The 122,634-nt window shown below is 37.8% G+C and overlaps 4 protein-coding genes and 1 long non-coding RNA gene across 7 annotated transcripts in view; 2 read left to right on the top strand and 3 right to left on the bottom strand.

The window, feature by feature from the left end:
* Nucleotides 1–8,857: 8,857 nt before the first annotated feature.
* On the bottom strand, nt 8,858–13,244 carry ackr3b (atypical chemokine receptor 3b). The gene is made up of 2 exons (XM_048200484.1): nt 13,095–13,244; nt 8,858–10,240 (listed from the first exon to the last, which is right to left on the bottom strand). Exon 2 carries the CDS (start codon nt 10,201–10,203, stop codon nt 9,115–9,117), a length of 1,089 nt encoding a protein of 362 aa, XP_048056441.1. The 5' UTR covers nt 10,204–10,240; nt 13,095–13,244; the 3' UTR covers nt 8,858–9,114.
* A 4,032-nt stretch (nt 13,245–17,276) lies between these two features.
* iqca1 (IQ motif containing with AAA domain 1) lies at nt 17,277–74,984 on the top strand. Of its 3 annotated transcripts, XM_048200480.1 has the most exons (19): nt 17,592–17,732; nt 20,496–20,823; nt 21,102–21,221; nt 21,306–21,488; nt 25,111–25,182; nt 26,478–26,680; nt 30,330–30,414; nt 30,597–30,731; nt 35,377–35,452; nt 49,796–49,902; nt 50,181–50,279; nt 55,639–55,703; nt 56,088–56,170; nt 58,627–58,734; nt 67,702–67,901; nt 71,795–71,881; nt 73,328–73,505; nt 73,984–74,222; nt 74,315–74,984. In XM_048200480.1, the coding sequence occupies exons 1-19, from the start codon at nt 17,722–17,724 to the stop codon at nt 74,468–74,470; spliced, it is 2,535 nt and encodes an 844-aa protein (XP_048056437.1). In that variant the 5' UTR covers nt 17,592–17,721; the 3' UTR covers nt 74,471–74,984. The 3 variants fall into 3 exon arrangements, with proteins under 3 accessions (XP_048056439.1, XP_048056437.1, XP_048056438.1); XM_048200482.1 differs by lacking the exon at nt 20,496–20,823 and having other exon boundaries at nt 17,277–17,732; XM_048200481.1 differs by lacking the exon at nt 58,627–58,734.
* On the bottom strand, nt 39,737–42,742 carry LOC125274265. The gene is made up of 4 exons (XR_007186225.1): nt 42,052–42,742; nt 41,789–41,819; nt 41,462–41,542; nt 39,737–40,006 (listed from the first exon to the last, which is right to left on the bottom strand). It is a non-coding gene; the product is annotated as an uncharacterized LOC125274265 (long non-coding RNA).
* Nucleotides 74,985–97,260: 22,276 nt separating the features above from the next.
* On the top strand, nt 97,261–100,064 carry gbx2 (gastrulation brain homeobox 2). The gene is made up of 2 exons (XM_048198491.1): nt 97,261–98,222; nt 99,046–100,064. Exons 1-2 carry the CDS (start codon nt 97,712–97,714, stop codon nt 99,549–99,551), a joined length of 1,017 nt encoding a protein of 338 aa, XP_048054448.1. The 5' UTR covers nt 97,261–97,711; the 3' UTR covers nt 99,552–100,064.
* Nucleotides 100,065–106,506: 6,442 nt separating this feature from the next.
* The window catches only part of agap1 (ArfGAP with GTPase domain, ankyrin repeat and PH domain 1), a 165,439-nt gene continuing 149,311 nt past the window's right edge, over nt 106,507–122,634 (bottom strand). The window contains 2 exon segments of the mRNA XM_048200479.1: nt 106,507–109,467; nt 111,966–112,221. Coding sequence (XP_048056436.1) covers nt 109,261–109,467; nt 111,966–112,221 — 463 coding nt within the window. The 3' untranslated portion in view covers nt 106,507–109,260.

Below are 122,634 nucleotides of genomic sequence, written 5' to 3'. Positions count from 1 at the left end.
TTTATGTTTTTAATCGTCCATATCCTATATGTGCGTGTGAGTGGCTATCTGGGTGTGCGACGGTGTATTCACTGACCATTGTACCACACATTATAAGATCATTTCAATATGAATGAAATCCATGGCTGCATTTAAACCACACAGGGAGACAGAAAAAGCTCTAACTACGTCTTGAGCTTTCAGAACACAAATGCACCGTGTCTTGGAGGCCAGAGCAAGTCCTTTTCTTCATGCTAAAATTCAGCCATGTTTTTTTTTTCTGCCAAAGGCTCAAGCCACAGGCTACAGGTCTCCTGTGAACTCTTTTTCTCCACACAAAAACAGCAGCGCCCCAGCCCTTCACTCAAACTCAGGCTCCGCCCACACGTCTGTCAGCGACGTGAGCGGCCCCTCGCTTTCCTTTTAAACATCTAGGCACATACTCAGAGCAGCTCAAAGCCTGCTGCTTATATTCACTGGCATTGTGAATGCTGAGTAATTCACAGGAAATGGTTAAGTGCAGAATTGTGACATACATGAATGTCTGATCATGCTTTATGTTGCTGTTCAGCTGCTTGAACACATTTTTATTCTGTTTTCAAAAATGAGATCATCCATGCATATTAGACAGTGTGTCAGAATCACAGCCAAGCGTGTTGGTGCAAATCGTTCAAAGTATGAGGAATTCTAATGTCAACATCCAGGAGTTTTCTACATTTCTTAAAGGGGTCCTGTTATTTTTTTTACATAATTTTTTTTTAATGTTTTTAAAAGAAGTTTCGTCTGCTCACCAAGGCTACATTTATTTAATTAAAAATACAGTAAAAACAGTAATATTGTGAAATATTATTACAATTTAAAATAACTGTTTTCTATTTAAATATATTTGACAAAGTTTTATTCCTGATCAAAGCTGAAAAAAGTTCTGCAAATTTATTCTAATATGCTACACTGATTATTTTCCAGTTGTGTACTTTTTTTTCAGGATTCAAAAGTTCAAAAGAACAGCATTTATCTGGAAACACCCCTGGCAAAGTTTTTATTTTTATTTTTTTGTGGTTTTGGACATTAAATCAATCAAAAGATATTTATAATGTTACAGCATAAATCCTTATCATTTTTTGCTGCAAATGCATTACAGTAACTTGACATTATCATTAAAGACCAGCACAATATTACTGCATTTTTATAATAATTTTCATTTTTTAAAAACATTAAAAATCTTAGATTACATAATAATTATTATTATTATTTATTTATTTTAACATAAACTTTCTTTAGGCAATATATACATGCCCTCCAAAAGTTTGGAAACACCCCTGGCAAATGTGGTTTTGGACGATATCAGCATAAATCCTTATCATTTTTTGGTGCAAGTCAGACATGCCAGCAATAATAATTTTCATTTTGATTACCAATATATACATGTCAAAGTTTGCCAGCTGAGATGCCTGGTTATTGGTTTAAACCAGTATAATTGGTTGCCAATTAAGTTTAGAATACACTGAGCCAATCAGAACCCAGTTTAAGTCAGACAGCTGCTAATGCTGGAAATTTTGATGAATCGAAAATGTACGTTTTTTTCTATGTATAAACTGTTTATGTAATAAAATATGCTTTCGTAGGTTGTGTTGTCCCTTATCAATGCAAAATTATCAGAAAATAAAAAGGATTTATGCCAAAATCCCACTTTTCTAGAGTGTTTCCAAACTTTTGGAGGGCAGTGTATATCAGTTCACACTGTTTCTTAACTCCCTGAAAACCCTCAATTGTAGTTCTTCAGGGGAACGTAAATGTCACAGTATTCCTCATTTAAATAATTCCCACCCAAGGCATACGCATAATAAAGGGGACGAGGCCTGGTTAAGTTGTGTTAGTAGTGTGTTCAAACTCTTGGTTATGGTAAGGAGTGTGATACTTCTGAAACATGATCAAAGCAGTTGACCAATCAGAGCACTCTGTGCCTATACACTCTAAAAAATGCTGGGTTAAAAACAACCCAAGTTGGGTTGAAAATGGACAAACCCAGCATGCAGTTGGGTTGTTTTAACCCAGTGGTTGGGTTAAATGTTTGCCAAACCTGCTGGATAGTTTTATTTAACTCAACAATTGTTTCAAAATTACTCTATTGCTTGTTTAAAATGAACCCAAAGTATGTTGGAAATTAACATTTATTAATAAGTTTAACGCACAATAATTCAACAATAAACATTTATTAAATAGGGTATATGTCGAACGTCACATGACCATTGTGTCTCATTGCATCCGCTTGTCAGAGAAAGTGTTACAGCAGTATGAACTGACGGCATATCTATGGACTTTTAAGGTAATCAGCGAAACCTTCACAATGTTATAGGTGTTTTATTCTATTAAATATCTAAATGTTAGTTTGAAGAAGAAAAATGAAAAAAAGCTTTTAAATATCAATCTGCATCAGTTATGCTCATCTTTGCTCACTTCTTTTAAGTTATCTTGAATAAAACAGCACATTTTTTCATGAAGCACATTCAAAAGACCTAAAGTGATCTGATCTGTTTTACAGAATACAGAAGTTAGATTGCACATAACCCCTATTGCTTATTAATAAATGCTCACCTTTTGTTTATTACTGTTGCCTCTACTTATGTGTCTGATTTTTAATTTACAACCTGTTTTGGGTTCATTTTAAGACAAATATTTTAAACAATAGTTGGGTTAAATAAAACTACTCAGCACATTGGGCAAACATTTAACCCAACCACTGGGTTTGTCCATTTTCAATCCAAATTGGGTTGTTTTTAACCCAGTATTTTTAGAGTGTACTCTAGAAGACCTCAAAAACAAAATCAAGACTTTGAAAATAGTTCACCTTTAAGGTGTGGTCTCAAATTTCATTGAAATTTCAGAGGGAAAAAAGGTACATTGTCTATTGTCTACAGCATAGTGACATATGAAACACAGTTCACACCGTAGTCACTTTCAGACAAAGCAGTTTCTGTCGGTCAGTGTGGTGAATTCATGTGACCATCTTGAAAATGGGGGAAATCTGCATGGGGAACTTTTTTGCCCTCACACAAAACTCCAGATCGCACGGATTCCTATCGGAATTGATTGTATTTTGCTTTGCTGAGCAATGATAAATGTGACCGCACCTTTACTGTAATGTTCATTTTCAAGACATCAACATTTTTCTGCTGGTGAAATCCATCAATGTAGTGGAGAGTTATTATTGTATCAAAGGTTAAAACTGTTGGGGAAGAGAAATGACTCTCATTTGTTTCCACATCCACTGCTTAAAAACCCTAGGGGGGAATAGCGTCTCGCTCTTTGTTCGTGTCTCTTATTCCATTTCACTTTATCCCATTTCTTTTTACTCATTCTCCGAAATTCATTCTTCCTTGTTCCTTATTTAAAATACCTAAACAGAGTGAAACTACAGTAACTGATACTGTGGTTGCATGCAAATTTTGTATAAATAACCAAAGAAAGGAACTTGCGTGTCATCTCTATTTTTGTATGTTGCTGTAAGTCTATCTGATGCCCAGAGAAAAATAATTCACTGTAATATATCTCTTCCCTTCATTGTTCTTCTGCCAAAATAACCCTTCTCTTTTCAGCAAGGACAATTCTGTGGACCTCCATATCCGTTTTTGCCCGCATCTTTCCAGATTAATCTGTCCTCTCCATCTCCCCGTCTCTCGACTTTGATTGGTCTCGGCCCAATCAGCGAGAACTCGCCCGCACACAAACCATGTGAAATTGAACTTGTGGTCTCATTACCAAACAATAGGATTGAAGCGAGATTCAGTGCAGCGTTACAGGCCAAACACAGTGTAGTGGTTGAATGGCCCATTAGCTTCTCTCACAGGGTGGTTCCCAGCAGGGTTTATTAATGACCTTAGAGTGCTAATGACCTTTCAGTCTTCACTTTCTCTCTACCTGTAAACTGATCCACCGAAAGCGACTCTATTGTCTGATTCTCAGGGCTCTCTGTATCACTCTCTCTGTCTCACTTGTGCCATTCTCTTTGGCACAGAGTTACCATTGCCACCTTTCAGGGAAGCTCAGGGAATATCCCATGTGATAAATAACAGTATCGACACAAAAACAGACACATTCGCAATTAGTCTGACCTTTGGAAAGGTGTTCTCCTGTATCACTCAGCAGAAACTGAACTCCATACACAGCACAGCTGAGTCTGACTCTACAAAATCTGAGAACAGAATCCTCATCTTACCTAACTTTAAAGCAAGCAATACACTCTAAAAAATGCTGGGTTAAAAACAACCCAAGTTGGGTTTTGAATGGACAAACCCAAAGTTTGGGTTGTTTTGACCCAGCGATAAGGGGTTAAATGCTAAACCTGCTGGGTAGTTTTATTTAACTCAACTATTGCTTGCTTAAAATGAACCCAAAATATGTTGGAAATTAACATTTATTAACAGTGTTAGGGGTAATGCATTACAAGTAACTTGAGTTACGTAATCAGAATACTTTTTTTCAAGTAACTAGTAAAGTAACACATTACTTTTTAAATTTACAACAAAATATCTAAGTTACTTTTTCAAATAAGTAACGCAAGTTAATTTTCACATGTATTGACTGACATTCTTCTTTTTTAATCTACAATAGCAGCACAAGCTGTAAGGTTTGTTTGAGCTGCGCCCTCTACTGTACAGGCGTAAATATGCATTTCCTTCAGCCTGAGGCTTATTTATTTCACTTTTGGTGTAAAAGGGCCTTAAAGGGTTAGTTCACCCAAAAATGAAAATGATGTCATTAATGACTCACCCTCATGTCGTTCCACACCCGTAAGACCTCCGTTCATCTTCGGAACACAGTTTAAGATATTTTAGATTTAGTCCGAGAGCTTTCTGTCCCTCCATTGAAAATGTATGTACGGTATACTGTCCATGTCCAGAAAGGTAATAAAAACATCATCAAAGTAGTCCATGTGACATCAGTGGGTTAGTTAGAAGTTTTTGAAGCATTGAAAATACATTTTGGTCCAAAAATAACAAAAACTACAACTTTATTCAGCATTGTCTTCTCTTCCGGGTCTGTTGTCAATCCGCGTTCACGACTCCGCAGTGACGCTGCTGACGTGTTATCCGGTGCACCCGAGTTTCGTTCACAGTCTGAGGGAGACGCACACTGTATTCAAGCTATTCTACATTGTTTGTATTTTGGTATTGCTATATTTTTTAAAATGGTGCGTAAGTGTGCATGTCGCGGATGTCCTAATCGACCAAAAACAACAACGTAAAAGTGCATTACCAACACCGACAGATGAAAGGATTCAATGGAATCAATTCAGTGGAATCAATTTAATGGAATCAATTCAATGGAATCAATTCAATGGAATCAATTCAATGGAATCAATTTAATGGAATCAATTCAATGGAAAGGATTCCGGAAGAGAAGACAAATGCTGAATATAGTCATAGTTTTTGTTATTTTTGGACCAAAATGTATTTTCGATGCTTCAACAAATTCTAACTAACCCACTGATGTCACATGGACTACTTTGATGATGTTTTTATTACCTTTCTGGACATGGACAGTATACCGTACATACATTTTCAATGGAGGGACAGAAAGCTCTCGGACTAAATCTAAAATATCTTAAACTGTGTTCTGAAGATTAACAGAGGTCTTACGGGTTTGGAACGACATGAGGGTGAGTCATTAATGACATCATTTTCATTTTTGGGTTAACTAACCCTTTAACATTTGCCAAAAATATTACTTTTTGTTGTTATTAAACAAAAAACTGGCAAACAAGCAAGCACAGCCTAGGTTAGAAAAAGAAACGCAAAAAGTAATGCAACACATTACTTTTCATAAAAGGTTACTAAGTAACACAATTAGTTACTTTTTAGGGAGTAATGTGACATTGTAATGCATTACTTTTTAAGTAACTTTCCCCAACAATGTTTGTTAATATGTTAAATAAATTAATTTTAAAACAATAGTTGGGTTAAATAAAACTGCCCAGCGGGTTGGGCGAACATTTAGCCCAACCACTGGTTTGTCCATTTTCAACCCAACTTAGGTTGTTTTTAACCCAGCATTATTTATAGTGTATAATCTGGATAGCATGAATTCGTAGTTTGACATTAAAACAATAATATTAAAAAGATTTTAAAGAATTAGGTCACAAGAATAATATTGAATTTTTTTTTTTCTTTAGAATAAATACTGAAGAATTCATACTTTAGCATTATGAGATTATTGTCATCATTTATTGTGCCATTAAAACGTCTTTGTAGGATATACTGTAGCCACAGACAACAGGGGAAAAACTGCTTGTCCTTAAAGCAAATATCTATTGCCTCAAAGTCCAGAGAAAATGAAGAAGCCATGAAACATCGTTCATTTTATTGTGGAGTGTCACACACCAGCACCTTCATCTTCACTCTCATGAGCCATCCTTACAGATGTTGAAATCATGATTGGGTTTAAATACAGCTGTCTTTCAGAAGGATGTGAAAGAAATCTCACTGGAATTCTGTTAGATAATTATGTGCTAACAGTTTATATAATCCTCCAAGTGAGGTATGTGGGATTCTGGAAAAAGTCTGAAACAGTGAAGAAAAATGACCAGAAAAATGTGTTTGCACCAAGAACCTTCTGTCTTTTCATTACATTTTTTTTTAGCAGTACTGCTTGAATCAGAGCCTTGAGTGCATAGCAGACAGGTCAGGTTATGAGTCTGTATTTCTTTTGATGCAGGGGATTCCCAAGTCAAATTACTCCTCTCCTAAAACAGTAAAGTGTTTGAGAAGATCATATCATTTGTTTTACAGGAGAGAATAAGCCTTGTTATTTTCTGAGGGCTTTCCAAGAGAGCAGTAATAATGCCTTCTCTAATTTGCACTGTCTAGAAACCCAGTCACAATTTGAAACAAACACCTGGAACTTCTTCAGAACTACAAAGGAGAAGCAGAGAAAACGAGGCTCCTGGAACAGTTGGTATGGATTAAACAAACTTCCCTTCGCTCAGAGCTGAACTCACTGAAGATACAGAATGAGCCGGACCCCCCCGGAGATTTAAGTACACACACATATGAACACATGTACACAACCGTACCTATACGAAGCATGCCCACAGGCTTGAGTAATGTCTTCTCATCATGGCAATATAAGCCATATGGTCAGTTTTCCACAGAAAATTAGTTGCAACATCTTTACTTTGATCATGTGCCAGTTTGAATGTAGGTCTAAATTAAATAAAAATGATAAATGCATAATGGTTTACTTTAGAAATAAATGCAACTATGCAAAATATGATTTGATAAGACTTTCTAGTAAGGTTAAATTCATTAAAATTAATTAATGCGTTATGTTTTATGAAATAATCCATGTTCCTAATATTGGTTAATTTATGTTAATTTGATGTTTGTTCATAATGTTAATTTAAACAAAATGTTAAATATTAGTAATAAATGTATTACTAATGCATTTGTAACATATTAACATTAAGTAATGTATAATAAACAAACATCAAGTTAACATTAACCTAAATTTTAAAAAAAAATTGTTAGTTCATGATATCTAAAGTATTGAATAATGTAAATAAACCCTATTGTAAAATGTTAATGATCATCTTGCATATAATAATGCATATTCTCAAATGATACATGACAACATAATTATAATAATTAAGCTAAAAGTGAGTGCCTATGGGTTAATTTGTAATCATACAAAACAAACATCTTCAAGAGAATTCCAAAAGATTGATACAAAGTTTATTTCAATGGCACATTTTTATGTCAGACAATATTTCTAAACACTGAACATACACAATGAGTATATAAATATAATTTTATTTACAAAACATTTACAAATGCAGCAAGCATTGTTCTTGAAATGTACAACTTATCTAAAAAGTGTATCATTTCCCACAAGCAGAACAAACAGCATGACATCAATTTACAATATCTCTTGATTTGGACTTGCTTATCTCCACTCCATTGTTTGGGTTTTCAACATTCCCCTCCATTTTACCAGACATAACTGTACATTACACGTTGTGTAAGAAAACGTGATCTTGGAGTCTTTCCGGCAGATGTAGGAAAGCCACAGATAAGTGGAGAACGGATTATACGAGTCTTTCTGTGGCTCCAGGACAGGAAGGGGCCTTTTCCACCAATTTCACTGACACAAAAGCCTAGCTAGACTTACAAATCAAATCAATACAAGTGCTTTCTCAATGCATCTATAACTGTCATAATAATGTACAAAAAGCATAAACATTCATCTGTTTATAAAGATATACTCTAAACCCAGAGAGCAATATAGTGTGGCCCAAATCTGGTACATGTGGATTACACGCGGACCAGATGTGGGCCGGATCTGGGCCGACATGTTGGGTTGAAAATGGACAAACCCAGCAAATTGGGTTGTTTTGACCCAATGAATGGGTTGTTTTAACCCAGCGGTTAGGTTAAATGTTTGCCCAACCTACTGGGTAGTTTTATTTAACTCAACTATTGTTTAAAAATTACTGTACTGCTTGCTTAAAATGAACCCAAAATATGTTGGAAATGGGTTGTATTTTGAGTAGGGCTGCACGATTAATCGCATGCTATTCTCACGCGCATTTCGTCAGTAAAGCCGGTTCCCTGATTACCGCTAAATCGCCATCACCTGCTTTCAAATGAAGCGGCATTTAATAGACAGAGCCGTAGGTCACTGAAAAGCCACGCAATATCGCGTTCATATCGCAGATGAATCGCCTGCGATAATGAACGCGATATTGCGTGGCTTGTCCGTGAACTACGGCTCCGTCTATTAAAAGGCGCTCCGTTTAAAAACAGGTGATGGCGATTTAGCGGTAATCAGGGAACCGGCTTTACTGACGAAATGCGCGTGAGAATAGCATGCGATTAATCGTGCAGCCCTAATTTTGAGTTCATTTGTTCAGCATGTTGGGCAAACATTTAACCCAACCACTTGGTTAAAACAACCCATTTTCAACCCAACTTGGGTTGTTTTTAACCCAGCATTTTTTAGAGCGTAAGCAAACTGTACATGTACAAAGCTGTTTTACAAAACATCAAATTTGGCCATGCTTCAAGAGCAAAACATCCAGAGAGATTTCCATGACTGTTCCCTCTCTATCTGCTGATGGTCAACACCATCATAACATGTTCATAACGGTCCCTGGTTCTCCACAGCAGAGTATTCTGTCTCAGACACATGTGAGGCATCGATAAGCCTAGCGAGGCCAGTTTTGGTAGAGTACTTGAAGATGAAGGCCTTCATGAGGTCGTAGCGGTAGTTCTTGTTGATGAAGTTGTAGATGATGGGGTTCACGCAGCAGTGAAGGAGGGAGAACCACTGAGTGAGATGCAGCGCCGCATAGAGAGCGTTCTCCAGAGTGCAGTTGAAGGGGAGCACGTTGAGAAAGGCTAGCGTGTCAAGCAGTAGAGCTCCATGGTAGGGCAGCCAACACACTAGAAAGACCACAATGTAGGTGAAGATGAGCCGACGGCTGACGCGACGCTCCTGGTCAGCCGAGGGTTGGATGGTACCGGCCAGGAGGATGTAGAACACGGCAATGATAGGGAAGGGAATGGCAAAGCCGAGCATGAAGAAACTCAATTGGATGCCAACTGTCCACTCCTTAGTGCTGTCCGCGGGATACACGGACTTGCATACGATGCTGTCTGAATGGCTGGACTTCTCAGCCTGAAGGAAGTATGTTTCAGGGAGGGCGGCAAAGAGTGCCAGCAGCCAAACGCCCACACAGATTAGCTGCCTGGTCCTTCTCTTCCTCTGACTGGGACCGTCTCCAAAAAGTTTCACGGACAGGTAGCGGTCCACACTCATGCACGTGAGGAAGAAGATACTGCTGAAGAGGTTGACACTGAAGATCAGGTGTGTAATTTTGCACATGGCATCCCCAAAAGGCCAGTGGCCGAGTTGAAGCAGAGAGCTAATGTAGACCGGAAGAGTGGCCACTACGCAGAGGTCAGCGATGGCTAGGTTGAGGATGTACAGGTGAGTCTCGTAACGTTTCCCCTCGGCTCGCACGTTCACCCACACCACCAGAGCGTTGGCGGCGAGGCCGATGATGAAGAGGAAGATGTAGAGCACAGAGAGGCCGTAGAGCAACGCCCTCTGGCTAAAGGCGCTGTGACACACTTCCACATGGGAGACGTTATCGTCAAGAGTTGAGAAGTTCAGATCACCCAGTGCATCCAAAATGTCATTGAAGTCATTCACGTTCACACTCATCTTGCCACGTTTTTGTTATTGCCGCAACGGCAGTGACCTGAAACGTAAAGAGAGACGCCGTTATGACACGTAGACAGGAAAAAAAAACATGAACAGGGACTAATTAAACTCAGAGGGACAGAAAAAATGTATAACAAAGAAAGTTTATTTATAAAACACTCATAATCTGAAACATCTCGAACACACCAGGATCCTTTCTCAGAGGGCAGGACCTTGTACTGTGTTAGGAGTATTTTTCAGTGCATGGGTTTATTTCCCAGGGTTACTGGGCTGGGCTTAATTTAAGAATAAATTTAAACTGTCACAAAATCAAAGAAGGAAAGGGTCAATGGGTCAAATAAGAGTGTCCACAATAAATAAAAGGAATGTCTTCATGAAAACTCTAAAACCATCAAACAAAAAGTAATAACATATTTTTCTTTCACCTTGAATGTGATTGTACACATCTTAATCATTATTTTCAAAATCTTTTTTAAATGCACTAGGGATGCACCGATATGAAAATTTTGGCCAATACCGATAACCGATAATAACCGATAAAGAACCGAAGTTCTTTATATTTGAAAGCCGATAACCGATATATAGGCAGATAAATCTAAATCCAATTTTTATATAATTTTTGAGAGCCTGATTACAAAAACAAAAGTCTCACCATTAAAAGCCATGTCCCAATCATACAATTATAGTATAACTATATGACAGACTTGCACTGTATTCTCCTTTTTGAAGTGATTTCAATCATATTTCAAGCAATTCATAACCATCATAGCGAACAGTGTGCATCTGAAGCGTAATCCATCTTTTAATATATCGACCAAATTTTCTTATCAGGCCGATAAGATATGTCTGTAATATTATCAGACTAGACTAACAAAAAAGCAACAGTGCTCAAAAGTTGTACTACTTTGCTGAACATAAGGACTAAATGCCTGGCAGCAATACTCAGATGGTTAAGCAAAAAAAAAAAAAAAGCTTATTGGCAGACCTCAGTTGTCATGCAGCGACCTAGTGAAAAGCTAAGCAGATATCCATGGCGAATGGGAGGCATTTTGGCTATACAAAAAGTTCAGCACAACTACAAGTGAGTACAATGATATAGAGCAGAGTGTAATGCTTCAGGAGTCATCAGAATGAGACTAATGCCCGCTAGAAGTGAGATAAGTCATAGACCGAGGGGAGGATGGGCGGCTGCTGCTCCCTCTGCGACACGGAGGGGTGAAAGGTTCTTTTCTCAAAATGATATGCTCAGCTTGAGGACTGGATGCCAGGCTTTGAACTGACAAAAGCTAAGGAGAACAGAGAACCGGCACACTGGCGCTGTGTCAGAGTTTTCATTTGCACACAGATGTACACACATCTCTAATCACACAGTTTTGATCTTCGGCCCCCAGGGTTTGCATAATAATAAAAACACTGGCACACTTAAGTATCCTTTTAAAACTTTGTGCAGTGAAGCAGAAATGATAAACACATTTATGCTCTTTCACAATTTTTAAGTAAACATGGAAAATATTAAACACAATATCTGTTTGCAATTGGCCTGGAGTAAAAAACTAAAAGATGCAACTACAAACTTGTTGTGTTTTGCTAAAGAAGCATCAAGAAGTAGAATTTGTTTAGGCTTGTTTATTTTCATTCCAAATCATCCCACTGTTTTGACCCTGGAACACGGTTAGCGCCTGACCTTAATATCACTAAAAGAAATATGAGAAGAGACACAGCTGCTCTTAATGCATGCTGTGATGTACCGCAAGAAAACAAAGACTTATTTTACAGCTTTCTACTCTGACATCATTAGATTAGGGAGACAGAGAGGGTGGCATAAACCTCTGACCTGAATGACCAGGTGCATTTGAAAAAATCAGGTGCCATAAAATGTGACGGTCCATTACAGACGGCCCCAGGCACCACCATCACGTCCCCCAGCCTTGTTGTAAAACTGTTGCGTTTACATTGCTCAAACACAGCGGCCCCTCACCTGATCTCACGGCCCCAGGCATCAAGCACACTTGCCCGCACAAAGATTTAGCTGCCGACTCCCTCTCTCCCTGTCTCTCTCACTTCAAGTCTCTAAGTTCCATTGAAACTCAGTATTGTTTCACTCCAAGCATGAAATAAGGGAATTATCGGTCATGGTTAAAGCATGAAATCTTCACTGTAACTGAATGTGAGGGGGGAAATGTAACAACAATACAGTAAAACAAATCACGCTGATCATGAAACTTGAAGGAAACTAGACACCAAGGAAATTTACATAAATAGATAGAAACAAAATAATGCAAAATGAAAAATAATGCAAGAAGCTTTAGTCAACATTCATCATTAAAACCACCTTTGTTCCAAAAAAAAAAAAAAAAAAATCTCAACCCTCAGTCAAAAATCTACCTCATTATTTACATAAATGGATATGGATTCACAGGAACTGATCCTTACTCCAGAAAACAAACAAACAAAAAAAGAGCGAAAGAAACAAAAAGAGTTCCTCTACCTGGTCCTGTAGACACAATAATGCATATTCTTCTCTTAAAGTGTGCATTTAAAGTTATTTATTCTAAAACAACATTCATTTGTATGTTATAGCTATTAAACAATATAATCCGACATCACGTTGGTAGCCTATTAAAGAGACAAATCCGCGGGATTGGAAACTGCTAATCCACACCACCAACTGAGAGTTTCGGGATCAGTGAATTTGTTAAAAAAAAGGAGCTTTTTAAGTACCTTAACTTTCAAAGTGTAGAATTAGAGGAAGTTGCGTTTTAAGATCGCATTTAAATCTACTTATATCACTAGTTCTAAGTGTATCATTTGGTCCGATACGAGTGCATTTAAAAACTCAAATCTCTCACACAAGCAGATGCACGCACAAACAAGACGCAAAATGAACTTACAATCCTTGTGGTGTGTTTTGGTGCTCCTAGACTTTTAAATGTAGCCTTTGGTAACGAGATTCCGATGCCTGGAGAAAATGTCAAAGTCTGTAGTTATCCGTACGAGAGGATAGCGTGATTGTCCCTCTGCGCTCCGACTGCACTTGCTGATATAGTGCTGCGCGTAACGCCTCCTGAGGCCGGTCGGAAAACTGAATCACTCAAGTTTCTGTCCAACAACAATGTGGATGGCGGACGTGCGACACATCGGATTTCCACCCCCTTTTTAAACAACGATATCAACAAAAAAGACTGTTCGAATATAAAAATAAGCTTTTGTGTTTTGTTTTCGCACGAGAGTTGTTTAGAGAAATCAAAGAAGATTGTGCATGCGAGAGTTTCATTGAGGACTTCCACAGTTTCACATGCTGCGTGTAATATTCTCAATATGTTTATATCAGTAAAACACTCTATGCACTATTCAATTAAGTAACTGTAACAAGAAATATTTCATATTGCTAACATATATTTCCTATCATATCATTCCATAATATAGAAATATATTATAGGCTATATATTGAATTTGATGTATCAACTGATATGTTAAGCATTAGACTAATTATATAATACAATGATTATATCATATTACCTGTAATATGACTATAGTACCGTATTAGTCATATAAAATTGATTTAATGCTCTTTTTAGTTCATGCTTCAAAGTCTTTTATCAAAAGCTGTAAGTAGTAGCAGGTGAATGTTGTTTTGTTGTTTTTCCTGTCCCATGACTGTTTCATTCTTTTTGCATCCTCTTGGCAATCTCTTAAAGACTTCCAAGCAGTTTGCTAAATTTAGGCACGAGGAAGCTCACCTGTTCTGAATTTTCAGCTGGCCTCTGTTTAGATTTATATTTTCTGGCTAACGGCCAGTGGCTATTGTATGTGGCTTGGAAAAGTGGAAACTGAAATGAAACATAATTAACAATATCAATGGAGTCTTGATGAGATAAATTGTTCAGAGGTAGTGATGCATTTGATTGTAGAAGCATAAACACTAATAGTGCATTGATCCAAAGGCAAAACATAATTTGGCAATGTGAGGGTACTGATGGAAAAGAGATAAGCCAGATGAATGCAACTGTAACCACAACATGGAAAGTGTAATATCTTTGCCAGCATTATTTTTTAAAAGTGTGTGAATAATTTGCACGGAGATGGATCTTATGCATGTAAACATATGAAATTAGATGGAACAGCTGCCTGAACAATACACATCATTTGTGGAGCCAAATACACATGTAACGTCCATATACGTGCAAGCATAACAGTTCACACCAGACTCAACAACAATTGACTGATAAATGGTCTCTGTTTGAAGAGTCTGGGTGGAAACCATCAGGTCTTTTTGTGAAAGTATAGATAGAAATCCAGCAGTTAAAAGACATTTGGTTTTAGTTAGGGGCGTAGTCTGGTAAACTGAGACATGTTCCAAATTAAAGACTGTTAAAATGGTCTTTCCATCTTATTAAGTTTTCACTGGAGTCTATTTTTTGTGTCTGGAATGGGAAGGTTTTCACAAAATAACACTGGTTTTTGGATTAAAAATGCTAATGGGGTGACTATGAAACAAAACAAGCTTTCTTGACAAGCTCATTGTTGACAGGTTTATTAACAACTTGCTATCAACAGCAAGTAGCTGTTCACTTCCCATCATAGAGTGAAGCCTGTAAGGGATCATCTCTAATAGGGAACATTCTCAGAATTTGGGCTAACTTTCTAACATGGTTCTCTCAAAGCTATGAACAAACAACGCTATCTCATGACCAGTTTGTAACTATTTTACGAGGTGGCTAATTTGTCTAAACCCCAGTGACGGGTAGGTTTAGGGGCGTGGTTAGGGGTACGAATTCATACAAATTTATCAACTCGTAAAATATGTACGATTTAGCAAAAAACGTACGAGTTCGTACACATTAGCCACCTTGTAAAATACGTATGAATTGCCGTGAGATATCAGTTGGAAGAAATGTTCTTCCAAAAATATTAATAGAACTTTGTTCAAATGATCTGGTCTTTAATAATGTTCTCAAAATTGTATTTATACATTGTTAATGGAGCGTTTAGTTCGTCTAGCATAATTAAAGGGATAGTTCACCCAAAAATGAAAATGATCCCATGATTTACTCACCCTCATGCCATCGTCTTTCAGACGAACACAATTGGAGATATATTTAAAAATATCCTTAGCCCGCCAAGGTTTATAATGGTTGTGAATGACCATACGCAGAATGTGCAAGTTGACTAGCGCCAAATGAGTAATCCTCTGACGCGATGTATGACGTAGAATGTAGTATTGTAAGCTTAGACGCCTCTCGCGGTTTAAACAAATATGGCTGTGCAACAAACTCGAGCTCCTCTTCTCTTATAACGAAATCCTCCGACATTTCTCTTTAAAAATTATCGTTTTAGACTTATAATACATGACTGGTGATTTGTTTTGCTCTGTTTCGCCATTACGTTGTGCATCAGGTCAAAGGATACTCTTCCGCCGCAAGTCGACTTGCTCATTCTGTGTACGTTCATCTGCCGGAAGCTAGTTATTTGAATTTATAAAGTTTTAAATATGGATATTTTTCTTACGAAAACCCATCCCTTCACTTTAGAATGCCTTCATTAACCCCCTGGAGCTACTTTTTTTATGGATGTATGCATTATTTTTGGCTTCAAAACACAGGCCCCCATTCACAACCATTATAAACCTTGGAGGACTAAGGATATTTTTTAATATATCTCTGATTGTGCTCATCTGAAAGAAGATAGTCATATACACCTAGGCTTGAGGGTGAGTAAATCATGGGGTAATTTTCATTTTTAGGTGAACTATCCCTTTAAAAACCTTACAAACTTGTTTCAGAATGTTCAAAGTATTCAAATGTAACGTTCCAAAAATGTTTGCTAAATGATAAAATGGAACATTCCCCTAATGTTTTCTCAAATGTTTGCAATAACCAAGAAAAAAAAAAAAGCTTTGGAAACAGCAAAATCCCTAGAGTTAAATCAACTCTGCTCAGAGTACATATGGTCCCTCTCTAAATAGTGTTAAAGTAACACTGAAGCAGAGTTAAATTTAATGAGATAATTAAGCAATTAATAAGGCTGTGACTTAAGTCACCTGTAGTTCTTGTGTTCTTATTTCTTCAGTGATTCTGCTTGTTAACAGCAGGTGTTCATCACTAATGCACAATCATTACTTAATTAATTTCTTTATTATCTCATTAAATTTAACTCTGCTTCAGTGTTATTTTAACACTATTTAGAGAGGGACCATATGTACTCTGAGCAGAGTTGATTTAACTTTGTGGATTTTGCTGTGTAGGATGGCTTGAGGGTGAGTAAATCATGGGATAATTTTCATTTTTAGGTGAACTATCCCTTTAAAAACCTTACAAACTTGTTTCAGAATGTTCAAAGTGTTCAAATGTAACATTCCAAAAATGTTTGCTAAATGATAAAATGGAACATTCCCTTAATGTTTTCTCAAATGTTTGCAATAACCAAGAAAAAAAAAAAAGCTTTGGACATTTTGAATGTTGAGAGTACATTTAGAAATAACATTTTCATAACTTAAAGGGATAGTTCACCCAAAAATGAAAATTCTGTCATCATTTATGGGTAACCAAACAGTTGATGGCCCCAATTGACTTCCATAGTATGGAAAACAAATTAACTATCATCAACTGTCTGGTTACCAACATTCTTTAAAATGTCGTCTTTTGTGTTCAGCAGAGGAAAGAAATTCATACAGGATTTGAACAACTTGAGGGTGAGTAACAGAATTTTCACAACTATCCCTTTAATGGGAAACGTTCTAGCTATTTTTGTTGCCTGGGATATAACACTCTTTTAAAAACTACTATCCTATTCATGGTAGGACCACCAAGAAGGTAGAAGACAAGGATAAATGATGCATCCATTGAAAAATAAATTTCACACTGCACTTCCACATACCTACCTGCCCACATGGTCCTTTTGACTATTGAATTCAAACAATATGTCGACCAGATATAGCTCACTTCCAAAGTGACAAATATTTCAAAACATGCTGCGTCAGAAAGACTCTGCCAAGTTGCTTTGTTAACAAATGGCCGAATGGCATTCATACATTGAATGAGCTCAGCAACGCAAGCGTGGCGTGGCGTTGTGTTGTGTTGCACAGCGGGATGCCAAACAAGAGCTTGTTAGTAACAGAGACTTGACATGCTCGCGGCTTATCGGATAAGATAAGAAAACGATGAAAATGACCGGCTAGAGTGTTAGAATCGCATTATGTGTTATAGTTAAGTTGATAGCGTATTGTATTCCGATTTGAACTGGATGCATAGATGCCTCTGTCCCAGAAGCAGTGAAGAGGCTTTGATCTCGTTGCCATGGCAGCTGTCAGAAGCGCAGAGAAAACCGCAGCCTGTCTGGCGCGAGACTTGTCCAACTCTAGTTAAAATGGTTAACTAATGAAACTTGGATGCTTTACTTCGCTTCGTTTAACCATTTTAGATTCGAAAGCGGCGGCTTGCAATTATGTTTTCCCTCTGATATTCAAATATGCTGCAGCACTTTCTAAACTAAACTCTGTAGCGCGTGGAATCATTAAGGATGTCGCAGAGGTGAGTTAACTGCCCTTTTACCTTGTGCATTGTACTGCGAAACGAGAATGTTGATGTGATGCCAAAAACCACCAGTGTTTATAATTAACGAAAACCGTGCAATGTTTATCTATGTGAGAAAACCGGAATATGTGTTATGTAGCCTACACAGCTACAAGCCTACATCTGTAACGTGCAGAATATTTTGCTTATATTGTAAGAGTCTAAGAGAATAGGCTATGCAAGACTTGTGAGAAAGAAGGAAGGTGCAAAAGAAAGTGCAAGTTTGAGAAAAACGCCTACTAGGAGAAAGTCCACATTGTATTGCAGTTCCTATGACAACATAGAGCAAAACTCCTGAGAACCAGTATTTTTGTCCCAGCTTTGGTGTAGGTGGAGGCGTGCTTTTTTTAGTCACCCTACACAATTAGTTTTATGAAGCAGAGCACTAACTTTAGACCTACACAAGTTGAAATTTACATCAAGGAATTTTCCCTTCAAGCAAGTGCTACTTTCAGGGGACATTTGTGCAGATTTCGAATGAATTAAAGTACTTCTGCCTTTGTTGTCTGCCATATTTAAGATATCTCTAAAAAGCGGCTCTCTATTTTATTGTAAATGTTCTTTTACAACCTTCCTTCGAACCTCCTCCCACAACTCCTCCCCTGCCCCCCTCCCACTCTGACCATCCCGTCCCCTCCTTTGATTTTGCCATCCCTACAATTTGAGTAGCTCTTGGCGGTGCTAATGCCCTGAGGGGAACAATACTGTATGGGCCCATCAGAATAAGAAAAGAAGGTGGTTTCACCCTCGCCATGAACTCTTTCAACAATCACAAAAGGAGCACCCACACTCAAGGGAGTCAAAGAGGTCAGAGGACATCTGTGGAATTCATGTGTATTCAACTTTAGAAAACGAAGAATGGAGAAATGATGTTTGTCAGGGGATTTTTTCCATTATGTGGCTTAATATGCTGACTTCAGTTTGAATTCAGTGTGCATGCTGTGGTTTCCCCACATTCAGTTTGCACAGTCAGACATTGGCGGTGCTAATTTTGGCCCGAGGGTCTAAAAACTGAGGGTCGGGAAAACTTTCCCAGAGGGCAGGTGCTCTCAACAGGTGCAATTAGGCCTGTTAACAAGTACTATCGCAGATTTATGTGTCTCTGTTGATTGCATTTCAAAGACAGGTTGTCATGGAAGGCCATGGAAATGATCAAATATAGAAAAACAAATAAAATAATAAAATGAACTCCTTTTCAATAAAATAAAAAAAAATTAATACAATACAAAGTTCTGTCATGAAACTCTAGATGGCACAGGCTGATAGGTCCTTAACTCAATCTGCTTGCAATCACATCATTCTCTATAGGGCACAGCTGATTGGTTCCTGCTGTATCAGTAGCCAAAGAGCTCGCTCATCAACTTTCAAATACTTGGTTAGCCGGGGTAGCCTTGTTTGCCTTAGCAGTGCAGTGCGCTTTCAGAAACCCTCCACCTTCCCCAGCTCCACCTGTATACTGTAAATCTGTTACAGGTAATTCATGTACACTATATTGTACAGCAGCAGCATGTCTTACTTGCTCACAGCAGCATGTTGTGTATGTATTGACAGTAGCAAGTCCTGTACTTGCTCTACAACATCAGCTGCAGCGTAGCAGATCAGCAAGTCCAAATATATCAACATTGGCTGCGTTTACATGGACATTTTTTTAATTTGAAATGAATTCATGATGAATCCAAACATAGAGTGTTCATGAACGCTAAATAAACTGATCGGGTTAATGTGCACGTTTATATATAACAAGCTTCATATCGCAATTGATTTTTTGATATGTGCGCACACTGCACAAATATACAGAGTTTACTGCTGTTTGCACATATTATTCTCCTAAATTGCTTCTTTTCTTTGTTTTGAAGAGCAGACTTGATATCTATTTCGGGTGCTAATTAGTAGACTACAAGCACACAAGCCATTGTGCCATGCTGATTATATTTATCAAGAAGTAAAAACGCCCAAAACAAGGCATCTGTGGATAAAAGCAGTGTTGCCAAGTTTGTAATTTTCCTGCGGAATTGGGCTACTTTTAAATTGTTTCCGTGGTAAAAAATGTTTCCCGCAGGTTGATTTCCTCCCCCATATGTACGATTTTGGCACTCCAACACCTCGAAAATACCACCCAGACATACAAATTGAGTGGCGAATTCGGCCGCCCAATGGAGAAAATCGCATTGGGCTGTTTTTATGCTTCTTTTGACTTGCGATTGGGTTACTTTTGTTGCACAGACCTGGCAACCCTGGATGACAGTCCAAAATGAGGACTAGTGGGATGTTGTCCTGCTCCAATTCACAAATGATTAGAGGAAGGAAAATTTTAGATTGACACAACAGTCATTTATGACACTTCATTCAACAACTGCTACGCGTCATACGTCATTACACATGTGCAGTACTTTCCAGTTTCGGCTTTCAATCCAATCAAGTGTTTACATGTTCTCTCGATCGGATTAGAAAAGGTTTAAACCACCTCTTACAATCTGAAAGAAATTTTAATCAGATTTGACCAATTTATTCCGACTGATAGTAGTCCGATTACAATCAGATTATTAGGGTCCATGTAAACGCGGCTAATGCCATACTAATTACCGTGCCAAACACTCATGACAGAACTGTCAATAAAAAGGTAATATATTAAAATCTAAGATTTACAGGACTATTATCTCTTATATTATAACCTAATTAGCTATTATTATTACCAAAATGTAACCCCTTTCCTTTACCCAGTTCATATGGCCGAATGTGGGATGCTGCTCAGGGAGCTTTGGAGTACCTTTTGGAGGATGAATATCCCACAATGCAACTCCGTCCTCAAAAGGACCGCCTGCAGGTCTTTCAGACATTGGCAACTTTCTACCTGCGCTACCTGAAGATATTCCGTGCCCTGGAGGAGGTTTATGATCAGCTGGTTCACCCCCAGAAGAGACGGGTTGTGCACCAGGTTCTTGAGGGGGTGATGGGACGACTTGTAGAGCTGAAGAATGAGATGGTGGAGCTGGAGTACTCAGAGTTTCACTACTTTGATGACATATTGCAGGACTTCAAAATGACACCTGTGAGTGAGATATTCCAATACACTGTTACATGTACAGAATGCTGGGAATGTTTTGGTCTGTTGAGGCTGTAGATTCAGAAGAGTGGGCCCAGAGGGGATTTTGAAGAGTTGGGCTTGGGGAAGATTTAAGTGCTCAATGTCAAAGTGGATTTTAGCAGGCTAAGCCTCTTGTTTTTCTCTGAATTTAATGGATGCTAATTGGGGTCACTAGTGCACCGCCACTTTTACATATGACCTGCTCTATTCAGTGCTGAAAATAGATTGAATCTTGTTTTTAGGAGGATCTCGAGGTGCCTATTCCACGCTATTTTGTGAGGGAGAAGATGAGGGCACTGAAAGAGAGGGAGAAGATGTTGGCTCATATTTTGGCTAAAGGAGGATGCCAAGAACATAAAACTGTGAGTGTATCTTGATGTAAAACATTTTTTTTTTCTCAATACAAAAACATGCAATGCAAGAAGTTCTGGCTTCTCATTCAACAGGTGCTAGTTCAGTCCATGTCTATGGAGCGCGCTGTGTGGCTGCTTCAGGTCAGTGAGCGAGCTCGGCAGGGAAGACTGAGAGCTCACTTCATGAAGACGATTCGACAGGAGGAACAAAGAAGACTTCAGGGTTCAAGCTCTAGCATGCTGGACCCTGACCGGGCAGCCACCTGCATTCAGAAGGTATCAGGAAATCACTTGATTTTCAACAGTGAGTTTGCATTCCAGTGAAATCACTGAAGCATTGCATGGATGGGTTTGAAATTGACAAAACAAAGGAATGATGAGGAAAAGCTCATCATTCCTACTACTTCTTTTATATTACAATGATTGCACAATCTTAAAGGAATAGTTCACACAAATATGACAATTCTGAACACAAGAGAAAATATTTTGAAGAACTGTTTTTGTCCATATTATGAAAGTCAAAACGCTCTAAAAAGGACATAAACATAGAGTGCAATTAATCCATGTCTTGACTGGTATATTCCAAGTTTTTTCAAGTGAGATGATCACTTTATATGATGAATGAATTATATTTAAGCCCTTATTCAATGCATGGATGCACAGACTACATCGAAAATGGCAACACAAGCCAGAAAATTTGGAGTATACCACTCGGGTTTTATAGATTAATTTTATGGTTTTGTCCAATTTCAACTTTGAACGTTTTGGAACCCATTGGGTTGGGTTGAAAATGGACAAACCCAGCGATTCGGTTGTTTTAACCCAGTGGTTGGGTTAAATGTTTGCCCAGCCTGCTGGGTAGTTTTATTTAACCCAGCTATTGTTTAAAAATTACTGTATTGCTTGCTTAAAATAAATAAATAAAACATTTAACCCAACCACTGGGTTAAAACAACCCAATTGCTGGTTTTGTCCATTTTCAACCCAACTTGGGTTGTATTTAACCCAGCATTGTACATATTTTACTGTTTATGTAACCTTTTGAGTTACAAATACTAAGAAATGTGAGTTACTTTCCCATATTTAATCAATAGAATTCCCCCAAATGTTGTCCCAACTAGTCACACATGTTACTCTGAATAAATCATGTCATATTGAGCAATGATGTCTCAGCATGCACTGCAGCATGAATAAATTATGTGGTTATTGTTACAGGATTACTGTTTTGAGTAAAATTATGCGTGCACAAGCTACTCATTCAATGTCCTCAGAGTAAGCCAATTGGCTATTGAGGAAATAAAATAAATGATATTATGGCCCCCAAGATGATACATACATCATAACATCATTAAATATATCATTATATAAATTGATTGTTGATGTTCCAGCATCATACACAAGGGAGGTAATGTCTGCTGCCCTACCTGTGTATGAACTCAAATGTAGAGGTCAGGCCATCTCCTTTCACTGTCATCAGTTGTCACATTTGACATGTAGTCTGCTCATAAAGGACTATGAATGACATGCGATCCCGACCAAGCATAAAAGATATTTGTCCACCTCAACTGTGGGAATAATGTGCTTGTAGGCCCTTTGGCAGGAGGAGGGAGATTAGCATTGGAGTGCTGAGAGATGGGAAAAGGAAAGAATTCCTGGATTTTTGGTGTTATTTTTCAGTGCTATCCTAATCATGAAATCTGAGCTCATGTATCCTGACGTCTTTTTGAGTGATTGTTCGCTACGGATGGTGAACCCAGACATAGATGTAGCCTGAATGAGATAGCAGATATGATTTTGGAGATCTGAATTTTTTTACGGTGCAGGTGTGAAACTGACATTGCTGAGTGAAATAGATGTCCCTATTGTCAGGATTCTGTTTATTATGTTCTGTTTATTGTGTCCATTGGCGTTCTTGTTCTTGTTCTTCTTCTTCCGCTCTGGGAGTCTATGGCAGCCCATAGAACCATTTGTGGGAAAAATATGAAATTTGGCACAATGATAGAGAACAGTCTCAACATTAACCACAGCTAATTTGGAAACTCTAGCTCAATCCCTCTAGCGCCACCACATGTCCAAATTTTCACTCATGTTTATGCTAATAACTTATGAACTGTACGGGCTGATTGCTCTGATTTTCCTCTGATTCCTGAGCTAATGGCGATTCGATTGCACCATATGATGTCATTTTCCATCATGAAAATATTCCCGCCATTTTCAATTTTGCTAACAAAAACTACTTTTTCAAACTTCTCCTAGGCCGTTGCTCTTATTTTCAAGAAAATTGAACCAGATCATCCTCAGACCATGCTGACAAAAAGTGCAAAAAACTTTTTCGAAAAACGTGCAAACGAATTTTACGGAGCGCTACTCAACGCTTTATTGTATTCAGACCGAGCTTGGTCCATGTCATCACAAGCATGACCTTAGATTACATGCTGCATTTTGGTGCAGCGCCACCTACTGGTCTTGAGATACTTCTGAACTTTTGTCCAAAAATCATAAAAGTGGTCTTGTTAGATTCGGGGCACCATGTCAAGTCGAATGATATCTAATTTTCCCATATCGCCCATCAGCCATTTTGAATTTTGAAGTAAAATGCTGTATTTTACGAATGCATGGACATATCATTACGAAACTTGATATAGGTCATCAGCACGATGCCCTGAAGGAGTCTGAGAAGGTTTGGACCAGCGCCACCTAGTGGTAAAAAAATACATTTACATGCTTATAACTGGATGTGGTTGACTTATTTTCACGGGAGTCATCTCCTTGGATTCCTGAATCCTTGCCGAGTCCCACGATACCAGACATGCTAGGTTTTGCATTATGGTTAGTGCAGCATTTTAACAACATTCAGGAATATCTTAGAAACTGTTAGTCCGATGGAGATGAAGCCAACATAGGACAATCAAAAACATAGGTCATTGACTATATGCTAATGGCCAAATGCCAAAATTTTAATAGTAAGTGGCAAAAAAATGCAATCCATGTCAGGTGGCAGATGTCTATAACTCCTAAACGAAATGAAATATTTTCACCAAATTTGACAGACTTATGTATGGGGGCACTCTGAGGACACACACAAAAAGTGGTGGGACTGCACCACTTGGTGGCGCTATAATTGAACAAAACATGAAATTGGCTCTAACTACGTACTGTTGGTCTGATTGACTTCAAAATTGACATGCCGTGTCTTAAAAACATTTTGTGTTTAGATATTCTCCTTTGCTGTGCATTTGTACTCATCACCCTTGACAACATTGCAGCTAATGGGTAATTCATTTTCAAATAGCTCATCCTGCAAGCACTGTACTGTGTTTGAATGCCATTGAATGTGATTACAAGAGGTGATAAACAGAGATTTTGGGCTCTCACACTGCAGGGCTGTTTTCACAAGGTCTAATCCTCCCTTCTTTCTCATTCTGTTGCTCACAGCAAAGCTGTGATGTGAAACCCTGGAAACATAATCCTCTCTCTTCAGTTGGCTATTGTTGTTTTAGCATGATTGTCGTTCAAACTAAAAAAGAGGATTCATTAAAGTAATATAGGAAATAATTGAAAACCCTTGCCTGCATTTATGGACTATAAGCACGGCCTTGAGATTTATTTGCCTTAATGTTGATGCGATCTGAATATCCTCACATTCTCACTGACAAACTGAATGGGGAAATTCTTTTTGTCAGATTAGAGTTTCAGTTGCTGTTGTACATTCCTCTCATCTGAAAGTCCACAGTGAATGCAAGAAGACAGTAGATTGTTTTCACCAGATAACACCAGAGCAGATGAATGTCCTTGATCTCAAATTGACTATGATAGCATCATTTCAGGTATGTGTCCTCAGCCATAGTTTTTTATATTTCCTGCTGTGATAATGTGTTTTTTCCGCCCCATCTTCTAGGTTTGGCGGGGGTTTCGAGACAGGAGGAGGGTCAAAAAGGAGTGTCTAGAGGAGATGATATTTTTAGGAATGGTAAACACCAGGTTGCTCTGTCAATCCAGCTAACAGAGAATGTTCTCAGAACTTTGGCAAACATTCTTTCATTAATGTTGATAGAAAATTCATTTAATAATGTTTTTTCTGGAACATTTTAGTTGGACATTCATGTAACTTTTTTGGTAACAATTTATAAACAATCACACCCCTATCTTCATAACTCCGCCCCCAAATTCACTAAGATGCTATGCAACACAGTCACCTCCCCCTAATGAATATATACGCCCCTTACTGCTGATTGGCTACAAGTGTGTTTTGGTGCTGCTCGGTCCGATCCACTTTCAACAGCGTTTCTCAGAAATTGCCTACTGCACCTTTAATTAGTAATTTTAAGCACTTCACACAAACTATTCATGTGAACATTTTATTCATTAACTCATAACCACATTTGTTTGTGGTGTGTATGCAGACGTCTACTAATAACACTTTTTTACAAATCATTTATTAACTATTTGTTCATGTTTTTTGCACCATTTTAAAGTTGAAACTATTCATCATTTGTAAGTGTTTATAAATATTTACTATTAATCATTTAGTACCTTTGTTAGCATTGTACTTTTTAGCTACTGTAACAATGCGTGTGTAAAGTTAGGTAAGTAAATTGTTAAAGACATAACAACACTTAATTGAAATTTGGGTGCAAAACATGTTTTTATTGCCTTAACACTTAGTATGCTATATTCTTAAACAGAGGATATTCCTTGAATCATTCATTAACAGGAGAAAACAATTATTAGGATTATTAGTGTGTTAGGTTATATATTAACTAAAGTTTAATGACATTTATAAGCATTTTAATTTAATTTACATTAAATAATAGTCTATTAATCATTATGTAATGTTTAATAAGTTCACTGTTAAGTATTATGTAATGTTTGTTAATGATTTATTAATGAAAGTTATTATTAAGTGTTACCACATTTTTTAAATGTTACTACTTGTTTCAGAACATTCAGAGAACTTTCAAAAGTAGCGTTCCCATAATGTGTGCAAAATTCCGAAATAGAATGTTCCATTACACTTAGTATAACCAAGGAAAAAAAAGTTTTTAAAACTATATTTTGAAAGTTCAGGGAACATTCAAAAATATAATAATGTGCAAGTAGAACATTAGCAAAACGTTCTTAGAATATTCTGTTAGCTGGGAATGTACTGTTAGTGAAAAGCAAGTCTCTTCATGCATTTGTTGTTGTTTCTATTTTTGGTTAAACCACATTCTGAACTTTTGTACCTATCATTAACAGTTTTGTCTCCTCATGCCCTGTTTCCAGATACCAGCCCAGCAACCGACACCCGTCCCTGCCCAACTGCATGCCCAGCAGGTGGAAAGCAGGAGGCACGGCGTGCAGGAGGAGCATGAGGCTGAGTACCAGAGGGCACTTGTTAACATCAAAGAGTCAGTGCGTTCTGTGGATGGCCCAGATATTAAAGAAAGCCTGCAAGAACAAATACGGCAGTGGTTTATTGAGTGTCGGTAAGCCATACACGAAAATCACAGATGTTATCTGTAGTTTTTTAAGATTAATTACATTTTAGCTAAAAATAATAATGATAATAATTACATAAAAGATGATAGGTGGGTCAAAGACATGATGCATTTTTTTTGTCCTATCTATTAATTTATTCAGAAATTAATAATGCAGTTCATTCATAAATACAATTAATCCATGATGATAATGTATTAAATTTCTGCTAAAAACTTTGATAGAAAAGAATGAAAAGAAAATGGAAAGAAACCCATGTTAAGTAGTTCAGCATAATCTTTTATTATTATTCCGTAGGGGTAAATATATATAATATTTAATAAAAACAACTACACATTAATATTTAAAAAACAACAACTTTTGACTACAAAATCAATGACGTGGTCAAACCAACATGCAGGGGGAAAAAAACATAAAACAGGAAATGATATCATAGTGAAAATACCTGCAGACCTTACTATGTCAAGGTCAGTAATTCTGATCATTTGACTTTATGTGGTGGGACTCCCCAAAAAAGTAATGAACTTAATCATTCACAATCTTGAAAAAAAATTCATATTTTCAAAAATGATTACGATATGTTTACACACAAGTATTCAATAAGGAAAATATGTTAATACTTCTTACTTGATGGTTACACCACATGACATTTTTATAGTCATTAAATTGAAACGTTTTGTGAAAATGGTATTAATGTTTTTCAAACCCATATGAAACCAATATGGATAAAAGAGTACATTTATAGGAACTTGGCACATATGTTTTAAACTAGATTTTTTAAATATATTTCTCTATCACGGAGAGGTATAAGTAACTGCAGCAAGTTGTGGAAAAAAATCATTAATATTTTTCCACTTATGAAATAAAGACTTTTTGTTCCTCAGCATTCCCTCAGTTACTTTCTCTGGAACTAATCACTTCTATGGAAGCTTCTACCACTCAGACTTCCCTTTAGCCAACGTCTCCTTTAGATAATCTGTTAATTTGCTTCCACACTCACAAGAGCTTTTCCTTGCTTTTCTCCATCCACTCAACCCATTTTTCCACTCTAATTGCAAAGAACATTCCTGGTCCTTCGTCTCTTCCTTTTGTGCGGAGACTGGAATGTAAGCAGCCATAGAGATGGTCACTTTTACCCAGGGCTGTTTATGCTAACCTAATGCATGTGCTATTTTCAAGTGTGTATGGTGTAGAGTGAGACTGGGCTGATTAGTGCATTCCAGCCTGATTTACGGCCTGCCAATGCATGCTGCTGCCCATTAATGCCGAGACAACAGTCATAAGTCATCTCAGTTGGACAACACAATGTGGTGGGGGGGTGTTCAGTAGCTTTGTCTCCGTTTAGCGGCCCCTTTCTCTGGCCCCTTCCAGTGACCTTGCTGGGTCCCTGCTGGTTGTATAAGGGATGTATGGGATCCCGGGTCAGGACCCGCAAGGTGAAGTATGTTGGCGTGGTTTCCATGTGCCGAAGAGGTAAAGGCGGAGTATTTGAGCAGCCAGACATATGCAGTAAAACATATACATGTCTCTCCATTATTACATTTTCACCCTGCTAACAGAGTCCAGCAGTCGGGTTCCAGAATTAAAAACTTAATTCATTTTCTTCATAGATAAATTGATTTTTAATGATAACTTTTCACCCTCTGGTGCTGTTTGGTCATTTTTGACCGAAAAATTTTGTTTTTTACTTCATTGGAATGGTACTAAACTTGGTAAAGGTTTTGGCACTGGCTGTTTTCGCATTGGAAATAAATGGGAGACGAATTTCATCTAGTGGAAGGGTTTGGTACTGCGCTTAAACAAATTCTTACTGAAAGCTCATTTTTTGAGATATCAGCCTCAAATTTGGAATATAGCTTGTTTAGATTTATGGCTTTGAGGAAAATATGTTTTGGAAAATATATATTTTATATAAAAATTGAAAATGGTATTTATGTGCATTCTTCATAACAATAAATCAAAAATTTTATAACTTTTTCAAGTTCACTTTTAAAACTTTTTTCACTTCAACAATAATCTGCAAAGTGTCGTCTTTAAAAAGAGACAAAACTTATGAAACTCCAAAGCATTATAACTACTGCATGAATATAATTTAGTACCATAAATTCCCCAAAAATACAAAATAGTAAATAAAAAAACATTATCAAACTAAAATATAATACTATCATTTCATTGAAATAAAAAAAGAGTAATTTTTGACCGACACGGGAACAGTAACAGAATATGGAATTGATCGGATATGATTTTGTTAAAGCCATCCGTTCGCATTATTTCATCTTATTTTGAAAATGATTGTTTTTTACAGTTGAATGTGTGGTGAAAAACTACATTACCCATGATTCTGTACAAAAAAAATCCACCAATTAGAGTCGCGGCTAGGAAATCACGTAATTGAGTCTTGCTATGCTGTCAAAATACTTAAATATGCATATTTTTGCAATACACTTAAAACACATTTCTATAGATGTAATCAACAACTTTAAATGAATACTTTTAAATTCAGCCGTCATTTTAATTCGATTATGTCATTTGCAATGCTTCATGGGATTGTAGTTCTTTCTCTTACTATAGCCGTTAAGTACACAGTCTTGTGCCTTTGTCTTTTTTCTGAGTTTCAAATACTTTTTTGCTTCAAATAAAAGTTTGTAATGCTATGATTCACCTCTTAGCTGGTTGGCTCTGTTCATGGCTTATAATGCTTTAATATAGACTTTTTTTGAAATCCAAATGGAAAAATCAATGGAACTGACAAAGTGGACAGGCACTAATGCACTCTACACTGAGTTATAGCCAAGAAACTAATAAACAGTTTCATTGTACAGTCCTTTCATTTAAGTATTTGAATAAAAAGTATGAAATGAAGTGAATCTATTTTAGTTTAGCAGATTTAGATGAAATTCAATCCTTCTGCATTACAGTAGTAGAGCTTTCAGCATGTGCTACCACATTGGAAGTGAGTTTGAGTTGTGTGCTACTGATTGAGTTAGCTAGAGCAGAGAGCTCAGGCTGCGCCCTGACTGACACATTTACCCTGTTATTCTAAACCTGCCCCGCTCCCCTGAGAGTCAGCGCTGGACCTGGCTAATGTATCCTCCCCATGTGTGAAGTTCACAGTTCAAATATGATTGATTTGCCTTTGTTCACGCGATCTGCTTTGTTTATCTATATGTTCACACAGACATGAAGTCTGCCTTACCTCATCTTTAAAAAATCTTTAAGAAAATTGTTTTTCTCACACAGAGTTCTCCCCATATATTTTCTGTTTTGGGAGGGAAATATGGAAAAAAAAGGGAGGTAAATTTGAAATTTCAACTGTTTCAAAAAAAAAAAAAAAAACATTCTATGATGTGACCTTATTTTAGTTTTATATATATTCATATATATATATATATATATATACATATAAGCCTTCGTTACTAGTTCTGAATGAGATGTGTGATCTGAAACATCTGAAAGGTGTCTTCAGATGTGGTAACCGTAGTATAAGTGGAATAGTTGACTCCAGACTGTTAAATTATTAGAAAATAATGCACACCCGAGGTGTAACGGCATTACCACCTCAGTTGTGCATTATTTTCTAATAATTCAACAGCCTGTCGTCAATTATTCCTTACATATAGCTACTGTTTTGTGTTTCAGAGATGCCACCGGGAAGTTTCCTGACTTCCCAAGCCCTGAAGATGGAGGATCTGCATCCATATTTGCTCAGAAGACACCAGAGCAGGTTATTAATCCTGTCACTCCATTAAATCCATTCAGAATTACAATTACAGACCCAATACTGTACTTTTACTAAGAAATATATTTCATTTCAGATGTATACTGCTTCTTGATACTGTTCTTTTCAGATGCAGAATAGAATTTTGTTTCAATAATGCTTAAGAATCTTTACATAATGTTTTGAAGGTGGCTGCTGAATTTGCTGCTAAAGAAGAAGAGAGGGAGAAGAAGAAAAAATCGAAAGAAGATAAGGACAAAAAAGGGAAAAAGAAAGAGAAAAAAGGGAAGATGAAAGGAAAAAAAGGGAAAGGAGATACAGAGGTAAGGTCATGCCTTCAAACACCGTATCACAGTTGCACAGAAATCAATAAAGGCTTTTTAAAGTATCTGTATCTGCAGAATTAAATCAACTGATGTTGCACATATTTGAGTGTCTAGGGACTCCGATGACCTCTGTGGTCAGGCCCACTCACAATGAACAGCACTTCGTTGGTTGAGCTGACTTTAGGTGGATAATTTCATTACAGAGCGGGTTTACAGAAAAATCACTTGGCTTAGTGTTTCCTTGTCCTTGTAACAAGACTAGGATGCAATAAGACATCTAACCTATAGGCTTTTTTTGCATGAAAGCAGGTTTACGGGCGTTCATATCAACATCTGTGTTAGGGAGTTTACAGATTTCCCTTAGGTGAGAAGGCCTGAAGTTTGACTATTAAGTTAAAAGAGTCATAGATGAGAGAATTATGACCTTTTACACCAGCACTTGCAATTTTCCATCTTAGAAAAGACATTTAACGTACTCCATACGCTCATATTCTCATGCATAATTACACATTGTGAATATTCCTGCATGTGTTCTGTTCAGGGTAGATTAAGATGAGGAATGGTGAGTTTGTTAAACTCATCCACGGTCTCCGGAAATATCTGTGATTTCATCAAGGCGTTCCTGCAGTGTTCCACCAACTATCCTTGATAACCTCTTGCTCTCCCTATTCTCAACTCTTCCTCTTGTTCAGTATAGATAGAGGTTCTGTTTTCTCTACTATGACGTCCAGATTTCCTGTGTTCCTACATTTTATTTTAACAAAGATTTGAAGATAAACTGGACTGATGATGTAATAAAGCATAGGCGTGGCAGACAGCAGTCTTTCATAGTGGACTTCACTGGGGTTCAACGGGTTGAAGGTCCAAATGTCAGTTTCAGTGCAGCTTCAAAGAGCTCTACATGATCCCAGACGAGGAATAAGAGTCTTATCTAGAGAAACGATTGGTTATTTTCTAAAAAAATAAACAATTATATATTTTTTGACCACAAATGCTCGTCTTGCACTGCTCTGCGATACGCCACGCATGACATAATCACGTTGGAAAGGTCACATGTGACGTAGGAGGATGTACCGCAGTAGAGTGAAAAACTCTATCTCATTTTCTCCTCCAACTTCAAATTCGTCTGACATTGTTGTTTTACCTTTTTTTTGTATAGGCCGTTTGACTTAGTCTTTGCACATTTGCTTTGTAAACGTTTGCTCGGTACCTCCACCTACGTCACGCTTGACCTTTCCAATAAGATGATCGCATCGCAGAGCAGTGCAAGATGAACATTTGTATTTAAAAAATATGCAATTGTTTATTTTTTCAGAAAATGACCCATCGTTCCTCTAGATAAGACTCTTATTCCTCGTCTGGGATCATGTAGAGCTCTTTGAAGCTGCACTGAAACTGACATTTGGACCTTCAACCCGTTGAGCCCCATTGAAGTCCACTATATGGAGAAAAATCCTGGAATGTTTTCCTCAAAAACCTTCATTTTTTTCAACTGAAGAAAGAAAGACATAAACATCTTAGATGTAAATTTTCAGGAAATTTTCATTCTGAAGTGAACTAATCCTTTAAGTTCAAAGTGATTTAGGTTCACGTGAGGTTTTATGTTCTCTGATCTGACCTCTGAACGTCATATGCTGACCAGTGGTTACTGTGAGGCAGTCAAGCGATAAAAATACCCGCTCACACTGATTGGCTGCGTTCCGGAGATCTAGAATGGACCCTTTGTTCAGGCTTTCCTTCATCATAAGAGCACCTGTAATCCTCATTGGAGACCCAAACCACTGATATCTGCTCACAATGAGGCCGAAAGACCAATCTGACCTTTTTCAAATGCTCACATCCTGTCTGAAAGCTGAGCCTTTCAATAGTTAATTAAGACATTTTTGTCGGAGCTCTTATGTTGGCCTAGTTTAGTCCTAGTTTAAATTTCCAAGTGCCACTCAAAGGCTCCTTGTTAAAGAAAAAGAAGGCAGTACCAAATACATAGTTTATAAGAAATATTTAATATATTCCACCAATGATATGGCCAAAAAATATTTCAAATATATGCTGTAAACAGTGCGACTTAATGAAATATATTTCAGAAAATATATTCAAATTAAAGATATATTTTGTTAAAAGGCCATTAACGAACGAGCATTAACGAACAATGGCCTTTCTCATCTTTTTTCATCTTTTTTAATATTAGTTAATAAAAGTATAAAAATACAACTGTTCATTGTTAGTTAATATTAGCTTGGACCTATGAAATAATATTAACAGGTGCAGCTTTTGTTTTTATAATTTATTAGGAAATGTTGAAATTAACATTAACTAAAATTAATAAATTATTATAAATATTTTTCATTGTTAGTTCAAGTTACCTAATCCAGTTATCTAATCGTAACAAATGGAAACTTACTGTAAAGTGTTACCAGAAAATGTCCGATCTTAAAATAAAAAAGCAAAATGTATTTTTTAAATATATTTTGGACCATACAGATTGAAAATATATATTAAAAATGACCAAAAATAAAAGTAACTTAAATGAATCAAAATTCATTTGTAAGTACATTTAAAAGCTGTATTAGCAATATATTTTTTACAACCCAAAACCCGTTTTTTAAATTTGTATAAAATGAAAGTCTAAAAGACTTTTAAATCACATGAGCCAATATTTTATTCACAATAGAACATAGATAACATAACAAATGTTTAAAGGGAGAAATTTTACACTTTTATCCACTAAATGAGCTCATTTCAAATTTGATGCCTGCTACAGGTCGCTAAAACTTTGCACGGGGGCAACAAATGGCTAAAAAAGGAAGACATTTTTATAAGATTTAGCTGGGAGAACATCCTAGCAACTAATTAAGTTAACTGATATCAGGTCTGTAACATGATTAGCTATAAAAGGGATGCCTTGGAGAGGCAGAGTCTCTCAGAAGTAAAGATGGGCAGAGGCTCTCCAATCTGTGAAAGAGTGCGTAAAAATATTGTGGATGTTCCTCAATGTCAAATTGCAAAGGCTTTGCAAATCTCATCATCTACAGTGCATAACATCATCAAAAGATTTAGAGAAACTGGAGAAATCTCTGTGTGTAAGGGACAAAGCCAAAGACCTTTATTGGATGCCCGTGGTCTTCGGGCCCTCAGACGACACTGCATCACTCATTGGCATGAATTGTGTCAATGACATTACTAAATGGGCCCAGGAATACTTCCAGAAACCACTGTTGGTAAACACAATCCGCCGTGCCATCTGCAGATGCCAACTAAAGCTCTATCATGTAAAAAGGAAGCCATATGTGAACATGGTCCAGAAGCGCCATCGTGTCCTGTGGACTAAGGCTCATTTAAAATGGACTGTTTCAAAGTGGAAAAGTGGTCAGATGAGTCCAAATTTGACATTCTTGTTGAAAATCACAGACGCCGTGTCCTCCGGGATAAAGAGGAGGGAGACGTTCCAGCGTGTTATCAGCATTCAGTTCAAAAGCCAGCATCTCTGATGGTATGGGGGTGCATACGGTATGGGCAGCTTGCATGTTTTAGGAGGAACTATGAATGCTGAAAGGTATATAAAGGTTTCCAGACGACGTCTATTTCAGGGAAGGCCTTGTGTGTTTCAGCAGGACAATGCAAAACCACATACTGCTGCTATTACAACAGCATGGCTTTGTCGTAGAAGAGTCCGGGTGCTGAATTGGCCTGCCTGCAGTCCAGATCTTTCAACATTTGGCGCATCAATAAACAAAAAATACGTCAAAGACGACCACAAACTCTTCAGCAGCTGGAAACCTGTATCAGGCAAGAATGGGACAAAATTCCAACACCAAAACTCCAGAAACTCATTACCTCGATGCCCAGATGTCTTCACACTGTTTTGAAAAGAAGAGGAGATGCTACACCATGGTAAACGTGCCCCCATCCCAACTATTTTGAGACCTGTAGCAGGCATCAAATTTGAAATGAGCCGTATAGGCTGTTGCATATTACCTGACAAATTCATTTGGAGCTAAATTATATAAACCTGGCACATGAATTCATTTTACTCCTGACCTGGCCACAGGGTTCTTTTATATAAGCTGCTAAATCCATTTGGAAGTTCTGTCTAATGCCACATGAATAATCATAAATCACTGCTCCCAGGCACTTAAGGGCCTTTCATATTTTCAGATGGATTTCTGTCTCTTTTGGGGGTCATTAGTTGCTAATGGAGAAATGTGTTTAAAGGAAGACAGCCCATAAAATATACAGCCTCCATTTGGCTTATTCCTTCTGAAAAGCTCTGCTCCTGAGCAGACACATTCTGCGATCTGAGTGTGTGCTTGTGACACGCAAGGCAAACATTCGCGTGAGTATGTGAGGACGTTGATTTACTTTTAATGTGCGACCCCTGGTTGAGAGAAAGCAAAACAGGAGGCACCGTAAATCATACTCGCAGCATCGCGTTCAGCCCCTGCTGTGTATTCACATCATTAAAATGCCGGTGCTGAGGGTGACCCCGCTCCGGATCAGCATGCAAGCACCTCGCCCTGGGAAGAGCTTTGATCACACATTTCAGAGAACTTTCCTTGTCTCACCATGTAAAGTTCATTTACAAGAAAACAGCAATGCTGTGCTTATGAAGGACCCACCTTGATACTAACTGTCTGTTTTGCAGGAGGAAGAGAAGGGATGGAAGATGACTCCCAGTAATTTCCTTCCTACGGTAGTCGAGGGAGCCAAACTGTACAAAGGTAAATGGGAAATGACGGTGAAAGGGTGCAGTCTGTGTGTCTGTCATCGATAATTGATGCAGCATTTCCCTGACCAAATGACTAATGCTCAACAATGTCAACAGTGTTTGTGTGAGGTCAATGAGCGAGTGAGCTTTCATCACAGTTGTGACATGAGATGTGTCTGGAATACGTCTAAGTAACCAATAATGATAGGGCCATGTCAGTTCTCAGGTCAAGACCGGTCCAGATGGTTCCCCACCCCACATGGAGCCTATTTCCTTTTCTCTCTCTCTCTCTACGTCTTTCTCCTTCCCCCTTCTTTTGTGACTACAGATTCGTTTTCTTGCCCTCTCATTAAAACCGAGTCTCTTGACGCCACATTGAAGTCCAGCTCCTCCTCGTTCTGTAATCAACAGCAGTTGTCTGTCAACTCCCCAGTTGCCTTGGTTTCACGGCAAGGACAGTTTTCACAGGCCGTATATCTGACTACATTTGTTTGTGAAGTGAGAGCTGTTCATCCAGTTCTCTCCAAACAAGTGTACACTGTAAAACAGTACTCTGCTCTCTACAGTAAATAACTGTCAGTTGTTGTTGCCAGACATTCACTGTAAAAATACAGTGTTTCAGGCATTACTGGAGGCATTTTGATGCTTGTATATTTTACAATTCATAACCGTTTAGACCATTAATTGACAGTGTTAATACCTCTGAGACAGAGTAAACTAGCATACTTCAAAGGGTTAGTTCACCCAAAAATAAAAATTCTGTCATCATTTACTCACCTTCATGTTGTTCCAAAGACTTTTGATCATCTTTGGAAAACACAAATGAAGATATTTTTAATGAAATCTGAGATTTCTGTCCCTCAATTGACAGTCCATGCAACTACCACTTTGATGCATTAAAAAGTTCATAAAAAGATAACAAAACTAATCCATATGAATTGACCGGTTGAGTCCAAATTTTCTGAAGAGACACGATCGCTTTATATGATGAACAGATTGAATTTAGGCTTTTATTCACATATAAACCTTGATCAGCGAACATAAATAGAAGATCAACCAAATCTGCTTAACGTGCGGGACAAACCTCTTTGGATCTTGCAGAAGCTCAAACGTGCTGCGTAAAACGAGAATGAACCTCATTGGTTCTTGCAGGAAACGCTCAAACGTGCTGCGTAACACGAGAATGAACCTCATTGGTTCTTGCTGCGTAACATGAGAATGAACCTCATTGCTCAAGCTCACGTGCTGCGTAACACGAGAATGAACCTCATTGGTTCTTCCAGTAGCTCAAACGCTCAAACGTGCTGCGTAAAACGAGAATGAACCTCATTGGTTCTTCAGGACGCTCAAACGTGCTGCGTAACATGAGAATGAACCTCATTGGTTCTTCCAGTAAACGCTCAAACGTGCTGCGTAACACGAGAATGAACCTCATTGGTTCTTGTTGAAGCTCAAACGTGCTGCGTAACACGAGAATGAACCTCATTGGTTCTTGTTGAAGCTCAAACGTGCTGCGTAACACGAGAATGAACCTCATTGGTTCTTGCAGAAGCTCAAACGTGCTGCGTAACACGAGAATGAACCTCATTGGTTCTTGCGGAAGCTCAAACGTGCTGCGTAACACGAGAATGAACCTCATTGGTTCTTGCAGAAGCTCAAACGTGAACAATTGGTTCTGCGTAACACGAGAATGAACCTCATTGGTTCTTGCTGAAGCTCAAACGTGCTGCGTAACACGAGAATGAACCTCATTGGTTCTTGCTGAAGCTCAAACGTGCTGCGTAACACGAGAATGAACCTCATTGGTTCTTGCTGAAGCTCTAAACGTGCTGCGTAACACGAGAATGAACCTCATTGGTTCTTGCTAAAGCTCAAACGTGCTGCGTAACACGAGAATGAACCTCATTGGTTCTTGCTGAAGCTCAAACGTGCTGCGTAACATGAGAATGAACCTCATTGGTTCTTGCTAAAGCTCAAACGTGATGCGTAACACAAGAATGAACCTAATTGGTTCTTCCAGAAGCTCAAAAGTGCTGCGTAACACGAGAATGAACCTCACTTGGATTCTTGCTGGCTCAAGCTCAACGTGCTCACTGCGTAACAAACGTGAACATGAATGAACCTCATTGGTTCTTGCTGAAGCTCAAACGTGCTGCGTAACACGAGAATGAACCTCATTGGTTCTTCTAGAAGCTCAAACGTGCTGCGTAACACGAGAATGAACCTCTCTGGTTCTCACACGTCAAGCAAACACGCTTGAGCTTCCATTTGCCATAACTAATGTGTGAGAATGTTTATATGTGAATGAAAGCCTAAATTAAATTTAAATTTTTGGGTGAACTAACCCTTTAAGTTCTAAAATCTGCTTTGTGCCTAAATATATATAACCACCATAACAAACAAAACTACACACGATGAATCAAAGTGAGTGATCTTTTCATAAATCCACTACTCGGCCAGTACTAATGTAGATGGTGTACAATATCATAAACTCCAAGACAAAATAAAATAAGGCTAGCACACATGACACTAAGGGCCAGATTTACTAAAAGGCGTGGCTGACCTTATTATACATGCATTTGTAGGAGTTTCCCTTTCAGACACAAAATTTATGGGAGGAGAGTATGTAAATGAATCACGCAAGATGATTTACTAAGGTTTGCGCTAGTCAATTTGCTGGTATTTGCGCCATTATTTACCTCATGAAAAAAGGATGTCTTAAATCACGCGCAGAACTTTCCACTCACATCTGCCCTTTTTTGAAATCATAACTCTTAACTCTTCTTGTATTTTTGCATCAGTATTTCATTCTTTGTAACTCTTGGGATATATATGTATCTATGTATGTATGTGCTTGTTTTTGTCTCAGTGTCATAACTGTGGATGAGCTCACCAAGAAAAATTCCAGACAACCAGTTTGTTATGGCAATAAATAATAAATAAATTGTGCTCTCACGCTAATTTGCCGTTTAGTAAATCTAGCCCTGAGGCTATAAACGTTAACTAAACAAAACATGTAGCCAGCACACTCTTATGACAACAGTGATGAACTGTATGAGATGGCAAAATATCATATAATGTAGTATGACTTTGGATTGTACAAAAAACATGCATTCTTTTTCCTATTACAGTCATGGATAGGTTTGGGGTTTGGGTCTTATTCTGCAGCGTGTGATGACAGTGTATTTAGGAGCCATAACTCAATCTGTAGAGCTGCAAATCAATCAAGTCACCCCTGAAACCTCTTGACAAGACAAGCATGTTAATGCCTGAGACACTACTTCCTGTTTGTGTAGGGGTTTAAGGTCTCTCAACAGGAAATGAGAAGACTGAACTGCACTTCTCTGTTTCAGTGATCCATGAAGACCGGGTAGAGAGCTAGATCTTAGATCTTCCAAAACTATTTGAATGTTTTTGTGCATGTCTGTTTGTGTCAGTAGGGAGCAGGTGAACCAGAGGTCTGCAAAAACCTATTCTAAACATGTCATTCTAGCATTTCCAGGATAGATTGCTATGACAACATCCTGCTCTGTTGCCTGTGTTCAGTGATTAGAGAACTTCCATCAACAAACTGCACTGTTCATTACACACCAGTGGGGAATTACCATGGGCAACTCCTTTTTAGCTCTGGTCCGGTCCATTACAAACCATCTATAGGGTCAGCCACAGATTGTTAGATTTCTTTTCTTCCAGTCCAGCTATAACAGACTCATTTAGTTCCTGTTACCCGAGGGAGGTCTGAGGTGTCTTTTAAAGTCAAGATCTGATAGGGAAAACGTCTGTCTTTTTAAGTCGCTGAATCTCACATTTATCTCACAGCTGTGCATTTGGCTTGTAACTCTGAATGAATCTATCATTCTTTAAAGAACATAGAGGTTCACTAAAGCGCATCACCCACATCACATCTGCTAAAGTTCTTTCTGTTCTCAGCACATGTATTCATCACAAGACATGAGCTGACGTCAAGTCACGTCAGTTGCAGGTCTTTGATGCTTTATCGCTTCACTGTAAAACTTTTCGCTGTAAATTTACAGTAAAATACTGGCAGCTGGGTTGCCAGCCACTTACTGTATTTTTACAGTACTACTTCTGTAAACAACATTTACAGTATAGTGCTGTAATTATCAAATACAGTATCCTGCTGTAATATTATGTACTTTTACAGCATTATACTGTTTATCTACAGCTATTAACTGCATTTATACAGCTTTTCATACTACACTTATATTTGTCATTAAATAATTAAAAAATATACTTTTGTTATGTTATGGCAAAGGAAATGGAAAGCAACATACTGTTGAGTTTTAAAACTTTTATTATTTTTTTTATGGAAAAAAGCAGAAAATTGCAATGTTGAAAGGTCAACATTTTAAATGCACTCAGCAGTTATCAATGAACAATACAGCAATCTTATTTACATTTAACATTTTTTCAAATGTGGAGTAAAAACAAATAGTAGGCCTACAAGTTTTTCAGTACTGCTCCTTTTTTGCACAGTGTTGCCAGTCTTGGAAGTCACTTTCCCTTCTTGTTTCTTGAGCCGTGTTCATGGTTGATGTCAAAGTGCCTAAAAAAGCAGAAGAAAAAAAAGGAGAGAGAGAAAACAGTAATGAATATTGTGAATATATGCACCATAGCATTTTTGTGAACATAAGGACTAACAGCCTAAGCATTTGATTGAAGTTAAAATGTCCAATTAACACTTCAGAAAAGATGCAACTAAAAAATAGTGCTTATAATTGTATTCAATGAAATTGTTTATTAATTGAATGGACTATATGCACAACTGCTTCTGTGTTGTACGTCGTACATCTCGGGAGTTTCTGGTAAAAGCATTCAGCTCCCCTCCATACAGCACTAACCTGCTGCAGTCCAGTGCTCGTCTTCTCATTAACTGTTTTTCTCTTACTGTTTTTCTCTTACCGTTTTTCTCATATTTTATACCTGTTGAATTTAGCTTGTGTGTGTTGGTGCTCTTATCCCAGTCTTTTAAAATAGTATAATAAATAAGTGGTACCTGCCTCGAGACATTTAGCAATGTTAAATATTTAAATTCATCTTAAAGGGTTAGTTCACCCAAAAATTAAATTTCTGTTGTTAATTTCTTGCCCTCGTGTCGTTCCACACCCGTAAGACCTTTGTTCATCTTTGGAACACAAATGGAGATATTTTTTGATGAAATCTGAGAGCTTTCTGTTCCTCCATAGGCAGCAGCACTTGGGTAAAGTTGGTTTTATATTCGCACATTCGGACATCCGTATTCAATAGCCTTGTTAATCACACTACATTGGACATTCAGTGGACATTCACAAGTAAATATGCCATTAAATCAATACTTGCCTATTTTGATCGACTGTGAAAAATGTTGTAAGTTGACAATCGTTGGTTGTCAATATCATGTCGCTGCTTAAAATTCGCAAACATTAATTTATTGCACATTTATTGGAAAGTCTGAATTTATCAGAAGTCTGAATGTGCGAATATAAAAGCAACTTTACTTAAGTGGCAGCAGCACAACTTACACATTCAAGGTGAAGAATGGTAGGAAACAGATTGTTAAAGTAATGCATGTGTCTCTGCGACATGTGACAGAAAGCTCTCACATCAAAAATATCTTAATTTGTGTTCTGAAGATGAGCGAAGGTCTTACAGGTGTGGAACGACATGAGAGTGAGTAATTAATGACAGAAATTTCATTTTTTGGTGAACTAACCCTTTAAACAGTAACGCACTGACAGCGGACTGACAAATATACTTTGAATATTAAGAATTTGAATACTAAGAATTACACACAGTGAAATGATTGTCAATGAAAAATAGGGATTAAAATATTTAATAAAAATAAATGAAGGTTTGTCCTGAACTTATTCATCAGGTCTCACACACTCTGCAGCATCGATCACTAAGCAGAAATAGGCAAGTTGTATTATTTCAAAACGTGTGTTACAAGCCTCAGTGCAAGTAGTCCATTATTTGCCATAAACCTGATTACATCACATGTGAAATTAGGTGCAATACTTACATTAACATAACCATATTTCACAGAAGGTCATTTCCCCCCTTCCTGGTTCTTGAGCCATGTTTAGGGTATATGTCAAAGAGCCTAAAAGCAGAAAAGCAAAGAGAGAGAGAAAGAGAGAGAAGTGAATATTGTGCATTCATTCACCATAGCATTTTTGTGAACACAAGGACTCACAGCTAAGCATATGATCTCAGTAATGTCTCCTGTTACACTTCAGAAAAGATGCATCTTAAAATATTGCTTAAAATAATTGACAAAATAAAATCGTTTATTCACTGAATTCTTTTTCATAAACATGATACACTTGAAGGTAAGCACAACACTTACGTAAACAATGGAGCACATCAGATGATTGAGCCTGAAATGAGAGAAAAAAAAATAAATAAATAAACAAAACAGTTTAAAAATCAGGTTGTAAGAATAACATATGCTAAGGTTGTCTATAACATGAAACATCAGTGTTACTGCATGAAGCGCTGAGAACAGAGTAACGTTAACCGTTTGCTCATGAGAAGTTTAACATTTCAAGATCAAACCATTCATGACAAAATAGAAACGCGAACGAAAAGCTCCATAAAAGACTGACTTACCGTATTCTCAGCCGAACAATCGTTTATCTGTCTTCTCGACACAGGCAAACGTTTTGATTAATCAGGCGGAAAATAACATCTCCGTCTTCTCAGCAGCGCCGTCCAGTCATCCCGCGTCTCAGGCAAACTGACGCTTCAGAAGCTTAAAACTGCACACTATATTCACTCAAATATCATTTAATGATAACATTAAACCCTGAAGAGTCGACGTGAAACACTAAAAGCGTTGGGAGAGAAGCTAAAATGTATGCCTGGCCTAGAAATTTGAAATGAGCGCGGTAAAAAAAAATCAATCCCATAATGCAATGCTTTTACAGTATTATACTGTATTACGAGTGAAACGGGCTGAAAACAGAAAACTACTGTATATTTACAGACATTCTGTAAAATATACAGCATGTTACTCTTTTATGAAAATACAGTATAATACTGTTAGAAATGTCCTGTAAATTTACAGTAAAGTTTTACAGTGTTGCTTAAAGAACTGTAGTAAAACTTGCCCAAAATGGCTAAACGCTAAGCTTTTAGTTGTCTTAACCACAAATTATTGGTCAGGAAATAAGCAAAATTTAAGCAAATGCACTCCTTAAAAAGCATTAAAAACAGAAGACAGAATGAAGTTTTTGGCAGAATATGGGAAGTTGTATGTGGAGTGATGAATCGAGTTGCATGCTCCAGATTGGTGTCTTCAAAAATCTGCCGAGAAATATAATAATAAATGCATCTCTAGCACTGTGAAGCATGTGTCATTGTGTGGGGAGGCTTTTCAGCTGCTGGTATTAGTGAGCTACTTCACTGTGAAATGTGATTTAATGCTGTGGAGTTCAGGAGAATATTGTAGAATGGTTTGATTCCCGCCATTGAAAAGTTGTTATCTAAAAGGAATGATCAGATGTTATTTTTCAACAAGACAATGCTCCTGCCCACACTGCAAAGTCAACCAAGAAGTGGTTTGGAAAAAAAAAACAAGTCTATCAGGCTCATGTTTTGGCCTGTACAATACAAGTAAAACTTTTCAATAGTACTTCAGATCAGTAGAACAACTGGTTTGACTGACAGCTGCACTGCAACTTGAACTGCAGCTACTGAGAAACAGCTGCAGTGCATTGGCATATATACTGTTGCAGGTTTTATACTACACTGTATGCAATTGTGAAGCTTTTCATAGTAGCCTACTATATACTGAGGTTAAAGTACTGTTGTTTTTTATTATTATTCATTTTGTTGCTGCTATTGTAGCTGGACTGTCTTATTTTGCTATTTTAGCACCTATTATTTTGGTACATTTTTAAAAATGTATTTATTTTTTACAGTGAGCAGATAAAACACAATGTGCATAGAGCATTTCAAATATACTATATTTTAAATATACTATAATTTTATATAATATAATGTTTGATATATAATTTAATAGGGGTGTAATGGTAACGTACCTCAGTATTGAAGTCACAGTTCATTACTAAACATAAAAATTGCTTCTTTTTTTATTAAACAGTGGTTTATTCAACAAATCGTGTCTTTCTCTTTAAATAAATTCAATTATAATTAGCATTTGCTTAAGAATAAAAAAACTAATGCTGTAAACTATATACAGAAAACCCTTTCTTACACATTACTATAATATTAAAGGTTACAATTAAAAACAGAGCCCAAACTATTAAATTCAGTTGCTATTTATTTTTTAGAAATAATAATCAACACTAAAATAAAATAAAAACATGTAAATTGAACATAAGGCAGGTTTTGCATTAACTTCTAAATGTAATGATAAAATCATTACTGAATTCATTTTTGAAATATAATCATTTACACAGTTTTCATGACAAATTTATTTAAACATATATTTAATAATTAAGATATTACTAACAGGTAAAGTGAATATAATAATGAATATATAAGCTAATATAGTGCATAAATTTAGTTAAATACTCCTCTCTAGAGTTCATTTCTCTAGTGAACTAACATGCTGTGGACACTAAATGACTTGCCTGAGGTAAATGTAATGCTACGTGAGATATTATTCTCAAGCTGTTTTATTGATGTTTGTGACATTTCTATATCGTCTGTTTTTCTTCTTCTGCACTTTTTCCTGTCGTGGTTAACAGCGTTGCATTACCGTACACGCCCCCTTCTGGATTGAAGTGTGAATCGCCTGTGACTGACTGTATTCTAACTGCATGAACAGAATTGTGACGTCCATACCGTACGGTTCATGATGAATACATGTGCCCTTACATACCCTAGAATAAGTGCTGTTGTACTGTTCCCAATTGTACAAACCATATATTTTACTAAAGTTACAAATATTGCAGTTAACTTTATATACTGGCTATGTAAATACTTAAATATGTTGCAAGTGAGAGCATTGCATGCTAAAAGTGTGATGTATATGTGTGAGTGTGTGCATGTGGAAATGCATTTTTGACTGGAAAATTTTCAGCCAACTAACAGCTGTAACCTCACAGGAAGCAATTATATGCCCAGTCAACGCTGCTTAATTCTTTTCATTAAGATTTTCCTGCATATGTCACATTGCTCTGTCTGTGGAGCAAAGGGTTGCATTCCTGAGGAATGAAGCTTAAAGGTGTAATGAAAAGCAGAGATCAGAGCTCACCTCCCAAATATTTGACATGGGTGAGTGAATAGCGATGTCAGTCTCACATGTGTTGGTTATATTCATCAAGCAAACTGCTGTCAACAGCATTGTTGACAGAATACAGCACTTTTAAATAAGGGAAATGTTTTTATTAAAATGTCTTTTATTAATTGTAATGCAACTAATTGTATTAGATGTGCACTTGTAGTATACTTCAAATCTTAAAAGTATATATTTTACAAAACTGCACTTGCAGATAATGTTAATAAAATAAAAGGCTACTTAAGTGCTACTTAAAGAGATTACATGGTTACATTTTATTTTAAGGTGACATTGTTGCAGTGTAATTACAAACAAGTACTAAGTAATATTAATTACATGTACTTACTATAAGGTTAAGGTTAGGGCTTGGTTTAGGGTTAGTTACTTGTAATTATGCATAATATGCTGTTAATTACTATAGTAAGTACATGCAACTTGTAACTGTGTCACCTTAAAAAAATAAATGTTAGCGAATATACTTTAATGATTATGTTTCTTAAGTGCAATTTTTAAAAGTGCACTTTGTAATACTGTCAAATCGAAAGTTTCACTTTAAAGAACATTTTAAATCATTAGGTTTTAATAATTGTTTGCTGTGCTTAAAGTACACTTATTTTGATGCATTGACCAACATACATGGATTCTAATATTGACTGTAGTGTGTTATTCGATATTACATTTAAAGCTAATATATGTAAATGTAATCAGATGCAGTTTCATCATTACAAATGCATTATTAGAAATAAATTTAAATACATTTCAATGACATTAAAGAATTTTTTTTTAACCGTAAATGCTACCGTAAAAGTAATTATGAAATTATATGTAAAATTGGATGGGTCTAAAAGCAGTTCAGCTGATAATATAATAAACTACAATATGTTTTAATTTAATTGCAATTAACATGCAATTAAAGGGTTAGTTCCCCTAAAAATGAAATTTCTGTCATTAATTACTCACCCTCATGTCGTCCAACACCCAACCTTCGTTCATCTTCAGAACACAAATTAAGATATTTTTGATAAAATCCGATGGCTCAGTGAGGCCTGCATTAACAGCAAGATAATTAACACTTTCAGATGCCCAGAAAGCTACTAAAGACATCTTTAAAATATTCATGTGACTACAGTGTTTCAGCATTAATGTTATGAAGCGACGAGAATACTTTTTGTGCGCCAAAAAAAAAAAAAATAACGACTTTATTCATTTATTTCATCTTTATTTTTTTTTTTATTTTTTATCTTTTGTTTCGAATCAGTGGTTCAGGAGCGTGCATCAAACTGCCAAAGTCAATGAACAATTGAAATTTCGAAACGTTTTGAAACACTTATGACGTAACGAAGCCTCGTTTACTGAAATCACATGACTTTGGCAGTTTGATACACGCTCCTTTCAAATAATAGTTTCCATAATAAGTTTAAAAGCATGCTAAATTGTACATCTTTTTCACAACGTTCTGCTCTCTCCCGGCTTGAAAAACAGTCACATAAACAACGTGATCAGCAATTCTGAACATTTGTATGATGTGTTCAGCAGACCAACATGTCCTACATCCGGCCTGTGAGACAGCTAATCTTTGCTGTGCGAGTTAATCGGCAGCACACTGTTTTATCAGCTGTCTGTAATTGGGATATGATCATGTGGTGGGTTTATTTAGTTGTAATGAGGCGGAAAGGTGAGCTCCATATTTACCCAGAATCAGACGATAGCCAGCATGATCCCCAGAGGGACAGGCTCTGTTGGGAAAGTCCTTCGCACCGCAGTAGAGAATGGCTTATAGAGAGGCCGAGGAAGTCATTTGTAGTACTCAGGGTAAGATTGAGATTGCCTGTTTGGTCTTGTCTGGCCCTTGCCCTCTTTCCCTTCCTGCATCCCAGCGTCATGGCGCACTTGCTGGATGTGACCGATGGATTTCATTTCAGTCTCTTGGCAGAGGAGAGACGTGTAAAGGAAGTGTTTGTTTCTCACTGTTAGCTGAATGACCGGGACAAACAGGCAAAACAGGTTTTCAGAATGAGTGCGGCTCCATCGTCGCTGACTGACCAGCATACAAATCTTCACAAATGGTACAAAAGACCATGGCATGAAGATAACAGACCGCTACGGAGCCCTGAAGTGTTTTTTTTACTCAATCCCCATATGGTGGGTGGCAAATGTGCTGTATTTACACTATGTTCAATCAGAGCAGATGTGTGTGGCCGCCCCCTTCCCACAAAACTGGCCACCGTTTCACGAGAAATGTTTTTCTGTTCATCCACAGTAGTGTCTGTTGTTCTTGCACTGTGTGGGCTTGGATCATTCTCAGAGGTCTTCCGTCCCAATAAAGTAGGTTTAAAATGCTGACCCCTAACAGTCGTGTGTTTTCAGGAGAGTTAGGTGGATGTTGTCTTTAAACAAACAGGCCAGGCTATGTGAATGCATCCCTCTGAAGGAGCGGGGCAATTATATAGATCGTATTGCCCCGGGATGTTTTGAAAATGTGACTTTGAAAAGCAGGCTTTGTGGACGACAGTTTGACCTCTGACCTCAGCAAGGGATCTCATTTCAAAGTTACTGAACTGATGCTTATTTTTAGGTTCCACCAGAGCGAGCTTTAACATCAGTGCCCTTTGACCCCTATGTGAACTTGACAGCACTGCTTGCTTATTAAGAATGTATTATGCTTTTTTATTTTACATTTGCATTAGTGTGTAATATAGCTGTTTGTGCATGAAAATGATCTGTCCACACCCACTGGAGTTTATTTCTCCATTAGGAAACACTTGCCTGAAAAGGCTTGTTTGTACACTCTAAAAAAATGCTGGATTAAAAACAAAGTTTGGTTGAAAATGGACAAACCCAGCAATTTGGTTGCTTTAACCCACTGTTAAATTCCTGTGGGCTGACTACTTCAAAATAAATGCAACAACATTGTGAATTTGAATTTCAGGTCTAGTTCTTACTTGCTACTTCAGTTTGGATCACAAAAATGTATTCAAATGTATTCAATTTTAAAAGGTGCACAGCCCTGCTGGTTATTAAAGGGTTAGTTCATCCAAAAATGTCATTAATTTCTGCCATTAATTACTCATCCTCATGTTGGTTCAAACCTGTAAGACCTTCATTCATCTTCAGAACACAAATTAAGATATTTTTGATGAAATTTGAGAGGTTTTTTTTGGAAACACTTTACAATAAGGTTCATTAGTTAAACATTAGTTTTGTATTAACTAACATGAACTAACCATGAGCATTACATTTGTTACTGTATTTACTAATCTTTGTTAACATTAGTTAATGAACAGTTGTTCATGGTTTGTTCATGTTAGTTCACAGTGCATTAACTAATGTTAACAAGATTTTAATAATGCATTAGTAAATGTTGAAATTAACATTAACAAAGATTAAAAAATGCTTTATAAGTGCAGTTCATTATTAGTTCATGTTAACTAATGTAGTTAACTAATGAACCTTATTATAAAGTGTTACCTTTTTTTTTTTTTTTATCCCAGAATTTTTTTATCCCATTCAGAAATACCAGTTCTTTGGCAGAAACGGCACTTCATTTTGTCAGTAAAAGCCTCTAAGTCCACAGAAGAACCAATCGAAAGATGTGAATCTAATTGTATGATTTCAAGATGGATAACGGTGTGCATATGAGCCGCTTTCAATTGCCGAGCTGCAAGTTTTGATCATGTTTTGTCCATCGTTACAGCGACACAACAGTGTTCATTTTGCTGCTGTAAAACTGACAGAAATGGATGTTGTACTATGTGTTTTTGTCCAGAGGTGGACTTAGAGGTTTTTTTATCCCCCATAGAAAGCAACATAATTACTGTCATTCAAGGTCCAGAGAAGTAGTAGTAGTCAATACTGTAAAGACAATTATCAGTCGGCGTTTGGACGTAAAACACGGAAGCTCTGAACTGAGTTCACTGCATCAACTGCGTAGGAGAATGACAGGGTAGAGAAGAGATTGTTGAATAAAGTCATTATTTTTATTTTGTTTTTGCACACAAATAGTATTCTCGTCGCTTCGTAGCATTAAGGTTGAACCACTGCAGTCACATGAACTGTTTTAACGATATCTTTACTTCCTATCTAGACCTTGAATGAAGGTAATTATGTTGCTTTCTATGGGGGATAAAAAAAAACCTCTTGGATTTCATCAAAAATATCTTAATTTGTGGTTCGAAGATGAATGAAGGTCTTATGGGTGTGGAACGACATGAGGGTGAGTAATTAATGACAGAAATTTCATTTTTGGGTGAACTAACCCTTTAAAGGTCATGGATTTGATTCTCAGGTAATACGTGAACTGATAAAAATATGAAGAGTTCAAATGCAAAAGCTGCTAAACACCACCTCCGTCAAAATGAGATAATGATATTGAGCGAATGCTCTCCGCACATTGTATACGTTCATCAAATATTTGCGCTTCAAATCCGCTAAATCCCAGCTTCAGCCCATTCAGAAATACCAGTTTGTTGACAGAAACCGCTAAACGCCACTTCATTTTGTCAGTAATTAAAGTCCACAGAAGTACCAACTGAAAGACTGCCAAATGTAATATATTTTAACACAATTTCATAAATGTTTGTCCTGGACAGTTTAGATTAAGTTTGCTGGGTTTTTTTCTGTGCATCTCTATGATATGCAAATGAACAAAACAGGGAAAAACAACTTCAGACTCATTGTGAGGTCAGGCCCTGCCAGTCCTTTTCCAGTTTCCAAATCAACCTGGCGTTCTGCCTTTAGCCCGGACAGGAAGTGGGTGGAAATGGGTTTCCCGTCAGGATGTGGCGCGTGAGAGCGCAGCTCGGAGTACAATCAAACTCTGAGTTCTCACCCAGACTACAGCACCTGTGCTTCCTCTACGCTCCACACGCAGGAGGTCCGACTGAAGCCTACCAGACCTCTCTCAGAATTGTTTCCTCTTTTACACACAGTGCTGACTGATGTTCTCCTGACTATACTCTGATGCTTTGTGTCCAAGTCGAATTTGTTTTCACATGTCAGAGATGTCTGTATGTTCTACTGTTTTAGATATATGATCATATTATCACTGTTGTTGCAATTTAGTTTTATATAAATCATCATCCTTTGTGGATTTGTTGTGCGTTGCAGAGGTTTGGCATAACCGAGATGAAAAACAGAACTTCCTTCAAAGTTTCGACGCTCAGTTGGTGCGGGAGGAGAAGAGATTGGAAGTTGAAGAGGAGCTCAGAGTTCAGGTGGGAGCAGAGCTGTCATCAGGGGCCTGTGATGAATAAACACGTCTTTAACCTGCCAATAGTATGAAAAGCGGGGCCCTCAGCTTCATAATTTTGTCTCGGACCCTCACGAATTCAAACCCTGGTTGGGAGTAAAGAAATCAACACTCTTTCTGCACTACATTTTATGAAAGTCATAACACTCTATGAAAACAAAACACCTCAGCTCTTTCACTTCCCTTGTGCCTCAATTCATTCCATCTCATTTTTTTCCCTCTTTGTTTTTATCTTTGTCTCAGGTGGACGAGCTGATGAGGCAGGAACTGAAGAACCTTAAGCTGGTGGTGGACAGAGACAAGGGAAAGAAAAAGAAAAAAGTCAAGAAAAGTAGTAAAAAGGTGAATGGCAGGCATGCATGCGTCTTCCTTTGAGATAAGACCTTGTGCGTATTTTAAATTCTCTGCACGAGTGACGGTGTACAGATGCTCAGATGTTGCTCAGATTATAGATGGTGGCTGGCCTGTAAAACCCTGTAATGTGTCTTTTAGTCTGGATGGATCCAGATCTTAAGATATACTCTGTGTTTATGCACCTTGTGCGAGAGGCCCCGGGGTCATACAGTGATCTGCCCTCTTGACCAGGAATGTGGTCTGGACAGAGAATTAGTAAAGGTGTCCTGCCCTCCTCGGCTTGTGTTTTGATTGGGCCCCTATTCCCCACCTTCTCTACCACACACACACTCACACATGTTGGGTTTCCATGATTTATGGGGACATTCCATAGACATAATGATTTTTTATACTGTACAAACTGTATATTATATCCCCTAACCTTAACCCTACCCCCAAACCTACACTCTAAAAATGATGGGTTGTTTCAACCCAAATTTGGGTCAAATATGGACAAACCCAAAAATTGTCCATTTTTGACCCAAATTTGGGTTGAAACAACCCAGCATATTTTTAGAGTGTACCCATCACAGAAAACGTTTTGCATTTTTACATTTTCAAAAAACATCACTTAAAGGTCCCGTTCTTTGTGATCCCATGTTTCAAACTTTAGTTAGTGTGTAATGTTGTTGTTAGAGTATAAATAAAATCTGTAAAATTTTAAAGCTCAAAGTTCAATGCCAAGCGAGATATTTTATTTAACAGAAGTCGCCTACATCGAACGGCCAGTTTGGACTACATCCCTCTACTTCCTTCTTTAATGACGTCACTAAAACAGTGTTTTGACTAACCTCCGCCCACAGGAATACACAAGAGTTGCGTTTGTAGAGTGTGTTTGTCGCCATGTCGTCGAAACGCTGTTATTTTCATCCCGCAGTCCAATCACCGGGTCTGATTCCGGCTCAAATTGATAGGGTAAAATTAAAGACATGTTTACAGTAACACTGAGCGCGTGCATCTCCACGTTATGGTAAGAGGCGTGACCTTTCCGGGCAAGGTGCGCTAAGCTGCTGTCGAATCACAACACAGGAACCGCTGGCACAATCAGAACTCGTTACGTATTTCTGAAGGAGGGACTTCATAGAGCAAGGAAGTCATCAGCCCGTTTTTATGACAGAGGAAACAGCGGTATACAGATAAGTAAATCTGTGAAAAATACTGTGTTTTTTAACACGCGAAACATGAACATGTTATATTGCACACTATAAACACAATCAAAGCTTCAAAAAACCACGAAAAACGGGACCTTTAATATGATTTATAAACTGTTTTCCTCATGGGGACCAAAAAATGTCCCCACAAGGACAAGGATTTCGAATATTGCCATTTTTGTGGGGACATTTTGTCCCCATAACGTAGGGTATACCAGGACCACACACACACACACACACACACACATATATATGGCAATATATGACTAGAGGACCAAGACATATGGTAAAGTACACAATGTACGTAGAGTCTTAGGGCCCTATTTTAACGATCTAAGCACATGGTCTAAAGCCATAGTGCACTTAGGGCGTGTCTGAAGCCAATTTTTCTAGTTTAACGACAGGGAAAATGGTTGGCGCACCCTGCGCACATGGTCTAAAAGGATTGTCCCTATTCTCTTAATGAGTCATGGGTGTATTTTGGGCGTAACATGCAATAAACCAATCAGAGTCTCATCTCCCATACCCTTTAAAAGCCATGTGCGCTTGCACCATGGCGTATTCGCTATTTACATGGTGGAATTTGCAATTGGAAAAACTGAACGCTTCTCTAGTGAGGAAACGGATGTGCTCGTGCATGAGGTTAAAGCGGCGAGCAGACCATCTACGGGACAAGCCAGATTCCACCAAAGCATTTTTATCTTCATGAACATAAAAATAATCTTTTATATTGTGATCCTTTTATTTTTAATATTTGGCATGTTTGTGTGCTGCTGCGCGTCCCTGTGTGTGTATCAAGCAGAGTGTTTGCACGCCTATAGCCTCATATTACTAACGCAATTTTAAATTAAAAAAAAAATAAATAAATAAATAAATACTGCGTCATTGACTTCAGAGCAGGTTTTTGTTGGTCAACGGCGCAGTCGATTTCAGTTCCTCAAAATAGCAACACGCCAACAATGCACCTGAACACACCTCGTTTTCAGACCAGCACTCCCATGGGTGAACAGATGGGTGCGAGTACATTTGCTATTTAAACAACATAGCAATGGAACTATTTGCCATGTTTTTAATAATTGCAACTTTAGCTCCTACTTTACTTCTTATAACTGACTTTATATCTCACAATAGGGCTTTTCACACTTGAAATAGTTAACCCTGGGTCATTCTAAACCCCGGGTAAACGGAATCCTGGGTTATCTTGCATCCTGGGTATTCAAAAAATGACGTTTCACAATGTACATTCCTAAACCCTGGATTAACGTTCTTATTTGCATATTTGCGGTTCCATTGTCATTGATTGGATAAACGCAGCATGTGCCCTGTTTACATGAAAGCTCCAGCATTACTCATCCTTGTATTGCCGACTGTACTCGAGTTTATACTGAATGGACATTTCTGACTATAAAAATACGAATGAAACGTTCTCCACTCAAATTGTCATGTTTTCTGTCAGCATTTGATATTCCTCCTCTCAAACACTGAATTTACAGTTTATATACAATGCGCAGTGTTTCTGTGACCGTCCAAAGGAGGAAAATATGAGTATGTGATTGGTTGTCTGTTTCTAAGCGCCTAGCTGTAGTATTGCAATGTGGAGTTAACACCGCAAAAGCTCCGGAGCAGGGTTTCATAACCCTGGATAAAAAATCAGTGCTGCTAACCCACTTCTAAATTGCAAGTGTGAAACATTGCTTTACCTGGAGTTAAAAGCAGGAAAAAGCAGTGAAAAGCCTTAATGTGACTTTACATTTTTGCAATTGCAACTTTGTTTTATCATGATTGTGACTTCATATCTCACAATGTGACTTTATTTCAACTTCATCTTACTTTTTATTTTACTCTGAAACAAAAATAGCTGACCTGGAAGCAGTATTTTAGGAATGTTGATACGTCACGCCTTACTAAATCATGGCAGCCAATACTAGACACAATAATATATATATAAAGGTATAGATCTGTGTGTGTATGTATGTGAATATGTGCGTGGCTCTGTTTAACTGTGACCTGTAAATATATGTGAATAAATAGGAGACCAATCCATCTCTGTATTTCCTGCAGTCAGTCAGAATTGTGTCTTCTCCAAAACAAGAAGCACAGAAAAAGGCCTCATTGCATGCCTGCACAAGAGCTAGAATTCATCAACAACATATTTGGCACCCTGCTTGTGTTGCTTTACGCTGAGAGGGTTTGACAGCTAAATCGGTCACAGACGCTGTCTGTCTGACGCGTGTAATTTATACACAAAGATGCTTTATCATTAATCATTCTGCAAATGCATGCACACGCAAACCCCATTCAGCTCCGTTGGTGTAAGACGAAATTCCAGCTTTTAATTCATCTCACTAGGTTTGCACATTGAGCTTTGTTGGAATTTTGAAACACATTCAGGGAATTTAGGAAGCATGCAATTTGGGTACAGCTAATTGAATATTATGCAACAGGGAGGGTTTGTTTGTTAAATGGACATGCAACGCCTACGCTGAGCTAATGCTAGCAGGAGTTCACCCTGTGTGTTATATCATTGCAGGGAGAAAGTTTCCCGATCTTAATATCACTGACTAACTAACTCCTGACCTGCCAAAAAATGATCCAATATTCTCCATAAAACTATTCTGGGGAATCACAATATGTTCAGTCCAGTGATTTCTGAGAAAATGAAGCAAGTGGCCATTTCCTATTCCTCACGGAACAAATATTTAGAACGTTTGGTAACATATAATTCGTGGAAATACCTGGCTGCCAGTCCTGCTCGTCTGGTTCTGTTGTGGTTTGGAAAAGCCCTGCACTATGGCAGGTTATTCCAGGGTGTCTCCAGCAGCATAAAAACAACTGCACTGAAAGTTCATTCTAGATAATTAGAGAAACAGATCTCTTGATGTTTGTTATGTCAAGTCACCAGATGATTTTCCACATTTTGGATGCAAGCACACTGTACATTGTAGGGTCAGAAGATTTAATATACCGAAACTTACACTCTGGGTTAAAAACAACCAAAGTTGAGTTGAAAATGGACAAACCCAGTGATGGGGTTGTTTTAACCCAGCAATTGGGTTAAATGTTTGCCAAAACTGCTGGGTAGTTTTATTTAACTCAACTATTGTTTAAAAATTACTGCATTTCTTGCTTAAAATGAACCCAAAGTATGTTGGAAATTAACATTTATTAATAAGTTTAATGAATAATAATTAAACAATAAACATAATTGCTTATTAATAAATGTTCACCATTTGATTATTATAGTTTCCTCTAGTAATTATGTGTCTGATTTTTAATTTCCAACATATTTTGGGTTCATTTTAAGGCAGCCATATAGTCATTTTTACACAATATTCGAGTTAAACAAAACTACCCAGCAGGTTTGGCAAACATTTAACCCAACCACTGGGTTAAGACAACCTAGAATGCTGGGTTTGTCCATTTTCAACCCAACTTGGGTTGTTTTAACCCAGCATTTTTTAGAGTGTACCTTGGTGTTAAAAGGAAAATAAACTTTCTTTATAGTCTGACATTAACCTAATCACACTTTGATTCATGTTATTTCAAATATAACATCGGTAAACTCTAAAAAATGCTGGTTTAAAAACAAACCAAGTTGGGTTGAAAATGGACAAACCCAGCGATTGGGTTGTTTTAACCCAGTGGTTGGGTTAAATGTTTGCCCAACATGCTGGGTAGATTTATTTAACTCAACTATTGTTTAAAAATGACTATATGTCTGGATTAAAACCCAAAATAGGTTGGAAATTAAAAATCAGACACATAATTACTAGAGGCAACAATAATAATCAAAAGGTGAACATTTATTAATAAGCAATTTAATAAATGTTTATTGTTTAATTATTATTCATTAAACTTATTAATAAATGTTCATTTTCAACATACTTTGTGTTCATTTTAAGCAAGCAATACAGTCATTTTTAAACAATAGTTTGGTTAAATAAAACTACCCAGCAGGGTAGGCAAATATTTAAAACAACCCAAAATGCTGGGTTTGTCCATTTTCAAGCCAACTTTTGTTGTTTTTAACCCAGCATCTTTTAGAGTGTACTCATATGTACATCATATGACATACTTTACTTCCCTTGTCATTCTTGATTCGTAATTATTTTCATCTACTGTTGTCCATAACTAAAAACACATTTTCTTTGCTTTAGAAAAAAAAGAAAGGGCGGAAGACTGGAAAGAAGAAGAAGAAAGAGAAGGACCTCACAGCTGACAGGTTTGAATAAATAAACTGGTTCAAAATGCAAAGTCTGTTATAATGTAGTTTAATCTTTGCTAAAAGACCATATTCGACCCCTGCCACTGTTTTCGGTTCGGAGATGTCGGTCATACGTTAAACAGCCATGAACTGTGAGAGTTCTCAAACAGAGGGATTGTGCTTCTGGTAAGTGCTGGAGTGTTGTAAATGTCAGGGTTTGGAGCTCAGGGGGTGACTGGCGAGTGTCCATGTGGAGCACAAGAATTCACGGCTGGCTCTGAACGCTGTGATGTAATAGAAGGTTGCGTCAGATACACAGCATGACTGATCAGTTTGCAATGCGCTTTCTGTTTATCTCTCTTTCAAACGTTCTCTCTACCTCTCTGTTTGTCTTCCCTCTAGGACCATTGAATCTCTATATGAGGAGCTTGTTCTGGAAGGCTTCATAATCAGGCCAATGAACGTCAAGTTGTCAGATTACATAGGTAAAAAACAAACACCACTGAGATACATTTCACATCTTTTTAGTTTTTAACATTCTGTAACAACTTGTTTCACTTTCTTAAAGGGATAGTTCACCCAAAAATGAAAATTATCCCATGATTTACTCACCCTCAAGCCATCCTAGGTGATCCATATATGACTATCTTCTTTCAGACAAACACAATTGGAGATATGTTTAAAAATGTTAAACTTTTCAGTCGTCAAACGTTTCAAGTGTCAGCCAATCAGATCACCTTATTCAAATACCCTAGCACAGACGCTAGCCAATTGCTTTCATGCAACACCGGAAAGTAATGCAATTGGCTGTTGTCACTATGACAGTCGCATCAGCACCAAGCTTCAGACACACCCTCCGTCAAGCGTCGACGCCCCATGTGAATGCAGCGTAACAGTCTACTAATACTCTAATGAGAGTTAGTTGAGATGAAGTTGTAAAGTTACTTATAGTTAGTAGAAGGTCTAAAGTGGACTATCAAAAATGTGAAGTTATTAAATAAAATTAATTAAAGTTAAATTAAATTTCTTTTTTTTTTTAGACCTGTATATTTTGGTCAATGACGCAACGGGTCATTTTTTTGTCCAAAGGCCTTAATAATAAAAAACAAAGATATGACATCCAAAGTATGTAAGGTAGTACAACTAGATCTCTTTTATTGAATCCAAAAGGTTTTAATTATATTTTGCTTCATATAAAGGTATTTTAAAGATTTTGAAGTGTCAAAAGGTCATTTGGTTTAATTGTCCAAAGGCCAATACAGCCATTTAATTTGTGATTAAAATATCTTAATATGTAATAAATGTATATATTTTTTATTCTGGCATGATTTTATAACATCATATATCAACATAGTGCAAAATGATATTAAAATTATGTGCAGAAGTCGTTGCTTTGTATGAGAAAGAATGAATTTCACTGATGTCATTCGGAGTAACCAATATAAAGGGACCATTTTGGATCAAGTCATGCGGTCAATATCACGTGACAGGATGTGACATCATTCAGACGCCTGCAAAGGGCCACATGGTCATGAAGCAAAGTAACTAACTCTCTTTTAACTATTTGAAAAATTCATGTTTTCACTTGTTCATACGCATGTCCCGAAACATCAGGTCATTCGGTGCAATCGCTATAAAACATGGAAAATGTTATAATATTTTAAAAACTTGTACTAAATATAAAATGTTCGATTGTCCTTTTGCTAGCTAGCTAGATATCAGCCTGTTAGCATTGTTTGAAAAATATCGTCATTCGGTGTAACCAAAAGTGTCATTCGGTAAAACCGAAATTTTGGTTAAACCCAATGACTTTTTTGGTGACAAATTTTGTCCATCTTGTAAAAAATGACAAAAGCAGTGTTAATTGATTATATAAAAAACACATAATCTCATTTTTTAACACTTAATAAAACTTCAAATTAATTATATCTCCATTATGTTTTTGTACACTTTTAAAAACCTTTATAACCTTTTAAAAGCATATTTAATTTATTATAACATTTGTTTAAATATTAATTTTGGGGGCAAATGCATGATTTATTTAAATTTATATTTTTTTTATGTTTCACTGTCACTTTTATTATTATTATTATTATTATTGGTCAGACCTTATAGTTCATAGTTGCCAGTGATACCAGGAAAGAGTAGATCTTAGTTTGGCACAAGAAGTTCACGGCCTCTTACGGATCATTCTGTCCCCTCTGTTTCCTGGCACAGTGTAACGCCACATGAAAACAGAGACTCTTGTGCCAGTTCAATGGCTGTGGTCACACTTATCAGGGCTTCAAACTGCCTCTGAAGTCATTTGTTTGCTAAACATTTCAGTATTCATGCTGATAATTCTTGGGATTAATTAGTACAGCTCAATCACATGAAGTGCATAAAGTCCAGTCTGGGAGCGAAAGCTTTTCATGTGTTGCCAGTTGTTACATCTTACAAGCACATTGAAATCAGACAGTTGCATCGGTGAATCAAGTTTTCCAAGTTTGAATCAAGTGATGATGAAAACTTATGATAAATGCATCGCCCAAGGGTTCAGACTGGGGTTTACTGCTAAAGGGACTCGATCACAGACACGTGTACAGTGCTGAATCACACCCCTGTGAACGTGCGCGTGTGTGTGTATCACAGTGGATTTTATGACTCATCAATTGTTCAACTGCGCAACATAGCAACCTAATGTTGCTGTAAAATGGCACAAAATGTGAAGCCTTAAAATTTTAGTTTCTGTTTAGGTTTCTCGGGAAGAGGGTGAGGCGTTTAAAGTATAGAAACCACATTGACTGTTATGTGTTGGAAAAACTTTGTCATTCTGACATTGTTTTTTTTTTACATTCCATGGAAACTGTGTAACATGCAGTGCTGGCAAGCAGCCATTGATGTCTGATGTTTGATGGCATATTTAAACCAGTATGGCATGTATTTTTCCTTGACTCTCTAGGCGAATACAGTTACTTGGGCACAACACTGCGGCAAGCAGATATTGAGCCCATGCCATCTCTCTCTGACGTCAGACAGCTCATCGCACTTTATGGCATCCTCCCTCTGGGTGAGTCAGACCTAGTCAACTCTGCTTCTCTCTTTAGTCAGCATACAGATGTTCAAAAACACCTGGAAATGCCTGTCATCACTATAATGAAGTCTGTTGTGCCAAAATGAGAGTTAAATATTAGGGCTGGGACAATAAATCGTTTAATCACGAATTGAGAAATGATTCTGAGATTTTCTGAATGCATCGCGATTCTCTCTCGAATCGATTCTGACAGCAGATGGCACTGCGTGCTTTACAAACAGCCGTACTTGAACTCGATACACACACCACTTGAACTTTCTATAAAATAATCATGGATGGACTTCATTGACTGATTGGAGGATGGATGGATGGATGGATGGATGGATGGATGGATTGACTGATTGGAGGATGGATGGATGGATGGATGGATGGATGGATGGATTGACTGATTGGAGGATGGATGGATGGATGGATGGGTGGATGGATTGACTGATTGGAGGATGGATGGATGGATGGATGGATGGATGGATGGATGGATGGATGGATGGATGGATGGATGGATGGATGGGTGGATGGATTGACTGATTGGAGGATGGATGGATGGATGGATGGATGGATGGATGGATGGATGGATGGATGGATTGACTGCTTGGAGGATGGATGGATGGATGGACTTCATTAACTGATTGGAGGATGGATGGATGGATGGATGGATGGATTGACTGGAGGATGGATGGATGGATGGATGGATGGATGGATGGATGGATGGATGGATGGATGGACTTCATTGACTGATTGGAGGATGGATGGATGGATGGATGGATGGATGGATGGGTGGATTGATGGATGGATGGATGGATGGGTGGATGGATTGACTGATTGGAGGATGGATGGATGGATGGATGGATGGATGGATGGATGGATTGACTGATTGGAGGATGGATGGATGGATGGACTTTATTGACTGATTGGAGGATGGATGGATGGATGGATGGATGGATGGATGGATGGATGGATGGATGGATGATGGATTGACTGATTGGAGGATGGATGGATGGATGGATGGATGGATGGATTGATTGGAGGATGGATGGATGGATGGATTGACTGATTGGATGGATGGATGGATGGATGGATGGATGGATGGATGGATTGACTGATTGGAGGATGGATGGATGGATGGATGGATGGACTGACTGACTGATTGGAGGATGTATGGATGGATTGACTGCTTGGAGGATGTATGGATGGATTGACTGCTTGGAGGATGGATGGATGGATGGATGCATGGATGGATGGACTTCATTGACTGATTGGAGGATGGATGGATGGATGGATGGATGGATGGATGGATGGATGGATGGATGGATGGATGGATGGATTGATTGGAGGATGGATGGATGGATGGATGGATGGATGGATGGATGGATGGATGGATTGACTGATTGGAGGATGGATGGATGGATGGATGGATCGACTGATTGGAGGATGGATGGATGGATGGATTGACTGATTGGAGGATGGATGGATGGATGGATGGATTGACTGATTGGAGGATGGATGGATGGATGGATGGATGGATCGACTGATTGGAGGATGGATGGATGGATGGATGGATTGACTGATTGGAGGATGGATGGATGGATGGATGGATGGATGGATGGATGGATCGACTGATTGGAGGATGGATGGATGGATGGATGGATTGACTGATTGGAGGATGGATGGATGGATGGATTTATGTATTTATTTATTTAGATAGTCTTGGCTAATCTGCAAAGTTTGGTTCCCGTACTAAAAACTATGCATTTTTATAACTTTTTACGTATCTCTTCTGGGTCAAAACGGACCCAATGCATTATAAAGCACCAAACAACTTGAAGCTACAGTATGAACAAGCTTTTGCGGGTAAAACACCACCATTGCGCTCATGAGCCTCTAGGGTACTTTATAGTGGTTCACATCAATTTTTTAGCAGCAGCACTATTAGATCCATGTGCACATGTTTGTGTGTGTGTGTTATTGGAGATAATAGAACACACCCTGTCTGCCCTTCTGAACTGTACTTGACCCTACTAAGCAGCGCATGCTCTTTTGTAACTTTCTCTGGAGCGAACGCTTCATTGCCATAGCAAGCGCCGGTGTCCCGTATCACAGTATCAACACCAACATTCACTCTATACACTCACTTCTCATCTAATAACATGGGCTCAGTGGGATCAGCACAGGGATCAGGCCAGATCAGACACACTCTGCCCTGGTGGGCTGTTACCTTAACAACACTTTGCAGGGAGAGTTAGATTGTCCCTCAGTGATTCCTGGCCCTAGGCAGAAGAGGGTTACCACAGTGCTAAAACAAAGACACCTCAGTCAGCAGCAGCAAAACAATCACATAAAGAGTCAGGACGTCTATATCCCTAAAGATCTCTGTGGTGTGAGAGAGTGTGATGTCTCTCCAGAGGTCTGTCATCACAGCAGTCCCAGAGGAGAGTGACAAAGTGCCGTCTTTGCAAGCGCAAAACTAGATTGCTCTCAATACAGCAAAAGCATAGGGAAATAAATCAAAATGCATATAATAGATCATATTGTAAACAATTCATCCATGCATATGTTTCAAAAGTAGAAAACATTTCAATATCTTTTGTTGTTGACGTCAAAGACTGTGCCTCATCAAACAAGAAACAATTTTACCTGTTACTCTGCAATATGACTACTACTAATACAATCCACGTGTTTTTTTATATGTTAGAATGGTAAATGTTGTTTACAGCCTGTGTCGCACTGATCATTTTGCATATTTTTTGCCCTTTGGAGTTCATGGTTCATTCTGAATCATTTCAGTGTTTGATTTTATTGACTTTTTTTAGTTGTCCTTGAAGCAAAACAATGAAAGAGAGGAAAGATGGGTGTTTAAATGGTTAATTATTATTCCACTTTCTCACTTCTCTCTGTGCGTGACATAAACCCTAGCCTAGTTTTCTGAATGTTTTTGATTATTGTTCCCTCTCTAAGAGCGATTAATACAGCCCTGGCCTGAGGTATGTTTCTCTGTGTTCTCACTGCAGAGATCAAGTCTTGTTAGATCTACCCACTAGAAATGATTTCCTTGCATTTCTTGATTTTCTTTCTTCAGCTTTTATCTACCCATCCCTAGAAATATAATCACACCATTTTACAGGGTGGACTAGTGTTAAACTGATTTGAACATATCAAAGCCAGCAGCAGCTAACTGAGACAGTGTGAAATTCATGAACTATTCACCATGATTAAAACAACCATCTTGTAAGTGGCAAGTTTCTCACAGTGCTCCTCATTGTCCTTGTCTGTAAACCATTTATACTTGATAAACATTGCAGGTATTCTGAGGTCAAATGAACTTCCTCCATAACACAATGGCCCTTTTAACAGAGCTGTTGGGAGAGATTAGGAAGTGTAATTCAATTTTGGATAATCATGTTTAAATTGTGGTGCTAGGGAAGTGTACACGCAGATACATACACATCTGTACACAACTTACAATGCACAGTAAATGTATGCACTTCGCTGGTGATGGTGACGTACATACTTTAGATTGTGTAGGACTAGGTGGGAAATGTTAATAACCTTTGAAACCTTTTCTATGTGTGACCCCTCACCCAGGTCCTACTCGCCCCACTTTGCGTGGGCCTCGAACCTGGGTCTCCGGCCTGGTAGTCGGACGCTTTAACTTGGAGGCTGAAGGCTGCAACCCTTAGTGTCAGTCGCTAGAACACCTCTTGTTATCAGAGGAGTGAGGTTTACTCACATAGTAACTACTAGCTGGCCTCCACTCACTCCCCTAAAACTCACTCCCATCCGGGTCACGGCACCAATGTAACCCCTCTAACCCAGGTCCTACTCGCCCCGCTCTGTGCGGGCCTCGAACCTGGGTCTCCGGCCTGGTAGTCGGACGCTTTAACTTGGAGGCTGAAGGCTGCAACCCTTAGTGTCAGTCGCTAGAACACCTCTTGTTATCAGAGAAGTGAGGTTTACTCACATAGCAACTACTAGCTGGCCTCCACTCACTCCCCTAAAACTCACTCCCATCCGGGTCACGGCACCAATGTAACCCCTCTAACCCAGGTCCTACTCGCCCCGCTCTGTGCGGGCCTCGAACCTGGGTCTCCGGCCTGGTAGTCGGACGCTTTAACTTGGAGGCTGAAGGCTGCAACCCTTAGTGTCAGTCGCTAGAACACCTCTTGTTATCAGAGGAGTGAGGTTTACTCACATAGTAACTACTAGCTGGCCTCCACTCACTCCCCTAAAACTCACTCCCATCCGGGTCACGGCACCAATGTAACCCCTCTAACCCAGGTCCTACTCGCCCCGCTCTGTGCGGGCCTCGAACCTGGGTCTCCGGCCTGGTAGTCGGACGCTTTAACTTGGAGGCTGAAGGCTGCAACCCTTAGTGTCAGTCGCTAGAACACCTCTTGTTATCAGAGGAGTGAGGTTTACTCACATAGCAACTACTAGCTGGCCTCCACTCACTCCCCTAAAACTCACTCCCATCCGGGTCACGGCACCAATGTAACCCCTCTAACCCAGGTCCTACTCGCCCCGCTCTGTGCGGGCCTCGAACCTGGGTCTCCGGCCTGGTAGTCGGACGCTTTAACTTGGAGGCTGAAGGCTGCAACCCTTAGCGTCAGTCGCTAGAACACCTCTTGTTATCAGAGGAGTGAGGTTTACTCACATAGCAACTACTAGCTGGCCTCCACTCACTCCCCTAAAACTCACTCCCATCCGGGTCACGGCACCAATGTAACCCCTCTAACCCAGGTCCTACTCGCCCCTCTCTGCGCAGGCCTCGAACCTGGGTCTCTGGGGTGGGAGTCAGACGCTCTAACAGGGAAACAGGGAAGCTAAAGGCTACAACCCCTAACGTCAGCCGCTAGAGCATCTCTTGAGATCAGAAGAGTGAGGTTTACTTGCACAGCGACTACTAGCTGGCCTCTGTTACATATGTAACACAAATGTTCTTCCTCAAGGGGGTGCTGAACTCCCCATTAAACCACATGCAAAACTCTGACGTCAAGACATGCTTTAGAAAATAGCCGCTTTTCCACTGTCAGACCGAATGGTCCCAGTATAGGTCATAAACCTAGTTAGTTAGTTTTTATCACTCTGATGTAAGTTCAAGTATTCGTCTTTTTTATATATATATATATATATATATATATATATATATATAAAAGTTTGGTTTCAGTTCGTTTTTTGATGCTATAAAAATGTGACATGATGATTGACAGCAGAGATTGACAGCTTCTCTGGTAAAAGTGTTCAGGTGCTGTATCTTAATAGCAGTAAGCTAATTTAATTACTTTAAAAATATACTATTTCTTACCTTTTAGGTTTAATGCAAAATGCAGCAGCATCTTTTGGCATTGCATCCTTGATACTTTTCAACTACAAAAAAAGTAAAACATCACAAACTCATCCTTTTCCAATGTGCAAGGGATTAATAATAGCACAAAAAACATGCACACTCACAAAATAATTATTATAATTATACCATGTTGACATTTTCACTGATTTCAACCTACCATTTATTTTTATTTATTTATTTATTTGTTTGTTTGTTTGTTTTTTGGTCAACAAGCAAAATTCCATTTGCATCATTTTGCACAGGAAAGCATGAGAGTTACAGGTACACACATACAATTGTACATATGCATGTACACATACATAACCATACAAAATAAAATAATTACAAGATCATTCAAAAAAAAAAATAAATAAATAAAAATAAACAAGAAAAAACTATGATTTCAGACACTTTAATTCTTATCTTGTATATTATTTTGGATAGTAATTGAATTAGGGTGTAGCCTATGCCCTGCTCATGCAAACACAGCTAGCACAATGCAGTTATTTTTCTGTTTATATATCGCCCCCTGCTGCTTATAGTCCTTAAAGCGTAAGGGTTCCGGGTTGATTTATACTTATAAAGTTATCACTGAGATGATGAATAAGAATGAAAAATTAATTCTGACATCATTTACGCACCCTCATGTCATTCCAAACCCGAATGAATTTCTTTCGTCCATAGAACGCAAGATAATTGTACTGCTCTTTCTATGAAATTACAATAAAAAGGGACTAATGTTGCATCTGAAATCCCATACCATCTGAGTAGGTACTACATTTGAATCTGAACTTTGTGAACGTTAAAAAGTATGTTCTATATAGTATGAGTATGGGTAGAGTGAATGAAATTCAGTACTATATCCGTGTCATTACTGTCACGTGACTTACCAGCATCAGTTGCGTCACTTTGCCACCATTCACAAATCTATTGAATGCACACTTCAGAATCTCGACAGAAGTAGTTGGACATCCGGGTACTTTTCGCCAGCTTTTTTTGAGCACTATGTATTCGGACATACTACTCTGTTGGCGTACTGTTTTTCGCATACTATATAGTAGGGAAGTATTCGATTTCAGATGCAACGTAAAGCCTTGTTTATAATTCATTTCATGAACATTTTTATTAAACATGGACCTTTATTTTCATTTAAATTGGCTTATTTTTGCTATAGTAGGCTCATTTTGTAAAAATATGCAATTAATTTGGACAAGTGCAAACTGGGTGCCGGTGTAGTGACTTACCCTACATGTATTCACAATCATCTTTAATGTAATTATGTGTTAAATTAATTTTTAAATGTCCAGATATTTCAGTTATAAATAAAACAAATTAATGATGTTCAATTATTCACTTAAGGCGAGACACCTCATGTGAACAGGGTAAAAAAAAAAAAACTAATAGATATCACCATGCTTCCCCAGCTGATTAATAACATTTCAGAAAACTTGTGATACAAAAAATGTTTGCAATTTTTAATATAATGTGTAAATATGCAAATGAGCCATTGTCTAATTAAATAAGTGCTAATTTGCATACATTTCTAGAACAAAAATCTGAATATTGGATGAAGTCAGATTAAAAATTCTCATTTAATTTGTTTTTGACAGATTAAATTCAAAGGTTTTTACAGTGAGAATTTTGGATATCTATTTGTATCACTCCATAAATCAGAAAATACTATCAACAGCCAGAAAAAAAAAAAAAAAAAATCACAATTTTTCTAGGAATAAAATGTTGTATAAAATCAGGCAAATTATATATCAACAAATCCCTCTGTAAAATCCTTCAGAATATCCGAATGTTCACTATATATAAGCATTTATAATATTCATATTAGTTACTCTAATTTTTGCAATAATTTTTTAAGATGAACATATAGAGAAATTTAAGCTATTATTCATTTCCCCTCCAGTGAGTATTTTTTATCATTAAGTCAGCGATCTGAACTTGAGAACTGATTCGTTCTGATTTGCGGATTAATCATTTACAGCAGTTTTGTGAACTGATTCAACTTATTCACTGAAAATCCAACTCAAAAGATTGAATCAGACATGAACTCTCATGAACACAGTGAGGAGAGACGGGTGGATGCCAAGATTTTCAGTGAATAATGACTTAAATAAAGATATCAAATATGGACCACCTGTATACTTTTGGAACTCCTTGAGAACAGAGACGCGATATCGCGCAGCACCTGTTATATGCAAGCCTCCCTTCTGAGCGGACATGTTTTTGTTTGTGTGAATGTGTGTGTGGCCGGATGTTTGTGTGCGCACTGGTAGTCATATATTTGTGTTTGCTTCTGTTTGTGTTTCTGTGTGGTCTTGCCTTCATGCCAACTCACTGCATCCTGAGCTCTGTCCAGTTGGAACCTTTTTACTATGGCATCTCACACCACCTGTGTCTGAGCTCCAGAGAGCTATTAAACTATTGTTCTTCTATTGCTGAGCTCCGGCAGCCAGAGCAATCAACCTTCGCTTACATCTGACTTCCTAATCAAATGAATATAGAGTTTGCAGGGAGTTCCTCTCTGTCTTTAGATATAGATGAATGATCGGGTGCGGTGCATTAGGGTTTAAACAGCTGGAGTCAAAGGGGATTTTCCTTCTTTGGTAGAACAATATTATATTATAACAAATTACCTGGCAATACTCTTGAGATGACTCTGAAACAGTTACTCTTATTCCACTGATGCATACAGATTGTTATCTGATATACTGCAGTATAATGTCAGGAAAATTAATGATGATAAATGAAGACGACAAAAGTGTAGGAGGTCAAGATCGATAATGAAAACATAGGGATATAGAACACAGAATATGCAAGATATTAAAGGATTAGTTCACTTCGGAATTAATATTTCCTGATAATTTACTCTCCTCCATGTCATCCAAGATGTTTGTCTTTCTTTATTCAGTCGAAAAGAAATTAAGGTTTTTTGAGGAAAACATTCCAGGATTTTTCTCCATATAGTGGACTTCACTGAGGTTCAACGGGTTGAAGGTACAAATGTCAGTTTCAGTGCAGCTTCAAAGAGCTCTACACGATCCCAGACGAGGAATAAGAGTCTAATCTAGAGAAACCATCGCCATTTTCTACACAAAATGATCACGCGTGACCTTTCCAACATGATTACGTAATGCGTGGCACATCACAGAGCAGTGCAATATGAGCATTTGTGGTTAAAAAGTATATACATTTTTATTTTTTTTACAAAATGAGCGATGGTTTCTCTAGATAAGACTCTTATTCCTCGTCTGAGATCATGTAGAGCTCTTTGAAGCTGCACTGAAACTGACATTTGGACCTTCAACCCGTTGAACCCCAGTGAAGTCCACTATATGGAGAAAAATCCTGGAATGTTTTCCTCAAAAACCTTCATTTCCTTTTCGACTGAAGAAAGAAAGACATGAACGTCTTGGATGACATGGAGGTGAGTAAATTATCAGGAAATTTTAATATTTTAATATTAATTTTCACTGGGTTAAAACAACCCAATCGCTAAACAAACTTTGCTTTGGCCTGATTTTGTTCAAATGACATCACACCAGTTCTTTCTTTGATTTCTCTTGAAGTATATCACATTTAAAATGAACTCTCACTGCTTCTGGTCTCCACAGGCTCTCAGTGCGTCCACGAGAGAGGTCCCCTAATCCGGGCTCTGCTGCTTACAGGACCGGCAGGTGTTGGGAAGAAGATGTTGGTCCATGCCCTGTGCAATGAGACCGGTGCGAACTTATTCGACCTCTCCCCTGCAAAACTAGCTGGCAAATATCCAGGCAAAAGCGGACTGCAGTACCTCCTGCACATGGTCTTCAAGGTGAGGGAAAACCATCTGAGTCCTCTCTGAAAATACCTTCTGGGAATATAGAAAGCCAAGATTCTTAGAAAGTGAAATGTTTAAATTCTTCAGCACCGCATATCATAAAAACTGATAGGATCAACATACGTGATTGATTGCCATGCATACTGTCAAGGATTTATCGTCAGGATCATCAATTCATCTTCTATAATGGAGTGAAATGTCAGGCTTTGCGTGATATTTTTCTGTTTATGAGAAATATTCCGGCATGACTTCCAAACATAAACACTAATGCAAATGGAAAAACGTTCCACCCTGTGTCAATGTGGCAACAAAATACATCTAGAAAGAGGTTGTTTACTTGCTGTTTAACATTTCAAGAAGTGTTTAGTACTGTACATAAATAAACTCGCGTGTTTAACCTAAGAGGCCAGATTGTATCCCTGTATCACCTCTTCCGTTTATTAATAAAGCTTTAGTATGAGCATGGACAGATCGTATCAATATATGGCCAGGATAGTTTAATGTGACCATATTTGTGTCCTGTAAGAGAGGGAAATACCAGGCTCGGAAGTTTTACTTGAAGAGCCGTTCCTGAGAGCATCTGGCACAGCAGATAATCAAGGCAGGATGAGGCAGGAGGATTCTGGGATTCTGCACTCAGCATTGTGTTGGATGGTGGTCTTTCAGCGCCTCTCCTAATGCATGTTGGGAATAAAAACAGGTGCCAGCATGATTTCCTGTTTTGAGATGAATCACTTCTCCAATTTCCTGCCCATTGCAAAGCTCTCTCTTACAAACATTGGAGAAAGGTTTTATTTACATGTATTTAGGGAAGTTAGTTTGTGGGTACTGTTCCCTCTAATCTGTGCAACCGCATACTTCTGATGTTGCTCCCGTGGAGGCCTAAACAAATCCGACTAAAACAAATCCACAAGCTCAAATACGGATGGGAAAAAGAGCTTGTGTTTTCTTGAATTACAGCAAAATGAATGAGCAGCATTTCAACAATATCCACATATCCACTGACTTTCATTATGGAACAAAATCTGGGAAATTTTGTGTGGAAATATGCAGTGCTGATTCGTTTGATCACTGCATCATAAAACAGAAGCTGACAGAGATTTCAGGTTAAAGGGAGTTAAAGGGGTCATGAACTGCATTTTTTAAAATATTTTATAATGCAAACTTTCTCTCAGGAAAACAAAATGAAGCAAAACCATTCTACTATACCATCTTACAGTATATACAGTGGGTACGGAAAGCATTCAGACCCCCTTAAATTTTTCACTCTTTGTTATATTGCAGACACTTGCTAAAATCATTTAAGTTCATTTTTGTTCCTCATTAATGTACACACAGCACCCCATATTGACAGAAAAACACAGAATTGTTGACATTTTTGCAGATTTATTAAAAAAGAAAAACTGAAACATCACATGGTCCTAAGTATTCAGACCCTTTGCTCAGTATTTAGTAGAAGCACCCTTTTGATCTAATACAGCCATGAGTCTTTTTGGGAAAGATGCAATACATTTTTCACACCTGGATTTGGGGATCCTCTGCCATTCCTCCTTGCAGATCCTCTCCAGTTCTGTCAGGTTGGATGGTAAACGTTGGTGGACAGCCATTTTTAGGTCTCTCCAGAGATGCTCAATTGGGTTTAAGTCAGGGCTCTGGCTGGGCCATTCAAGAACAGTCACGGAGTTGTTGTGAAGCCACTCCTTCGTTATTTTAGCTGTGTGCTTAGGGTCATTGTCTTGTTGGAAGGTAAACCTTCGGCCCAGTCTGAGGTCCTGAGCACTCTGGAGAAGGTTTTCGTCCAGGATATCCCTGTACTTGGCCGCATTCATCTTTCCCTCGATTGCAACCAGTCGTCCTGTCCCTGCAGCTGAAAAACACCCCCACAGCATGATGCTGCCACCACCATGCTTCACTGTTGGGACTGTATTGGACAGGTGATGAGCAGGGCCTGGTTTTCTCCACACATACCACTTAGAATTAAGGCCAAAAAGTTCTATCTTGGTCTCATCAGACCAGAGAATCTTTTTTCTCACCATCTTGGCAAACTCTATACGGGCTTTCATGTGTCTTGCACTGAGGAGAGGCTTCGGTCGGGCCACTCTGCCATAAAGCCCCGACTGGTGGAGGGCTGCAGTGATCCGACTGCATCTCTGGAGCTCAGCCACAGTGGTCTTTGGGTTCTTCTTTACCGCTCTCCCCAAGGCTCTTCTCCCCCGATAGCTCAGTTTGGCCGGACGGCCAGCTCTAAGAAGGGTTCTGGTCGTCCCAAACGTCTTCCATTTAAGGATTATGGAGGCCACTGTGCTCTTAGGAACCTTAAGTGCAGCAGAAATGTGTTGTAACCTTGGCCAGATCTGTGCCTTGCCACAATTCTGTCTCTGAGCTCTTCAGGCAGTTCCTTTGACCTCATGATTCTCATTTGCTCTGACATGCACTGTGAGCTGTAAGGTCTTATATAGACAGGTGTGTGGCTTTCCTAATCAAGTCCAATCAGTATAATCAAACAGAGCTGGACTCAAATGAAGGTGTAGAACCATCTCAAGGATGATCAGAAGAAATGGACAGCACCTGAGTTAAATATATGAGTGTCACAGCAAAGGGTCTGAATACTTAGGACCAAGTCATATTTCAGTTTTTCTTTTTTAATAAATCTGCAAAAATGTCAACAATTCTGTGTTTTTCTGTCAATATGGGGTGCTGTGTGTACATTAATGAGGAACAAAATGAACTTAAATGATTTTAGCAAATGGCTGCAATATAACAAAGAGTGAAAATTTTAAGGGGGTCTGAATACTTTCCGTACCCACTGTATATACGTATACTATGCATAGTATGCAGTTTTATGCATGCAACAGAATGACCTTTTAGGCCAGTGGTTCTCTATTGTTTTGATGCCAAAGATCCTCAAATACGATGATCCTCTTGTGAGGGATTTTCCCTCCTAAAATATGAAGGCAGCTAGATATTTTATGTATAAATATATACCATAGTCCTATATACTGGGTGAAATAAAATATATAAAATTAGCTCAAATATTATCTATAAAACATTGACTTAGAAGTGCATCTGTTAGATGTATAATCCAGAAAATAAACATTTAACTTTCAATTCATTTTCATTTCATTTAGTTGTATAGCATTTTTCAAAGTATATATCTTTCCAAACCAGTTTTAAAATGTAACAGCAACAGTCCTAGAAAAAGAGAATACATAATAATGATTTTTTTTTTTTGTTACTGTTTAAAATGTAGCTGTTACGTGTAGCTGGTAGAGAGACGAGGCAGATACGGATTTCCACAATTAAGACAATACTTTAATAAACTCAGGCGAGGAGAAACCAAACATACACTTAACACAACAGAGAACGGACAAGGAGTGCAGGGAGTGAGTGCATATATAAAGGGAGTGATGATAATCAAGTCCAGGTGCAGGTGATGAGTGATGAGGAGCTGACGAGGGAAGTGAGTGCAGGTGACGAAACAGGAGGATCATGGGAAATAGAGTCCAGGGGAACAAGGGATCTGTAACAGTAGCACCATCAAAGCACCAACATTTTATAAATAATGTATATTTTTAAAATGCATTAGTATTGATATTAGTAAAAGTAGTCTTTTATATAACAATATTGTGGTGCTAAGATGGCCAAATGCATGTTAGAAATCAGTTCAGAAACAACAAACATTCGAGGGAACATAGTCTGTGCGGTTCATAAACTTCCGTTAAACATTAGCGAACTGAAGGCATTGTTTTCAGTCGAATCATATTAAAGCCTGCACTCACTTCACTGATGTGCTACTGTTTCTGCTCTGGCTGATAACTGATTGTTTGTGAGTGAGCCGATGATTGTTTACCGTTTGACCTGCGTTGAACGTTGTCGTGTTTTGGCAGGTGGCTCGCCAGCTGCAGCCCTCAGTCATTTGGATTGGAGATGCTGAGAAAACATTCTACAAGAAAGTTCCAAAGCTGGAGAAAGAGGTTTGTCTACCTAACATGTCAGCTTACACTCATTCACAGTCATTACAACACTTACTAAATAAACACAACTTTGAAATCTACATATAAGTCTAATACCAGACCATCAACTGTTTTTCACTTTTTTAGCCCTTTATTCACAAAATCCAATTAATGTATGAAGTCAACCCATTTTTTAAAGCCATTGTCATTGTGAGGTGGTGGACTCTGCTGTCCTCTTGTGGTTAACGATGTAGATACACTGTGCTAATATTAATAGAGTGATGACTTATTTTTATAGACCGACCCAGAAATTAGCATCAGCCTGATTCCCTCAACAAAAACCCAGTAGGATTTTTCCATTGGCTTTTTTACTATTTAAAAAGAGCATTACGAGGCTGTGAAAGTGTGAGTAGATGAGATTACCTGTTCGAATGATGACGCTTAATGTCCCAACAACCTCTGTAGTCCCTTTTAGCAACTTGTTAGCAACTAAATGCTTTTCTTACTTGGTATTTTTGTCTTGTTTTCAGTCAAAATATCTCAAAATTCTTAAACCAAGATGCATTTTCTATACAAGAAAAATGACCTAAGATGTTTAGAGTTGTTTCCTAGGGCGGAAAAAATATATAAATTAAGTGCATTTTGCTAATAAAATTATCTGCCAGCAGGGAAAGAAAAAAAAAACCCGTTTGCATTAAGATTATTGTTCTTACCCCATTGGCAGATAATTTTACTAGTTTTAAGCAAAATGCACTTAATTTATTTTATTTTATTTTTTTTACCCCAGGAACAAGACTAAACATCTTAGGTCATTTTCTTGTATAGAAAATGCATCTTGATTTAAGAATTTTTAGATATGTGACCCTAGACCACAAAATAAGGGTCAATTTTTTTAAAATTGAGATTTATACATAAACTGAAAGCTGAATAAATATTTGGCCGAGATACAACTATTTGAAAATCTGGAATCTGAGAGTGCAAAAAAATCAAAATATTTAAAAAATCACCTTTAAATTTGCCCAAATGAAGTCCTTAGCAATGCATATCCACTCACAAAAATAAATGTTTGATATTTATGGTAGAATTTACTAAATATTTTCATGGAACATGATGTTTACTTAATATCCTAAAGATTTTTTTTGCATAAAAGAAAAATTGATAATTTTGACCCATACAATGTATTGTTGGCTATTGCTACAAATATACCCGCCCGACTTATGACTGGTTTTGTGCTCCAGGGTCACATATTTGTACTTGAAATAAGACAAACATACTAATTTTTTGCAGTCATAGAATGAAACATGAAAATATCTTAAGCTTGTGTTAACCACAGACCAGATTTCAGGCATTTAATGAAAAATAAATAATATTGACAAGAATCAGGATGATGGAAGCCGAAGTGCTAAAATGGCCTACAAAAAATATGTTTTCTTCAGTTCAGCTCTTTCTTAATCTGTTCATTTCCAGATGGAACCGAAAAGACTAAAGAAAAACCTGCCGAAGGTCCTGAAATCTATTAAACCAGAGGACCGTGTGTTAGTGGTGGGAACGACACGCAGACCTTTTGATGCAGACATCAAACCCTTCTGTAAAGTTTACAAGAAGATCATTTTGATCCCTAGACCAGATTATGCTTCAAGATTTAGTAAGTATTCATCTGTTTATTTAATATAATACTGAAACTGCTTTCACATATTAAAGGGTTAGTTCGCCCAAAAATAAAATTGTCATTAATTACTCACCCTCAAGTCGTTCCAAACCTGTAAGACCTTCATTCATCTTCAGAACACAAATTAAGATATTTTTGATGAAATCCGATAGGTTTCTGAACCACACATACTGTAGGCAGCAATGTTATTGCGCCTTTCAAGACCTAGAAAGGTATTAAAGACGTCGTTAAAATAGTCCATGTGACTGCAGTGGTTCAACCTTAATGTTATGAAGCGACGAGAATATTTTTTGTGCGCAAAAACAAAACAAAAATAACAATTTCTTCTCTTCCCTGTCAGTCTTATATGCTGTTGACGTTGTAAACACAGTGCGGCACTTCCGGGTTCTACGTCAGAACGCCGGCTCATTATTGGGTGTGAATAATCTTTTATGAATTTATCTGTTATGTTTAGCTCTGTGGAAGGAGCTGCTCCAAGCCGGTGGTGCTCAGTTGGGCCCTAAGCTGGACCTGAGCTCTCTAGCTAAAGTTACAGACGGTTACACTCAGGGTCACATTCTTCAGGCCATCCAGACTGTCCTAAACTCTCACCGCCTCAACCAGCAGACCAAGAGACCCCTCACTGCTGTGGAGTTCATCCCTCCTCTTGCAAGGCAAGACCCTGTCTACAAAGAAGAGGAGGAGGCCTTTAAGGTCAGTATTTTTAGGATGCTTTCTGGAGGAATGCATGTGTTGAACCAAGCTTTACGGATTGTAGATTATGTTTGTATTTTCTGCATTGATAGGCGTGGTACAGCCGGACACCTCTGGGCAAAAAAAGGGCACGAGCGGCCAGGGCCAGTGAGGAGGCGGCAGATCTCAAGAAAGGGAAAACAAAAGGAGGAAAATTACAAAAGAAAGGGAAGGAGGGGAAGAATAAAAAGAGAAAGAAAAAGAAGTGAAAAATGGAAATGGATACATCCAATGAGAGCCAAAATAAAAATACAGTCGCAGTTCCTCTTCTGGCCAGCAGAGAGCATTAGCACATCTCCCAAAGAAAAGAAAGTCCTTTCCATTGTTTCTCAACTAGTACATTTGAACTGTGTTTTTCATTTGTTTTGTTTTGGAAATGTAAAAACGAATTAATTGTACTCATTTTACAAACACTTTGGATTATGTTGGTTCTCATCTATGTGTTTTGTCAGCATCATGTGTCCTCTTCAGTTGCATTTTTGGGTAATTATGATATTTCTTACTTGAATTAAGTATCTGGTGGACTGTGCATTAGTACTACTGTAGATTAAAGTTTGACCATTGGGGAAAAAAATTGTTTTATCACTGTGTAGAGTGTAAGTACAAAGCTGGGATTAGTCTTTTTATCTAATATTTATTTTGCATTATTTTATAATTCGATCTGTATAAATGTGTTTGATGAACCTGACCTGAAGCCATTAAAGGACAAACCTGAACCTGAAATCTTCTCTCTTGTTGATGTCCTGAAATGATACGCATTCAGACTCTGATACTGTAGTCCATGAACATGTTTGCACACTTAAATCACACTTAAAAATGTATAAATGCACACTTTTCATGTAAAAACATTCAAGATCATAGCAATAGCAAACCGTCCACAACCATACAAATTACAAATTCAACAAAATCAAGTCCCGCCCTACACTTTTTCTTGTTTAAAAAGCCATTCTCTCGAATACACGTCACAATAGGGAAGAAAAGACTATTACAACTTCCGTTTCATGCCGATTTAAAGGGTTCACCCAAAAATGAAAACTCTGTCAACATTTTAGTCCAACGTATGCATTTCTTTCTCCTGCTGAACACAAAAGATATTTTCAAGAATGCTGATATTTCCCATTGACTTCCATTGTATTTTTTGTCCATTCAATGGGAACCAACATTATTCAAAATACCTTCTTTTGTCTTCTACAAAAAGCAAACGCCTCAATCAATCCCTCAAACGCAAGCAAGAGCACCTTCAGTTGATACTGTAATAATATTTTGGCAAAACAGATTTGGCAAAAGCTCAAGTGCATATTCGTGTTTGTGCTTTGGAGAACGTAAAATGTATCTATTTGCAGCATGTTTTTGCAGCGTTGAGCAATGTAGCCAATCACAGACATAGCTGTTGATCTCTTGAATGCAATGGCCAATCAGAGGTGTTTAAGTTAGTCAGAATCCACTCCCCGCTCAAAACACCAGAGTTTTTATTCAGTGCCGAGTTATGCAGACTCACGAAACCTTTCATTAACAAACAAAGTGTAGACATGATGTAAGTTAGAGATTTATTGTGCATTGATTGTTGGCAGCTTTATTGATTATAATGGAACTTTGTGAGATTGCGATGAACTGACAAAGCAACAGCGTTTAGTGATTGTAAAGGGAGCGGTCTTGGCTCCGTTCGAGGCTACAGCCTATATAATCCATTGAATAAAACTATTGTTTTTCATGCTGCTAAGAGGACCGACAGCCAATGGACTATATGCACAGAAATTCTTAGGAACTTCAGCAATAATATAAGCCAGCTGGAAAACTTCCGGTGAAATGTCACTCACTGGTGTGTTGGTATCTTCAATGTCCTGAGGTAGCTTTAACAGCATCAATAGTGTAATACTTAGTTTATAATCAGAATATAGTCAGGTCTAGTGTTAATTTAGTTATTCAAACGTAAGACAACAACAACAATAAAATAATACACGTCCCTCAATGTTCCTCCTCTGCAAAATTCAATTCAACCATCAGTTTTCACACTTTTGTCTGGAAAAAAAAGCATCAACACACTGTAAATTAAAGATTTATTGTGCACTTTAGTTTGAGTCATTGAATAAAATGTGAGTTTTCACAAGTGTGCTGAAATCATTGATCTTGTTCTGCTCTGACTGACAGCTTCAGTGATTATAAAGAGAGAGCGATGATCGCTTTCTGTGTCATTCATTCACAAGAAAAGTTATTGTTTTTCATGAGATTTTGAGAGTACTTCATACTTCACCTTGACAAAATGTATTTTTAAACCTAGTGATTTTATAATCTTTAATATTTATTCAACAGCGAAACTGAGTGAAAAAATATTACGACTAATATGAGCCAATAAATGGTAATCTGCCGCCATCTGCTGGTTATAATGGTAATTAACGTCTTTTTTATTTTTAACTAAAAGTGTTTTCTATCAAATGTTGGATTTCCTACACCTTGAAACGTTCAGTTTTACAAAAGGGGACAATCTCAGAAGGATGAACAAATAATGTTTTCGGTCATCACATTAAAAATAACATTTGAAGTGCTGAAAAAATGTTGCGTGTTCAATTACAGATACCGTGTTTCTTATTCAAGCGTTCGCAGTAGCTTAAAGTCTTTATAGCAATCAATAAAACTGTTTTTTGGCATTAAAATATAAATACTGCATTAAAAAGTCAACCATTGATGGTTTTGTGTCGATGTACAGCGAGTGCAGAATGACAGCTAACAGTTCACCGGAAATGCACAAGCTGGCTTAACGAAAACCAGGAAGTAACCGTGCATATGGTCAACTGCATGCTGCAAAGTTTCGGAAGTGACATCTACATATAAATGCTGGATTTACTCTGCATGGGACATAAATACAACATGTTAAAATAGTAACGCAATGTAAAGGCAGACTAATAGATTAATACAAAAATATTTTTGAAATTCTACTCCAATTATTATTGGTAAAAATTAGGACTTGTAAATAATTTTGCTAATCTGCTATGGCAAAGCCATTGCTCAGCCTACATCTGCACTTTACTAGAGCACCCTCAGTCATTTCAGAATCATTTGATTCTGTAACCGGGCCTACTGTGTCTGCAGTGCGACACCTCTGCCCAGGTCGCTTATGAGACAGCTCTGCTCTGCCAAGCAGCTGACCCACTTCCCTTCCTCCGTTAGACTCCTCTTCCCTTGGGAGCAGATGCCTAGTTTAAATTCCTTCATTCTCTGTAATGTCTCCTACCCCTTGTTTGAAGCATCACAGACTCCCTCACTGCTTATCCCAGGTTGTTCTTGGTATATCCCCCTCTCCTCAGTGTGTGTGTGTGTCTTGTTCTATCTTTATCCCACTCTTCGACTCTGATCTTACCGGATCCCCTCCTCCTCACCAGGTTTATAGGGCATGACAAACACAGTCACCTCAATGTGCTCTTTGTAGCTTCAGCTCACATCTAATTGAATTAATCAGGTGTGTGTGTGTGTGTGTGTGTGTTCTTCTATCCCAAAGAACAAAAAGAGCCCTAAAGCTGGGTGACATGTTAAGAGTTTTTTTATTCTTGACTTGCTCATTTAAATGTAAGATGTTGATATGCACGTGCTCAAGTGCACTGGCTTATATTTGCACACCTAATTACCGAAAATAAAAAGATGATTTGAAGTAATCTTTTCCCGCAGTGCTCTTCATGCTGTTTTTAATTAAATGCCTCGTTTGACTGTACATTATTCTCATAGGTCATTCCCCCTACACATGTCTCCCCTTCAGGAGTGCTAATAATTAAACATTATTCAGATTGGATTAGTCAGATGCATCTTTTTGTCTCACTGAGACCTGAGCGCAGTCCTTTCTCGCCCTGTGGCCGTTGCTGTAAAATAAAGTACAGCAACTCCTTAATTTCAAGGAGCCTTTTAACCATTGTTTTGCAATTACTATTTATTTCCCTGTCCTGTTGCTCCAGGGTCCAGGGCTTTCTCATGCAGCTCTGCCTTTCCTGCAGCGAGCGGTGACCTCTGAGGTAATGTTTATAGTGATGCAGCCTGTCCGTGCCTTTACAACTTTACTAACCCTAAGTTTGGCCTAGGGGCTGAAGGATGTGAGACAGAGCCATTAAGAAGTTGTGCCTGATTTAATGGAGATTTTTAAAGCGAGCCTTCAGAATAGGCCAGATGACAGGAGATATCTGGGAAACTGACCCACAGGATAGCCTCTCTTAAGCTGTCACATTTGACTACATCCTTGTGTGCACAGTTTTCTCATTGGGAATGTATATGAGATAGAGTACTGTTTTATAATGGCTTGAGATTTTATAAAATGAAGAATTCGTGGCTGGAGAGCATCAGAGAGGAGGATAATAATAATATATTTCAAATTAATTCTATTCATCAAAGAATTCTGAAATTATGTATCAGTTCCCACAGAAATAGTAATCAGCGCAACTGTTTTATATTCAAGTTTTTTTGGGCACTAAATCAAGAAGACTGAAGAAATGGGGGCTGAAAATTCAGTTTTGCCATTACATAAATTAAATGTATAGAAAACAGTTATTTTTAATTTGTAATAATATTTCACAATATTAGGGTTTTTATTGTTGTCGTTGTTGTTTTTTAGATAATAAAATACTTGTTGAACATAAGTGACTTTCAAGAACACTGAATCTTACACTCGAAAATGGATAAACCCAGCAGTTGGGTTAAATGTTTGCTCAACCTGCTGGGCAGTTTTCCAAACTATTGTTTAAAAATTACTGTATTGCTTACTTAAAATAAACCCAATGTGTTGAAAATTAAAAATCAGACACATAATTACTAGAGGCAACACTAATAATCAAAAGGTGAACATTTATTAATAAGCAATTTAATAAATGTTTATTATTTATTAAACATTAATATAAATGTAAATTTCCAACCTATTTTGGGTTCATTTTAAGCAAGCAAATTAGTCATTGTTAAACAATAGTTGAGTTAAAACAGCCCAATCACTGGGTTAAAACAGCCCATTCGCTGGGTTAAAACAACCCAATCGCTAGGTTAAATCAGCCCAATCTTTGGGTTAAAACAGCTCATCCGCTGGGTTAAAACAGCCCAATCACTGGGTTAAAACAGCCCATTCGCTGGGTTAAAGCAACCCAGTCGCTGGGATAAAACAGCCCATTCGCTGGGTTAAAGCAACCCAATCACTGGGTTAAAACAATCCAATCGCTGGGTTAAAACAACCCAATCGCTTGGTTAAAACAGCCCAATTTCTGGGTTAATGCAACCCAATCGCTTGGTTAAAACAGCCCAATCGCTAGGTAAAAACAACCCAATCGCTTGGTTAAAACAGCCCATTCGCTGGGTTAAAACAGCCCATTCGCTGGGTTAAAGCAACCCAATCGCTGGGATAAAACAGCCCATTCGCTGGGTTAAAGCAACCCAATCGCTGGGATAAAACAGCCCATTCGCTGGGTTAAAGCAACCCAATCGCTGGGATAAAACAGCCCATTCGCTGGGTTAAAGCAACCCAATCGCTGGGTTAAAGCAACCCAATCGCTTGGTTAAAACAGCCCAATCGCTGGGTTAAAACAACCCAATCGCTTGGTTAAAACAGCCCAATCGCTGGGTTAAAACAACCCAATCGCTGGGTTAAAACAGCCCATTTGCTGGGTTAAAGCAACCCAATCGCTGGGTTAAAACACCCCAATCTCTGGGTTAATGCAACCCAATCGCTGGGATAAAACAGCCCATTCGCTGGGATAAAACAGCCCATTCGCTGGGTTAAAGCAACCCAATCGCTGGGTTAAAATAGCCCATTTGCTGGGTTAAAACAACCCAATCTCTGGGTTAATGCAACCCAATCGCTTGGTTAAAACAGCCCAATCGCTGGGTTAAAACAACCCAATCGCTTGGTTAAAACAGCCCAATCGCTGGGTTAAAACAACCCAATCACTTGGTTAAAACAGCCCAATCACTGGGTTAAAGCAACCCAATCGCTGGGTTAAAGCAACCCAATCGCTGGGTTAAAATAGCCCATTTGCTGGGTTAAAGCAACCCAATCGCTGGGTTAAAACAACCCAATCACTTGGTTAAAACACCCCAATCTCTGGGTTAATGCAACCCAATCGCTTGGTTAAAACAGCCCAATCGCTGGGTTAAAACAACCCAATCATTGGGTTAAAACAGCTCATTCACTGGGTTAAAACAGCCCAATCGCTGGGTTAAAACAGCCCAATCGCTGGGTTAAAACAGCCCAATCGCTGGGTTAAAACAGCTCATTCACTGGGTTAAAACAGCCCAATCGCTGGGTTAAAACAGCCCATTTGCTGGGTTAAAGCAACCCAATCGCTGGGTTAAAACACCCCAATCTCTGGGTTAATGCAACCCAATCGCTGGGTTAAAATAGCCCATTTGCTGGGCTAAAACAACCCAATCGCTGGGTTAAAACACCCCAATCTCTGGGTTAATGCAACCCAATCGCTTGGTTAAAACAGCCCAATCGCTGGGTTAAAACAACCCAATCGCTTGGTTAAAACAGCCCAATCGCTGGGTTAAAACAACCCAATCACTTGGTTAAAACAGCCCAATCGCTGGGTTAAAACAACCCAATCGCTGGGTTAAAGCAACCCAATCGCTGGGTTAAAATAGCCCATTTGCTGGGTTAAAGCAACCCAATCGCTGGGTTAAAACAACCCAATCACTTGGTTAAAACACCCCAATCTCTGGGTTAATGCAACCCAATCGCTTGGTTAAAACAGCCCAATCGCTGGGTTAAAACAACCCAATCATTGGGTTAAAACAGCTCATTCACTGGGTTAAAACAGCCCAATCGCTGGGTTAAAACAGCCCATTCGCTGGGTTAAAACAGCCCAATCGCTGGGTTAAAACAGCCCAATCACTGGGTTAAAACAGCCCAATCGCTGGGTTTGTCCATTTTCAACCCAACTTGGTTGTTTTTAACGCAGCATTTTTTAGAGTGTAGGTAATGTGACAATCCAGAAATCACATTATTTTCCCCATAGATCCACAGTTTTGCATAATCCCAGCTAAAATATGTTCTAAGAATGTTTTGCTAACATTCCCAAAACGTTAATTCTGTAGTTAATTCAAGTACTAACTTTCAAAAGCCATTAGACAAACATCCAACTAAAATGTTTCAGGAAAAAAAAAAAAAAAAACATTCTACAATAACATTTTTGTGCTAACATTTTGAGAACATTATTAAACACCAGACTGAACATTATGAACATTGGAAGAACACTTGCTCATAACTTTAAGAAAACCATGCCAGAAAGTTATGTGAGAATGTTTCCTGTTGACTGGGAAAGTATTATACCAGCTGTTACATTTAAGCTCATGGGTGTCACTTCATCTGTTTCACCATTTTGCAGGATCAGCATTATAATATCTATCAATCTTACTCTAGTGGTAGCATTTCACTTTCAATACTTTGAATACATCCTTACACAAATATTTCATATAAAGGCTTCAGGACCCCTCAGTGGAGAGGAGAGAAACTTCCAGTCACCTCCTTCCTGGAATAATTATGGAGAAGAGAGAGAAAGAACAATTAGCCAGCTGGGTATTATAAAACAAAGCAATTAATGCAATGCTAATTAGCCCAACATCATGTAATTCTTTATCATTTGCTAATCATTTGTTAATTAGTCTGACTTTTTAATGCAGCAAATCAAGAGTGATTAATTTGAACATATTCTAGTATTTAAAAAACTCCATCACAGTGCTGCACAGCATGGGTTTAATTCAGCTTCAACATGTTGTACATAATGCAGGAACACAATGTGAGTCCCCTGAACAGTTCAAATTGTTGCTTTTTACTTGCAGTTTGTCAAAGTCAAACTGAACTCAGCAAAACTGTGTCTATAGTAATCAGGCGAGTTGTGAGGATGAGAGAGGCATTTCAGATAATCAGTACTCATACAAAGAGTTACCTGGGGAGGAGAGCAGACTGGTTACACCTTTATAACTGCTTTAAAAGGTCAACTAATGTCTATATGTCAGAGCTGTTCATGCTGCTGCTCAGTCCCACAGTGAGAGTGACGGGGTAGGCAGTGCTCCTGACACAGAACCAGGTGAGTGAGCAATTAAAGTCCAGGTGTGCTTCATCTCAATTACACCACTGCCCTGCCACATAATGACCAACCAGCCTGCCCCAGTCAGAAGCTCCAGCAGGGGAATCTGGGAAATCACAGGCCACTGCTGCCGCATTTTTGAACTGGGGTGGGGAAACACTAACTTGACTCTTTTATGCCCTTGAGAAACAGAAGTACAAGTGATTATCCACATAACTCATGATTCAATTGTAAGTTTTCTTCTTTGCCAGAACAGAGACTGAGACTGAATACTGGCCCACTTCAACAGGGCTGCAGACTAAAAACACAGACAAGAGTGGCACATTATTATAGATAGGGAAGATTGCATAAAAAAAAATTGTTGTGTGTATATATATATATATATATATATATATATATATATATATATATATATATATATATATATATATACAGTACAGTCCAAAAGTTTGGAACCACTAAGATTTTTAATGTTTTTAAAAGAAGTTTCGTCTGCTCACATAGGCTACATTTATTTAATTAAAAATACAGTAAAAAACAGTAATATTGTGAAATATTATTACAATTTAAAATAACTGTGTACTATTTAAATATATTTGACAAAGTAATTTATTCCTGTGATGCAAAGTTGAATTTTCAGCATTGTTACTCCAGTCTTCAGTGTCACATGATCCGGAGTTGATGCAAAATTCAGTGTCACAGGAATAAATTACTTTGATTTTAAATAGAAAACATTATTTTAAATTGAATAATATTTCATATTACTGTTTTTTACTGTAATTAAATTTAAAAAAAAAATGCATTTTTGATAAAATAAATGTAGCCTTGGTGAAGCATAAGAGACTTCTTTTAAAAACATTAAAAATCTTAGTGGTTCCAAACTTTTGGACTGTAATGTATATATATGGTGTTGGGGGTAACGCATTACAAGTAACTTTAGGTATGTAATCAGATTACTTTTCCAAGTAAAGTAACGCATTACTTTTAAAATTTACAACAAAATATCTAAGTTAATAAGTAATGCAAGATACTTTGTTTTCCCATTTATTGACTGACAGCTCTCCTGTCCCAATGTTTAAAAAAATCATAAAAACATGATGGTTATTGTAGTTCTGGGGCTTCATTTATATAATGTTGCGCAGAAACCATCCTGAATTTGGTCTTACGATGATTTCTCAGATGTGCGTACGTGTGATTCATAGAATGAGCGTACACCTTTCTTTCAGATGTGAAATCTATAGATCGCAAATGATCTTGAACTTGCGCGCAGCTGAATGGTTTCAGTTCTCTGCGTTGTAAACGATACCTAATTAATGTCATTTACATATAAGATCACCAGTCTTCATCCAAATCCTTTTATTTAGAATGGCGAGCTGCAATAATAGTTTAGATTTCCAAAAACCTGCAGCAATCTGACAAGGAAAAGTGTGTACGTGGCACTAAGCACATTTCCACATCAAAAATCAATTTTTTATAAATATAAGCGTTGGCGTGGATTTAAGTGTACGCACACTCTAAGATCAAATCTGTGCATACGCACGCTTTATATACAAGGCCCCCGCGCTAAATGTGAACGTGCATTTACTAATTGATAACAAGATTCACTGTTCCTCAAAATCTCAGAGTACTATGCACACCTTCAATAATTAAATGTGTTACATTTTTATGCATTTAATCTCACTTTATTGAATAATGTACTTGCTGCTGACCTTTGATGATTCAGCTAAATAAGCAAAAATGACTTTAGGTTTTTTGTTATTATTGATGAAGTGTTAAACTTTTTTCTCCTGCATTCTATTCTTCCGTTATCCAGGACGGCAGCACAGCTGTAAAGTTTGTTTGAGCTGCGCCCTCTACTGTACACACGTGAATGTGCATTTCCTTCAGCCTGAGGCTTATTATTTAAATTCTGGTGTGAACATTGGTGTTTACATTTGCCCCAAAATAGAACTTTTTTGTTATTAAAAAAAAAAAAAAAAAAAGCCCAACCCAGGTGAAAAAAGTAACGCAAAAGTAACGTAATGCATTACTTTTCTTAAAAAGTAACTAAGTAATGTAATTAGTAACTTTTTTAAGGGAGTAACCATAGTAATGCAGTCGATGGAATGCAAAAACTTTGAAGCTCAATATTTTAAAACCACTCAGAATGCAGATAGAACCTTATAATTCCAAGGTGTCGATATCGAATGGAATTATAAGGTTCTATCTGCATTCTGACCGGTTTTGAGATATTGCATTCCATTCGACTTTGCATTACAATATTGCGTTACTCCCTTAAAAAGTATCTAATATATCGACACCTTGGAATTATAAGGTTTTATTTTAAGGAATTATGGGGTTATAAGTTTCTGTCTGCATTCTGAGTGGTTGTAAGATATTGAGCTTCAAAGTTTTTGCATTCCATTCAACCAGTAGAACCTTTTTGTTTTCAAAATAAAAAGTCCCATAATTTACACAACGTTAAAAAAAATCACATAATGTAAATAAGTTGTCACAGAATTAGAAAATGTGAATAACTCAATTTTGAAAAAAAAAGTCAGATAGAACTTTAATTCCAAGGTGCACTATATGAAGGTTGAGTAGTGAGCTGATTGGCTACTGATACAAATAAATCCAGCCTTGGTGAGCATAAGAGACTTCTTTCCAAAACATTAAAAACTTCCCAACCTTAAATATATATCTGTTTCGGAGTGTTTGGTGTGATAATGGATATGACAATGTTGATATGTTTGGTCTTGGTGGAATAGATCTGCTGCTACAGGATTTGTTACTGCCAATCCATACACAACACACTGCTGTGAGCGAGTAAGACATGTCTGCTGTATTGTGCAAGAATTACCCATAGCAGATCTATACAGGTGGAGCTGGGGAAGGAGGAGGGTTTCTGATAGCATACTGCACTGCTACAGCAAATCTAACCAAGTATTTGAAGGTTGAGTAGTGAGCTTTGCCATCAGCAGGAACCAATAGCTGTGCCCTAGAGAATTTCATGACAGATTGAGTTAAGGACTTCACCCTGTTAGAGTTTCAGGTTTTGTTCATATTTCAACAAGTTCATATTTCCATGGACCTATATTATCTGTGCTTTTTTATATTTTTAGTTATTAGGTAACATCCTGAATCTGGGGTAGATAACAACTGCCAGATCTTACCACTCTGCCCACTACAGTTGTCATGCACCTTAAACTTGACTTGTTTCTGTATGCCTGGAATTTATAAATAGACCCATGCAGTTTCACAACAAGATTCATGTTTATGCCATTTAATGTTAAAAACAGTTTTTCCATGCTCTATCCTGAGGGTCCAGAAGGTTCCACACGTGAAGGTCCCACCTTTCAAGAACATATATTCTTTGGGAGCAGAACGCTCAAGGACAGCGGTTAACATACGGAGTGTAGATGGTTGCATAATTCTGATCTGAGTGGCATATTGGACCTCTGAATGTATTCCACCCTTGCGCTCCCTCGTGATCAAGATCAACGCTCTGTAACCTTGAGGATTTGTTATTATGATCATGGAAACATTATAGAACCCAATCTGACACAGTGACCTTGCAAACCACAGCCATTCAGAATCCACACCCCCTTGTCAGCAGAGCTACATTAGAAAAGCCCATAACACTCCCTCTTCTGCTCTCTCACACACATCTACACACGTTCTCATATGTTTCCAAGCAAATGTTCATACACAAACAACTATAACTCATCCATATCCTGCTGGAAGTAAGAGGTGATAAAGGGACGATACATGTCGGCAGAAAGGGATACAGCATTTAGATGGTCTTTAGGATGAGATCATTATTATAGAAGAACATGAAGGCAAGAGGGAAGATTCATCCATTATGTTGCAAGTGCAGACATGCTGAAGAAGCCAGCATATGATGACCAACGCCACACTGAATCTGTGGCCAAAGAAAGCTCTGCAGATTTCCACAGAATTGCTCATCATTCACAAACTTCTACTATACATCTTGCTCGTTTATTAGTGAATTTAGCTCATTTGATTATAATTTCAGTGTAATACATTCTGCTCCAAGTTTGCCATATTTAAATTCTTAGATTTCCCCTCAAAAATCAGAATAGAAAACAGGAATCCAAAATCCAAAGCTCAGCCTGCAGGGATTGATTTGTCTTTAACAAGAACCTTTTCCCAAAGGAGAGTGTTAATGTCAAATACAAGTGTCCACACCAAATAAAAAGAAAAAATGTAGTTTAAACCTTGTGCGTCAATTAAAAAAGGACAAAAATGTCCTTGTCCAAAAATTTAAAAGTTTGGGAGCACAGACTTAAGTTTGGTCTCATTTTAAAGAAGACCCTTGGCAGATTATTGCTGAAGTAAAGTTTAAAAAGTGAAATAAGAAAAGGTTATAGAGGTTTAAGTTTATGAAAATGATTTATGAACATTATTTTATATAAAATATATATTTTATGAAACATGTTGAACTCCAAATCTGCTAGAAAAGCAAAACCATATATCTAAATAAGTTGTGTTCCTAATTTGAGGTTGATATCTCAAAAAATGAGCTTTCAGTAAGATTTTGTTTGGGCGCAGTACCCCATTAGATGCCAGCAAATCTCATGTCATGGCACCATTTGGTAAAAAATATTACAAATGTTCCTTCTGAAGCCTTGCCAACAGAATGAAAGCCTATTAACAAAGATTACATCATTTTATAGTTAAATGGCCTTGGGATTAAAATTTGCAGTTTTAATGGGTTTCAATGGGGACATTTTTGTCCTTAAGGTCCTGAGAGGAACTATTTTGTGTTACTAGTGTAAAATAGATTTATTTAAGGAAATGAAGGTGAAATAGTAAAATTCCAATAAAAATACACACTTGTGCCAAAATTTATGCATTATATATTAAAACAGGCAAAATGATCAAAAAAACAAAACTGAATGCCCATAAGGGTTAAAACGCGTGCCACATTTTTAGAAATGCATTCTTTGTATTTATATTGGTTTTTGAAAAACTTTTGATTTCAAGAAAACTTTAAATGTGGTATAGTCATTAAGGTTTAATCCATGTGTAAACATCAAAAACAAATTTACCCACCCTCATTTCATTTCAAACCTGATTGATGGTTCCATGAAGAACCTTTAAACATCCATGAAAACTTTCCATTCCACAGAAGGTTCTTTACATTGGGAAAAGGTTATTTAGATCTTTCTTTCTTCCATGGAACACAAAAGAAGATATTTTGGTCAGTTTTGCTTACCATTGCCTATTATATATTATTGCTATTATATTGATCTCTCAATATATCTTTGTTTATGTTCCACAGAAAAAAGTATGAGCGGTTGAGTTAAATGTTTGACCAATGTGCTGGGCAGTTTTGTTTATATTAACTATTGTTTAAAAATGACTATATGTCTGGATTAAAATGAACCCAAAATATGTTGGAAATTAAAAATCAGACACATAATTACTAGAGGAAACAATAATAATCAAAAGGTGAACATTTATTAATAAGCAATTTAATAAATGTTTATTGTTTCATTATTATTCATTAAACATTAATAAATGTTCATTTCCAACATACTTTGGGTTCATTTTTAAGCAAGCAATACAGTAATTTTTAATCAATAGTTGAGTTAAATAAAACTTCCCAGCAGGTTGGACAAACATTTAACCCAACCAAATCACTGTTGTTTTAACAGCTGGGTTAAAACAACCCAATCACTGGGTTTGTCCATTTTAAACCAATTTGGGTTGATTTTAACCCAGCATTTTTAGAGTGTCTGTTGCTGGCTTGCTGCACCATGTGACTTTGACTTGTTGGACAAAAGATTTTTGAATATTAATGAGAAGTGAAGCACTTCTGTTAACTTAATTTAGAAATGAAAACCATGCTAATCAAGTTGAATTGCATTTTCAATGCATTTTTGAATAAACGCCGCTTACCCTTGTAAACGTGAAGCAGCGCTGCTCTGTGAATCTGTGTGTTCTTCAGGCTTGTGCTTTAGCAGTGAAAGGTCTGGGTGCTGTAGTTGAGCTGGTACAGAACTAATTAGCAAAGAAAGACTCATTAAAGCTCTGGAGGTCTAAGCAAACTGTGGCCCTTTCCTCATAATGATGTTGTATCCACCATCCTTGAAGACACTTTAGACTTTATCAAACAGATGCAGGGTTAACTCCACAGTCGACTCTCTCTCTGTCACAGTCTGAAACTTGCTGTCTATTTCATTTGGATGAAAAATGACCTATCAGTTTCCTCTAACGCATAAAGGTGCATATGGAGTTTTTTTATTCTTCCTCAACTCCACTGATGAGGCTGAACTAAATGGTGGCAGTACGGTTGCTCTTAAATCCATCAAAGCTCTTTCTCAGAGTTGTCAAAAACAGCCCCATGAAGCTACCATTATTCACACACTGTAACAAGACAAGAAATCAATGTTAACCATGTTTTTAAAGATTATGTTTACTTTCACATTGACTTTTTAAAGTTTATATTTCCCACAGAAGTAAGTTATGAATGAGATCATGTTGTGATGTAGTTGTTTTCACGTGTTAAAGAGCACATGAACACTTCATGTCTCGTCTAGCCAAGCAATAACAAGACAAGCCCCGGGTATAATGTCAATCAAACTGACTGAGAGAGAACATTCATTCATTGGGTCTATTCCAGTCCAATAGTAGCACCAGAAACGGCTTTAATTAAGTGTTGATTTACTTATTTTGACTCTTATATATAGGTGTAGCTTAATGTGCTTTGGGACGTGTCTGAGAACCGTTTGAGGTGAACTTTCAGGAAATTTAATTTCGACACGTTAATGGGAGCAGAGCATTGGGAATGTTGACCGTCTGGACAGCTGATCCCGTGAACGTCTTGAACCAAATCGGCTTCAATTCAGCTTGTTAGTGGCTAGAATTTGCTGTCTAGTCGTGGAGCATGCTGTCTGTTTCTGAATGTCTGTAGAGAGTGAAGGCTGCTGATGCTTTTGAAATGACTATAATTAGGGCACATCTGGATTTCCCTTTCATGGGCGTTCAGAAGTTGCTTGTGATTGACATGTCTGGTAGTTTTGCAAGGAGTTGATGGTAGGGGCAAGACAATTAGGGATATTTAATTTGTGGTTTCAAGGTTCTTGTTTCTGTTCGTAATCTAATTCATCATAGCTCTTTAAAATGTACAAATTGTGTTCATGTGATAGTTTGTGTTGTGCACATAATGTAGATGTTCTGGATATAATGTGCATGGATGAAAATTAAACCTACTTTCTGTAAAATAATAATAGACTTCTAACATATTAAACATGGATTACTGTCTGAAACAAGTTGTAGTTTTAATTGTGTCCTGCAGGTGGCGCTGTCGATTAATGTGACTGATTGGAACAGTGAGTCTTCAGTGTACTGTACAATAGTAGGGGAGACAGCCAGTGTTGTAACTCAGGAATTTGAGTATCTCTTTGATTTAATATTCTATACCTGTTTAAAACAGTGTATTCATCCACTAAGTAACCATAAACTTGTGTACGAATATGTTACTAGAGTGAACTTCAAAAAACAGTTGAACTGTTTTGCTCATTTATTTATTGTGGAATTATTGTGGACAAAATTACAGTAATTGTTATGCAGTCTTACATCAATATTCCCACTTTTTTGTTTCATTTTAAGCTTTTTAATTCAAAATTAAAATGGGAAACAGAAAAAAGACACTAATTTAAAACAAATACATAAAACATATTCTAAACCAACTTCTAAAAATATAACAGTGGTGTGTTTTAATAACTATGGCAAAAAATAAATAAATGAATAAATTGTGGGTCAAGTATTTGAAAGTGTTACAACCCCCCACGTCTGGTAAGTCATATTTCTTTTCTTTCTGTTAGTTAAAAGTGCAATGTGTAAGAATTTTGCAGTAAAATATCCAAAAACCACTAGGCCAGTGTTATATATTTTGTTCACTTGAGTACTTACAATATCCCAAATGTTTGCAACTATTTGTAAATCGTGAGAAAATTGCAATTTTAACCAAGGCTCTGGGACGTGTGAGGAGTCGCCTGTCAATTGCGTCATATCCGGGTTACCCTCGGTTTCCGGTTTAATTTTGTAGAAACCATGGAAACACCAAAGACGCTTTAAAATATTACACGTTTTAATAGACAAGGGAACAACTGTTTTGATGTATTTATAGACAAAAAAAACTAATGATTGTTATATAGCTCAACACGTTTAGTCTTATATTTTGTCAAGTAGCTAACATAGCATAATCAGATGCAGCTTTATTTTTAGTAACAGTAATAACGTTACATCATTTTCTCCATCATACAATACGTTTTAAAATGAATTGCATGCCATTTATCAACACAAGACATATGATAATTTAATATGATATTGTAAAATCGATCTGTCTTACTGCAGTGTGTAACAGTGTCTCACAGCAGCCGCCGAGCGAACGCACAGAGTAACGTTATAACATCATTTTCAACACTCTCAAATGTATCTAATATAATAAACAGAGCTGCGTTACCTCATACTCATGACCGGAAAAGCGGAAGCGGCGCCGGCGACTGTGTCATAATAAAAGTCCCGCTGCTCGTGAGGCGTGTGTTGATCAATCGCTCGTTCAGCTCCACAACACTCGCTCCTGCTCTGCTTCATACTACAGTAACGTTAATAATCGCATCCATGAACATGATTTCTTCCCGAGTCCTATCCCGATTCTTTTGCACCATCCGTTGAGGTGGAAATCACATGTCCCAAGATTCCGCGCTCAAACTTGGCGTCATCAAGATACGCGTTTGTTTTGAATAGGCCTCTAGCGACCTCTAGCAGACAGAAAATATAACATATTGCACTTTTAACATTGATTAACATGAACAGATCAAATTAGAAGATGATGTGAAGTTTTACAACTTTCTTTTCCTTGTGCTGTAAATGCTTTTCTTTTACACAGAGACTTTCTAAAATGATCTTTTATGATTTCATGACATCATATCCTCGTGGTCAGCACGCCGACACTTTGCGCTTCGTTCGGGCAACCCGAGTTTGAGTCATTTTCTGATCCCATCGCCCTCTCTCTCCTGTTTCACTTACTGTCCTACCGTAATAAAGGCAAAAACAGCTAAAATAAATCTTAAAAAAAAAAAAAAAAAGTTAATAAATGAAATATTTGTTATTATAAATTATATTTTACATTTGCTGAAAATATATTTATGGACAAAATAACTACTAAGCATATAAAAAAGCAGCATGCTGTTAGAGCTGGCATGTTTATGGTGGTCTTTTATAGATGCACTAAGAAGCAGTATTGATTTCCTTGAGCACTGCATGTGCGAGGTGCTTTCGGCAGACTGATGGTGACAGTTTCAGAATGTTGCTTTTGAGGATTTGTAAAGCCATTCTCTGCTGCTTTGTGCGTTTGAACAGAGCTCCAGTGTGTGTGGGGTGCTAATCCTGTGCTATCATTGTGCTTGCCCCTGTTGTTCATCTGTCTTGAACGTGCCCTGGGGGTGCAAAGCACTGATGCCTCACCTCATTTCCTCGCTTTAATAAAGCAAGATGAATTGGACCATGGCACACACTTGTGTCGTGGTGTGATCCCTTTAATGTGGGGCATATTAAAAATGAAATGATGGTTTGAATTATGAGTAATGTGTTGAGCTCTGCGCCTGTTTACCAAGTATAGCTGGCAATGAAAATGTGTCCTGAGATACAAATATAGCCAAATGACATAATCAGGTGGGAGTCTGAACAGGCGTAAAGCACTCCATTCAGTCTGCGCTTGTGTTTGTGTTATTGCTTCTGTCTGCATAGACTTGAATGGAATTCTTGCCAGATATATTTTGATTGATGTAAAGCAACGCAATAACCAGTATTTAGAAGGAGCAAGTCGGATACAACGGGGCTAAAGGCTCTTTTTGAGTGTTTTTCTCCCTAAACACTAAATAGCAACAAAAACATCCAAAGCAATTTCCTCCTGGATGTGTTTATATATGAATAAAATCCTAAATTCAATCAGTTCATCATATAAAGCAATCAAATCTCTTCAGAAAATTTGGACTAAACCGCTTAATTCATATGGATTAGTTTTACAATCTCTTTATGAACTTTTTGAAGCGACAATAGTAGTGGTACTTTTGAATAGATGGAAGGATAGAATTTGTGTAAAAAGCTCAGCTGAAGGGCCTCAGTGAGGCCAAAATAAATGACCAAAATTGCGGTTTGGTTTTAGGCAGTTTGAGGCAGATGCAAAATACCTGTAGTGCAACTAATTGTTTTGTGTAATTGGGAAGGAATAGATTTGTTGTGAAGGATGTTCAGAGTGTGCTCACACTGCACAATGGAGAGTCATTAGGGAAATAACAACTGCACTGTACTGTGCTGAAGTTCCTACTTGAGACGCCACAAATGATTAAATGAACAGAAAACTGTTCGACTAGATGCTAAAGTGGTTATTATAAGAATGTACCAAGTACACTCTAAAAAATGCTGGGTTAAAAACAACCCAAGTTGGGTTGAAAATGGACAAACCCAGCGATTGGGAGACACTGAAGGTGAATAGGGTAAAATAAAATTAACTAATAGTTATCACCATACTTCCCCAGTGGATTGATTACAATAAGAATTGCAAACATTTTTTGTATTACAAGTTTTCTGAAATGTTATGTTTAAATATGCAAATGAAGCATTATTTACTTAAAACTGCATTACATTTTTACTACAGAAATCTGAATATTGGATGAAGTCAGGTTCATAATTCCTGTTTTTGTTTTTTTGTTTTCATATTAGAGTCAAAGGTTTTTACAGAGGAAATTTTGGTATCTCTTTTTATCACTCCATAAATCAGGAAATACTGTAAACAGTCAGAAAAAAATTCACAATTGTGACCCTGGACCTCAAAACCAGTCATAAGGGTAATTTTTTTTTTTAAATTGAGATTTATACATCATCTGAGAGCTGAATAATGTATGATGTATGGTTTGTTAGGATAGGACAATATTTGGCCGAGATACACCTATCTGAAAATCTGGAATCTGAAAATAGCCTTTAAAGTTGTCCAAATTAAGTCCTTAGCAATGCATATCCACTCACAAAAATACATTTTTGATATATTTATGGTAGGAAATTTACCAAATATCTTCATGGAACATGATCTTTGCTTAATATCCTAATGATTTTTGGCACAAAAGAAAAATTGATCATTTAATTTGACCCATACAGTGTATTGTTGGCTATTGCTACAAATATACCCATGTGACTTATGACTGGTTTTGTGGTCCAGGATCACAATTTTTCTTTGAAATAAAATGTATATAATCTGGCAAATTATATACAAACAAATCCCTCAGTAAAAACCTTTAGAATATAGATAGGAATAAAACTGTAACGTTTGGTTTAAGTGCTTCTGAAGTGGAAATATATGGCTCAGTGTAGGAGAAAAAACTCATTTTGAGAAAAAGGACTTTAAAATATGTATTTTAATTGAAATCTATAGATACAAATAGAAAAAGTGCCAAAAAATAAATACTTAAAAGTGGATTTTGGATGTTTTCATACCACTAGTCTGAAAAAATACTTTATTAAAAGCCAAAAAGCCCAAAATCTCAAAATTGAAAAAAACAAACAAACTGTGTTTTATGTAGTGTATTGCCTTAACCCAGCAGTTGGGTTAAATGTTTGACCAACCTGCTGGGTAGTTTTATTTAACTCAACTATTGTTTAAAAATGACTGTATGGCTGGCTTAAAATTAGCCCAAAATGGAATGGAAATGAACATTTAATAATATGTTTAATAAATGAACATTTATTACTATGTTTAATGAATAATAATTAAACAATACACATCTATAAAATTGCTTATTAATAAATGTTCACCTTTTGATTATTATTGTTTCCTCTAGTAATTATGTGTCTGATTTTTAATTTCAAACATATTTTGGGTTCATTTTAAGCCAGCCATATAGTCATTTTTAAACAATAGTTGAGTTAAATAAAACTACCCAGCATGTTGGGAAAACATTTAACCCAACTGCTGGGTTTGTCCATTTTCAACCCAACTTGGGTTGCTTTTAACCCAGCATTTTTCAGAATGTACATTATTATAATATTTATGCATGCATTTAAATGTTATTCAAAAACATTGTGCTATTTCTTATTCCGCAAATTTTGTTTCTCCATAAATATTAAATAAACTTCTTTCGACGATCATGTACTTTCTCGAGTTCTTTAAAGGGGCTTTTAGCCCTTAGCAGTGCATATTACACAGTACTACATGTCTAGACTCTCCTTTTGCGGTGGGTGTAAGGATACAGAGCAGCCTTAAACTCAGTGGTTATTGACTAGCACCGTGTGGAGCCCCGAGGACCGGTCGACTAAGATAGATCAATCTTTGTGTTTAGCCCTGAGCCTCAGGGAGAACCAGCACTCCCCAGCAGTCACGCATGGCCAGACCTTGAATGGCTCTGATCTGCTATCATCAGGGGATCATTTAAAGGTTAATCAATTGATTTCAAATAGATCTCATAATTTGAAATCGAAGGTCAGGCTTTTAATAGCCGTTTGTCTACGACCAAAACACAAATTAAACACATATATACGAAAGCGAGCCTCTGCCCTTTCCTAATGCGACTGCATCAGAGAGAGGGAAACAGCGACTCGTGTTTTCATTGGGAGAAGCCAACTGTGCCGAATAAATTATGGCTGACATTTGGATCTTGATGAAAAGGTTGAGCCTGAGACACAGTAACTAAATAATGTTGAATGGTCAAATGCTGCAGGCAACATTTCAAAATCCATTTCCCCTGCAAAACTGCATCGAGTAGCAATAAGAGGTCTTTAATTGGTTTGCCCACTGAGTAAACCTTTCTTAGATGCGGGGCATTTTCTCCAGTATGCTACACAATTAAAAGCATGTATTGGGTCTCCCGTTTAAAGCGCAGAACTCAGGCTCAGTCGCAGTTATTGTCCCGTTCAGAAGGTCTTTGGGCCTTTCTTAATTTAGCCCACGGTAACGCTCCCCTTCGCTTCTACATAATGGATGATTCTGCACTCCACCATGCAGGAAAGGTTTAATTAAATCATATTCCAATCATAATCCATGTTGTTAATTAAACTGGATAATTTATAAGTACAAAAGAGGGTATTTATTAGCTGCTCTGCGGTGCAGCGTATTAGAAAGCACCCCCATCCCCCATTCGACTATTGATGCCTTCACATGATTGATAATGGAACGGTGACTGCTGTACTATTTGTCTAATGGTGGTGCAATTAAATCCCCTTGTAAATGACCCATGCCTCATTTCATCCTAATCTATGGAATTTTGATTGAATTTGTCAGCGTTAATTGAAAAATACTGCTATTTAATGTCTGCATTGCAGTTGCGGATCAGCCTGTCTTTAATGAGACTGTGTCCTTGTGACCCTGGGGAGGGGGTGAGGGGCTGCCCTTGATTTGGCATGGAGGCAGAGGTGGGGGTCAAGGTTTTTAGGGTGCACCAAGGGAAGGAAGGTCCCCAAAGATTAGGACTAATCACCAGCGTGAAGAGAGAAAAAACGGGTGCATTCCTTTTAATTATGTGGACCAAACGATGCCCAAAACATTTTACAAACATTTATTGATCAGCAATTCCGCTGAATAATTCATTATTTAATCCCCCTCCCCATAAAACATTGACAATTTCATTATTGTTTTTTTCCCTTTATTCAGGGTTTTAGGAGTGTGCCTGCCTACTGATGCACGATTGAATAATAATAATAAAAAAACATTGTAATATCAGAGAATTCTATAGGGTTTCATGTTCTGTATTTCTGCAGAGCAGATTGTTTATGGATGTGAGGAACACAGAATATGTGAATATGACGGCTATTAAAGGGTTAGTTCACCCAAAAATGACATTTCACCCTCATGATGTTTCGTTCATCTTCAGAACACAAATTAAGATATTTTTGATGAAATCCGAGAGTTTTTTTTTTTTTTAATTCCTCGATAGAAAGCAATGAAAATACCACATTCAATATCCAGAAAAGTAGTAAAAACATGATTAAAACAGTCAACATGATTGCAGTGGTTCAACCTTAATGTTATGAAGCGACGAGAATACTTTTTGTGCGCAAAAACAAACAAAAATAACAACTTTATTCAACAAATTCATCTCCTCCTGTCATTCTGCTATGCTAATTACGTTGTAGCACCTCCGTGTTTACCTCCGAACACTGGCTCAGTATTGGCCGATGTTAGTCATGTGATCAGCACGACGCATGCATGTGATGCTGACGCAGGAGCCGCCCCATAAAGAGCCGCGTTTGGACGTAAACACAGAAACGCAGCACTGCGCCAACAGCGTAACAGACTGACAAGAAAGAACAAAAATTGTTGAATAAAGTATTTTTTGTTTTGTTTTGTTTTTGTGCACAAAAAGTATTCTTGTAACTTCATAACATTATGATTGAACCACTGCAGTCACATGACTGTTTTAATGATGTTTTTACTACTTTTTTGGGCCTTGAATATGGTCATTTTGGTGCTTTCTATTGAGGATAAAAAAACAAACTCTTAATTTGAGTTCTGAAGATAAATGAAGGTCTTATGGGTTTGGGGTGAGTAATTTTATTTTTGGGTAAACTAACCCTTTGAGTCTTGTGTCATTATGAACAGGCCAATGTCAGTGTCATCTGCAGGGCCGTCGATTCTAGGGGCCCCTGGAATGGTAAAATATTTATTTAACATTTACAAAATTGCATCTCAGAATATGCATGCACTGAGGCCAAAAGGATGGTTTTCATGAACTGGAATTAAAAAAAAAAAAAAAAAGAAAAACTATTAAATGCACTAGCAATTGCAGTGCCAAAATGCACATCAGATCACATCTCACATGATTCTTGTTTTGACTGTTTTGGAATGTGAGACCGTGTTAGTGACGTTCTAATTTAAGAGACAGCAGCAGCGCTCGCGGCTCCTGCGCGTCAGGACAGTTCCACAGAAAAACTGGACCAATCGCAAGCGCGGAGTCGGGGTGGGCGTGGTCAGAGCGCATGGTGGAGACGCTTAAACCGAAGGAGCGTAATTCAAACTCACACTTCAGTAGATGATCACAGCTGATGCAGCGAGGAGCGATTTATTGTGACTTCCATCAGGTCGGAATGAAACGCGGCCGAGCGGAAGGGACAAGGACGCAGAGATAACTCAAGGGAGGACGATAAAGCTCATCTGAGATGCTCGATCTTTTTCTCGTCCAGACATTTCTCAGCAAGGGATTTGCTTGTGTTTTAATGCACTCTGTTCTTATAACGAAACAAATCAGTTTGGCACCGAACTAAGTCGAAACAGATGCAACGCTTCATTCGCAGGATTACCAAAAGCTCAGAGAGTGTCAGTGTATGATTCTCATCTGAGAGGCACAGGGGAGACAGCTGCTCCCACACACTTCAGGACTTCAGAAACTGGCCATACAAGATCATATGAGTGCAGCTTTCAGCTCACCGTTCATGATGATGCAGCGTCCGGTGGGAAGCACCACTGCATTCAGCATTGACTCGCTCATCGGAGGTCCGCCGCAGCCCAGTCCGGGACATTTCGTGTACACGGGCTATCCCATGTTTATGCCCTACCGGTCAGTGGTTCTACCTCCGCCGCCGCCGCCGCCACCTCCTCCGGCTCTTTCCCAGAGCGCGCTCCCCGCGACCCATCCGCACCACCCGATCCCGGGCTTACCCAGCGGGTTCTGCTCGAGTCTGGCGCAGGGCATGGCGCTCACGTCCACGCTAATGGCCACGTTACCCGGCGGCTTCTCCACCTCGCCGTCTCAGCACCAGGACGCGGCGAGGAAGCTCGGCTCTCAGTCTCTTCACGCCATGTTTGATAAATCTCAGGATATTCGTTTGGATGGAGAGGATGGGAAAACGTTTCCAACGAAAGATTCAGCGACCCTTCCGTCATTTCACGACTCGCAGTCCGTGCACACCTCCACAGGTGAGATTGGTTTTCAGAGACTGCATTGTTGTTTTGAGAAGTTTAAAAATATTATTTGAAAAAATTTGATTTCAAAACTGATCATGCACTGTTAAATAAAAGTAAAAGAGTGTTCTCAAATTTTAATATATATATATATATATATATATATAGAAAAAAGATATTTATTATTCAGATGCCATACGTTTTATTCTAGCAAACCCGTCTGAAATTAATTTTGTCACTTAAATTCAATTTACCGAAAATGTAGGACGGGAATAATTCAAATCTCCCGGAAATAAAATGTCACGATTGAGGCTTAAAGAATTTCAGCGCCATATCAAGTTTTCCAGGGAATAGTGCCCGAGGCCGAGCTGCCATCAGAGACTAAATGAGCTCATTTTAATTGAGGGATCGGAGGGCCAGCGGTGTTTAAATGTCCATAAAACTGTAAGCAAAATTCACTGTCGCCTGGATCATTTATATGTACGCAGAGTAAAATAAATGTAGTCGCACAAATGTTATTACAGCAGACCATGTCTGCAACGTCAAGAAAAAGGACATTAGCAGTTTGATACTGACAAAAGTTCACTAGTGCATGTTTAAAAATATATAAATGATGATGAAAACTTGCAGAAGTGTCGTTTTGAGGCGTGCAAACTACTTTCCCAAGAGATCCATCACCGTGCGTAATTGCGCGTAAAAGTTGCAGCGATACACAGGAAGAATGCGTTGCGACAACACTACTGAAAAATCAAAACACACATTTTATTGTTTAGATGTTTTAACTTCACTCAGCTCTCCAAGTAGCTAATCCTGCTTTTTTTTAATTCTATTCCCATAGCGCGAGGACACAGCAAAGACGACGCGAAGGAGGATGAGTGTCACAGGAAAGATGAGAGCTTCTCCATGGACAGTGATTTAGATTACAGCTCCGACGAGAACGGGCCCGGGAACGCGATGTGTCAGAAGGAGGACGGAGACGCCAGCGGAGGACTGGACGGTGGGAACGGGGCCGGGAACACCACATCCACCGGGAAAAACCGGAGAAGGAGGACGGCTTTTACGAGCGAGCAGCTCTTAGAACTGGAAAAGGAGTTTCACTGTAAGAAATATCTATCCCTCACAGAACGCTCACAGATCGCACATGCCTTAAAGCTCAGCGAGGTGCAGGTCAAGATCTGGTTTCAGAACCGGAGAGCCAAGTGGAAACGAGTCAAAGCGGGCAACGTGAACTCCAAAACCGGAGAGCCCTCCAGAAACCCCAAAATCGTGGTGCCCATTCCGGTGCATGTTAGTCGGTTTGCAATACGCAGCCAACACCAACAGTTAGAACAGGCCAGACCTTGACCATTCCAGAGAGAGGACACGAAACATCTCCAAACTGTTCAAACGCGGAGAAAAAGAAGCAACAGACTCCTGGGAGAAAATGCAGTTTTATTTCCAACTTTGGACCAAATCACGAACACATTTGAGTTGTGTGTATTTAAAAACATAATGATTTAGTTTTGTGTGACTGTCTAGTTCGAGTGTTTTTGGCAGAGATGAATATTATCCTGAAAGGAGCACTTCTGGTCTCTGCTGAAGAACACAATATAATAGTGAAATGAAAAGCATTCCCTCGAATTTATAAAGCGACCTGGTAAATATGTGCTTTTTATTTTTTATGGTAAATAGCCTATATTTAATTTTTTTTTTTCTTGCATTCATTTCCCTTTTTCTGTAACCCTTTTTTCAGACGTCACGGGCACGTTGCTAATTTATTTAATATTGTGAGAGAAAAAAAAAAAAAAACTTGCTAACGTTTCATGAGTTTTACTGACTTCAGAATATTGTGTGGATTAAAGCTGGACCATAAACACCTGTAAAGAAATTTGTCCTTTTTTTTAAAAAAAAAAAAAAAGAAAAAGAAAAGCAACACGTGATTCAAACTCCATCAGTGCTCATATGATACTTTGAGTGGGCTAGACTTTTTTCTTTACATAATTTGTGCAACTTTTGTCTTTAATTTTTTTTTCTTTATAAACATTAAAGAACAATAATTATTGCTAATAATATTATTTTACGAGCCTGTGAGCGCGCGTCGTTTGCGCGCAGTTTCCTCCCTGATGTTCCTGCTGATCTGAGATCATCTCCTGCTGTTGTGACAGGAGGGTGTGGTTCATGATTTCAGGGTCAGGGTGAGACTCTCACAGCCGCGTGTCAGCCTTGATCTCCGGCGTCACTCTGCCTTATTTTATCGGATGAGAAGTAACGAGCTGTTCGGGGCATGTCGGGAAAGCGCAAATGTAAATCAAATATAATTGCGCAAACAGACTCTGCTGTATATGCATTTGATTACAATACAATCATTTACACCTCGCAGCTCTTGACATTTCTGTATTTTATGTTCATATTTTTTTTTCTATAATTAGTATAACCTCATTTAAAAAAAAAAAAAAAAACTAATTTTAATACTTTATTTATCATTATAATCATATATTAGCTATATGTTTATGCGTTTGTATCCGCTTGTCCAAATATGCTGTTTCATAAAAATTTGTTTCCAAATTATAGATTAAAAACGATTTCAATTAAGACTTTTTAAGACAATTTATTACAGCCATTCAAGAACATAATTTATTGCAATATAATTAATATAAGTAGATCTAAAAAAAAAAATAATAATAATAATAAATAAAAAACATTTATTTACTCTATTATTCATACAATTTAAAAAAAATATTTTTTTTTAAATCAGGTAGAAATTGATAAAAATTTGGTAAATGAGAAAATAAAAGAGTCTAGGGTTACACTTTATTTTACAGTGTTATTGTTACATGCAGTTATTATTGTAATAACTATATATTATGCATAATTACATGCAACTAACCCTAAACCAAACCCTAATCTAACCCTATAGTAAGTACTTGTAGTTACTTAATATTACTCAGTACGTAAATGTATAATTACAGTGTAACAAAGACACCTTAAAATAAAGTGTAACTGAATCTAGTAACATTCTTACAAGCAATATATAATTATAATGAATTACTTTAATAATAACAAAAACATGTGTAATTACAGTCTGCAACACAAAATAATTACACATGAATATACATGTTGTTTTTTGTAGTATTAATCAGCATTTAGCCTATATGGAGAGTAATATGAGAAATATAAGGTGAAACAAAAAGTCTTATGACTGCAGTGAAGTTTCATTATTAAACTGGAATCCTAATTTTTCTTCTCAGAGGAATTGAATTATTATTGGTAGCAGATTTATTGTTGCGTGCAAGTGCAAGTCCTGAGCATTGCAATAGATCAGACATCATCAGTGCCTCATCATCATCATCATCATCACACACACACACACTAGACAACTGAAATGTGCTGGTCTGAATGATGCTGGAGAATAGACGATGCATTCATGTAGATTATAGTGACATGAAAACTGTGCAGAAAGACATTTGAAAAGGAACCGATAGAGAAAAAGAGAGATCTGACAATTGCCCAAACTCTGATGAATTTTTTTGCAAATTGTAATCAAGGCTGGCCGTAGTGTGTGACAGATAAACGGCCCCGCGGGGACAGACTCGGGCCTCAGCTTTCACTCCAGCTCGTCCCTCCTGCACTAAATTAACAGCGTCAAATTAACCTCCGGTGATTAATCCTGACGAGATACTGAAACACTGTCAGATCTGGACCGAACAACAGAGATCATGAGAGACAAAAACACCTTTGATTTGATTCTTAAAAATAAACTTCTGTTTTTCTAACATGTAAGAATTTCATGTTTTATTAAATAAAACCTTTTTAAATTAGCATTATTGTAATCATAATTAGAGATTATTTAAGATCAATTTTTTTGTTCATTTATAGATCTGTATATTGACAAAAGCACATGCAAAAAAAAAAAAAAACTAATTTATTCAATTGTATTCAATCTTTTACTAGTATTAAGCACAAAATAAGTCTGATTTATCACAAAAAAGCAGTTGTTTATGAATGCAGATTTTTCCTTTTAGTTTAGATTTTACTCATAGATATAATTAGAAAATAATCAAAAATAAATTCCCATTAATAATTAATGAGCATCAAGCAGTCAGGCTGTGTGTGTAAAGGAGAAGCGGGTGAGTTATAATACCATCAGTTCAACCAATTAGAAATGAGCTACAGGGATGAAATCACAAATCACACACACATAATATTTACAGATTCTGTGTAAAATATAAAGGATTACAAGAATCTTGAGGTAATTACAGCTTCATCTCTGGGTTATAATTGGACTTGAGATTATATTAATGCATGTTAAATGACAGAACAGGTATCATCTGATTCTTCTTTAATTTGATATTTAAAAATATTATATATTAAATACATTCTTAAAAAGTTCCATGGTCAGAAAAAAAGGGATATTTTTGCACAAAACAGGACAGTAGGTGACATTTGACAATTGTGACTGACTAACACACACACATGTTTCCATGTTTTATGGGGACTTAATAACTTTACACATTTTTGGAATGATTTTTATACTGTACTTCAAACTACATTTTCTATTCCCTAAACCTACATTTTTACATTTTCAAAAAACATCACTTAGTATGATTTATAAACTGATTTCCTATATATTGGCCATTTTTAATGAAAATACTTACAATAAAATGAAGATAGGGACGACATTTTTAACAAGTATATATTCGATTACCAGTAAATTTATGCATGCAATTTAAAACATCCATGTTTTCTGTGAGGGTTTCAGATCGCCTCAGAGCTGATGATCAAATACAGCACTCGTTGCTCTTGACATCAATTCACACAAAGCAGTAGAAGAGAATTATTGGATTATATCAGAGTTCGAGACACTGAGTTACAGCAGTCCAGCACACCCGTCTGTACGACAGGATTAGAGCACTTCCAGCTCTTTCTCTCTGAACATTTGGATTATCATCACAACATGATGGTGCAGCTCACGCCTCATTTCAGGGCTTCTCTAGCATTTCTAATGCCATTATTGTGTGTGTGTGAGAGGGACACACACACATATCATGATAGATGAACAGCTCTGTTAATGCACTGAACCAGTGCTCTGCCTCATTGGATTTCTAAGTGGAACTGATTTATGATGAGAGATGATCAGACTAGATCTGGACAAGATGCTTCAGGGTTTTGTGCTTCTGGACCACCGCTGACATTTTAAGGATTCATTTCCCACGGCTCCTCTAGCCTGTCAACCTTCGACAGCTTACGAGCTGCAAATGTTTGTGAAAGGAATTATAAGAAAACAAACACACTTCCTGTCAGTCGCTCATAATCACGCTCCCCTCTCAACCACGAAACATTTCCTCTTTCTATAGATTGCTCTTTTCTCTCTCTCTCTGCCTTCTGCCTTGTCTAATCTCTTTAATTACATCTGTTTTCCTGGGCTGCTGAGGCCTCTTTTGTCCTCCCGGTCAGGGGGCTTTTGTGGGGGCAGAATCAAGCCCCGCATCCCCTCCTCGGATGCTTTGTGGAGCTGCGGCTCTCTTCCTGCGAGGGAGAGGATGAGAAGGGGATTAGAGGATCTTTATCTCATTAGAGACACAGTGAGTCGGCAGGGCCCGGCTTTAACGCCTTCATCTGCACCGCGGAGGCCAGAGAGCGGACCGCACCCGCTGACAAACCCAAACTAGGCGTTCGGGCAGAAGACATGTGAAGCACAAAACATACACGTGTGTTTCTTAACACTTAACATCTTCTGAAACACAGCTGATTTGTATCCAATATATAAAAGTATAAGTTATGATTTTAAAAGAAAAGTTGGCACATTTTGGAAACACAATAAAATCATGAATTATTTATTTAACTGATTAAAGCACAAAGAAAGTTTTCACTGACCAATTTAAGTGTATTTTGTAAATATAAACTAATTTTGATTTTGATGGATGCAACACACTCCAACAAAGTTGGAATAGAGGCAAAATAATAGTGAAAAGGTTACAGAATATCCCAGTTAAACAGTTTTGAAACAGTCCAGAATTAACTGGTGATAGGTGATGGGATTGTGTTTGGGTATAAAACTCATATCCTCCAAAGACACGGTCTTTGCAAGCAAAGATGGGTCACGGCTCATCATTTTGTGCCAAATTTCATGAGAGAATCAGCATTTTTTCATTTTTTCTTAATGCAAAATTGCAAAGCATTTACATCTTTCACCATCAAAGATTCAACACTCTAAAAAATGCTGGGTTAAAAACAACCCAAGCTGGGTTAAATATGGACAAACACAGCAGGTTGGGTTAAAGTGCACCTATTATGCCCTCTTTCACAAGATGTAATATAAGTCTCTGGTCTGGTCAAGTTTCAGCTTAAAATACCCCACAAATTTGCCCCTATTTGGGGGTGAGAAAAACATGCCTTTTACTATATTACTATATTGCTGGCTAAAAAAATAAATCCAAAATTGGTTGAAAAAAATGGCTGGGTGAAAACAACCCAATCTCTGGGTTTGTCCATATTTAACCCAGCATTTTTTTAGAGTGAAGGAATCCAGAGAATCTCAGTCTGTGCACGGCCAGGCAAACCTCCGGTGAATGTGCATGACCTTTGACCCCTCAGACAGCACTGCATGAGGAACCATCATACTACACTAAAAAATGTTGGGTTAAAAACAACCCAAGTTGGGTTGAAAATGGACAAACCCAGCGATTGGGTTAAATGTTTGCCCAACCTGCTGGGTAGTTTTATTTAACTCAACTATTGTTTAAAAATTGCTGTATTGCTTACTTAAAATGAACCCAAAATGAACATTTATTACTATGTTTAATAAACAGCCACATGGGCTTGGGAGTACTTTGGAAAACAGAAATGCAACGCGAGTCTCTGTTATACAGGGAGAAAGTATCTGCATCTGTATCTGAGTTCTCGGGGTCTGAGCTCATCTCAGATGCTCTGAAACACTGTGGAAATGTGTGCTGTGGTCAGATGAGTCCACCATTCAGCATGTCTTTGGAAAAACATAGAGTTCTCAGTCCCAAAGATGAAAGGGACCATCCAGACTTTCGTCAGCGACAGGTGCAAAACATCTGTCATGGTACGGAGGTGCGTCAGAGCAAACAGCATGATGTGGAGACGTGTATTGGGATTGTACATCTTTCCTGGGAAGCAAGACAATGCCAGACCTCGTTCTGCACGTGCTAAAACAGAGTGGTTTCTAGACACTCTACAATGTTGAAGAAATGTGCTTGACTGTCTGTCTGCAATCCAGATCTGACTTTTATTGAAAATGCATGGCCCATCATGAAAAGGAGAATCAGATAAAACAACCACGGAACGTCTTGTATCAGGCGAGATTGGGCAAAAATTCCATTTGCAAAACTGCAAGAGTTAGTAAACTACCCAATGTTCTTCAGAAAAATCCTCCAGCTCCTGCAGATTCTTCCGTTTTCAAGCATTTTTTGCATATTTGAACCCTTTCCAGCAGTGACTGAATGATTTTGAGATTTATCTTTTCACACTGAGGGTCTCAAACTCACCTATTAAAAAAGGTTCAAACATTCACTGATGCTCCAGAAGGAAACACGATGCATTAAGAGTCGGGGTGTGAAAACTTTTGAACAAGATGTCCAAATTTTTCTTATTTTGTTTAAATATCATTGTTTTTCGTTTAGTACTGCCCTTCAGAAGCAACAGAAGATACTTGCATGTTTCCCGGAAGACAAATTAATCACAATTTACCTTGATCTTCAAATTCAAAAGTTTTCACTCCCCGACTCTTAATGCATTGTGTTTCCTTCTGGAGCATCAGTGAATGTTTGAACCTTTTTTAATAGTTGAGTTTGAGTCCCTCAGTTGTCCTCAGTATGAAAACACAGATCTCAAAATCCTACAGTCACTGCTGGAAAGGGTTCAAATATGCAAAAATGCTTGAAAACTGAAGAATCTGCAGGAGCTGGAGGATTTTTCAGAAGAACAGAGCTCAGTTTAACTGCTCAGGACAAACAAGAGACTCATGAACAACCATCACAAAACATAAAAACAGTCGTGGATCATCAGGTAACCACACACAGTATTGAGAATCAATGGGGTTATTTTAATAAATTCAGCTATTGTTTTGTCTTGTGAACTAAATGCAAACATCTTTTATGTAAAATATCTTACTCAGGACAGTACTAAACAAAAAATAACATGCATTTTGTATGATCTCTCTTATTTTGTTAAAATTATTCACTTTTTCAGATTCTGCAAGTGGTTCACATACTTTTTCATGCAAATGTATACTGTATACACACACACACACAAAATAAAATACAATTAAAATGGTAGAAAAATCAAGGAGAGAACATTATATTAAGAAGCTTTTTATTGAAAAGAGACATTACAGTATAAGACTCTGCATCAGGTATAATTTTTCAACACAGTACTGTACAGCTGACACAAACTCAATATAATAACAACAACAATAATTAGAAACACAACACCAATAATTCGAATCAGAATGATAGTTGTGATGCCAATGGACTGAATTAAAGGAACAAATGCAAAACCCAAGTAGCGTGAGAGATCTCATATTCATAAATAATTAAACGGGTCTCTTGGGTTTGAAAGTAACACGGAGACTGTTGATGAAATGAGGTAACGAACACAAACGAAAACAAAGTAAACAAACTACGTGTTTCTCCATTTTTACATCTATTTACACGAAGCGATGACAAGGATATGTTCAAGCAACTCGGAACGTACTGATAAAAACCCCAAACTGTCTGCGTTATTTGCTCACGAGGGGCGGCGTGATCCTTTGGTTGCCGTCACGGTATCGGTTGGATTTTTGTCTCTTTTGCTCATTCATGCTTGCTTTATTCAGTTCCAGATCAAAAAAGAAATTTTTGCTCAAAGTGATGGATTACAGATGGGAGGACTGACAAAATAAGAAATGTTCACAAGTTGTTCATAAAGGTTTTTTCATATTAAAATGGCAGACTCTTTAGCGTCACCTGTCAGGGTACAGTCATTTTATGAAGACAAAGACATTTACACGAGGAAAAGAACATTTACATCCGTTCATGCAAAAAGATCAAAAACAAAAACGACTGGTTTTCCACAGAAAGGATTCGAAGTGGACATTATATTGTGGGTTCTTCACGACGAGTGATCTGTGTTCTGTAGTGCATTTAGTCATAAATAATAGTTATCGTGGTAAAGCCTCTAAAGGCCTGCTACGTTATATACAAGGCGAAAAGCTGAAAATCAACATGTTTCTATATCCTCATGTCCTTCACTAAAGCTTTTCAACGCTCACTGTTTTCCTTAGAAGGCTATTTAAGTTTCTCTACATGTTCCCAAAATGTCTAGCAACTAAGACTTTCCCGATTGTTTGTGTTGCGGAATATCAATTCTGCAACACACATCCTCTCACATCTCCAACCCCCAGTCCAAGTACCTTCACATTTCTACTACCTAAAATCAATGGAAGCTGAGATTAAATGATCAAAGCCCATATTATGGAGTAAGTCAATATCAAACCCTGCATGGGATCTTCTGTAATGATATATATACGCCCTGAGACAGAGTCTTACGTCGGCTTTACGTCTCTCAATAACAACGGCACCTCAGACCGCTGGGGTGACGTCCGAGAAAGCGGAGAGAAATTATTACTTGTGTGTCTAACCTGGCTGAATTTTGGCTTCGTATTGCTTTAATACTCCTTGACACACAATAAAAGGAAGAATATAAAGGTGAGGAGGAAAACTAAGCTATGAAGTGTGAACTCGACTCAAACAGGCACACTTTCAGACACCTAAACCTGCACTGAAACAGGTAAAAATATCAGGCTCATGTCAGGGGGAGTGTTTTCTTCAAATACTTTCTATATAGTACACTACTTAGAGAAAAAATAGAATGAGAGATAGAGCAGGAAGTAGTATGTACAGATTGGGATTGAAGGCCCAGAGAGTCCTTCTCTTCATTGAGATACATGAGGTTTAGGACTTTAGGTGTGAAGTGTGTGAAGAGCAACAGACAGAGATGACCTGAGAGCAGATTTCAGTCGTTTGCATTACAAAAAAAGTCCTGCATTTGTGTGATATTCTGTGCCGAGAGTCGAAGCAACCAACCTACCCGTGATATTACGGTCTTAAAAACTAGGAAAAGCATAGCGGTGGATTTATTGATGATGAGGTTCATCTGAATCTGTGTCTGCACACTTCGCTGTAAGCTGACGAATGGGCAACATATAAGGCTAGTTTGACGTGCTTAAAGATTAAAAATTTGCTAAATAAAAGAAATGCAAAGTAAAAAAAAATGCAATTCCCTTTTGCTTCTGAGAAAGTTAAATCTTAAAACACTTCCGTTGGTCCAGTAATGCGCACTAAAACAAATGCTACTCAATAACGTTCAAATAAAAAAGGTTAAAAAAGACCATGTCAGATCCAAACTTCAAATGTACGACTCAATATTTGGGTGTTTCCGTCAATGTCATTATTCACATTCCTTTAAAATGCAGAAGAAAAAAAAAAAGACATAATGGACATACTGGCTGAAAAAGAGTCCGAATAGATGCAAAGAAAAAGTCAGAGAGAGAGAGAGAACGGACAGAAAAACCAGTGTCATCAAAGTGGTGAGATGAAAGTCCAGACACACACGGTGACCAAGTGAAGTTCTCTGGGACTTCTGGGTCATTTTGAAGATATCCCATCGTTTCATGTCTTGCTTTCTCATACACACGCACCCTATTCTCCCATCATGCACTTGGTAGCTTAAACTGGCGCAGTCAGAAAAGCAGAATCCAGGGTTGTTTTAATTTTTGTTCCACGATGCAGTGAGACATTGGACATGGGGCACTCTCCCAAAAAAAAATAGATGACCTATGACTGGCCATGACAATGTTTTCCACCAGAGGGATTGTAAAGTCAGGGTGCTGACCGTTTCACAAGAGGCAAGGGGAGGCTGTGAGTGCAAACACAGTAGCTCTTCATCATCATCATCATCATCATCAGTGTTGGGGTCATTCCCTTGAGTCTGGTGTAGTTTCATGATTCTGATGCAGTGGTGGAGCGGGACATATGAAGGTGTGTATGTGAGTGTTTTTCTGTTTTATTTCTCATATAACTGCACTGTTCATGCTGCTGCAGCTGTTATTGCGATTATTGTTCCTGCGTGACAGGTTGGGCGTGGCCATGAGCGGGTAACGCTCGTCGGGACAGCCGTACTGAAGGAGGATGTCCATACACTCCTGACTGTTGGCTTGCCGCGCGTACGCCAGTGCCGTATTGCCGTGAGCATCCCGTGCCATGATGTCCACGCCGTACTAGAGAGAAACAGGAGAAGAGAGTCAGAGAGAGAAAATATGATTCCAATCCTTACGCCAGAAAATTAACGCTTAAGAGCGAATAAAAGTCAGACTGCTGTTTCTGCGACTCTACATATCCTCCATAAAAATGCTTTGTTGTTGTTATTAATATTATAAATGTTTTTTTTAATTATTATATTATTTTAATATTTTAATAAGGACCCTGTATTAACACTTTGTGCAAAGAGACCATTATTGAAGAATGAACTATATTTGACCATTTCGATAAGAGAAAGGCAGTAACATTTTTTAAAGTCAACATGAAATGGAAGTCTTTACTTCTCTATTGTTATGTATATATGAGAAATGGCTTCTCAAAAAAGACATAAAATGAGGGCGGGACTTGATTTTGTCCATCAAGAATCATTGTGGTTTGTTATCGCTGTGATTTCATGTGAATTCAGAGAAGAGACGCAACGCAAGTGAGAGGAGACATTATTCTGATTAAAAAGTATGAGGGCACATGATTTATATTTTGTCAATTATAATAAATACTGCAATATTCCATAAAAATCAAGAATTGACCATTTTGGTTTTGTGGTGACTCCATAGGTCATAGAGAAGGTAGAAAATTGATTTTTATTGCAATTTTTTTTTTTTTTTTTTTTTTTAAGTAGGGATGCACCTTTTTTTGGGCCGATGCCGATATTTGTCACTTGCTCTCTTATTTGAAGTTTTGTCATTAAAATAGCGTTTTGATCGTGTTTTAAATAAGCAAAGTTCAAAAACGCATGCATTAAGTTATACTACACTGTAAATTCAAATAGTATTCCTTACTATAAAAACACTCGTGTTTACTTGATTTTAACCAAAATGTTGACTTTACTACAAATTTGTAATTGTTGCTGAATTTTAGAACAGATAGTTCCCATAACTAATGTAATTTGAGTAAAATTACAAAAAATTTTCAAGACATGCCAAGACATCCCTCCACACAGTGCAGAATCACACGGACTGAGGATTCAACGTTATGTTTGCAGAGTGGATCTACTTCGGTGAAATAAAAGTAAAAGCTATTCTTGCTGTCTATTAATGGCTTGTTTACTCAGAAAACCCAAGTTAAGATCAATTAGTTTGATGCTGATTTTTCTAAAAAGTTTTTTTTTTTTTTTTTTTTTTTTTTTTTAAACTTACCATGATGGTGATTCATGTTCCCTTTGGTTGGGCACTTGGAACTTTGTTAAAGATTTTACAATTCTCTCCATTTTGGTGCAGCCATGCATCAAGAAATCATTGTTTGTGGTTTCAAAGGAAGAGAAGTAATAAAAAGATCATTTTTAAGAGATGATCTGATTTCTAACTGAATGTTGTTTAGTTAATGTTTAATTTTCGTATTCAGTAGTATTGTTTTAAAATGTTTGTGCTAACACTATCAACATCTTGTTAACCTTTTAATTGAGTATCTGTAATAGTAGCTTACAGCTGACCACTTGAGCCACACACAGATCTCAACATTCAGCATGCAAACCACAACAATGGTGACAATAAAATTTTATTTAAAGTAAATTAAGTACTCTCTACAGTTCTTCTTTTAGTTAGTAGTACTCTCGTGTAAGTGAACTATACTAACAAAGCTTTTGTCAGTACAACATACTATTCTTCTTTCACTTTACTTGAAGAAAAATAAAATGTAGCATAAAATGGCAGATTAAAGCCATGTTGAGAATAATAGTATTTAAGATGTTTGCAGAACACAATATAACACTGTTAGTTAAATGGAATTTCTCATGTAATCTTACTATTAAATCTTAAGTAAGATTAGTAAATATTCTAGAGTATGTTAACTAGAATTGACATTAAACTATTTATTACTTAATTTACTTGGGAAGAGTTAGATTTCTTTACTTTTAATTGATTATTAACTTAACTTCAGTTTTCAGGTATAGAAATAAAATAACGCCCTTCCGTATTCAACTTATGAAGAAAGTGTGACGGACTGAAGGCGGTCTGGCGGAAGCTAGATATTTTACTTCATAACTTGTTAAATATGGATTTTTTTTTTTTTTTTTTACAAAAACGCACTTCAGAAGGCCTTTATTAACCCCCCTGGAGCCATGTGAAATATGTTTATGATGGATGGATGTGGATGGAAGCACTTTCTTCAGCTTCATACTTGTTGGTATCGCGCTTTGCCATTATAAAGCTCGGATGCATCAGGATATTTATTAATATAACTCCGATTGTGTTCATCAGAAAGAAGTGTGTCATATACACCAAGGATGGCTTGAGTGTGAATAAAGCTTGGGGTGATTTTCATTTTAAAGTGAACTAATCCTTTAAACAGACCAGTTGACAGACAAGCTGAAAGGTGGACACCGCACCTGACAAATATTCGCAATTGGTGTGAAAAGACCATTCAATTGTGATTCGTTGAGCTTTTAGGCTTCATGTTTGGTGTGAAAATGTAGTTTGGTGTAGTTTTCTGTGATAAAGCGAGTGTGTGCCGTAGCTCTTACCCAGATGAGCAGTTGCGTGATCACACCATTCCCCTTGCGGCAGGCCAGGTGCAGGGCTGTCCGGCCGTCACCTTCCCCGCAGGTTTCGTTGACCTCATCTCTAGAGCCGTGCGCCAGCAGTATGACCACGAAGCGCAGGTCTTCCTCCGCTGTGGCCCGCAGTAGCTGCTGTCCTAGAGACAGCTCTGTGCACGTCAGCGATGCCAAAAACAACTTCTGCTCGTATTTGGCCCTGATCCAGCGCTCACGTTCCTCTCTGAAACAGCACACACACACACACAATCTAGATTTAGGCTCAAGATTGAATTAACGCAGGGCCGTCAACACGCGGTTTGCACCGGTGGCATGTTTTGATCTGGCTCTCATTCCAAATGACATTTAAAATTTGATGGGATTCGTGTACTGCTTTTCGATTTCATTTCTAGCACAGCGCCGAACATTTACTAGCACTCACATCTCCATTACACACAGCAGCATCTAGACTTTAATGCACTAGAAAAACATTAAACTGAGGAGTACAGGAACAGCACCACCACATTTTGAATGGTCGCCGTCTTGTGTGTAAATGTATGCGTGTCACTCCAGAGAGACTGTAAGAGTGCACGGGTTCAGTCAAAAACAAACTGAGAGAAAGCCAGCAATGCACTGAAGAGGCTGAATGAAGTGGCATAAAAGCCCCCAAAATAGAAAGAAGCACAGTTTACCCTGCCAAACTTTTCACTGGCCCCGCCACATAAACAAATAAATAGTATTTTAATAAATAATGTTAAATAAAGACACTTGTGAACAAATTACAAGCAATAGCACAAATAAATACCATAGAACAAAGATACAAATGATGCATGTACCGAATTGAGTTTCTTTCATTTCTTTTTGTGCATGAATGGTTTAAAACCATTTGAATGTTTATGAAGACTGCAGTCAAAATAACAAGCAGAATATACCAAGTGGCAAAAACCATGATCTCCCTCAAAATCTAGTGAGCTGAACTGAAAAGCGCACCAATTTTGCAACTGATCGCTATTTGGTGTGGGGCCAGGGAGAATGTGAGAGCCGGTCCTGTGAACAGGAGTGATGTTGGGCCAAAGCGAAGCTTGTTTGGAGTTTGAAACAGCTTTCCAAAGCAAACTTTCCAGAAACATTCACTCTGACTGGTAAACACCTTTGAACTATCATTGGTCAGTGGGGATTACGTAATGTGCTCTGAAGCTCCGCCTTCTTTGATATGGAAATCTGCTCTGGTTCATTTCTTCTGTTTAGCGCATCAATGTCAGAAGAAAGTAAAACATGAACACACTGGGAGCTGTTGTAGAGTAGAAATTGAAGTTGTACTTATAATTGAAAGCAACACAAACTTTTTTTTATTTCTTTTTTTAATACTGTAAAGCTGACATACAGTACCTATAAAGTAGGGCTGGAAAAATAAATCGATGCATCGTGAATCGAGAAATTATTCTGGATCGATTCTGAGATTTTCTGAATGTATCGCGATTCTCTCTCGAATTGATTCTGAGCTTAGTTTTTAACAGCAGATGGCGCTGCTTGCTTCCAATTCCTTACACACAACACTTGAACCTTCTATAAAATAATCATTCATAAAGTTCGAAAAGGTTGAAGTGAATTACAAGGGTGTTTGCAGTGGGCTGTTTACAGTCAATCTCACGTCACAAAAGCATTCTGAGGTGCAAGTACATTCTCAGACTCAGCCGAATGCACGAGCGCTCTTCTTCATGAGCATTTGAGTGTGAAAACTAAAAATTAATAACTAGCTTAGAGCGCCATCTGCTGTTAAAAACTAAGCTCAGAATCGATTCCAGAGAAAATCGTGATGCATTTGGAAAATCTCAGAATTGATCCATGAATCGAGAAGCATCGATTTATTGTCACAGCCCTAGTATAAAGTGATATATAAATAAAAGTGATGCGACTTGACTGTAGAGCCGAATTGCAGAGTTTGAGCAAACATATCCATGTTGATATGATCAGTTGCATTATTACCTGCTTTATTTACTATTTGTTGTGTTTATTTATTTATTGAGAGAAAAAGCTAGCACATATTTATCTAAATGCTGCTTCCGGCATCGGGATGTTCGCAAACAGTATACCACCGCAAAGGTATTTCAAACTTCTTTGCCATGAATATATCGGGGCCTTAAGAATGCGAGTGTGTGTTTGACAAGTTAACCAAGCAAACACGAACAGGAGAGGACCATCAGAAATGGTTGGATCGTTTACAGCACCCCTCCTCAAACTGTGCTATGATAGCACTTAATCTCTGTTAATCCCCACAGAGTAAACAGCCTTTCTCTGACAACTCGGGATTAGTTCAGCTTCAGCTCCTATCTGAGGGGCAGAGGGAGTTCTGATACCCCCAGGGAGGGGAAGTGAGTTGGGCAGAGGATATTGAGCTGTTCCCTAAAACACAGCTGCCCCTCGGGGAGCCCAAACCCATGAGACCAAAGAACAGACATCCTACCGTCACAATTCCTCCTCAACAGGAGCATCTGGACAGAAACAAAGTGGACACACGATGATCAGAGATGTCAAGATCAACACTAATGGAGACACTTCAATTTTTAGATTGACAAACAGAAGTTTTGATGGAGAAGTATAGTGTAGGATTTGTGAGAACATGCATTTTCAATGTTTCATTATCTGAATGATCAACATTCAGCAAAATATTGTGGGGAAAATCTCATCAAATAAATGCTTTTCTCGAAGGCCACAATTAAAGACACTCTTTAATTCAATACTTTTTCAAACCTCCTTTTGCCATGATAACAGCTCTGAGTCTTCTCCTATAATGCCTGGTGAGTTTGGAGAACACCTGACAAGAGATTAGAGACCATTTCTCCATACAGAATATCTCCAGATCCTTCAAATCCCCAGGTCCATGTTGATACACTCTCCTCTACAGTTTTCTATAGGGTTTAGGTTAGGGGACTGGGATGGCCATGGCAGAACCTTAATTTTGTGCTCAGTGATTGATTTTGATGTTTGTTTTGGATCACTGTCCTGGTGGAAGATCCAACCATGGCCTATTATAAGATTTCTTGCAGAGAACAAATAGTCTAGGACCTCCAGTAGAAAAAAAATAAGCCCAAAACATTAAAGATCCAGCAGTATATTTAACTGTGGACATGGGCACATTTTATCCATGTTTGCACCAAACCCATCTGGTGGGTTTGCTGCCAAAAAGCTTTTTTTTTTTTAGTTTGAAGTTCCAGTCTTGTCTGACAACTGAATATGCTGGAGATTGTTTCTGGATGAGAGCAGAGGATTTTTCTTGAAACCCTCCCGAGCAACTTGTGGGGATGTAGGTGCTGTTTGATATATTTGTTTAGGCTTTCTGACCCCAAGAGTCAACTAATCTCTGCAATTCTCCAGCTGTGATCTTTGGAGAGTCTTTGGTCACTCAAACTCTCCTCCTCACCATGCATTAAGACATTATAGACACACGTCCTCTTCCAGGCAGATTTGTAACATCTTTAGTTGATTGGAACTTCTTAATTATTGCCCTGATAGTGGAAATGGGGATTTTCAATGCTTTAGTTTTTTCTTACAGCCACTTTCTATTTTGTGAAGCTCAACAATCTTTTGCTCACATCAGAACTATATTCTTTGGTTTTACTCATTGAATGATTAGGGTGAATATGGCCTTTGTGTTTCCTCATGTTTATACTCCTGTGGAACAGGAAGTCAGGGCTGGATAATTTCATGTTCCTAGTCATCCTATGTGCTAAAATTGTAAATATGAAGGGGAATATATATAGATATATTTTACTCAGGAGAACCAATAACTGTGGCCAATGTGTATTATAGAAAAACATTTATTTCAGAATGTGATTTCACCCCTACATTCATTAGTTTTACCCTATATTAAAGGTTAGATTTTTGTGATTTCTTTTAATGAAACATCAAAAGGATAAACAATGCATATTTATTTTCACAGACTTTATTCATGTGTATGCTAAAGAATTATATTGTCCTTTGGCCTTTAAAAACCCCATATAGGTCAACCACTAGCACAGTGGTTCTAAAAAAAGGGCCTTCAATTGGGGTCTCAATAAGTCTTAAAATTATTAATATTATTTAAATGTAGTTATATTTACATAATATTAATTAAAATGCCAAAAAAAAAAAAAAACCCACAAAAATAAAGATGTGTAACCAAAGATGCATCTCAGTTTAGGCTGGAGGTCCTTCAAATAGTCTTGGACATGAATGTTATGAACTATTGCAATAGTGTGTGAATCTGATCTTTCATTGTAAGTGTATAAGAAACCACAGATTATTTTAAATCAACAAAAATCTAAATATTAAAATACATTTTAAATATTCTCCTTAAAGTGATCCCAATTTGTATAATTCCAAGTTGATGGTCTATCCACTGCTCGTAATAAAGGACGCCACAGCCATGACGGGCTTTGAAAGATGAATTCAAGTGTGTCTCAAAGGGTTAAACTCGGACATCCCGATTACAAATTAGCCTTGTATGGATGTCAGGGGCTAGAGTGCAGAGGAGATAACATTTTATCAGAGAGGCAGATGGATGAAAATAGGTAATCAATAGCCCAGGGGATCGATGGTTTAGTGACATCCTTCTTAATCAAACCAGCAAAGCCATGCTGACGGACCTGAACCCCCCACCAGCACACTCAAAGATTTTCTGTCTAAGGTCACAGCTAGCATCACGGCTCACAGTCACAAATGTGCGCACACACAAACAGAGAGAGACAAGTAACAATCACCTGTTGATGTCAAACTACAGCCAGACATTTAATTATCAGAATAAAGTCTGGTTCAGTTTGCAGTTTATTCTAGTCAAGAGACACTGAACATAACAGGAAGGGGCTGTCCAAGCAATTTGTAAAGACTAATCACTTTTTTTATTGCCACTTTTTTGTGTTAGAAGATACATACATATACATTAAAATGTATTTAAGGATTATGGAGGCCACTGTGCTCCTAGGAACCTTAAGTGCAGCAGAAATTTTTTTGTAACCTTGGCCAGATCTGTGCCTTGCCACAATTCTGTCTCTGAGCTCTTCAGGCAGTTCCTTTGACCTCATGATTCTCATTTGCTCTGACATGCACTGTGAGCTGTAAGGTCTTATATAGACAGGTGTGTGGCTTTCCTGATCAAGTTCAATCAGTATAATCAAACACAGCTGGACTCAAATGAAGGTGTAGAACCATCTCAAAGATGATCAGAAGAAACGGACAGCACCTGAGTTAAATATATGAGTGTCACAGCAAAGGGTCTGAATACTTAGGACCATGTCATATTTCAGTTTTTCTTTTTTAATAAATCTGGAAAAATGTCAACAATTCTGTGTTTTTCTGTCAATATGGGGTGCTGTGTGTACATTAATGAGGGAAAAAATGAACTTGATTTTAGCAAATGGCTGCAATATAACAAAGAGTGAAAAATTTAAGGGGGTCTGAATACTTTCCGTACCCACTATATATATATATATATATATATATATATATATATATATATATATATATATATATATATATATATATGATCCCAAATGTTACTAACCGCTACCACCAGCTATTTTAGATGCAAATAGTATCAATAAACTCAGAATGTCCTTACAGAATTTCCAGCATTGATCATTTGATTCACAGTAGGATAAGTAAAGAAAAAACACAGACGGGATGAAAGAGCAGGAAGGAGAGAGAGGGAAGAGAGGAGACAGGAGGAGGAGAGAAAAGCAGCAGCATCTGTGGGAAAGTTGAAGAGTTTTATTAACTGTGTGTGTTTTGAGAGGGGGTCTAGCAGCACGGAATGTTCCGGGAGCTGATGGTCAGCCCAGGGTGAGTGAGAGGGCTGGCACAGGGGCCACGGACCACAGACCCCGCACAAAGCATCCTGGGAGCCATGGAGGAGGGACATAGAGGAGGGGAAAAGAGAGAGGAAGAGGCTCGGCAGGATCTCCCCACTGCCCCTCTGCCTCTCTGTGTCTAGAGGAAATGTGGAGCACTTCACTGCCCTCCGAAACGCATGCCTTCCCCAGTTAGCAGCGTTGCTAAGGGCCAAGCCCGGCTGGCTAATGGAAAAAAGTCTAAACTTTTTGCAGTTAACCTCTTAAAGGGTCATTTTACTACAACATTGTGTTCAAAAAACAATATGAAAACAAATGTAGCTTTAGTGGGACTGTTTTGGGTTAACAAATAAGTTGTGATTTTAATTAATGCTTAATCTATAAACCTTGAGGAAGACAATAGCATTTATCGCTTGACTTTAGGTCTTTCTAAACATGTACAAACACACTTACACACACATTAATGGGTGTGACATGGCTGCAAAGACAACAAAACCAGGATTCAGGAGTCATGGTGACAAGTGTAAGGGGAGAGGATGGGCGTTGTGCTTGAACACACACACACACACACACACACACACACACACACACACACACACACACACACACACACACACACTCATATGTAAGTACAAAAATAACTACCTTGTCTTTGCTTGTCATGAAATCACATTTGAAGTCATGCAACAATATGATGACAAGATAATCATGTACAAATGTGAAAATAAAAGAGCAAATGATGCCCAGGGGTCAGACCGGGAGTCGCTTGCCACCTGGTGTCAGCAGGAAAGGGTAATCAGGGCACGCACACGCACGTACACATGCACGCACAATCATTATTACCTCATTTGAATCTTGGGGAATTTGGCCTTACATTAATTCAGTCTAACTGAATTAATTAGCAATTCTGTTCCATGACCGTGTATCATTGTGTGTGTGTGTGTGTGTGTGTGTTTGTGTTTAGACCTACAGGGAAGGAAATGCAGACTGCAGGTTTCAGCAGGACTTTAATTAAAAATTACTTGCAATTCAAGTTAGATCCAAAATGGCTGCCTTCAATGAGTCAATACGTCTGAACATAATGTACAGTTCCCTCAATCAGGCTCTTTGAGAACATGTGTGCAGAAACTGACCATTACAACTATAGTTTCTAGGTCAGTGACAAATAAGATTATCTAAGATAAAGACACTATTTAAAAAATCCAGTTTAAAATGCATGTACAAAGTTCTACTCTTTGTATTCATATTTGTTTCATATGGTTTTGAAAAACTAAATTCGAAATAGAAATGACTCTAAATATGTTGTGGTATAACCATTAAACCAAATGTAATAACTTATTTTTCTTACATCTTGAATACCTTCAGTGTAAGTGTGCATTTCTTAATATTTAAGTTATATATATATATATATATATATATATATATTTAAAAAATTAACAAGAATTATTAATTCATAAGTATCTTTAGGTTTTCTGGGGGTAGTTATGGAAGCTTGTTTATACCACTAAATTGCGACTTTTTAATCACACAATTCTTATTTTTACATCTCACAATTCAGACTTCTTTTCAGATTTGTGAGATATAAACTCACAATTGTGAGAAAAAATTCACAATTGCAAATTATAATATCAGAATTGCGAGTTATAAAGTCAGAATCGTGAGGTATAAACTCACAGTTGCAAGAAAAAATTCAGAATTGCAAGTTATAATGTCAGAATTGCGAGATATAAACCCAATTGCGAAAAATAAAGTTAGAATTGTGCATTATAAACTCACGATTGTGAGATATTAACTCACAATTCTGACTTTTTTTCTAAGAATTGCGAGATATGAACAATTCTGAGAAAAAAGTCAAAATTGCGAGATAAAAAGTCGCGATTATACCTTTTTTATTTTTTATTCAGAGGTGGAAACAAGCTTCCATAGGTAGTACCATATGACATTTTACAAAAAACTAACACTGACTAACACATCTAATATTTAAACATACTTACTGAGCATGAATCATGAGGGGGCTCTTCTGTAACAATGTCCTGTTTTCTTCTTGCTATTGGTCACGTCACATGACTTCGATTGGGACTTTACGCCCAACAAAATATCAAAATGAATTTTAAATACGGAAATTAAGATGTGAGATGTATTCAAGCCATTGTATGTATGAACTGAATGTTTAATGCATTTTTTGAATAAATAACTATATTCATTGACTATGATACAGTAAAATCATAAAACAATATGGCATCTCCTTCAAAAAGTGTAAGAATCTTTGTTATTTTAATTGCTTTTTAAAAATGGTTTAATAACAGTAACAATACCTGTAGTAACTGTTATAGAGATACGGTGTTCATGGCAAACATATGTTAGTGTGACAGCTTCATTAGTGCATTGCATTGCTGTTTTGGAAGGTTCACCTGAGAGGAAGGTGTGAAGTGAGACAGTAGAGCCTCATCGCCATTGGAATGCAACAGGCCGGGTCACGGAGGAATTATCCGGAGTCTACATCAATCCTTTGTCAAGACGGTTTCCTGTTTGTGAGTGTGTATGTGCTTTGTGTTCTCCCTGGACGATCACTTTGTGGGCTTGTGTTTACCCACTTGCCAGCACTTCCTGTCCAGCTCAAAGCCAGCGGCTGTTTACCCAACACTGACAGGCGTCCGCTAATGCAGCCGCCCGTGACAGGACAGCCCTCCAGCTGCCACAGCCCCCAGAGATCCCCTACCCTAAACACACATCTCTGAACTTCTGCGAGAGTTCAGAGAGACCGCATATCAGATGCTATCTACCTCGTGTAAGTGAGATCACCAATTTCAGGTTGGGCCGAGTAAAAGAAAAGAGAGAGAAATTCATAGAGAAGGGATCGACATTGATGCTCTTTTCTTTCAGGCTAATTATACCACTAATTCAGCTCATTAGTGACCTACTGACTCACAGGTAATGAACTCTGACAGGCTAAATCTGTCAAACAGACAGCGGTGCACATTTACCTGCGCATGTGCAGAAGCAGACGCACACAAGCTCATTCATCAGTGCTTTAACCCTTACCTACAGAGGTGTGCACACATATCTCAAGCACTTCTACATGTCTCAAATAAGCCTCCAGTGAACAATTACCAATCAGATTTTGTTAAGCGGTGGGGTTTTCATCGGCTTCCGTTTGCTATTGGCCAATACTCGCTTTGGGAACTTTGATCGGCGGTCTCTATAAAGGCCGATCTTATAAACTGATCTCATGCTGACAACGCGTGAAGACGCGCGCCTGCCTGTCCAGCGTGGGTAAAATTATTATAATGCTGAAGGTGAGGTACAATTCATATTTCTTTATTAAATAACTTACAAAGTAATTTGAAAACTTTTTGTGAGACCCAATTTCACAAACGGCGTGAATGAATCATAACTCTCTATCTTTCCCTCTGAAAATGCACAAATGACTTCATATCACATCGTGTCTGCACTATAAGAGCTGCAGAGTCGACACAGGAATTGTCACTTGCACAACCGAGGCATTGTCACTAAAGTTTATAATTTGCATTTCTTCTAAAGTCTTGCCAGTTTTTAAAACACTCAGCACTCACATAAGGCCGCCTCACAAACCAATTTGCGCTTAAATGGTCAAACACACACAAATTACCGTCTTGATGAGTATGCATGTAAATACAGCTGGTTTTGTTGTGTAACTGCATGTGTAACAGGATATTGTATCTGTGCATTCGGTCTTAAAGTGACAGCAGCCTAATAATCCTGAATTTCTTCTGACTTTTGTTGTTTGATTAACATTACTGACATTCACTGCTCTTGAATGACTAACTTTTTTAACCTTAATTGTAAGGATTAATCTGTATTTAATTTATTCAGGGAAGACTATCCAGTATTATTTTACATTTGAGTCCTTACTAAAGGGTTAATTCACACGAAAATGAAATTTCTGTCAATAATTACTCACCCTCATGTCATGCAAACCCCTAAGACCTTCATTCATCTTCACAACACAAATTAAGATATTTTTGATGAAATCCGAGGTTTTTTTATCCTCCATTGAAAGCAAGGAAATTACCAGGAGCCGGCCAATAATGAGCCACGTTGGGACGTAAACACGGACGCGTTGCACTGCACCAATTGCGTAACAGACTGAGAGGGAAGAGGAAAATTGTTGAAAAAATTCATTATTTTTGTTTTGTTTTGGCGAAAAAAATTATTCTTGTCGCTTCATAACATTAAGGTTGAACCACTGCAGTCACGTTGACTGTTTTAACCATGTTTTTACTACTTCTCTGGACCTTGAATGATCGCAATTTTGTTGGTTTCAATGGAGGATTAAAAAACCTCCCTCATTTTAATCAAAAATATCTTAATTTGTGTTCTGAAGATGAACGAACGTCTTAAAGGTGTGGAAAGACATGAGGGTGAGTAATTAATGACAGAAATTTCATTTTTGTGTGAACTAACCCTTTAAATATCTTTAACTTAAAACTTATTCCCCCCATTTTCAAAAATGAAATTCAGGCCCTGAATGAATGTCTGTAAAAATCCTGATTGGAGCATCCCTATAAATAATTCTACATGATAAAAAAAAGACTTCAAATAGATCGGTATCCTGATCATATCGGCAGATACTGCTTCCTGTGATCAACAATCGGCGATCGGCTCCAAAAATCCTGATCGGAGCACCCTTAATACATACATATGTCATTGTGTTACTGCATGGTGATGCCCAACATGATGAAAATGTTCTAAAACATCAATGACAAAGCATTCATGACGTGAATAAGGCCACAAAGGGACAATTTTATTCTGAGATCTCCTCTGTCCCCCCCACCCCCTTCTCTAACAAGGAA

The sequence above is a fragment of the Megalobrama amblycephala genome, linkage group LG8 (assembly GCF_018812025.1).
Source record: "Megalobrama amblycephala isolate DHTTF-2021 linkage group LG8, ASM1881202v1, whole genome shotgun sequence".
Classification (NCBI taxonomy): domain Eukaryota; kingdom Metazoa; phylum Chordata; class Actinopteri; order Cypriniformes; family Xenocyprididae; genus Megalobrama; species Megalobrama amblycephala.
This window is presented reverse-complemented; position numbering and strand designations above follow the sequence as displayed.

What these genes read in the sequence shown, in the direction of transcription:
- ackr3b (XM_048200484.1), bottom strand. Translation starts at nt 10,203, where the DNA reads ATGAGTGTGAACGTGAATGACTTCAATGACATTTTGGATGCACTGGGT.
- iqca1 (XM_048200480.1), top strand. An exon ending in CAGCCACCTGCATTCAGAAG is followed by an intron (nt 21,489 to 25,110) that starts GTATCAGGAAAT and finishes CCCATCTTCTAG; the next exon opens with GTTTGGCGGGGGTTTCGAGA. An exon ending in CTCAGAAGACACCAGAGCAG is followed by an intron (nt 30,415 to 30,596) that starts GTTATTAATCCT and finishes AATGTTTTGAAG; the next exon opens with GTGGCTGCTGAATTTGCTGC.
- gbx2 (XM_048198491.1), top strand. Translation starts at nt 97,712, where the DNA reads ATGAGTGCAGCTTTCAGCTCACCGTTCATGATGATGCAGCGTCCGGTG. An exon ending in GTCCGTGCACACCTCCACAG is followed by an intron (nt 98,223 to 99,045) that starts GTGAGATTGGTT and finishes CTATTCCCATAG; the next exon opens with CGCGAGGACACAGCAAAGAC.